Source organism: Xenopus tropicalis, chromosome 5 (genome assembly GCF_000004195.4).
Source record: "Xenopus tropicalis strain Nigerian chromosome 5, UCB_Xtro_10.0, whole genome shotgun sequence".
Lineage (NCBI taxonomy): Eukaryota > Metazoa > Chordata > Amphibia > Anura > Pipidae > Xenopus > Xenopus tropicalis.
In genome coordinates this window covers 26,531,705-26,665,795 of record NC_030681.2, presented here as the reverse complement: position 1 = coordinate 26,665,795, position 134,091 = coordinate 26,531,705, and the positions used below count along the sequence as shown (strand labels likewise).

The window sequence follows — 134,091 nt, the reverse complement described above, 5'->3', positions numbered from 1 at the left end:
GATATTGGAACAGGATACACGGACAGGAAACTTGGACTGGATACTCAGACAGGGTACTCGGACAGGAAGCTTGGACAGGAAGCTTGGACTGGATACTCAGACAGGGTACTCGGACAGGAAGCTTGGACAGGATACTCAGACAGGAAGCTCAGGATATTAGGACAGGATACTCAGGAAACTCAGACAGGATACTAGGACAGGATACTAGGACAGGATACTCAGGAAACTCATGGCAATAGCACAATGATCCAGCACAGGTTGTTGGAGGAGGCAGACCCATTAATTGGGCTATTGTCTTGCGCTAGATGCAGTTACCAGGGAACGGTGACAGGGGAAAAAGTAATGATATCTGTCAGGCTCTAACCGGACTGCCTCCTGTGGCTGAAGCAGGAGGAACAGTGGGCAATACATTGCAAGTCCCTGGTTCCTGAAACTAGGGGGTTCCTAGGGGGTTCCTGAAACTAGAGCTTAGGCTAATGCCAGACGTGGCGTTTGGCGTATATTGTCAGCAAGCTGAAATTAGCGCCATCCGCCTCCTACCTGTGCCTGCACCTGAATGAATAGAATACGCTTAGGTGCAGGCACATGTAGCCGATATCCACCAAAAAACGTGAGACTTCATATCTTCAGCGGATAACGGCTACATGTGCCTGCACCGAGCGTATTCCATTCATTCGGGTGCAGGCACAGGTAGGAGGCGTATGGCGCTATTTTTGGTGAGCGATTTTCAGCTTGCCGAAAATATACGGCAAACGCCACGTCTGGCATGAATGTATTTTTCCCAATTTATATACCAGCTGCAGAGGTTTCCTATTTATATAGAACTGTATTCTTGTAATTCTGACAATGTGTTTATATGAAAGCATTAATGGCTCATCTCCAAATGCAACATTTGGGTTAGATATATAGATATGGTATGATTAAACTAGAATTGTTATAGATAATGTTAACCCATCATCAGGTGATTTATATAAGTCAAAATGCAGTTATCACACTTCCCTGAACCCTAACTACTGTGCAGTGCAGCTAACATGGACTGTAGTTGGCTGGCTGGCTTAGTAATGGACCCAACTTTCCAATGCTCATTCGATTATACCTGCTTCGATCTTGGCTAATTTGCTGAAGAAGTTGTTCTTCTGCGCGTGACAATGAATAATATCTGCAGAAATATCTGTCATTTCTGTTTTAGAAAGTCCTGCCCTATTTAGGTACAGCGATGCGTACATAAGTAGCGCTTTATAAATAAAGATATACATACATATATACATTTAGTACAGTTTTAAAATATCCTCAGTTTTAGTTATATATTAAATGTCAGGATTATAGAATCTAGGTTTCTTCCCTTTGGGTTCCTAAACCTGGTGATATTTACCTAACTTGGTACGGATGTAAGGTTCTAGACAAAGAGGCCACAATTTACTAGCCAGTGCAGAGTAGTGTATGATTGTATCTCTTATAGAGATGACCAAGGCCCCAATCATGGTGGTAAAGGTACTGCCCTAGGGTACAGAACCTAGCAGGAGTACCCAATCACTAAATATGTTCGGATCTACCAATAAAAAAACTCTTGTGAATGCACTTCACAACTGTATTGGTGGGCAGCAGTATGGGTTCTATGGCGCTTCCCTACATGAGTTATAAAATAAAAGATACATTAACTTAATTTATAGACCACCATACCTCCATATCTAGTCCATAGCCTCTCACTAGTTGGTGTCTCCTTGACTGCACACTGCTCCTGTTTATAAAGAATATGGAAGCTGTACCACCAGTTAAGGAACTACAACACCAGCACCCCCTTTTTCTCTGGAAACTGTTCTTTAGTCAAAAAGGGTATTGAGCATCTACAAGGGGTGAATCTAGGGTGGTTAAGGGGGAACCAGGGCACAATACAGAAAAAGTAGATAATGAGAAATGTGAACTTCCATCGTAAGGCAGTTTTTAACCTGGGGCTGATAGATACAGTTCAATTTTAAATCCACCGCAGTTTGTCATCACTCCCTCTGAAAACAAATGTTTTCAAAATACGTAACATACATAGGTTTGATTTAGCTCTAGTTCTACTTCAGGTACAACAATGTACAGAAATATGTATGCCCCTGAGAATATTAAAACACAGGCTTAGCAAATGAATGATTTTGGTCATTATGACCTTCAAGCTGCCTATTGCAAACAATTTCTGTGATGTTTATACCCACAATCTAGGAGAAATGGGTTTGGAGAAATACATCTATTTACTTGCAGCATTTCAGTTCTACAAGTTCAGGCTTTTGTGGTGTACTGTGTAAATGTTTATATAACAAAGTTTGTTTATTTAGGTGAGTCTGCATATTCCCCCATGATAGGATTAATATTGCACTAACTGTACTGGTTAGAAATAGGCAGAATACAGCAAGATTTCAGCTTTACTGGCTTTCTGCATGCTACATTAACCAGTACAACTCATCCTGCCTTTGCGTGCTGTATGTCCCTGATTAATAAATGCTAATGCAGTTGAAATGTCAATTATGGATTCTGCATATTTTATATAGGTATGGGAATCTATTAACCGGAAGCCCATTATACAGAAAGCTCTGAAATTTGGGACTGCCATTTGCCATAGAGCCTATTTAAGCAAACAATTCTTATTTTATTTTACAAGGTACTGTTTTATTATTACAGAGAAAAAGGGAATCAGTTTTTAAAATCTATTTGATTGAAATGAAGTCTATGGGAGACAGGTTTTCTGTAATTTGGAGCTTTCTGGATAATGGATTTCATACCTTTAATAATGAAACACTACCTTGATCTTTATGGTGACAGATCTAAAACCAATTTTATCAAGAGGCACAGAACACTTTGCACCTAAAAATGGGGTGCAGATGTGACTCACATGCCGAACATCGCAAATGACACTCGGGGCCGTCCAGACAATTGCATCCAATTTGCAAAACAATACATACTCCAGCCGCAATTGCAATAGGCGCAGCATAATTGTGCCAAGAGCATCACCCCTTTGCAACCACAATGACCCTGCAATTCTGGGAAAAATGCTGCATTATGGGGGGAAAAAACCATGGCAATTGCACTCGAAATTGCACTTTACTCACTGCACTCACAGACATATATGTACCCTCTTATATGGAATCCCAAGGTCCTGAGCATTCCAAATACCAGATCCCATATAATAATATGTATAATTCATACCATGAGCATGTCATACTAAACACAGGCAGGCAAGATTCTCCTGGTGAGATGCACATTGTGCTGTGTGTTAGTGGGAAGCCTGCATACTGACTGCAGGGCACTGAGAGTTCTACTCTGCTTTCCTTTTTACAATGACTCAACAATTTCAGAAATGTAATTAGTTTGGGCCCATTATGTAAGACAAGTTTTGATCCACGCATGAGTCAGCCTGAATATTGCTAATTTTGCTTAAAAGTCATCTTACAACTGTCTACTGCTAGAAAGGCAAGTATTGCCTGGGTCGTGTTTGTTTGCATCTCTTGTTTCTAATTTCTAATATTAGTTCCTATGAAATAATGGTTAAAGCTTTGGTGCCACAACAAAATATTGTTTACCTTTTCCAGCACTGTGTTTTGTGGTGGCAGGGCCCAGGGTGACGTGGGACCCTGTTACTTCCTGTATATTTAGAAAACAAATACTTTTTATCCCAGAGATTATTATCCTAACAATACTCCCTACTATTCCTGCTATCCCACAGCCACAGTCCCTTCCCAGAGGCTATTATCCCCCCACTGCTACTATAGGCACCATCTCTCCCTACTATACCTGCTATCCCACAGCCACAGTCCCTTCCCAGAGGCTATTATCCCACTGCTACTATAGGCACCATCTCTCCCTACTATACCTGCTATCCCACAGCCCCAGTCCCTTCCCAGAGGCTATTATCCCCCCACTGCTACTATAGGCACCATCTCTCCCTACTATACCTGCTATCCCACAGCCCCAGTCCCTTCCCAGAGGCTATTATCCCCCCACTGCTACTATAGGCACCATCTCTCCTTACTATACCTGCTATCCCACAGCCACAGTCCCTTCCCAGAGGCTATTATCCCCCCACTGCTACTATAGGCACCATCTCTCCCTACTATACCTGCTATCCCACAGCCACAGTCCCTTCCCAGAGGCTATTATCCCACTGCTACTATAGGCACCATCTCTCCCTACTATACCTGCTATCCCACAGCCCCAGTCCCTTCCCAGAGGCTATTATCCCCCCACTGCTACTATAGGCACCATCTCTCCTTACTATACCTGCTATCCCACAGCCACAGTCCCTTCCCAGAGGCTATTATCCCCCCACTGCTACTATAGGCACCATCTCTCCCTACTATACCTGCTATCCCACAGCCCCAGTCCCTTCCCAGAGGCTATTATCCCCCCACTGCTACTATAGGCACCATCTCTCCCTACTATACCTGCTATCCCACAGCCACAGTCCCTTCCCAGAGGCTATTATCCCACTGCTACTATAGGCACCATCTCTCCCTACTATACCTGCTATCCCACAGCCCCAGTCCCTTCCCAGAGGCTATTATCCCCCACTGCTACTATAGGCACCATCTCTCCCTACTATACCTGCTATACCACAGTCCCTTCCCAGAGGCTATTATCCCCACTGCAGCGCAGTGGCAGTTGCAGCTTGCATTTCTGCAGTGATCTTGTTGGCATGCCTTAGGTTAATGGAGTGCTCATTATCTATTTTACCGCAGTAATCTTTTTGTCACTGATGGGGTTAATGTGCTCATAATACATTTTTGCAATGATCGTAGTGATATGCCTGGGGTTATTATTATCAATTTTCTGCAGGGATATTACTGGCACTCCTGGAGTTAATAAAGTGCTCATTGTCTATTTTTCTGTAGTGATTGTACTAGCATATCCGGTGTTAGACAGTGCTGCATGTTAATGCATGTATAGCTACTGCTATTACTTACTCATACACCTTCTTCCATAGGGGCAGTTGGGAACAGTTCTTAATTAGTGTAGGATTAGCCTTATGGTGCAAAGAGCATGCATGAAGGTAATAGATGGTTAGAGGGAAGGTGGACAGATGTTCCAACAACACAGCAGTTGGCATTACTGTCTTGAAGATAAGGGTTCAATCCCAGTCAGGGTACTATATGCAAGTAGTTTTTATGTGCTATGTGGGGTTTCACCATGTTCTCCTGTGGAAACCCATGCAGTTAGCTTAATTGCTCCTGATAACATTCGACCATAATGTGTATGTGAGGGGGTTTGTAAGTCCACAGGGGCAGAGACTGATGTGAATGATGTATAACCTCAGGAAAGTTCTATATAGGTTAAGGATTATACAAAGTTCATACTAGGTGTCCACAGCTGAAGGGAAATTGGCTAAACTTCTGTGCAAGTGTCAGTTTGCTGCTTTCCCCCATTCTTCAGGTTTCATTTTGCTAATGGACCCATTTCTGAAGTTTGTGCCTGAATTTTACATCTAAATGTGCATGTAAGTGTGTAGGAGTAAGAAAACACTTAATCAGGACAGCAGCAGCAAGAACTACAAGCCGTGGGCTGGAAACAAACAGCAGTCAAGTTCCCTAGCTTCACAGAGGGTGTTGGTGTGTCGTAGGAGGCTGTACTGGAAGAGATATGACTACTGCACCAGAAAACAATGTTCTTGCTTCACTTCTCTATATATTCAGTGGAGTTAAAGTAGTCCCAGTTTGGCTAATATGACTGTTGACTCTTCAAATAATATATGGAATTTCCCAACCATATCAATATCTAATAAGGAGCCACCATGGTTGTTATGGGCCCATACAAGCCAATGGCCTGCCAACTTGGTCAAGAAATGCCAAGTCAGTACCAAATGTGTGCAAGCTTCCCTTAATTCTAATTACTTTCCACCAATGAATGTCTGCCTCTGTATAAACACCTTTACAGTATACAGCCTCTTGTCTCCAGTATTGCTCACACACATTAAATAGACTCTAAACAACAATAGAAAATGTATGTAAAACATACATAAGTACTTTTTCTAAATACAATCATCTAATGTTTTTTAGTAATTACTGATATACCAGCAGTTTTAGACTGCAAATGCCAGGCTTTCAGCCGGTCAACACTTTTCATAAGGGTGAAAAAAAGAAGAGATGAGTGGGAAGTGGGAATAAGAAGGGTACCAGGCAAGTGGGAGAAAATAACATAAGGAGCTTTAAAAAGTAGAAAAATCTGCTATTGTCAAGAAAAAAAAAGATGAAAAGTCATAATAATGGGCTGGGGAAGAAGATGCAGTATAGAGAACTGGGGTAGATCTATTCAACTGTGGGGCCCAATTTGGACCATTTTGGCAGGGCCCCCTAGACTGGGAGTTGCTGGGGCAGCTGTAGCTGCCTGTTCACCTTTTTTCCTTGTTCCACTGGCTCAGGGCACACTATGTCCTCCGAGCATTTCATGGCGCACTATGTCCTCCAAACATTTCATGGCGCACTATGTCCTCCAAACATTTCATGGCGCACTATGTCCTCCAAACATTTCATGGGACACTATGTCCTCCGAACATTTCATGGGACACTATGTCCTCCGAACATTTCATGGGACACTATGTCCTCCAAACATTTCATGGGACACTATGTCCTCCGAACATTTCATGGGACACTATGTCCTCCGAACATTTCATGGGACACTTCCCGAACATTCATGGTCACTAGTCCCGAACATTTCATGGACACTATGTCCTCCGAACATTTCATGGGACACTATGTCCTCCGAACATTTCATGGGCGCACTATGTCCTCCGAAACATTTCATGGCGCACTATGTCCTCCGAACATTTCATGGGACACTATGTCGCTCCGAACATTTCATGGGACACTATGTCCTCCGAACATTTCATGGGCCCAACTATGTCCTCCGAACATTCATGGGACACTATGTCCTCCCGAACATTTCATGGCGGACACTATGTCCTCTCGAACATTTCATGGCGCACTATGTCCTCCGAACATTTCATGGGACACTATGTCCTCCGAACATTTCATGGGACACTATGTCCTCCAAACATTTCATGGGACACTATGTCCTCCGAACATTTCATGGGACACTATGTCCTCCGAACATTTCATGGGACACTATGTCCTCCGAACATTTCATGGGACACTATGTCCTCCGAACATTTCATGGCGCACTATGTCCTCCGAACATTTCATGGGGCACTATGTCCTCCGAACATTTCATGGGACACTATGTCCTGCGAACATTTCATGGCGCACTATGTCCTCCGAACATTTCATGGGACACTATGTCCTCCGAACATTTCATGGGACACTATGTCCTCCGAACATTTCATGGCGCACTATGTCCTCCGAACATTTCATGGCGCACTATGTCCTCCGAACATTTCATGGCGCACTATGTCGTCCGAACATTTCATGGGGCACTATGTCCTCCGAACATTTCATGGGACACTATGTCCTCCGAACATTTCATGGCGCACTATGTCCTCCAAACATTTCATGGGACACTATGTCCTCCGAACATTTCATGGGACACTATGTCCTCCGAACATTTCATGGCGCACTATGTCCTCCGAACATTTCATGGCGCACTATGTCGTCCGAACATTTCATGGGACACTATGTCCTCCGAACATTTCATGGGACACTATGTCCTCCGAACATTTCATGGGACACTATGTCCTCTGAACATTTCATGGCACACTATGTCCTCCGAACATTTCATGGGACACTATGTCCTCTGAACATTTCATGGCACACTATGTCCTCCGAACATTTCATGGGACACTATGTCCTCCGAACATTTCATGGCACACTAGGACATTAAATATTTCAAGGCACTATATTCTTTATACATTTCATGACACACTACTGTATGTCCCAAAGGCATTTCATAGCACACTATGACAACCCTTCTGCCCCATGCCCAGCACAGACTTTATTATCAGCAATCCACAAGCTACTTGTTTCTGGCTGGCTGCAGTTGTGACAAATATAATGTGGCCAGTGACATTACAATCCCATCAAACAAGACTGTGACCAGAACCCCAGAGGGAGGCAGCCGGGCTTGGTTATGCCACAGAGTGGGGCCCAGTAAGTCTTATCCGCCTAGGGCTGGGCTTTTAGAGAACAATTAATTAAAGGATACTTTTTAGGAATGATAAGTGGCTTGAGAGACAAGGTGTGATGGTGAAGGCAAATAAGTAGAGTGGATGGAGAAAATATTTTGTTGAGTGGCCAACAAGTCTCAGTGTTCCTTTTAGATCCCTGTACCCTCACTTCAGCAGTATATGCCCAAGGCCAACAGAGCTTAAATAATGATCATTCATTGGGGCCCTTCTCTGCCTTGCAGTGAGCTTGTTTACTCTTCCTGTACAATCCAAAGCACTTTCTGTATTGATTAAAATGAAATGCATCTTGCTTCTTCTGCAGAGGGAAACTATTTATGTTCTGTCAGTTCCCAAATCAAGACGCTGACATTAATCAATGGGGCAACTGAGTGACAATGATAGAGAAATGAGCCATGTACAAATTATGTATTATGTAATATTTACCAATATTGTTTGACACTCATAAGCAGAAGCCTCTATGAATAAGTGGGGTTTTGTTTGCTGTGCAATACAATAATTTATAAATAATAGTATATATATTTATAATACAAGATATACTGTATCCAGAGCCCTGTACAACTCCATGGGACAGATTTTCAGTACACATTCAAATGCAGGACTGGAACTAGGGGCAGGCAGAAGAGGCAGCTGGGGGGGGGGGGGGGGTACTAGGCAGGTACCACTTTTTCTGCCTACCCCTTCTTTTGCCCCCGCCCCTGCCACTTGTCACCTTCAAGGTCAAGGTCAAGGTGACTGGCCAGGTTGCCTAGGGCACCTGGGAGGCTTGACCTGCCTCTGTGTGCCTAGCACAAAATGGTGGGGGACCGCTAGGAACCTAGGCTTATACTTCTTCTGCAATTGCAGCCTGGAACACCAGTGCAGTGAGGCATTGAGAGGGCTGTTGTGCTTGTTGCTGAGTGTGGGGGCTGATGGCATGGTGCTAAGGTGCTAAGTGGGATGGCATGGTAGTGGTTAGGTGATGAGGGCTTATATTGGACACCCTTACCATTTAATGTGGAGCACAGGAGCTCTGCAGGGAGACCATGTACAAGTGTGAAATGTATTATACAGCATTAGTGCACATAGTGCTTGCATGCATTGGTATTAACTAAGCACTGTATTTTTTTATATGACACCATAAGGGCCACCCCAGGGGCCCCTGCCAGGCGTTCAACTCCTCCCATCGTAGGTACTTTATACTTAACTTAGGGAGGTAAGGGGCAACACCAATGCTTTGGATCAGGTCTGGGTCAGCAGGGCCCACCGGGTTTTTTCCCGGTTTCTTGCCAGCCAAGTCTGACCCTCAACTCCACTAAATTTTTCCAGACAACATTATGTTTTTGTGGGGGACCCTTGAACAAATCCCTGAGATTTTGAAATCTACTAATCAGCTGCAAAATTATGCCCATGTTCACCTTCTGTTATTAACTCTAGAATAATATGGTGGGCCTTAGAATAAACTATACTATATGTCTAGATATGCAGGGCTGTACTAAAATATAGGCTTGTTTGGGCAGCGCCCTCTTTATCTTTTGTATTGATTATTGGTTGTTTTTGTATGTAATTCTGTATGTTGAATGTATCTACCTATTTATTGTACAGTGGTGTGGAATATGTTGGCACTTTATAAATACAAGTTAATAATAATAATTAGTAATCCTATTTTTTCATTGCTGGGCTTCACAAACAACTTCCTTGACTGCCATTTTCTCTCTTATATCCTCCTGGGGATATCTTCCTTTAGTAAGGCGTGTGGGCAGCAGGGAGATAACCAGGGGAGGTGTAGGTAGGAAGCTCATTCCCCTCAGTAATATTACAGCGTGCAGGCTGGCAGAGCATGACAGAATTCATTGTGACAGGGCAGAGGAATAATTTAGTCATGTGAAGAAAGCAGAAAATATGAGCTGTTCAAAATATTGGGCAGCTAAGAACACTGTTAGGGTAAGGACAAAGGGCAACGCTTTACACTGTGGCACAAAGGAGCAGCGGAACAAACCCAGATGAGCCACACTGCCCTTTGGGGAGACAGAGGCGGAATTCTATGAAAATGATAGGGGCCATTGTCACATCTATGTCTCTGTGTTTGCAGATCTACAAGCCTTTAGCTATGGCGATATTGTGAATATTGTGTCATTTAGAATGTTGTATACTAATGCTTCTTGCTAGGTACACTCATTAGCATCCAGCATTTAGAAATCATTTAGGGGGACAGTTTACCCTAAAATTAACTTTCATGAATATTTAGTAACTTTGTTCTGATCATATGCAGCTGATTTTCAGGTATTTGCTTTCCGGCTTTTCTGCTTTTCAGTCTAGAAATTAAAATGCTAGCAGGTTTCTGGGGTCACTGAATCTACAGACAGTGCTTGTGGTTTACAGTGGAATGTTTAATTCAGTGTCTAGATTAATGTACACGGTTGAAGGTGGCATAGTTTTTGTGGCACATGTGTAATAGGGGTCATGTATGTAGAGCTCAGAGGGAAGCGCAAGAGCACTAATCAAGAGCAAAAGCGCACTTCTGGAAGGCTGCACTCTGCCCCTAGTGGTGGATAAAAAACATGGCGCACAAGGCAGCCTTGACCTTATGGCAGGAGGTAGGTACAGGGCCTCACAGCAACCTATGCCCACTGGAGGTCCCTAACTAACATGTCTGAATGAGAACCAAGTTAGGGGAGGGATTAGATGGAAGATATCTATGTGCCTTTCCCCCACCCACGTATCCATCATAAATACAGTGCTGCCAAATGCAGGTCTGCTGAATTCATCAGGAGAATACAGATATTTCCACTCTGTTTTGGAGCACAGAGACCAGCAGCAATTGTTCTACATGCAGTGCATACTGGGCAAAGTTCAAAAATCATGCTGGATTGCACCTAGTAAAGGGCCCTCAATGGCTTTCTCAGTAAGCAGCGTTATTACATATCCAGCACTCCGGCGCAGATGACAGGGTCACAAAAACTAGATTGGCGCACAGGACAAATTGTTAGCACAAATGAAAAACTGTTCATAATTTTCCACTAGGGACAGTATCATTAGGAGCTGTGGGTCATTTATCAACACTGGGCACATTTGTCTGTGGGAGTAACCCATGTAAACCAAACAAATTTTTGCACTCATTATTCTACCTGTAGCTGGCTGAAAAAAGCCAATCACTGATTGGTTGCTATAGGATACTGCCCATGGGCAAATTTGCCCAGGGTTGATAAATGAGCCCATTGCACCTCAGACCCTGGATAAGACCTATAAGACAATGATGCTACTACTGTGACAATGCACTACTTTTATTTAATGTAATGGGATGAAAAATGCAACTTAGAAGTGGAGCAGGGAACTCTGAGAGCCATGAGAGTCCATCAGTAAGTCCCATGGGCCCCATAACACTCAACAGAAGCCATCAGCACCGAATCAAGGGAATTTACTAGAAGTTCCCATCATGTTTCCCTTTAGGGAAAAAATCCAGACAGGAGCTAGTAGCAAATTAAAATAACGCTGTGACATCCTCCCTGCATCTGATTTACCCGGCTAGAATGAGGCATTGGCACACGTTAAATGTCAAGACCAGCTGTGATTAATGAGGCAATGGAGCACACATAAGCAGATAGAATCCTCGGACCAGAGGCGCTATCCTCACGAGACAATTATATCACTTTGCTTACGCAAAACAGATAACTTATAGCTGGAAAGAATTTCCCATACAGGCCGAGTCCTAATAGAATCTGTTGATGCTGTTAATTAGAATATCCAATAACCCTTTCATTGTAAATTAGTGTTTATATGGCACACACTGAACTACAGAGCAAGCATTTTCTACTTAATTGGCTTATAGCATTTGCTATATAGGATTTCACAGCACTAGGCAACATGAACTATTTTCTGTGTTACCAACAGTGTAAAGCTATTAAGTCATAGAATTTTACATGTTATCTATATCAATTCCTTTCAAGGGATCTAATGAAACCTTGCCCAATTTCATTGTGATATAGGAACTGTTTGACAAAATGCCATACTAACTTATATGGCCCAGGCTTCTGGGCTGTCTTATAAATAGTCAATATGGGACAGATGATTTGATCCTATGTATAAGTATTATATGTGGGGGTGTATGCAAACCTCCCTCTCCTTAGATTACCTGATGTAGGACTAAAGGTGGCCACACACGTGGCGATCTGCGATCTTTCGTGCGAACATCGGTCGCACGAAAGATCGTCAGACCCGCCACTAACCTTCAGGGCTGAAACGGCAGATACTGTAAGGAGGTAGAAACAATAGGATTTCTACCTCCTTCTGCCGATTCAGCCCTGACGGCAGATTTTGCTCAGGTCAAAATCTTTTGACCTGGCCAATTGGCGAGTCGACCGATATCCGCAGCCTCCTGCGATACCGGTCAACTCGCCGACTTGCCATACATGCACCGAATATCGTACGAAGCGAGGTTTCGTACAATATTATCGGTGCGTGTATAGCCAGCTTAAGGCCATTGACACAATAAACAATTTGATGTGGTTGTCTTATTTATAAGGTTGGTCAAACCCTACCTTGCTGGCAGCCACCCACAAGGGTAAGTAAGAAGCAAGTATTGTGAGCAAATGTAGACATGCACATTCTATCCTTATAGTTATATTGTACATTCTTATACTCCTTATAGTTAAATGCTTATAGTGTGCCATTGGCAATATATTTCTATGTTTGCATAGATTCAATAAATGAAATCCCTCAGTAACAATACTGTGCTGGAACTATCCATTAAATGCAGCAACAATCATCTTTAACTGGGACAATGAGTGTTGAAAGAGTTAAAGAATATGTGAAAAATGGTGGTTTAGTCGAATGGGTCTATACTGTCGCACATAATAGTACGGTATGTATAGGCCTAGCAGGATCAGCCTGTCCTCGGATCCCATGGGGACTGGATTGTGCATAGAGAAAATTTGCAGCCTCTCCTTCATTCATACGAGTAAAAGGCAAGTATTTTGGGATCCCTTCTGTGCCATAGAAGCTAAGTAGATATAGATAGTGCTATGCACAACTGCAATCAAATGATATTTTCCAACTGTGCAACTGTTATTTTATGTTTTTTTCTTTAAAAATTTTCAGTGAGAATTCTTTTGCTGATTGTGTTACGTTCATAGAACATCAAACGTTGTCAGCAAAGCTTTGCTTCCTATAGCAGCTCAGGCGTGGCGATACTTGACCTGGGCATGTTTTCATTTTGTAACTGCTCTGCTGGAAACAAATGAATGTAGGAACGGTTTGGGCGCATGTAGTCGGTATGGATAAGTGTCAGGGAGAATTCAGCCAAGGGAGACTTCCATTCAGTGCGACAGCTTAGCTTTTCTGCTGGACTCATGGTAGGAAGCTATGGTATATTATATCTTCATCCTCAGTATCATATATAAAATACAATATAAAATATAAGAGTTGATCTTTTCACTGCACAGCAATGCATATGTATCAGGGTAGAACCTGGCTTATCTCTTAAAAGAGAATGCAAGTCAAAATTTAAAAAGCATACTGCCCAATAGTCCTCCTATTGTTTAGTAAAAACGCCACACTTTTGGCTCACATGTGTTTCATTCCCTCCCCCCCCCTCCCCTCTGCCAGATCCGCTTCTGATTGGCTGGTGGGCATGTGTAGCTCAGAACAGGAGACAGGATCAAGTTACACACATGCTCAGAGAATAGGAAGGCTGCCGCTGGCACCTACAGGAAGGGGAGAGAGATTTCAGTGATGTCACTGTAGGCTTCACACTGCTGTAGGCTGCCAGCACCATATCTCAGAGAAGCAAGCAGGGATCTGGGAATTTAGATATGCAGTAAGTACTTAAAAAGAATGCCTTTAGACTTACTTTTAATTTATATTAACCTTTCATTGTCCTTTGGGGCAATGAAAGGTTTTTTTCCTTTGCACCCTATCAGTCACTTTGGGGGAGACCTGTATTCCCTCCATGAATTTAATGCTGCCTGCATTTGGCAGTGCTATATTCAGGGATTAGGGATAGCATAGGTGCAAGTTATAAAAACATTTGAAAAAGTAAAAAGTTGGTAAATAAACTTAGTTCTGTTTAAAACAAATTGTCTGAGGGCTTCTCACATAATTTATAGTCTGCGCTGTATATCAAACAGCCAGTAAAGATATGAGCATTGCTGTGTCTGCCAATTTTTTTTAAACCAATAAATCAGGTTTGATGTTGACGTAGGTCATAAGAATGTTAAATCTCCTCCTTATCAGAAAATGCCATTGCTTTATTTTATTTCCTTTTTATGACTTCTACTTTGCTGTGTTTAAATATTCTGCTTTATACAAAATGCTGCCATCTACCTGGGCTATTCTTTGTACAAACACAAGAGTTGAAACCAGTGTGGTGTTCCTTCATTCTTCTATGTCTTCCTCAGCTGCCCCCCCCCATCCAGTATCCAAAGTGTGTCTCCTAAACACCACCCACCATTTTGGCTGATCCATTTTTAGTGGGACAGAGATTTAGCCTGGCAGAAAAGATACCCACACAGGGTATATTTTATTGGCAATGTAAATGTGCCCGGGAGCCTTCAAAAGGGGTGGTTCACCTTTAAGTGAACTTTTAGTATGTTATAGAATGTCCTACTACTACTAACTTTGCAACTGGTCTTTATTTATTTCTTATAGTTTTTAAATTATTTGCCTTCCTCTTCTGCCTCTTTCCAGCTTTTAAATGGGGGTCGCTGACCCCAGCAGCCAAAAAACTCTTGCTCTGTATAAACCATTGCCCGGTTGTTAGGGTAAATAAGACCCTAGCAACCAGAGAGCTGCTAAAATACTAAACTGAAGAGCTGCTAAACAAACAGCTAAATAACTGAAAAACCAAATTGTCTCTGAATATCACTAATCTCCCCATCTGTCACCTTCCTAAGGGTGAAGACACACAGAGCTACTAGTAGCAGCTACTTGTCGTAGTTACTAAAAAAGACAACTGCCTCTAATTAGCAAATTAGTATTTAACTAGATCCCTTTGATAAAGCAATTATAAGCATCATACAGGCTGTCAGATCAGTCATATCTGGAACAACACCTACAGTAGGTCTGCAAACAAACAGATCTTCTAAATGACCATCTTCACTCTCTTGTCCCATATGCTCTGGCTCTATTATACATATATAAGGTAAGGAGGGGCAGGCATATCTAACTACAGAATGCCCCAGGAACAGCATTTCCCATAGAGTAATATGTGTAGTGTTGACAGGTAGATGGGCATTTTGCCTACCACCGTGGTCCAAACATCTCTTAGCATTACCTTTAGGGTGATGTCAGTATTGTTTAAGGACCCATTTACTACACAGGTTAAAACAGTGCTGTAACCCAGAGCCACCAATAAGCAACTTACTTTAGCTGATTGCATTTGGAATGATTTAAAAAAAAAAAAAAAAAAAAAAAAAACAGCGTGTTGCCATGGTTAACTGCATTAGTCATAATTTGTACCTGTTTTTGCACACTCTTCAGATTCTATACAGAAAAAAGCAAAAGCAAGGAGCAAACACTGTCCTGCAGCTACTTTCTTTTAACTTACCTTGTTCAATACGCGGTGATAGCCAGTAAGAAGCCTCCACAGTTTTACCGTGGGTTTTTCACAGTGAGGGCACTAAGGTTGGGGAATGCCCTTCCTAGTGATGTTGTAATGGCAGATTCTGTTAATGCCTATAAGAGGGGCCTGGATGAGTTCTTGAACAAGCACAGTATCCAAGGCTATTGTGATACTAATATCTACAGTTAGTATTGATGTTTGTATATATAGTTTATGAATGTGAGTGGATAGATAGGTCAGTATGGGTCTCTATGTGAGTGGATAGATAGGTCAGTATGGGTCTGTATGTGAGTGGATAGATAGGTCAGTATGGGTCTGTATGTGAGTGGATAGATGGGTCAGTATGGGTCTGTATATGAGTGTATAGATAGGTCAGTATGGGTCTGTATGTGAGTGGATAGATAGGTCAGTGTGGGTCTGTATGTGAGTGTATAGATAGGTCAGTATGGGTCTGTATGTGAGTGGATAGATAGGTCAGTATGGGTCTGTATGTGAGTGGATAGATAGGTCAGTATGGGTCTGTATGTGAGTGGATAGATGGGTCAGTATGGGTCTGTATATGAGTGTATAGATAGGTCAGTATGGGTCTGTATGTGAGTGGATAGATAGGTCAGTATGGGTCTTTATGTGAGTGGATAGATAGGTCAGTATGGGTCTGTATGTGAGTGGATAGGTCAGTATGGGTCTGTATGTGAGTGGATAGATAGGTCAGTATGGGTCTGTATGTGAGTGGATAGATGGGTCAGTATGGGTCTGTATGTGAGTGTATAGATAGGTCAGTATGGGTCTGTATGTGAGTGGATAGATAGGTCAGTATGGGTCTGTATGTGAGTGGATAGATAGGTCAGTGTGGGTCTGTATGTGAGTGGATAGATAGGTCAGTATGGGTCTGTATGTGAGTGGATAGATAGGTCAGTATGGGTCTGTATGTGAGTGGATAGATAGGTCAGTATGGGTCTGTATGTGAGTGGATAGATAGGTCAGTGTGGGTCTGTATGTAAGTGGATAGATAGGTCAGTATGGGTCTGTATGTGAGTGTATAGATAGGTCAGTATGGGTCTGTATGTGAGTGGATAGATAGGTCAGTGTGGGTCTGTATGTGAGTGGATAGATAGGTCAGTATGGGTCTGTATGTGAGTGGATAGATAGGTCAGTATGGGTCTGTATATGAGTGGATAGATAGGTCAGTGTGGGTCTGTATGTGAGTGGATAGATGGGTCAGTATAGATTTGTGTGTGCAGGGTTTACTTGGAAGGGTTGAACTAGATGGACTCTGGTCTTTTTTCAACCCTATGTAACTATGTAACTGCTAATTTTCTATCTACAGAAATGTTGACAAGGGCTTATTTTCAAAGGATGGAGTTGGCCTAGGTGTAAAAGGGTGTGACCTCGGTGGGACAGGGTTTGGTCTGGGTGGGGCAGAGGATCAACTAGAAGGTTGCTTTCTCTATGTAATGGCAATGTAGTGTTGGAATATGGAAAGGAAGTTCAAGGAAGAAGTGCCAACAACTTAAAAGCTCGCCCCAACAAATCATAGGGAATTAGTTTATTTATTACTTATCTGAAAACCTTACTCTTTCCTTGTGCCAGCTATCACTGATTTCTGCTCCATTTTACTTTCAGTTCCGGTCATTGTAACACTGGGCATATGTATGAAAACATCTAGGCAGTTTATGCTTCAATAAAAATATAAGGAAATTAAAGTAAAAGATGTAAACACAAACTACCACCTATCAATTTGATATTTGATACTGTAGGAAGGAATGCAGTGCAACTGCAACGTTTCTTTAAAATAAATGAGAAGTCATTATTGTTAAATAACAGAATTTTCATTTATGCAGTAGCTGGTAGGCAGAATTTCTCTGCATATAAATTATAGATCTCAAAAAGAGAGAAATTGTCAGAGAGCATTTTTAGAAGAGAATACTGCAATTACTGGAAATTATTAATAAAGGAAATTCAGCCAGGAGTGGATTGTATTGTGCCTTGTGCCCCAACAAATTCCCCTTGGGCATCCTTATACAATATCTAGAAAGTCACACAATATGCACCGAGAAACAAAGGGGGGGCAGCTGAAATTAATGTTATAAGACTTAAGGATAAGGTAGCTAAAGCTATAGTTTATTTTATCTTTACCTACAGCAGTCTGATTGTTCCTGGGGTGGGGGGGAGGGGGTTATAAAAGGTTCTGGCTGGTCCTGTAGAGAGAGATAGAGACACATAGAAAGAAGTCTGGCAAATCCTGCTCTATCTTTCTATCTATCATCTATCTATCTATCTATAATCTATCTATCTATCTATCATCTATCTATCTATCTATTTATGTATTTGCATGTGTTTCTATATATATATATATATATATATATATATATATCTGGATATATATCAGCCTGAAACAGCAGAGCAAATAAACGGTCTCTATACATGGAAGCTGAGACTGTATGCGTATGACCCAGTTATTATGTTAATGACTATTTTTTTGGCCCTATACTTGCTACAAGTTTCTGCCCTAGTATATTTCTATCCAGAAGCATTTTCCTCCCCAGAGAATTCGCCATCAGTATCAGCCGCACTGTATCTATCCCCAGCTAGCACTCAGTACCATTGTGGACACACCATGTTATATCCATATTAAATACGTATTTTATTGTTATGACATTTTTTTCATACCTTCTCCTATTCAAATAACATTTAAACTGGCACCTAGGTCTTAGGTCAAGAACTATAGCAACTACATAACAGCGCCAAAATGGAGAGCAGCAGAAAAAAAACATCATTACAAAAAATGAAGAATGAATACTATGCTGTCTTGGTAAAGGTTCAGTTTAAAGCTGCGTTGCACAACAGAAAGCAGAGCTCATTGCCCCGTGCCCATATGTGGGCCATACATTGCCATTCTGTCTCTGTATACATCCAACTGTGTATCTGCCAATGTGTATAACAATATACTGCAATATGGCACTGGGTCAGGGGATTCCTCATAGCTTCAGGCAAAGCTTTATTTCAGAGGAACCCCGGAGTGCAGTGTAATTAGCTATGTAAATTTATACACAGCTCAGCGCGTGACTTGTTGGGTCAGAATCACACTGCTGTCTGTAATGTCAATAATGGCGCTGATGTCCCATCCTTATGCTTAGCCACTGGAACCAGGGAAATGCACCACCATAGTGCTCATGTAAAGTATTGCCAGATGCTGCCGCTGTCATGATCCTGAGCAGTATTCTGATACATGGTTATCTGACTGGCATTATTAAATGCAGGCATCACATCCCAGTTATGGAGTCGGATTCAGCACAAAGTCAGGATTCATTTGCTTAAATGCTTAATTCACTGGCAAATGCCCTCAGCCTCAAGGTGGAATGAGTTTGTATTTTAGCAAAATGCTGGGAGAGGGCTGGCATGGGAAATCCCAAAGATGTTTTTCTGGGCAGGAATGATAAAGATGATAAAGATGTGGAATATTGGGATCAGAAGAACTGATCAGACAGTGCCTTGTAATTTATATCAACCTATAATATAACTGTGTAGATGGCAAAACAAGTTAAAGAATACCAATCATGTATAGAAACAAATAATAAGTTTTTAATAATAACAAATAATAAGACTGGGTATAAGACCAATTGCTATTACATCTGGCACCATGAGAGGCAGAGTGACGCAATGCCCGAGGTGCAAGTGCTTGGTAAATTAGTACTGCAGGGCTCAATTTGTGTTCCTTAGTGCTCCAGCACTTGCAACTGGGGCACTGCTAATGATCCCCATTATCTTTGCAGCTTGGATTTTAACATTAAAATACTTTAAACTGTTAGGGCTCTGGCACACGGGGAGATTAGTCGCCCGCGACAAATCTCCCTTGTCACGGGCGACTAATCTCCCCGAACTACCATCCCACCGGCGAACATGTAAGTCGCCGGTGGGACGGTACACTCTGCGCAGGCGATTTCGGCAAATCGCGAAGTTGCCTCGCGAGGCATTTTCGGCAATTGGCCGAAATCGCGCCGCCGCGTGTGCCATCCCACCGGCGACTTACATGTTCGCCGGTGGGATGCCAACTGATGGCAACTCGGGGAGATTAGTCACCCACGAACAGGGAGATTTGTCGCGGGCGACTAATCTCCCCATGTGCCAGAGCCCTTAACAGAACCAGAACTAGGGGTAAGCAGAAGAGACCCAGGGGGCAACTAGTTTTAGAAAATGGCAGGGAGGGGGCAATTACTTTTTTTCTCCTCGTCCTTCCTGTATAATCTGGTTACCACTACCTCTTCCAGATTGTGTGCTGGGACCATGGTGGTGGTGGAAATTACTATTTTTTAATTAAAAGTACTATAAAGTAATGTGGTGGTATTTACGCTGTAGCATTGCTCCCTGAGTACTGACAGTAATAAAGACCGGTCTCTATTTTTCAGTGTGTTGCCCAAGCTGCAGTGGCATGGCTGAGAAGCTAGCAATGCCTATATGGCTCATACAGCTATATGTCGATTTATGAGGGTGCATTCTGGGAAAAAAGAGAAAGAACTCAGGCTTTTCCCTTGCTGTTTCAGGTGACTGACTCATGAGCCATTATCTCTTCTGCTGCAGACTGGGCCAGTTGCCTTCATCAGGGCTTGTGAAAGGGGACACTAAATGAAGTTGGAAACCCATAATCAGTGAATAAGGCAGCAGTTTTTAGGCTTAAAGTGCATCTCTTTTGGGAACAGGAACATACTGTGTGGGGGCCGATCTCCCACATGATGCAGGGAGTGGGGGGAAGAAAATCCATATTTCTCAGTTATCTGCTCAGAGGAGAAGTGTAATATAAGTAAAGAGAACACTGTGATAAAGATCTCATTTTAAAGAGAAAGTATTCTGAACTAATAAAGCAGCCAATGATTTAAGACAGATAAGCTGCAAATTTACAGCTTATATTCTGTTAACACACATTATATTTATACATATATGTGAATGAGCAAAAATAATTTATATAGAAACAGACAGTGTATTGTCTGCAGCTCATCTATAAGGGGTAAAGAGCCAATTTTCAATTTTCCATGATAGCCTAAAACTGACAATGGGCAATTGCTGCTCTCTGGCTCAGCTTAATGTCAGAGTTCATGTTCTGTTAATACACATATTATATTTATACATATATGTGATTGAGCAAAAACATTTATATAGAAACCGGCAGTTTATTGGCTGCAGCTCCCATATAAGGGGAAGTAGCACGGAGATCCAATTCTCTATTATTTATAAGCACAAAATCTTAAAACTGGCAATGGGCAATTGCAGAGTTATTCTGCTGGGAAATCTGCATAAAGGTAATGTGTTTGTCAACTCACTGTATGTACAAAGGCCCCATTTGCTCTCCAGCTCCCAGTCCCCAACACTCTCATTTATTCCTATAATAACAGCACAGTGACAGTACAAGGAATGTTCCTTTATGTATGGAGGTCTATTAGGAAAAAAAGAATGGTAAGTTTAGGAAAAAATATTTGCTTCTTGTATGTGTGCATTCCAATCCTTCTCCTACTTACTGTATATCTATAGTACATGCTATAATGGTAATAATACTTCCAATTTTCCCTGACAGAATTCTCAGAGGCTCCTTTACAAGGGAAGAGCTAAACCTGAGGAGGAGATGGGATGAAAGGGGGATGGTATTAGATAATGCCTTTAGGGCACATATGCACAAGTGCCCAACAGGAGGCCTGTTTCTCTATATGGGGGATGTAGGTCAGGCACACAGTTGCAGTACAAATACTGTATCTGGGCCAAAGGCATTTGGATGCATCTTGGCACAGGCACTTTATTTTATTACTTACTCTGTATCAGAGCACTATGCTCAAAAAGTGTTAGTGCCTGTAAAAGATTTAGCCAGCTAGAGCAATTCATAGTCTCAAATGTCGCTGTGGTCTTTTGTGAAAAATTTTACAGAATTCAAATAAATACCAAAATTTGCTAAAAAAAAACAAACAACACAAACCTGTTCCTTCAAAAAGTATGAATAAACAGCATTTTAATTTGCTGAAATTCAGCTGCAAAACAGTTCTTCTCTTTCTGCATCATATGAAATCCTGGCAGGGGAGAAGGGACTAAAACATTGTTGTTACAAATTGTAACAGCTTCTCCAAAGCTTACAGACAGTATTCAGGAACTACATAACCCACAATGCATTGTGATGTGATGTTTCTTTCCTTATTGACATCAAGGAATTGTGGGAATTGTAGGAAGCAGGCTGAAGGCAGGCTGAGGACAGTCGACTACTGTTACATTTTATTTGAGTCACAAAGTAGTCAGCCAGATCAGCAGGGGAACAGGGGGTGGGGCTTAGGGAACCGTTCCAAACCATATTATTATATTACAAATCATGAACGGGCTACATATTTTTTAATTGATGTATATTGCAAAGTTGCTTAAAATTATGTTTAAGTTGTGTTTGAGTGGAGTTCCCCTTTAATGCCAAGGCTAATGCTGGATGAGGTTAATTCTTGATCTGCCAAGAATCAGCCGATACACTGGCAAAACCCATCTAGTGTGTCTGCATCCATATCGACATTCGGTCCAGACACAGCGGCAGCGGGCCGAGAATCAGCCATTTGTGGCCGTAGCCCATGATAAAAAATACTATCAATAAACTACAAACCAGAAGCTGACCATAGCAAAGGTCACGATAAACATAAAAAAATGACTATTGGACGTTTTTTTGAAAAGTCACATATAATAAAATCAGGGCTGCAGGGTGCGTACACCTACAGTTACCAGCCATGCCCATTGTTCTTATATAATTCCCTTTATACACAGTAATACATCCCATTTATGATTAATCACGCAGATCTATGAAAAAAACAATCTCACATTGAATTTATCCTTTTTTTTCACTGGCAAACAGAACAAGCAGACTCCTGACTCACGCCGCGTATAGTCAGCAGCATCTGTCCTTTCAACTTTCTGCTCTTGAGATTAAGCAGCTACTGAGTCATTCCTATTGTTGCTCTGAATTCTACAGCAGAAAGGAATTTTCATTCCATATACTAATCGCTTTAGTAAATGTTTCATAAACTATTAGTCTGTTTGGCACTTTCCTCCTGATGGGGAACTAGCAAGAGCAGAATTGGAGGATAAGAAACAGCTGAGACCATCGCTATTTTAAAATAAATCTCAGAAGTAACAAGCAGGGATATACAGGTAAGGGATCCCTTATCCAGAAACCTGTTATCCAGAAAGCTCCAAATTTGGGAGCCCATTTTAAGGAATGTTTTCTTTAAATAACTTTAAAATAATATGATATCAAATTATTAATAATAAAACAGTACTTTGTCCCAACTAAGATATAAATAATCCTTACCGGAGACAAAACAATCCGATTGGGTTTATAGAAATCCAAATAAGACCCCTTATCTAAGAATTCTGGATAACAGAACCTATATCTGGACTATAATGCCTGTAAGCGCTTTAGGTGTTATGTTAATGTAAAACTTATAGATAGTGTTAATGCAGACAGGGGGAATTCAAGTACAGGTATGGGATCCATTATCCGGAAACCCGATATCCAGAAAGCTCTGAATTATGGAAAGCCTGTCTCTCATAGACTCCATTTTAATCAAAAATTCAGATTTTTAAAATTGATTTCCTTTTTCTCTGTAAAAATAAAACAGTGCTTTGTACTTGATCCCAACTAAGATATAATTAATACTGGATACACTGGATGCAAAATAATCCTATTGGGTTTAATTCATGTTTTATTGATTTTTTAGTAGGCCTAAGGTATGGAGATCCAAATTACGGAAAGACCCCTTATCCAGAATATCCTTGGTCCCAAGCATTCTGGATAACGGGTCCTATACCTGTACCTTTTTGCTCAGGTATTTTGAAGTTCTGCAAAGAGTAGGAATTGCAACCGACTTGTGGTTATGGGGTAAGGATGCACCAAATATATATGAGCTTTGAGTGTGTGACAGAGGGCCCATGAGGGGAAGGGTTGTTGGAGACCCACAGGTACTACTCTTTGTCACTGGACAAATAAAGAGGGCTATTTACTCAGGCATGCATAGTTGGGGTGGTACAGCAATGCCCAAGGCTAAAGCACTGGCCACATCATCCTTATAAGACAAAGCACGAGGCAGCAGGCAAACCCATTAGGATCATTATAAGTCTATGAAGATTTTCATTCATCCAGGTCATGGTATATCTAGTATAAATAAAGCAACTGGACTTGTTTGGTAATCATTGAAGTCGTTTTAATGTGAAACGTTCAGATAGGACTAGATAGGATCATTATAACTTTAGTCCATACAGCTGCTGGGGTAAATAGAATGGCCCTGCCGAACACCAGTTGCAGGTAGAAAGAGTGAGAGTTTAATGTATATGTAGCAGGAAAAATATTGACTGACACTTTATATCAGTGCTGCCCAACCTGCAGTGCCTCAGTATGGCATTACCAGCAGCTGAGAGGCCACATGCTGGGCAGCCCTACCTTATATAAATAACAAAGCCCCACAAAGTCTGTTATGCCGTGGGCTCCACCATGACCAAATCCAACCCTAGGATCATCACTCATCAATGTTTAGAAGCCAGAGGAGAAGCAAATTGGTTAAAAGCAAAGCCATTTCAGTTATATAATAATTATGTCAGTGGAATATTTATAGCGAAAAAATTAGCGATGGTGGGTTTAAGTGTCTGTGTTTTCCATCTGTTACTGATATACAGCCCCCAAAGGAAAATACGTTTAAAATAAGTTAAACAGGATTCAAATGGCTTGCTATTACTAGCCCACAAGTTGTTGTATACACACACACATATACACACACACACATATACAGTATATATATATGCTATCACAATTCCTTTTCAACACATGGGAATAAAGGGCAATAAATGGTAATAAATCTACTTGTTGCTCAGAAAAAACTGAATGTTAATCTCTTTGATTCTTTAAATGTACCCCTCAAGACAATATTCTTAGCAACTTTTCAGTTGGTCTTCATTTTTTAATTTGTACAGTTTATAGTTTAATTTGTATCGTTTTTTTAAAAACTGTTCTTCTGTGAGGCTACAATGTTATTTTTATTGTTAAGATTTGTTTCATATCCTGCTATCTAGCCCCTCCTTTATTCACATACCTGTCTTTTTTTCAAACTACTGCCTGGTTGCTGGGTTAAATTGGTTCCTAGCAACCAGATTGCTGCTGAAATTCCAAACTGGAGAGCTGCTGAACAAAAAGCTAAATAATTCAAAACTCAGAAATAATAAATAATTAAGACCAATTGCAAATTGTCTCAGAATAGCACTTTCTACATCATACTAAAAGTTAATTCAAAGGTGATCAACCCATTTAATGCACAAAGCATCTCTGGGGTGCCTTAATGCAACCTAAATTAAGGGATAGCCTTTGTCCTGGGATGGCTATCAACACATAGGGGTGGCTTAGAGTGTGACAGTTATTGTCCAGTTTAGGTGGGTCTCAGTTAGTTTCACCAGGGGATTGAGCTTCTGGAACATTCAGTAAGTTTTCCTCAGAAGGGAAAAGTTTAAGAAAGTTATCTTTGGTCTGAGGGTCCTTAAAGCAATGGGGTTCAATATTTCTAACATAGTGCTAACAAATCTATTATACAGGTATTATATGTTTAGGGTCATATAAAAAGTACTTTGTCAACTAAAGAAGCCAATGAAGCTACTGGTCAACTGAAATCTATTAGAGGGCTATCTCCATGCCTTCAGTCTGTGTTCAGTCAGTTCTAGATCATGTTACCACTTTTAATAAGATTTTATTTTTAAAATTCACATAATGTACAGTGGAAAGGACTCCAGTAAATTTTGCAAGATGATGCAGTTGGTCATAGCTACGACAAAACGCATTTGGATAAACGCAAATGAAAGCTACAATAACAAACGTTTTCCCGATTAAACAGTATTCCTGTGACTGAATTGCTGTTGAGTTCTCTATGAGTTGGAATCCAGGAACAGATAGGATATTATGGCACAAAGAATACAGCAACACCTACAGGAAACTATTCAGTATGGCAGTATCCTGGGGAATAAGTGCGCTGCTATACAGGTATAGGACCCATTATCCAGAATGCCTGGGACCAAGGGTATTCCAGATAAGGGGTCTTTCTGTAATTTGGATTGCCATACCTTGTCTACTAAAAAATCAATAAATCATGAATTAAACCCAATAGAATTGTTTTGAATCCAATAAGGATTATTTACAGTATATCTTAGTTGGGATCAATTAAAATTCTTAATAATTTGATTAAAATGAAGTCTATGGGAGACGGGCTTTCCTTAATTCAGAGCTTTCTGGATAATGGGTTTCCGGATAACGGATCCCATACCTGTACAAGGTATTTGGTGCTACACAACAAGGCTGTCTAACTGGAGGTCTAAGGGCTGGATGTGGCTGTTTAAAGGATTATTATGGCCATTATTCCCATGCATAACGTCATCATTTTAATCTAATTCAAACATGTTGGCCCACTACATTTAAAAAGATGAACAGCACTATTGGTTGTCAAACCACAAAAAAGAGGACACTTCCCATCTTGTATTACAGGTATAGGACCCGTTATCCAGAATGCTCGGGACCAGGGGTATTCCGGATAAGGGGTCTTTCCGTAATTTGGATCTCCGTACCTTAAGTCTACTAAAAAAATCAATAAAATATTAATTAAACCCAATAGGATTGTTTTGTATCCAATAAGGATTAATTATATCTTAGTTGGGATCAAGTACAGGTACTGTTTTATTATTACAGAGAAAAGGGAATCATTTAACCATTAAATAAACCCAATAGGGCTGTTCTGCCCCCAATAAGGGGTAATTATATCTTAGTTGGGATCAAGTACAGGTACTGTTTTATTATTACAGAGAAAAGGGAATCATTTAACCATTAAATAAACCCAATAGGATTGTTCTGCCCCCAATAAGGGGTAATTATATCTTAGTTGGGATCAAGTACAAGGTACTGTTTTATTATTACAGAGAAAAGGGAATCATTTAACCATTAAATAAACCCAATAGGGCTGTTCTGCCCCCAATAAGGGGTAATTATATCTTAGTTGGGATCAAGTACAAGGTACTGTTTTATTATTACAGAGAAAAGGGAATCATTTAACCATTAAATAAACCCAATAGGATTGTTCTGCCCCCAATAAGGGGTAATTATATCTTAGTTGGGATCAAGTACAGGTACTGTTTTATTATTACAGAGAAAAGGGAATCATTTAACCATTAAATAAACCCAATAGGGCTGTTCTGCCCCCAATAAGGGGTAATTATATCTTAGTTGGGATCAAGTACAGGTACTGTTTTATTATTACAGAGAAAAGGGAATCATTTAACCATTAAATAAACCCAATAGGATTGTTCTGCCCCCAATAAGGGGTAATTATATCTTAGTTGGGATCAAGTACAAGGTACTGTTTTATTATTACAGAGAAAAGGGAATCATTTAACCATTAAATAAACCCAATAGGGCTGTTCTGCCCCCAATAAGGGGTAATTATATCTTAGTTGGGATCAAGTACAGGTACTGTTTTATTATTACAGAGAAAAGGGAATCATTTAACCATTAAATAAACCCAATAGGGCTGTTCTGCCCCCAATAAGGGGTAATTATATCTTAGTTGGGATCAAGTACAAGGCACTGTTTTATTATTACACAGAAAAAGGAAATCAGTTTTAAAATTCTGAATAATTTGATTAAAATGGAGTCTATGGGAGATGGGCTTTCTGTAATTCAGAGCTTTCTGGATAACAGGTTTCCGGATAAGGGATCCCATATCTGTATATTAAAAGAGGCAGTTTGTAATATATTAATAGAGGCAGTTTGATGCTTCTGAAGCTGCCAAACCCCGTACACTTTATAGGTAATAACAATCACATACATTTTAGGTTCCTGCATCCATTCATCTATATATTGAGGATATTTAGACCAAACCATAGAAACAGCTAACAAAGACCTGTATATTACCCATATTTTTATTTATTTATTTTTTTCCAGTTTTTTTTTTCCAGCATTTAAAGAGTTAACAAATGAACCATAGAAATAAAATTCAACAGATGTTGCAATTTAAAAAAATCAGTTTAGCTTTCAGGTAATTATAACCTTGTAAGAGAATTGTAGGACTAACAGAAAAGCCAGTGGATGAGTAATGAATGCTGTTAAAACTGAAATGACTCTGGGACTGGGACAGATTTTGCTTAATGACCCTTAATGATTCCATGTTGTCTTTCGGAATATATATTATATATGTGTTATTAATACTAGGCCTCTTTTATGTTTTTGATTAGTTGTAGCGCCAGGGTCCTAATTTCCATCCTGATCTGTGCCCATTTCCTGCAAGGTGTGTGCATGTACCCCTATAGTGCCCGTGGGCAGGCTGCAAAGGCAGGGGCATTGGGTGGCAGGACCTCTGCTGATCCACTGCTTCAACAGAATGCAAAGCAAACAAGGGAACCACATGGGTGATTGGGCAGGAGATTGAAATAAGTGTGAAATATTCTGCCTGTCCAGCCCTCAGTGCTGCCTCATTGTTTTCAAGGAGCAATATAAAGTTCTGGGAACCTGTGGGCCAGCTAAGTTGGTGGGTGGTTGGGGCAGCAGAGCAGTTGGTACGGGGGGAAAGACAGAGAGGTAAATCCACCCCCATGATAGGGTATCATCCCTCACACACCACACAGAAAGATGAATTGGTTCCTGATGAAACTGACTCTACTATGTGCACTGAAAAGTTGTTTTTTTAATATATAGATGATTGATTCATTGATGATAGATAATTGAAAGATAGATACCGATAGATGATAGATAGATGATAGATAGATAGATAGATAGATAGATGATAGATAGATAGATAATAGATAGATAATAGATGATAGATGATAGATAGATAGATAGATAGATAGATAGATAGATAGATGATAGATAGATAGATAGATAGATGATAGATAGATAGATAATAGATAGATAATAGATGATAGATGATAGATAGATAGATAGATGATAGATAGATGATAGATAGATAGATAGATAGATAGATGATAGATAGATAGATAATAGATAGATAATAGATGATAGATGATAGATAGATAGATGATAGATAGATAGATGATAGATAGATAATAGATAGATAGACAATAGATAGATAATAGATGATAGATAGATATATAGATAATAGATAGATAGATAGATAATAGATAGATGATAGATAGATAGATAGATAATAGATAGATAATAGATAGATAGATAGATAGATCAACCATTTCCTTTATTATTAAATATCAGGAGCACTGTGCAAGGCCAAGGTCATGGAATTACAGGGAACAGGGAATTCAAAATCCTCTCACGTAACCACAATAAACACTGACTATATCTGCCAACGTCACTAAGCATCATGTTTAAAGAATGAGATATATATATATAGCTGGTTATTTGGTTATTTAAACAGGTAGACAGACATAGTGATATACAGAGACAATAAGTTTGTAAAAGTGTTATTATGTATAATCGCTGTAGCACCAACATATTGCAAAGTGCTTTATAAATGAGGTATATGTGATTTTATATCTATACATCTATTACATATATAGTCAGTATTGCCTAGGAAACCAATCAGGTTTGCAGGCAAGTTGGCTCCATAACCAAGCGCAATTTCCTTTAAGCCCTTTGGTTAAATTTTTATCTTTGCTGAGCAGCTATCTGATACTATGGAGCGGCACACTCTTCTTTTGTCCAACAATTTGCTACAATGTAAGTCTCAACTACTATGGAATGGCCCAACGGCCCAATGGCCATGAGATGGGCAAAGCTCTGATTTGGGGGAAACATGTAAAATAAAGCTTTGTACCTTAGTGCCTGGGCAAATGTTTTGTTACATTTGGTGTGGAAAGCCAAAATCTGATTGACCTGAAAGCCACATCAGACAGCTTGGAAGGCCATTGTAGGTGGGGGACCAGTGTTTCTTGACCTCCTCCCGGATAAAAGGATAGTCCCTAAAAAATATTTAGCATTCTATGTCCAAATAAATATTATGCAAAAACATGAAATAATAGCGCAGGCAGGGTCCCTAGACATGCTTGGCCATTGCTCATGGGGGCCAGATGTTTTATATAATAACAGGTCTTGGGTAGCCTGGTTCATTTCTGTGCTGTAATAGAATAATTATTGCATGTGTAAATGTGTTTTCCTTATTTTTAAATAATTGATTGATGAATTATGATCCAATTTACCCAATGGCACAAGGAATAAGCAGCCTCAGACAGACAGGACTGAGTAGGTCTAATGCAATTGAGTTAAAAAAAATATTGAGACGTGACAGAGGTTTTAATGAGCTAGAACTGAATACATTTTTGCTTTTAAATGCTTTTCACAGTGGGTAACATTTTTTTTACAGCAAATAAATAATACGATATTTCCAGAACAGAGAAAAGTTAAAGGGGGAATTTAAGTTTTTTAGGTTTTTATCCTATTTGTACTGAAGGAATGTGGGGAGGCTAAAGGCATGGGATGGAGGTGATTCAAGCTTTCAGCTAAATAGAATGTAGAAGAGAATCCTGTCAGTAGTTGCCACTGAGCTGATCACACATTGCACACACACCAACTGATCTAGCAGCTTGTCTCCATCTGGAACCCACCCACATCAATGTGAAATAAATGAATAATGTGTGATGTGCATTTAATGTTCTAGATGCATCAGTAGGGTCTGCTCCACTGGTAGGGAGGTGGGGATGCGGATATAGAGATCATGAGAGGGATGAGAGAACATGGGAACTGGGCAATTAGCATTAGGAAGTATGGAGGACAGAGAGAGAATGGAGGCATGAGGTGGGAAGAAGCACAGAAGGCATTAAGATGGGGGTAGAAGAATGGAGCCAATGGAGAGAACATGGAGCCTGAAAAAGGAAGCATAAAAAAGCAGAGAGGGCACATTTGTAGAAGTATAAATCATGTAAAAAGCCAAGCCTAAAAGGCTCTACAAGGCTTATTTCCCACACATACAGGATTGTGTTGCGGTATGAAGTTTTAAATACAGCCTTTAATCCAGTCAGTGTGTGACACAACCTGGTTGGAGCCAACACCATTTTGATGTTCTCTTAAGTAATATGAGTAGTTGTTGCAGTGACCAATATCACCAATTGTGCCTATAGTTCTTCTCTTCTGCAATCTTGCACCCTGTTCCTAATTTTTGTTTTCCCTTCAAATGGTGATGTGACCTAGTGTATAGAAGGGCACAGTTGGCACAACCAAGCAAAGAAGCAAAAGTAGCAACTCCTAAAGTGCATTCATAGGGCAAGGCTATAACTAGTCAGTAGCCAATCAGAGCATGTTTAAATATAATAGTTAGTAATAGAAAAGTGTTTGAAATAACCAGGAAATCATTTTTATTCTGGCTGTTTCTGGATGCTTTGACTGTCTACATTTCTGATGTCAAAGTTGTAGAAGGGGCTCTTCTTCTTAAACTAAGACAGATATGGGATGAATTTATTAACATTAGAGACAAACATTATTCGTGATATTGTCTATAGCAACCATTCAGATCTTTGTTTTTGCTTTCTAACTTGTAGGTGACTGTTCGAATCCAATTGCTGATTGGTTTCTATGGGCACTATTACTGGTGATGTTTGTCTCAAATATTAATAAATACGCCCCATAATATAATGCCATGATTATTCTACTTACTGCTAAAGAGCACTTTATTTTTTTGCTGCTGGTTCTACAACTGGACATAAAGTTGCTTGGTATTGTTTCTAATTGACCATTTGCTGCTCCAAAATATGCACTTGGAATGTGTAACTTTTTCAGGAACATTTGATTGATAGATAGTGTGGCGTATTGTAGAATTGTTTTAAAGGCTACATAGCATCTATGAGCAATATTTGGCTACAAGCAAGGAAGTGGGCCTCTCTTACCATGGGTCTGCATAAACCACTATTATAATCTAATCATTGATCTGGGAGCCAACGATTCGATCAGTCCACTAAGACCCACCACATGGTGGCAAACATCTAATTGGTTTGCCAAGGGTTTCCAGATCTAAGCACATGTTACTGTATACAGGGTTGGACTGGCCTACCAGTGTCCTGGGAGAAAGCCCAGTGGGCCAGGGTCTGAGCACAGCAGCAGGCTACATGGTGCAGTGGTGAAGCACTAGGGGGCTGGAATACATTGTGTGATACTTATCTGCATTGGCGCTGGTATTCATGGGGAGTGGTGGGCCCATACCGGGGGAGGTGAGGCTGTAGTGGTGGGCCCTTTATTTGGGTTTTCCGGTGGGTCCTGCTGCCCCCAGTCCGACACTGACTGTAACACAAATAATCCTAATTTATGATTATGCCTATGAATTAGTCGAGTTCTTCTGCAGCTCATAAAATGATACAGCAGTTTCTTGCAGACCCTATTAAGTATTAAACCATATTTTTGAAAAGTCAGCATTCATCTGCATTAATGTGTTTGTCCAGGCCCAGGAAAATTATTTTCTAATTCTAGCCATTGTTCAGGCAGGAGAGCAGGGACAGCTTGCTAACACTGCAGATTCGCAGACGCCTCCATCCCTGGGCTCCGTGTCACAATGATTTAATAACGTTGCCGTGTTCCAATTTGTTGGGTGTTTGACATCAGTTAGAGTAGGTGCGTTGGAATCATGTATATTCAGTGGCTATCCAGCCATGAAATGGGCTAGCCAGTAACTGATTCCAACCGTTTGCCACATTTTAATGGAAACTAGAACCGCAGTGGTTAAAATGCTTTAGACAGTTCTTGTTCCTCAACGACCATCAATTCAATCCTGCACCTTTGGGTTTCCCACACCGTGAGCTTGCCAAGTAATAAGATACTGTAGTTGTGCGCAGTGCTGAATACAAAGCAGCTGAGAAATAAGCCATGCAGGGGATGCTGGAGCTTCACAGCTACTAAGATTCACATAGGGATTGGGTTCGGATATTTATAATGACCTTCACAACATGGGCCTCTTACTTTAGGTCTCTTGCTATTTTATTTGAATATAGTAATTGTATTTTAGTAACAAGAAAATTGTATATCCTTTCCGGCCCTATTAACTAGCATTTATAGCATTTTAATTGTGTATAATTAGTGTCATGGCCTATATTGTATTGGGTAAGTGTGAATAGCCAGGTGCATATATCGATCACTGCCTGCCTGTAATGAGCTCAACATCCTCTCTCCTTTGCAACATCTTTATCCAATGGCAAGGTCAGCAAATTCAAAAAGGATGCCAAGAAATTCTCATTGCACAGAGATATTTGGTGAATCATGTAACAGGCCTATTTGGCCCATAGGACACAACATGGCTCACCTTGGGGTAGGCGATACTTTGATCTGATGAAAGCAAAATAACTGATCAGGGATTTACTTTTCCAGTGATTTTATTCAGTAAACCCCCCCAGATGTTGATGCCATTTAAAGAATATGTTGGAGTGCCCCACAGATAGTTCATGTTGGCCAATACTGCAGCCCTTAGAGCAGTGATCCCCAATCAGCAACATGTTGCTTACCAACCCCTTGGATGTTGCTCCCAGTGACCTAGGGGCTACCAAATAACCAATCACAGGCCATATTTGTCACTCCAGAAACAATTTTTTATGCTTATGTTGCTCCCCAGCTCTTTTTACATTTTAATGTGGTTGGGTGCCTCTGCATTAATGCATTAATGGTAGGAGTGATGGCCCTCCTTAGTAGTTAAAGATTATTGTTTTTGCTTAAGGTGATTTAAAATTGTCATGAAGGGTTTAATGACTCATTGTCCCAGCTGCTTCCCAATACTCTATTGTATTTACAGTATTTATTTATGTAGCAGCACAAATGTAAGCAGGACTATAGTTATAAATGAAACAGTGTATATAAATACTTAACTGCTATGTGTTTCAATACCTAGTGCAAAGAGCTTGCAGTCCACTGTCCTTCCACACTCCTAAGCCCAGAAACTTTATGCCATTTCACCTGTTTGTTCTAAGAACAAGGTGTTAGAATTAGCAGAAAAATGGCACCAGTGCCTCAGGGGCTATAGCAGGATTACTAACCAAATCACAGAATAAATCCAGCCCTTATCCTATGAGACATGGCATATAAATTACCCACAGAAAAGGTTATAAATATAGGGTATATAGGAATAGCATATTAGCCCATGAAAAATAATGCTATAATAAAGTGAATGCTATAACTGTAAAAAAGACAAATAAAACCCTGATGCATTTAATCCAAAAGACAAAAGAACCATGGCATTTCCGTGACTGTGTTTCATTGGTTCCAAAAGCATGAAGTGGCTATGTTTTGGGCCTACCTGAGCCCTTTGTTAAGGCTAAACCCCAGACAGACTAAGGGGCAGTTTCATGAAATCACGAGTTTGAATCCCGAATAGGATAAATTCGGATTCTGAAGATCGCAAATATCACCAAAATTCTTACGAAAAAAATCATATTAGTCCCAATAATATTGTACTGGCGATCCGAAAGTCAGAAATTTTTCATACTGAACGATCATAAACAGTGGGAAAACCTTTCCGATTTTTTTGCGCAAGCATCGAAAAAAGTTGCGCAATTGTACAAAAAAGTCACGCAAGTGATGAAAAATTCGGTGAAAATACACTCGGGTCATTCGAATGAACGCTCCAAGCGTTCGTGTCTTAGTAAATCTGCCCTTTAGAGTGCCTCTACACTGCCAGATCCACTCATTTGGTTCGGTTGCCAAGCAAGCAGGCCTGGATATAATTTGGCCACCCATGCACAAGGCCTACAGAGGCCTATCAGACAAGGACTGCATACATGTGCCAATGTGCTCCTCCTCTGGCAGGCTTTTGTTTTCAAGCTGTCAGATATTGCAAATTTTCAGTGCCATATACGAGTCAATAGGTTATCATCTTGGTCTGGAGGGGCCAACTCATCGACCCATGTGTTGCCACCCTATAAATGCAAGTAATGTCTATATGTGGAACCACAGAACTGGAGGGCATGTGGTGATTCAAATAGCCCATTGTTCCCAATAAAGATCTATACAACATGATTAATGTACCAAAAGGTCATTCCAAATGAATATGTAGTTAGTACAATTGTAATAGTGTCTGGAGGTCGGTTTTGCCTCCATTGCATTACTTAAGGCCACGTGTTATTACAACCATTATACCACCATTCCTATATTTAAATGTTTTTTCTCTATTAATAACATTGACATCAACCAACATTTTTATTGGCCAGGCTGGTAATATAATGCCAGGTGGCAACCCCAGTCTTCTGGTTTCTGCTGGGCCTGTTATGTTTGGTGTGTAGGTTTGGGGCTCCACCTATTAATTTGTCTTTCTTCCATCAAAGCAACAAAATATAGATCTTCTTTCAGCTTTTCTCTCCTGTGAATTTCTATAGGTTCTGTGTTCTTTAACAAACAATGCATTAGTAAGTATGAACCAGAGACTGTAACCAGTACATAGTAATTCTGCTTTCACTGCTTTGTTTACCCCGAAGACCTGAAAGCCTGTACATTAAGAAACGTGAGTCATGCCGTCGTGTCTCAGCAACAACACTCCTATTCCTTATCACTCTCACTTGCTTTATTTGCCTTGCCTCTGCTGTTATATCCTTCCTATATCTTATTCTATTTCTCTCTCAATGACTTTGCACACAATCATTTTATTTTGCTGAATAAATAGGACTTTGACTCTCTGGAGGTAAAAAACAGTTTTACTCATACCTAGGTCTGTACTGCAGCAAATTGTGTACAAATGGCACAAAATTCTCTCTGAAAAACAGCTCTTTTGTGTGTTAAGGTGGCCATACACTGGCTGATAAAAGCTGCAGATGGACAAAGTCAACAGCTTCTCAGCCTGTCAATGGGGCCTTCAGATGGGGCATACCTGGCTGATAAAACAAGAGGTCCCAGGGCCATAACTAGGGGGCAAGGGAGGTGGGAGGGATGCTAGGAAAACCCCCGTTCTGCCTACGCCGGGCTCTGTTGTCAATGCACTCTCCTTCCCCCCCAGGTTCGCACGCATGTATGCAGGGGCTGGGCGAGGTAGCCAGCCATGCTTGGATTCTAGTAGCACTGAGGATTAGGCACACACATAAAAACGTAAACTATGATAATGATATTCCACATGACTCCATATGTAATCAGGGTGCAGACACATATTCACTATCTACTCTTTACCTTAGTATCCTGACTTCTAGTGGTAATACCTCTTTATACATAATGATAAGATACAAGGGTACTAAGTCAGTAGTCTCCTGTTGCCCCTTCCTATCTGGTTGTTGGTGGCCAAGGGTGGTGGAGACTGATCCTACAGTTGTCCTTTGAGCCCCACCTGATAGCCTGTAGCACTGCTACTTCTCACCACTGAGAGATTTCATGGCTTTAAAGCTGTTTTCTGACTTATGGTCTAATGACATCAGCTTTTAGCAGATGGTCTGATCAAGTGGATCTGTAAAGAAGCCCTACAGGGGTGCGGTACTGCGTTAGCTCCTGGTCTAACAGTAAGCATCAGCAGATCAGACTTTCTGGGCAAACCAGCTATGATCTAATGGGATTGAAAGGTGACCTACTGTATGTAAACTGCCTCCTAAGGCAGCACATATTCAGTGACAGTTTGGGCATATAAGTGAAATTGGCAAATTTGCCTGACCAAGTAGCTAAATTCATGACTATTGTACCTTTATATATACCACAGGTCAGCCTCATTATATTACCTATGATGGCTTGGTGTATAAAACTAGGGATGCACTGAACCCACTTTTTTGGGTTTGGCCGAACCACCGAACCCACCCCAAATTATTTGGCCGAATAACTGTTCATTAGGATCGGAAGGGGTTAAAAATCCAATTCCTTCAAAAAAAATTTATTCGGCCCGAATCCCAAACCAAATCCCGGATTCAGTGCATCCCTATATAAAACAGCTGCTTTGCAGCACTTTGTGCCCTAAGTCAGATTCCAGCTTGGGCACTATCTGCAAGAAAAGGAGATGATGCTGCTAATGCTCAGCTGTGGGTTCCACACAGGCAGGGTAAGGGTGGTATCTTATATGCCTGCTCAGGGCGGCTTTGGGGGCAGATTCGCCCCGGAAAACTACATCCGTTTTTATTAAGTGTGGGGCTTTATGATTGTCTGCTCATCTTTTCTGTTTCCAACCATGCCAGAAGTTTGCATGTTCTCCCATTGTTTGCGTGGGTCTTCTCCCAGTATTTCAGATCCTTCCCACGCTCCAATGGACTCTAATCAAATTAATCATAGTGAGTAGGGTGAATGTCATAGGGACCTTAGATTGTAAGCTCTGCTGGTGCAGGGGCCTATGTGAATGAAGAACAACATACATAAACATGCCAGCCCTGTTTAAATAAAAGGATAAGAATAAAATAGTAGACTTTATTTATTATATTAATTAGTGTATAGAATATATTTTCATTCCCCATTTTTCCTGCCTGTAGATTAGATCTCCCTTCCCTCAGCAAAGAGTGAGCGCACACATCATATAATCATATATTACAGCCCACACAGCGATGCTGTTTTGCTGCCAATCTGCATTTGCAAGTAGAATGATGCTGCTGAAGGCCTGCAACTTGCATTCCAGAGCTAAATCTCTTGCTAGATATGTTCAACACAATAAGTCATTTCACAAACTGCAACTCTACAGTGCATTTTTGCTCAAGGATATTACAGCTGAATACATTTTCCTTCCAATATATGGAAATGTCTGTCCGGTCAGTACAACAGAATGTCAGATCACCTGGAATCTGCAAGATCGACATTCATAAAATGTTACGGCTGCATGCTATTGAATGTATAATCAGCTGTGTATAGGTGTGTGAGTGGGCAGGAGGTGGGGGCTAGTCATTCTTTTATTGATTAGCTTATATCATTCTCTATGGGATTCATTCTCAGAATGACTTATGAAGGTTTATTTTTCTTCCCTATTATCAAATACATGAGTGTCAGAAATGTCTTTTCATGCTGCAACACCTAAGCCAAGTGCTTCTTGAAATAATAATGGTTTGAAAAATATACTGCTGGGGTTGATTTATTGGTGCTGGCGGCCATCTTTAGAGGCCAAAGCAGTTTGCATGGACGTAAGCATCCATATCAAAATTAGCCATCCTTTCTGTATTGACAGAAGGGGTTCCTGGAAGTTATCCATAAAGGATTCTGACTAGTATTGATTGATGCTCTATGGCTTGTTGAATAATAATGAATTTTACTGCTCTGCACCCTTGGGACTGGGTTCAGCAGTTGCTGTTTCTCCTAGAAGTAACATCAATACGATTCATGGGTCCTACAGTATTTTGCAATGTAGGGCTCAGCATGGTACTGGGAAGGTGCAGCCAAATTCAGAAATAGGTAGTTAACCAATCTGTAGGTCTTAACGATTAGGAAGGAAGGTGTGGGGAGGATACGGAAAAGTATCAAAAGACAAGGGAAGCCCAAAATTATAGTGTCCCAGTGGAGACCCAGTAAGAACCCTGGAGTGCGATGCCCAAAAGGTTGTTCAGAGTGACTCGGTAGGAAGGACCTAACAAAGCTGTTACCATTGGGTTAAGCCCTGTGAAACGGTTTGTGTGAGTCTCCCTGTGAGAAGGTACTGTGGGCTGAAGGTGGAAGGGGAAGCAGAACAAAAGGAAGGGCACTTTGTTTGAATGCATGGGACTAGCTGTAATCCTGAAATTGTGCTAATCGGTGTGTATGTGGTTTACCAAACTCTGGATACTAAAGCTACATGGAAAAAACCTAATTGTGAATGTATGCACAATGTTTCAGTTTGTGTTGCAGCTCCTGGCATGCTCCTCCTCCATGTTCCTTGGTCAAATGGGGCAACATTTATTATGGGCATGTTGCATGGAAGTGCTTAGAGACTGTTAAAGCTGTTCTGGAAAGTGCAGCTTTATATATTATACAAGTATGGGACTGCACCATATTAAACACCTCCTTCATTTAAACCAGGGCCCAGTCTAAGATTTAGGGGTCGGGCATGTATTCCTTGCAAGCAGCCAGTAGTTATACTGGGATCAGAGTGTGTTGCGGATGTTACATTTGAATTCTCCTAAACCATTTTTGAACAGAAACCATTTTTGGGTGCTACATTTAAGGTCAGTCACAAAGAATAAAGGGGCCCTTTTCATGTTGCAGTAATGTGCTTAGTACAAAGAACAGATCTGTGTTATATCTCTCTTTCTAAAGTCTATGAGAAAACCTTGGGTTGTCCCTGCTAGGAAGAACCCATTAGGGCCCTACTTGCCTGGAAATGCTTTCAATTTATGCTTTCATATTTGTGCTAGGCCATACCTAATTCTGGAATATTATTGTTATTTTTGTTATGGATGTATACAGGTATTGGATCCATAATCTAGAAATCCTTTTTCTCTGTGATAATAAAAAATAAATAATATAAATAATAAAAAAAAAAAAAAAAAAACAGTAGCTTATACTTGAACCTAACTATGCTGCATGAATCCATATTGGTGGTAAATAGTAATGAGCAATTTTTTTTTTAACCATTGGAAAATTTTTCCACGAAGCGGGCAAAAAGTTGTGGTCACATCAACATTTTTTTTTCAAAAGATCCCTTATCCAGAAAACCCTAGGTCCCAAGCATTCTAATTACTAGATCTTAAACCTGTAAGAGAACATAAAGGTTCTAGGAAGGGATAAGAATGGTTGTGGCCAGTCAGTCTTGAGTTCAACAGAGCTTACTCATTATACAGAGCAGTAATAAAAAGATGCTGGAAAAGAGTCCCTCAAGGGATTTGTTCAATACAAGACTGATTTTTAGTCCCTTTTATGCTAAAAAAAAATACTTGGCCGATCATGTACCATAGCTGGACTGGAAACATTTACAATGGAGTAAGAGATGTCTAGTTTTCACAAATGGACATATTCTATGCCTTCGATGTATTGTATTTCTTGTTAAAAATGATAAACTGAAAGATAAACATTAAATATTCTATTCTTTAATATAGTGAAGATGGAGCATATGGTCTGTTGACATTGGCGGTGCCTCAGATACAATATATAATTGGGATATTGATAAAAACACCAAGCTGTTGATGAAATACGGCACTACAAATGTACTTCCATGGCAGTGATTGAGGATTCCCTCTGGCCAGGTCTGGTCCTCTCCTGCTTTAATTCCTATGAGCAATGGCTCTGTAGCTTGTAAATGTACTTTTCTTTCCTGTCTGGTTGGTTATTTCTCATAGAGGTGATATCTTAGCTGTGAATTGGGAGTAAAGCATCACCATTAGGAACATAGACATGAAATGCTGGCAATTAGATGAAAAATTAGTACTTGTTACCTCCTAAAAAAGATTTATCATATTTTTTAATCTAATGAAAGTATGGAGCAATGATACTCACAATGGTCAGAAATCGTCAACTATACTACTGGCTATTGAAGGGAAACAGTCAATATTATAAAAAAAAAATGAAACTGTATTGCACATCTGTTTCACAATCTGTTCTGACTGCAACACAATCATTCTTTGAGTCGCTGACAGATTTCATGCACAGTTTGGGTGCTTTTATATTAATTGCAGTTCCCTTTGTGTATGAAATATCTTGCTATTATGATCATACAAATAAAGATGTTTTCCAAACAACATACACACTTTCTACACAAAATGCAAAGTACAGATATGGGATTCCTTATCTGGAAACCCATTATCCAGAAAGCTCCAAATTACGGAAAGCCTGTCTCCCATAGACTCCATTTTAATCAAATAATTCAGAATTTTAAAACTGATTTCCTTTTTCTCTGTAATAATAAAACAGTACCTGTACTTGATCCCAACTAAGATATAATTACCCCTTATTGGGGCAGAACAGCTCTATTGGGTTTATTTCATGGTTAAATGATTCCCTTTTCTCTGTAATAATAAAACAGTACCTGTACTTGATCCCAACTAAGATATAATTACCCCTTATTGGGGGCAGAACAGCCCTATTGGGTTTATTTAATGGTTAAATGATTCCCTTTTCTCTGTAATAATAAAACAGTACCTTGTACTTGATCCCAACTAAGATATAATTACCCCTTATTGGGGGCAGAACAGCCCTATTGGGTTTATTTAATGGTTAAATGATTCCCTTTTCTCTGTAATAATAAAACAGTACCTGTAATTGATCCCAACTAAGATATAATTACCCCTTATTGGGGGCAGAACAGCCCTATTGGGTTTATTTAATGGTTAAATGATTCCCTTTTCTCTGTAATAATAAAACAGTACCTGTAGTTGATCCCAACTAAGATATAATTACCCCTTATTGGGGGCAGAACAGCCCTATTGGGTTTATTTAATGGTTAAATGATTCCCTTTTCTCTGTAATAATAAAACAGTACCTTGTACTTGATCCCAACTATAATTATAATTATTATATAAATAATCCTTATTGGAGGCAGAACACTCCTATTGGTTTAATTAATTGTTTATTGATTTTTTAGTAGACTTAACGTATGGAGATCCAAATTACGGAAAGACCCCTTATCTGGAATACCCTTGGTCCCGAGCATTCTGGATAACAGGTCCTATACCTGTACAAGATTTTTGGGATCCGAAAAAACACAAGGGAGGAAGGTTTTACATGGGCGAATGTTAATTGTCACGCATTGATTTAGTTTTATGTTCTTCAGATTTTGAAGTTATGGGTTTTGTGTACAGATTTTTGTGTTGGCTGACAATTTATTTTCTGATGATAAATGATTAAAAATAAGGTTAAGTATAAAAGGTTGTGGAGTTAAGCACAAAACAGAGATTGGAAACTAAATACAGTTTTATTAGAGAAAAAGAGGATTATAGAGAGATTTTTCCATGTTAAATGGAAAAAATTTCAAAAACCTTTTTCATCGACCCTTGTTTGGTGGGATTGGGTGAAAAAAGAGGCAAAGGGTTCTTTCTTATAATAGATGAAATTAAAAGTAAAAGAGAAAAGACAAGAGAGTATAATAATTTAGATATTAGATTAAAGGAGAAGGAAAGTCATTTCGCCACATTAGTGCCACCTTGAACGCTATATTTATTCTGCAGAAAGCATTACCGTACCTGAGTTAACAGCCCTATAAGCTTTATCCGTTTGTTTAAGATTGCAGCTGCCATTTTAGCTTGGGTTCATAGCTTCCTGCTGTAGATCTAGAGGCTGGTAGCTCAGATTACACATTCCTAAGGGAGTTCTTAACATTATTATGGGTGGGGGGAGCAGGAGAGAGGAGAGAGCTCGGCAGACTCTGGCCCCGGGAATGAAGGATTTTTCTGAGAGAGGAAGTCAGATACACTAAGAACATGTTTACAAAAAGGAGACAAGAAATCCTGTGTTTCTTTTGACAGAGGACTCGGTGCAGCGTTTCTGTGAGTGCTTATGGCTGTATTTACATAGACCTTTCTGATAAAGCTTAATTAGTTTTTACCTTTCCTTCTCCTTTAAAACCTATGATTAGATTTAAATAGAAGGGTATAGAAGTATGAGATGAAATAGATGAAATTTAAAAAGAGATTAAAATGATTGGGTAAAAGAGGTAATAAAATTATTTTCAAAAATGATCACGGCTTTTCTTTAAAAAATGTGTAGGTAAGAAATACTTTATTAATAAGATAGATGAATGGTATTTTAAACAAAGCATATGCATTTTATGATCATTTATTTACTAAGAGGAAAATGGATTTTAATGTTTTTTTAGAAAAAGAATGATCTTATAAAAATAAATTGTGGCTAGATAGGGAAATATATAGAGAAGAATGGCAATTTTATTCTTAGCAGATGGAAAAATCTCCTGGTAGCGATGGGTTATCTGTTGAGTTTTATAAAACATTTTGGGTTTTGGTTAAATGTGATTTTTTAGAAATTATTTATGGTGATGAGCGAATCTATCCCGTTCGCTTCACCGGAAAAACGGTGAAAAATTAGCGAAACGGCAAAAATGACCCGCGGCAAAAAAAATTGTCACCCACAACTATTCTTTGAAAACACGACTATTCTTTTGATGCCCGCAACTATTCTTGCGACAATTTTTGGACACATGGCAAATTTTTTCATCTGTTTCGCTAAATAATCTGCCAATGGCGAAACGCAGAAATTCGCCGCAAATCCATGCCTGGTGAAACATTTCGCCCATCACTAATTATTAATTATGTTTTAGAGAAGGGGAAATTACAGTATTGCAAAAGAAAGTTTTGCGTTGTTTATTTATAAGGTGAATGGGAAAAAATAAAAAATGATAGTCCTATTGTGTTGTTAAACGTAGATTATAACATTATAGCTGATATAAAACTAAAGCTGCTAGAATGCAAAATGTTTATAACTAAACTGATTCCAAATAGAGTGAAAAATGTGATTGATGAGTTACTGTATCCAGGACAATTATGTGCAATACTGGGTAGATGTATTTGGGAAAACGTAATTATTGTTAGAGACAATTTAGATTAAGAGTGATAAATAGGAACCTAGGTGTGGCATCGCAATGCATTGACTTGCATTGAGAAAGCCTATGATAGGATAAATCATGAATTTATGGTTTTAGTTGGGTTTATGGAAAATGTTATTAAAAAAGTGTTATATAATAATGTTAGTAGTGAGATTTCAGTAAACGGGTTTAAAACAAAGCCTGTTGCTGTTAAATCGGGTGTGAGACAAGGTTGTCCATTGTCACCGATATTTTTTGTATGTTTTGTTGAGCCTTTGTTATGAGTTATTGAACATAATAAAATAATGAAAGGAGTGAATATGCCAGGGATAAAGGATGACATCAAAGTTTTGGGACATATGGACAATGTAATTATTACGTGTACAAATAAGGAGTCTGTAAATAGGGCAGTTTTATGAGCAGAGTGTTTTTATGATGCAGCAGGTTCTAAATTAAATATTGATAAGTGTGAGTGTAATGTGTTTGGTAAATGGAATGATTTGATCTGGGGAAGTTTACTGGAAGGAAATATTAGAGAAAATAAGGAAAATATTAACTATGTGGAAATTAAGGAATCTTTCAATAATAAGGAAAGTATTAATTATAAAACCAGCTATTTGGGCAATTTTATTGTATGTTAGTCTGGTGTTTTTACCTAATATATTATAAATTAAGGGATATATGACAAAATTGTTTTTTGTTTAATTTGGAATTCTAAAATGGAGAAGTTAAAAAGGGAACTCATGTACAAAGATCCTAAAAATCGAGGTAAAGATGATCCAAATGTAAGAGTTTCTTTTTTTTTATTTCAATACATTTTTATTTGAAAGTAAAATGCAGTATTCCGACAACTTTGGTAACACATAAAGTAAAACCACAGAAAGATTATCAAAGTACAAAATCTATGGGTCCGACAGAAAAAGAGATAGTGTAGCATACAGTTATTATACATTTACCACTAGCAGCTTACTGTTGGCATGAACGTGGCCTCTTCACCATTCAGCCTAAAAAGAGTTCCATGGAGAACACCTAATGAGTAAATCTTTCAGTTTTCAGTTTTCTAAGAAAATATGTAAAACATAATACAGGTATCGGACCCCTTATCCGGAAACCCGTTATCCAGAAAGCTCTGAATTACGGAAAGCCCGTCTCCCATAGACTCCATTTTAATCAAATAATTCAGAATTTTAAAACTGATTTCCTTTTTCTATGGGAAAATAAAACAGTACCTTGTAATTGATCCCAACTAAGATATAATTACCCCTTATTGGGGGCAGAACAGCCCTATTGGGTTTATTTCATGGTTAAATGATTCCCTTTTCTCTGTAATAATAAAACAGTACCTGTACTTGATCCCAACTAAGATATAATTACCCCTTATTGGGGGCAGAACAGCCCTATTGGGTTTATTTCATGGTTAAATGATTCCCTTTTCTCTGTAATAATAAAACAGTACCTGTACTTGATCCCAACTAAGATATAATTACCCCTTATTGGGGGCAGAACAGCCCTATTGGGTTTATTTAATGGTTAAATGATTCCCTTTTCTCTGTAATAATAAAACAGTACCTGTACTTGATCCCAACTAAGATATAATTACCCCTTATTGGGGGCAGAACAGCCCTATTGGGTTTATTTAATGGTTAAATGATTCCCTTTTCTCTGTAATAATAAAACAGTACCTTGTACTTGATCCCAACTAAGATATAAATAATCCTTATTGGATGCAAAACAATCCTATTGGGTTTAATTAATGTTTTATTGATTTTTTAGTAGACTTAAGGTATTGAGATCCAAATTACGGAAATTGGTCCCGAGCATTCTGGATAATGGGTCCTATACCTGTACTACAAAGACATGATAATACAAAAAAATGGGAATACCTCCTAAATTATTCATCTTTCGAAATATGTTCCCACCCCAGTATGGTTAATAACAATCAGGGCTTTTATGGACATGAGAAGGTTAACCCCAATTGGTAGATATATATGGCGGTCAGAGATAATGTAGGATATTAGGGTGGTCTAACCATGGTTGCCATGGTTTCTTATTTAGTTGATAAAAATGGGCTACTGGTTTTATACAATATGGTGCAGGGTGGATTTTAAATAAATATGGTTGGGTTGAAATTGATATGAGCAAACCAATGACTGTTATAGGGACATGGTTTTATAGGTTTTAAAAACAAGTATTAAAGAGTGGAAATTAGCAGAATTCTCCTTTTTTTAATTGTTTAATGTGAAAAATAAGTCAAGGTTGGAGGAAACAAGAATTTGTTTATATAGTGGCAACATTTTATGAATAAGTATCAAAAAATATATGGAATATGGTTGTTTGCCTGTAAAGGACTTTCAGTACCTTAGGGCAGGGGTTTCCAACCTTTTTAGCCCCGCGGCCCGGTAGGAGGCACAAAATCTTTTACACGGACCGAGGGGGGCGGGGCGCGGCGCGTAATACATGCGACGCGCTGGGGGGGAGGGGGCGCTGCGGCCCACTGCCATGCCGTCCGCGGCCCGGAACTGGTCAGCGGCCCGGCGGTTGGGGACCCTTGCCTTAGGGGTTACTTACAAGCCCGAAGTGTCCAAGAGAAAAATGTAATTTGAGTAAAACATGGTTTCATTTATTTTGGAATTTTGCACAGAGACTTTGGAAAGAAATAAGTGGTATAATTAGTAAAATAACAGGTTTGGTAAAAATAAATTATGAGGTTTTGATGTTTTGACTGGGGATAAAATGTGATGAGGACAAAATTAATATGGAATGACAAATAATTAATACTGTAAAAGAAGTGTTAGGGAAAGTACAAATGTAAAAATTCTAAAAAAAAAAATCTTGTCCTGTCCTTGTTCCAGTTCTGTCTTCTCTAGACCTGTTCCAATCCAGTCTGCTAGCCCTTTTATGGGCTGAAAGCATGCATCCTCCACATCAAATTAGGGGAGTGCCAGAGCGAGAGAGAAGAGGGAAGGGGTAAATTCTATGTAGACGTTCCTTCTCCTCCACCATTACCTCAGTAAACCCCTTCCACATTATAGAACATTATAAACTTGTCCACACAGGCTCTAGATACATTGGTAGCTTTGTAGCATGGCAGGGCTTTATGAGTAGCAGCGACTTGTGATGAATATTTGACATATGTTGTTCTCTAGTAATGGCTCCCCCTTAGTTCATAAAATGAGTTCAGACATAAGAAATTATCAGTGTATTGGTAATTTTGTGATAGTGTCAAGAATATCCATAACAGCAAATACATACAGCATACACCCCAAATCTCGCCAAAGCCTAACTCACATTCAAGATGAGTTTTCAAGCCTATTCTAGCAATTCTCACCTAAGCTGCCCATCAGTCTGAGCCCTGCTATCACAGCTCCAAGACCACTCAGGGGGTCAGCCCCAGAGTTTGGGAACCATTGCTCTTAGAATTGCCACCTGTCCGGTTTTCAGTAGGGCTGTCCGGGTCAAAAGAGCCTGCCCAGTTTGCCCGGTTTGGAAAACTGATTCTTGAAGACTGATGTGGCAATTGGGCAATTGTGACGTCACTGCCCTGCCCAGTGACATTACACCCCGGCAGGAGAGGTGACAACCCTAATTACTCTACATTTTTTCAAGAGAAGAAGTGTTCTCATATTGTGCTGGACTACCATGTTGCTGCTGAATAAAAAGATAGTTCTACCATCTACATTTCTAAATCTACACCTTTTCAACATGGGCATAGTGTTTTTACCTGTGGGCAGGGAGCGGGGGACATGAGGGAGGCAGGCAAGGGGCAAGGAATGAGCAGGCTGAGGAGGATTTGGGGTAGGAGTCCCTGTGCCACTAAGAATATTTTTTGCAGGGGGGCCCAGCACAGACTAGTTACACCACTGACCAACAGGCTCCTCAACCCTGTCTTCCCCTATACAGATATTCAATAATCCATGAGATACCATAGAGCAGCTTTAGTCTGTAGGCACCACCTGCACCAGGGGATATGTAAATACCCCTTATACATTGAGTTTTACATCTAAAAGAGCAATCGCTGAGCTGCTTTAAATGACAGGAGACCCAGTAATGTGAGAGAGAAAGAGCTCATTCTCACACCACCAGGCGGATTTAATTGCTGATTGGATGCTGAGGGTTTCAAGTGAGTAAATCAGCCCCTACAAGTTATTAAATTCTGTTTGGACAACAAATCCTTTTAGGGTAATGTCCCACAGGTGATAATTCTTTGCTACTGCAGAGATTTCAAATTTAAAACAATGTAATTCAGCGTCAAATACCGGTGAAGGCGAATAAAAGGTATACAAATAAGGGTAATGTCCCACAGGGAGAATAGTGGCACGCGATCAATCTGCTACTGCGGGCGACTAATCTCCCCAAAAGCCTTTCCCCAGCAATAAAGGGAATGGCCGATGTTTTCCTGCAGGACGAAACTTTATACAACTTCGGAAAACTGAAGCGATGCGTGGGTCTATTCACTGCTGATTCCGCAGGGGAAAGGCTTTTTCGGGATTTTCGGGATTTATCACGTGCCACTAATCTTCCCGTGGGACATTACCCTTATTTGTATAGCTCTTTTATTCGCCTCCAGCGGTATTCGATGCTCAATGACATTGTTTTAAATTTTGACTTTGCTTTAAAGGAGACAAATCCTATAGAAATGGTGAATGTACCAGGGAATTATACTCCTCTAGATATAGAAGGATTGTGCTAAAAAAGTTGTGTTTCACACAGATTTTTTGAGAAATTCCACCAAAACCCCACTAGCCCCACCCATCTGTTCCACTGTAGGATAGCAACCAATCAGCAGCTAGGCTGACCTGATAGGGAACTGAAGCCTGTCTGTGCTTGTGTGAGTGCAGGGCTGTGATTGGCTCTCCCTCGCCTACTGTGCTTCTGGCAGGGACCGTTAGGACACGCCCACTCTTCATTTCAAACATGGACAGAGAAGTGATAGGATCTATAGGGAGCTCCAATAAAGGGGCCATTGTTACAGATAGGGTTAATGTTTTAGCACAAAGTGAAACCAGCACCTTATATTATTAATAATTGCCTATAAAATGACGGTTTTTCCCATTTATCTAATATGTCTCCTTTAATATCTTATCTATCTATCTATCTATCTATCATTTAACTATCTATCTATTTATCATCTATCTATCTATCTATCTATCTATCTATGTATCATCTATCTATCTATCTATCATCTATCTATCATCTATCTACCATCTATCTATCTATTTATCTATCATCTATCTATCTATCTATCTATCTATCTACCCATCATCTATCTATCTATCTATCTATCTATCATCTTTCTATCTATCTATCTATCTATCTATCATCTATCTATCTATCTATCTATCTATCTATCTATCTATCTATCATCTATCTATCTATCTATCTATCTATCATCTATCTATCTATCTATCATCTATCTATCTATCTATCATCTATCTATCTATCTATCTATCTATCTATCATCTATCTATCTATCTATCTATCTATCTATCTATCTATCTATCATCTATCTATCTATCTATCTATCTATCTATCATCTATCTATCTATCTATCTATCTATCATCTATCTATCTATCTATCTATCTATCTATCTATCATCTATCTATCTATCTATCTATCTATCTATCTGTATAGTTGGAATTGATTGGATCGAAGAGCAATGCTTTATATATATACACCACAGCTGACAAGGTGCTGGGCTGAGTAATATACATGGTAATAGGTACATAAATATTTTTCTGTGCTGTTTCTTATTAAAGAACCATGAAAGCCAAATTGCCTGCATGTAGTTATAAAACTGCTATTGAATTTATTCTCAGCAACATTAAAGGCTCATTTATTGCGTTGGTTGCAGCTATGCAGAGTCCCGGGTATAAATGATGCGCTAGGAGCTGAGGGCTAGCTCTGCTGCAATGAAACTGTAACCCAGAGAAAAGGGGATTTAACAAATCACTGCCGTGTGGCAGAATCGATTCATTGCAGCACTGACTTGGCACCAACAATGACTGGGTTTTTTTTATCCTTTGCTGCAGTGTTCGGCTTCCCAAACTTGATTCCTTGCTCTAGATCATTTCTTTTGATCGGTGAGGTCGTACGGAGATGGCTGTGATTAATATGTAGAATGGCGTAGCCACGGGCCAAAGGTGAATGCAGTCTCAGGGACAACTAAACTTGTTTCTTTGTAAGTAAATAAAGAAGAAAGAGATGCATCTGGGATTATATATATATATATATATATACTGTATGTATACAGAACAAAATAATCCCTTAACTATATTGGGCAGCAGTGAGAGGACTCCGGGGAGGTGGGCAGAGCTCATGTACAGCTGAATATGAAACCTCCCCGGCATCAATCAAAGCTGGGCTCTTGCAGAGCAGGGAATGAAACATTGCACGGCGTTGGGCTGTCAGGAGCTGCTTCTACATTGAATTTCCACTGCTTCCTCCTAGAAAAGATAACTGCTGGCAGTTCAATACGTGATTCCGGCATTGCTTTTCTAATGGGATATTTAGTCCTATTAGGTGCAGAACATCAGCTCCTGCTTTCAGATAAATCAAGGCGTGATGAGCAAAGGAGGACACAATGATACTCTAGCAGAATAAACTCGTTTGTGAAATGCTTACAATGTGTTTAAAGGGCCAGAGATGGGATGGGATATATGGGCTCCATCAATCATGTGCTGACAGAGGATCTTGTACTTCTGGGCAAGCCAGGGCTGCTGGGAGAGAGGCCTGAGGGATATGCAGAAAGGCTGGGCCTTGTGTTTAACAACAATGAATGAATCAGGCTCATGACTATCAAGCTCTTCTTGAACTTCAAATCTCAGCAGTCTTGTCAGAGGAGTTATAGTTTAGCTAGACAGCTAGAGGATCAAAGCATGACATCTCTTAAGCAAACCTTACTCTGTAAGTCACAGGAGCTAATCAGATATAAGGGGGTCACAGGCAGATACATAAAGACTAAGGGGAGCAAGAGTGTGTCCTTTAGTGATCAAACAGAGATCTGGGATCTGGCTGCACTCTGCATATTCTGCTAGCCCTGTCCTTACTACCTTCCATAGACCTACATGCCCACCCTCCAAGTGGTGGCTCTAAAACAAAGCACAAGAGACCCGCTGCAATTCATTTAGCGTGGAAGGCAGGGTGCAAAGTGCAAAAAATGGCAGATTATATCCCTTAGTACTTATGCAGAGAGCACTTCTCTCTGGGGTTGGTAGCACTCTGCATCTCATTCCAGTGGGTTCAGGCCAACCCTGTCTTTACCACCTGTGAAGGGCACCCCAGCCATGAGGCAAGGCAAAAAGTCATCACTTACTGGCAGGTTGAGTGCTTTTTGGCACCAAGTTATGTCCGTATATTTTGCTATACATCCTAGGCAATTCATATCAGTTATTTTAATTTAATCTTAAAGTAATAAATAAAACAAACCTGTGTACCTGAGTACATATATACGTCATACACAAATACCCAGTTTTGCTATGAAATTTCACAAAATAGTTCCAGAAAACACCAAATATGTGTTGTATATTATTATGTATGTTACAAATGGACTATACATGTAGGGTGGCCCAGGTCCAACACAGAAACACACTACTAATGCTAGGCATATGCTAATGGATCTACTCATTTGTCAAGGCACCTAAATCTTTGCCTGCTTTGACCACCCATGTGCTAGGCCCAAACTGTCTGATTCAATTGTTTGGTCCCTGACAGAATCCCAATAGGGGTCTACATAGACCCATCAGGCAAGGACCACATTAATACTCCAATGTGGTCCTCACCCCATAGGGCTTTCTAACCTACCTGATATCTGAATGGTTTTTGGGAAAGTCATAGGGAGACTCCCAAGCTGCCAGCTAGGTCCGAAGGACTCAAGTTGGCAACTTATATTGGCCCATGTATGGCCACCTTAAGACTAAGATTGTATATTGCTAGCAAATGACCCTTAATATATAAATAATTATAATGTGCTAGAAATTCTAGTCCTGTGGATTTATAGTGGAAATGTTTCTTAAAGATGCTATGGAGTGTTAAATGTGTGTTCCCAAGTGCATACCAAACCCACAGACAGGCATAGAGGGAGCATTTGGCTTAATATAGTTGGCCCAATCATGTCAGACCTCAGTACCACATTGTTCTCATTAGATAGGACCCCACTGACTACTCCCTCAGCTCTGTGTTAGTAATAGGCCTTATATGTGGACGTCAACAAATTTTCCACTCACAATAACGGGCTGCCCCAGGTAAAAGAGGGTAACATTCCACACTTCTCCTGGAGAGAACCATGGTATAGTAAGTTTTGGGGTAATAACTTTGCATTGATAAACATTTGCCTCTTTTGGGCAGGTTTAGTTCCAAAGCTTTGAAAATATGTCAATTTGTCAAGTGCGCCAATGCATTTTTTTGCCAAAAGTAATTCTGCCAGGTCCAGGCAGGGACTACCATTGCAATGATATGGCAGCACATACCCTCCATATAATAACATGCCGTGTATGTCATTGCTTTATGGCATTAATGTACCAGTGTATTTTCCCCAGTACAAGTGATGAGCGAATTTTTTCGCCAGGCATGAATTCTCAGCAAATTTCTGCATTTGGCCATTGGTGAATTGTTTTGAGATACTTCCGTGAAAATTTGCCGCAAAAAATTTGCCACGCATAAAAAAAATTTGTTGCGCGTCCAATTGGGCACAGTCACGTTAAAAAAGGGCGACCAAAAAAAAAAAGACACGGGCAACAAAGAAAAAAAAAGATGTGCCTGGCACAAGCAGAAATTTTGCACTCTTATTAGATTGTAAGCTCTACGCTGCAGGGACCTCCATTCTTTTATCTGTCACTAAGCTCTGCGGAGTCTTTAATGCGAATGTACTCTTTATGTATTTGTATTCGTTATTGTCCTCTGAATTTAAAAATCTATTGTTGTAATGACACCCTGTTTGTTTATTTACTGTTCTGCTGCTTACATAACTAGTGCTATATAAATAAAAATATACATACACACAATATGTGTGCCCCTACAGTATATATACACACACAAACATATTCCTACACCGATCCATACACAGGACTCTATGCTGTGCAGAAACTGTTTGATGAGTTATGAAAGCAGCGTGTAACTAAAGTCAGAATGAAAGAGTAATGTGAGGAGGTAGGTAGCCATGGTGCAGGAATGTTTTATTTATGAACAACAATGTAGGGTTGCCTTGATTACACCTATTATTTGTAAATGAAAGTGGTTTACTAAAGGCTTTCTCGCCTGCACTTCGCCGCGATTTGCTGAAGTCACGGAAGTTTCCTCTCAAGGCAACTTCTGCGACTTCGGCAAATCGCAGCGCCGCTGGTGAATTACATTCTAGCTGGTGGGATGGCATTTCGGGGAGATTAGTGTGTCTCCCCATGTGTCACAGCCCTAAGCCAATCTGTGATCTTCTATTGGTGCAGAATAGCTTCCAGTTCCATTGTGTTGATTCAATAAGATGCCATGAGTGATGAGTGAATCTGTTCCGTTTTGCTTCACCAAAAAATTCGCGAATCCTTTGAAAGATCCGTGAAACGGCGAAAATTTCGTGAAACAGCGAAAATGTTGTGTGGCAAAAAAAATTGTCGCCCGCGGCTATTATTTTGTCACGTGGCTATTATTTTGTCGCCCGCGGCTATTATTTTGTTGCACGGATATTCTTTTGTCGCCCACGGCTATTATTTCGTTGCGCAGCTAATCTTTTGATGCCGGCGACAATTTTTGGACGTGCGGCATATTTTTCCGCAGCAAATTTTTTCATCCGTTTCGCGAAACAATCCGCCAATGGCGAAACACGGAAATTCGCCGCGAATCCATGCCTGGCGAAACATTTCGCCCATCACTAGATGCCATATTTCCCCTAAAAACCCAAATGGTTCAGCCTTATAAGAAAGTGAATATACATTCAGCTAGGCAATCATTGCATAAATAATTAACTAATTGTTTTTATTTTTTTAACTAAAAGAACTAGCAACTTTCATTTTCATTAAACATTTCTTAATAATTTTTTTTATTTATATTTCTCCATAGGTAGCTCCTTTCGTTTTCATTGGAGTCTATATTTTAGTCTGCGGTCATGAATACTTATCCCCTTGCTCTGTGAGCTTCAGAAAGCTGCATTAATAGCCTTCAAGAAGATTTTCCCTTGGCAGCTCCCCTTTTTGCTATACAATGACCTACATCTGCAGCAGCTTAACCTTAAAACTGTGTGTGTGTATGAGCCGGAGTCTGCAGTGGGCTAAGGATTCAATGCGATGAGCGAGTCCCGGGTTAGGAACAGAAGGGAAACGGGTGGGCGAGCTGAGCAGGGAATGAAAGGGGTTGAGTTCTGTGGGTGGTAAAAGGAATTATGGAAGTCAAGAATGTTTCTTTATAGTCGACCACAGAACAGACTGACATTGAAAAGAGAATACGTAGAGGGATGTACTAGGCCAAGGCCTATGCTTACGAAGGTTTATATGGAATTTCAGTGCAATTACATCAGATAGTATCTAAAGAAAAAAAATTAATCATATACAATCATGTGATTCTGCAGGAAGCAAGAGTATATTTGTCTTTGTGTGACATTCAGTACTATATAAGCTCCTCTCAGTCGCAATCGCATAGCCGGCGTTCCAACAATTCCCTGATTGGTAACCCATACTGAGGCCTGAATTGCATTTATTCCCTTGGCAACGTTGCAAATAAGTCACATCAAATGTTTTATAATCAAACCACCTTTACTACACGGGTGACAATAAGATGAATGATGTTTCAGATGCAAAGTATCATTTAAATAAGTTTAATCACATATATAACTATATATGAAACTTGATTGGGAAGGACAAGTATTTATGGTGATGGCCCACAGGGAGATTAGTTGCCCGCGGTTAAATCTCGGCTACCGTGGGGGACTTATCTCACCAAAATACTTTTCCATCAGCAAAGTGAATCGCCGGTGGGAAGACATACGCATTGCTTTGTTTTGTTTTTTTCAAAGTTGCATGAAGTTTTCTCCTGCAGGAAATTTTGTGCGACTTCGGAAAACAAAGTGTCCTGTATTCCACCAGTGATTTACTTTATTGCTGGTGGGAAGGCATTTTGGGGAGACTAGTCTATCGCAAGATTAACAGCGGGGGACTTATCTCCCTGTGGGCCATCACCCTTAGGGTCACTGCAGGTTATTGAAGCAGCCATTGTCATACATTACTAGCTGTCCAGAAACAGGGTGGGGTTAGCCTAAATTATTAGGATGTGGTATGAGGTTCATGGGGTGTGGCCAAGCAGGGTCATAAATGGTATGTATGTACACAAAGATGAAAGTTTATGCAAGCCTAGGTATAGTGGCCCTTTAAATAGTGAGGGTAATGATAAATGCAACCTGTTGGGTTGCTCTGAACAATGGCTTGGGTCCATTTAGAAGGCTCAAGCTGGCCATACATGTACCAATAATATGACATGTACCAATATAATATGACATGAAGTACAATTATGGGGCATGTATGGTGGCTCGCAGATTCCAGCCCATATCCCTGTACTGTGGAATCAGGCAAGTCTGAAAATATAATTTGCTGATGCACCATGTTGGCCAGTGCATGGGACTGTGGCTCCTCTTAACTTCCTGCTGTTTGCCCAAATACTCTGACCAATGGAAAGGCAACCATACTGTGTATATCTATCCATTCACCCTGTGGGTCAGAGAGCGTACCCAGGCCAGCCTATGTATGATCACCTTTAATCTGTCTGCAATTGTGTAATACAGTAATATGTTGATAATTAATTTAAAGTTACATACACCTAATTACATGTTACATATAATACAGAAGTACTGGGAAATGAATGCCGTATAAGAACAAACCATTACGATAACACTAGGATGAGATATAAAAGTGCATAACTGGTACTGAGGTAAGCCAGTAATAGCAGTTAGGATTTAGTGTAAATGTCCATAGCTACTGTATGACCACAAACAATACAAAGTTTATCTAGAGAAAAAATTGAATTAGCAGTAGGGAGAAATGACTTGGTGCTGTGCGAACCCTCAGCGCCCTGCGTCAATAGATGCAGCACACTTGCGTCTAAAGAATTTGGTGCAGACGTCATTTGCACACTAAACACCGGAACTGACACGAGAGAAGATGGGAACTGGCGGCAGGCAGACTGTGAAAATATTAGGTGCAACTGTGTCCCATTTACAGCAAAGCGCATGAGCAGTTGCATCATTTTTGATTAACTGGATACAGTTGCGCCAGACCTGGCGAGCAAGAGTCAGACTCACAGGGCTGTATTTAGGTCCATTGCCACACTAGGCACTTAAATGCACTTCCGTTGCGAAAGTGATGCACAAGCAGTGCACATGTGACATCACTTCTGTAGGAGTGACATCACACAAAACCCTCACCCCTCCTGTTCCTTAGGAACTCTGCAGCGGAGGCTGGGGGAATTTTTATTTAAAAAAAAAAGAAAGAAAACTCTTTATATATAGGCACCCCAGGGCCACCCAACTGCTGCCCATGGCACAGGCCCTCAGGTGCCTATATATATATATACACACAACCCTACAGACATATCACAATTCTGTCTGATTCCACAGCACTTGTGCACACAAAGATGCATGAATTCTGGGGGAAAACAGTACATTGTAGGGGAAAAAAAAAACATGGTGATTTCATCTGAAAGTGCACTTTGCTTAATTCCACAGCGCTAGAGAATTTCACCCAGTGTATGACAGAGTCAATCAATACCTTATATATGACCCATGGGCATTAAACAGGCCTAACATAACATATGCTCCATAGGGAACTGTGCTATTTGCAGCCGGAATGCATCACTTACTCATTGCGCTACTATGGAACGGGAACCAAAAATAACACTTTGCTATATTAAGCAAAAATCTAAATCTATAATTAGCTTTCTTACTTCTAAACAGATGAGAACGGATGTACAAACGCCAGTGACGTACTGTATGGTAAATTGTCTACAGCATTCATTTCATCAGCATTTAGTTGGTTGCCTGGTGACCCCCTCCCCTGGGATAACCTTTATTATATAGGAAAGGATATTGCTTAGCCCAACGGCTCTCTCTATTTCCAGCAGAGTTCAAAAGGTTGTGTCCATGGGGCTAAAGATGAAGCATAAATCACCATTGCACTTCTGGTATCAGTATAATTTCCTGCTGTACGTGGGATAATAACAAATGGAGACCCCCATAGAAGGAAAATCTGATCCGGCTGCTGCTGCAAGTGGCACTAACTATCTGCTCATACTTTATACAAAACCATTGCAGCGCATGAGTTTCCAAACTAAAAAATATGATGATTCCATCAAATGATAATAATATAATAAGAATATATCATATTGTAATAGCTACACAAAATAATATACTTTATCTAAGTGCTCTTATTTTTCCTTTACAGGTATAGGACCCGTTATCCAGAATGCTCGGGACTAAGGGTTTTCCGGATAAGGGGTCTTTCTGTAATTTGGATCTCCATACCTTAAGTCTACTAAAGAATTAATAAAACATTAATTAAACCCTATGGGACTGTTCTGCCCCCAATAAGGATTGTTTATATCTTAGCTGGGATCAAGTACAGGTACTGTTTTATTATTACAGAGAAAAGGGAATCATTTAATCATTAAATAAACCCAATAGGATTGTTCTGCCCCCAATAAGGGGTAATTATATCTTAGTTGGGATCAAGTACAGGTACTGTTTTATTATTACAGAGAAAAGGGAATCATTTAACCATGAAATAAACCCAATAGGACTGTTCTGCCCCCAATAAGGGGTAATTATATCTTAGTTGGGATCAAGTACAGGTACTGTTATATTACTACAGAGAAAAAGCAAATCAGTTTTAAAATTCTGATTTATTTGATTAAAATGGAGTCTATGGGAGACGGGCATTCCGTAATTCGGAGCTTTCTGGATAACGGGTTTCTGGATAAGGGATCCCATACCTGTACTTTTATACTAGTGCCACAGATTAGGAAAAAAATTGCCTTTTTTTGCTGCCCCAATGGTACACAGCAGCTTATTCGTATTAACTATTATTATAAATTATAATATATTATATTATAAAAAAAATTTTAACCTAACACAGTAAGGGTCCCCTTGATTAGAGTGCCTGCATTAGGCAGCCCTTTAGTCATCCCCCTCCCATCCCCTACCCACCCACAGGCTGCAACGTGTCCCTGCCCTTTACTGCCCCCTGGGGAAATGTAAATAACCCCTAGTGAGTATCAGGGAAGGGTAACAATATATTATAGTTACATGCAAAGGAAACATTTTTATTTTTAGGTAGGGTTGGACTGGGGTGTATGAGGCCCACCAGGGATGCTACACCAGCCCCCCCCCCCCACACACTGCCTTTGCCAGGTCTGGGTTGGTGAGTCCCATTAGGTTTTTTCCCGGCATCCCACTGGCCCAGTCAGACCTTGTTTTTAGGTGTTACTAATCTTTCAATAGCAATTATTCACCAGCAATTTTTGGGGTCATACTTGATTCATGTTCATTTTCCCATAGATAGAGATAAAGCATACCCCCTTAAATATGCAGATACCTTGTGTTTCATTCATTCAGAATTTAACCCACAAAATTGTGGGTTAAAATGGCAAAACTAAACCTTTGCCATTATAACAATGGCTTGGCACCAGATTTAGCCCTGTTCTCCATCATAAAAATCTCCCAGGGGCAGAATATTTCCAATAAAACCTGCACTGCACTATTTGTTTTCCCTATGACAGGAGCGAAATCGGATAAGAAATCACACAAAATCTCCTCTTGCCGGTAACGTGCACCTTATGAGTCTGGCTATTGGTTGAAGTGACCAATAAACCCTGACAGGACTCGTAACAGTTATCTTTGTGGCCACAAAGAATTATTGATCTTTATCCTGATCAATTATTTATAAAGCCGCAGCATTGTGGGCCGCCCTGTATTATGGGGCTACGAGCAGCCGGGGCTGAGCTCTGAAATGCCTCTCTCACACCGCAATCTCAGTCCTTTCAATAATACATAGTGCCTTTTCAAATGGAAGGGGACGATTTTTAATAATGTATTTTGATAATATAAGTTGTTTAATAATGCAATACTGTTAATTATTTAATAAGGTACTAATTACATTTCTGCTTTATATTATATAGCCCATACATACACAGAGGCCAGCCTGAACTGGAATGATTTTATTTACTTATCAAGTGCAATTAATGTATTTGTCTATTATACTTTGATTTTCTGCAAATATATATATATATTACAGATAAGGGATGCCTTATCTGGAAACCTATTACCCAGAAAGCTCCAAATTACAGGAAGGACATCTATAGGGTCCATTTTAAGCAGATAATTCTGATTTTTATAAATTATCTTATTTTTCTCTGTAATAATAAAACAATACATTGTACATGATGGTAACTACGCTGCATGAATTCATACTGGGGACAAAACTATCCTATTGGGTTTATTTAATGCTTAAATAATTTTTAGCAGACTTAAGGTCTGGAGATCTAAATTAGACCCCTTATCTGGAAACCCCAGGTCCAAAGCATTATGGATAATAGATCGCATACTTGTATTAGTATATAGGCACTAATTAAGGAAGTTAATGCTCAAAGCCAAAAATGCAACATGAATGATTTATTAACAAACAGTAGTGACAGAATGGGTAACCCTATTAAGAGGGTAATGGGAATAAAATGATAGATACAGAGTGTAGGGTCAGGTTATTTAGGGAAAGAGTGGCAATTCAAAGCATTTGCAGGGAAAATAAATGAGCCAGACCACAAAGTATTGCTGCCCATGGCAATATTGTATGACTCAGTGTCCGACTCAAAACATCTCCTTGGTCCTTCTATGCTTGCCCCTTCCTTCTGTCTCTTCCCTTTCAGTGCGCCCCCACTGGCACCCAATGTATCTGCCTCATCTGCCTGAGGTGGTAGCCTTGGAGGCTCTTTTGTGGCCACATGGCCGTACAGAGAGAAAGATGTTTATGTAAGAGGATGAGTGAAAGGGTCCCAAGTGCTGGGGAAGGCTTTATTATTTTTATTGTTATCATTATTATTAGTAGTAGTATCATTATTATTATTATTATTATTATTATTATTATTATTATTATTATTATTAATAATAATAATAATAATAATAATAATAATAATAATAATAATAATAATAATAATAATAATAATAATAATAATAATAATAATAATAATAAACTGTATTTATGAAACAGCAAAATACAAGGGTATATGTACAGTATGAAACATTTAAGAAAATATACAAAACAACTACCAATACAAGTGGTAAAGAGGGCCCTGCCCAAAAGAGCTGTATCAGGCCTTTAGATATCAATTAAACAAGCTACCAGATTGCTGTTGGGGGACCCTGGGAATTGCTGTTCAATTGCAACTTTTTTTTTAAAAAACTCGAATTCGAATTATGTTTCAAAACCTTGAATGTCTGGTATTTATTAAGTGGAAGAACCCCGAAAAATTGAATGTAAACTCATCTAAAACCATCTAAAACCATCTAAAAGCTTGGGAGTTGCTATAGAAGTCAATGGGAGTTGTCGTAGGCAAAGTCAAGCCATATTTTCAAACTTGAATTTTTCAAGTTTGTAAACTCAAAAAATTCGAGGTATTTGAGTTTTTATTCGAAGAAGCAAGCATTCGATATGCGAGTTTATTCGATTTAGAAAAATTAACTCAAATTCTAAAACACGAGAACTGATAAATAAGCCCATTAATGTGTTGTCTATCACTACTGCTGCTGCTGGCTCTGTATTTGCACCAGTCTGACACCTTGTGGCCAACCTATAAAATTACAAGGAGAAAATGCCTTTGTAGTAATAAGGTCTGTGCACACTGGAAATTGCGTATGAGAAAATGAGAAAAACACTATTGGTTTTATATATATACTCTAGTGTATATGGGGAAGGTTGTCACTTTGTTTACTGTGATTCATATTATTGTGGTTATTGTTGTCCCATCGGTTCGATCTGTACGGCTACTGGGTGGAAGGGGCCCCATTTTAGGAAGGTGGGTATAATAAGGAAGTGCAGGTTCCATATTACTGGCCTGTGTATGAAAAAGGACAGATTTATTGCAGCAGGTTGGGGGCATGGTGCTCCTAGCACTCAACTGATTCTAATCTCCTGACCCCCCCCCCCCCCCACCTAGCTCTGGACTGTAGCTTCAACTGATGTCCCAAAGCCTACAGAGAAGTCAGCACAGAGTAAAGGGCTTAGTTACCCTTTTTATTGGGCAAGAACATGCTCAGTGTTTCAGGGGGGAAGAAGTCAGCCTTGACAATGAGCTCCCACTAATAAGCTGTTTGTGATCTCTTGTGTTTGTTTGTGATCTCTTGCAGGACATTTACCTGAGACAATTCTCTGCACACGTGATGTCACTAAGGAAAGGAACATCCCAGTGCAATGCATTGTGGGTTATGTAGTTCCTGCATACTGTCTGTAAGCTGTGGAGAAGTTGTTACAATTTGTAACATCAATATTTTAGTCCCTCCGCCCCTGCTGGGATTTCAAATGAGGCAGAAAGAGAACTGTTTTGCTGCTGGATTTCAGCACATAAAAATTGCATTTATTTATACTTTTTGAATGAAAAAAATTACAATGACTGGTATAATAGGGGTTTGTGTGTTGTGTGGGGGGTTGGAAGCCATATTTAGCCATAATGAAATGAGAGTGACAGTGCTCCTGTGTTAACTCAAATTATACCCAACCAATAAAGAAAGATATACCCAGTACCCAGCACTCAGACCATCTGTGTATAGAAAGAAGCAACTGCAATCTGTATTAGCCTACGGCTAATTGACTAATCCATAAATATGAATCAGTACCCTAATGTCCCCATACAAACGTGTGGCAGGCACAAGGCTCACGTAGGTGATACGGAAATTCAGATGCGCAGTTACTGACTGGTCCCTAAAGGGGAGATTGCTGTTACCAAGAAAAACGTGGTTAGCTTGAATCGTGATTTACGACCTGAGAACCCCAAACCCACAGTCCTTATATTAATGCCAGAAAATTGATCCAAAAATAATGGCAGAGGTCACTGCAGAACTATAACTCACGCAAACATTCACATTTGCCCACCATCAAGTAATAAAATATTATTCACAGCATGCACTTGAGGCAATAATGTATGTATATATGTATACACAGGTATGGGATCCATTATCCAGAAACTTATTATCCAGAAAGCTCAGGAATTACGGAAAGGCCATCTACCATAGACTCTATTTTAAGGAAATAATTCTAATTTTGTTTTTCTCAGTAATAATAAAACAGTACCTGTACTTGATCCCAACTAAGATATAATTACCCCTTATTGGGGGCAGAACAGCCCTATTGGGTTTATTTAATGGTTAAATGATTCCCTTTTCTCTGTAATAATAAAACAGTACCTGTACTTGATCCCAACTAAGATATAATTACCCCTTATTGGGGGCAGAACAGCCCTATTGGGTTTATTTAATGGTTAAATGATTCCCTTTTCTCTGTAATAATAAAACAGTACCTGTACTTGATCCCAACTAAGATATAATTACCCCTTATTGGGGCAGAACAGCCCTATTGGGTTTATTTCATGGTTAAATGATTCCCTTTTCTCTGTAATAATAAAACAGTACCTGTACTTGATCCCAACTAAGATATAATTACCCCTTATTGGGGGCAGAACAGCCCTATTGGGTTTATTTAATGGTTAAATGATTCCCTTTTCTCTGTAATAATAAAACAGTACCTGTACTTGATCCCAACTAAGATATAATTACCCCTTATTGGGGGCAGAACAGCCCTATTGGGTTTATTTCATGGTTAAATGATTCCCTTTTCTCTGTAATAATAAAACAGTACCTGTACTTGATCCCAACTAAGATTTAATTAATACTTGGTGGGGGGCAAAACAATCCTATTGGGTTTATTTCATGTTTAAATACATTTTTAGTAGAATTAAGGTATGGAGATCCAAATTACAGAAAAAAAACCCTATCTGGAAAACCCCAGGTCCCAAGCATTCTGCATAATAGGTCCAATACCTGTATAACAAAGGGGTTGCCTTTCCATAGCTTTAGGTAGGTAGAGCCTGACCCCAGTATAAAGATTAGATCTCCCCATATGTGTGGGCCTGGGAGCGAGGTCCTTGGGCTGGCGCTTGGGGAGGAGTCTAGGACAGTCACTCCATGGATGCTGTTATGAGATGCTGGGGCCTACACAGAGGCCTGGCCACTCCTAGTGAGGGATACCCCAGTAGCAGCCATTGCTCACATAACTATGTAACAGTTATTGCTATAGATGTATGTAACAATATGGCTTTAGCTGCATCACAATAGAAGAGTTAATGTTATTGGCTTATGTATAATCTTCTGGGCTTGGTGGAAGATTTGTTCCCACTGAATAAAACTAGGTCTCTAGCACGAGTTCTTTCGTATTATACAAAAAAATATACTGTATATAGTAGTTATGAACTGGATGGGAAACGTGACACCCAGTATTGCACACTGGGGTAATATAGTAAATAAGTCCCTCCATATAAATTACAGTACCCCCAAGGGCACCAAAAGTGGGATAGGACCGCACCACCTGGTTGGCTGGTTATTTTTATCACAAAATGAATAAAAGTTATGTTTCATACATATAATAGGCAGTTATCCAGGATATATATTCAGATTATCTTGCGTAATATTCTGTGTAGGATTACAGTATTCCTGCCCTTGTCGGAGGGTTTAATAGCGAGGGCAGGATTACCTTTAGCTCATGTAGGGCTCCCCTAAGTGCTGCTCACAAATTGTCTGAACCCCATTGAGTGAATCTGGTGTTCTTGGCCTTGGCCACCAGTCTGACAGAGCCATAGACCACTCATATCTCAGATAGTTGAAGATATTGTTTAGAATGATTATGAAGTGATGTAAATTTACTATTCTCAATTAGGCCATCAGCATTATACAGAAATTCCAAAGCATCTTCTGCCTCCATTATTGTATCCTGATTCTCCAGGGCAGAAACCTGTGTAGGGGGCTGATAAAGCCCTAGTGGTAGGACAGCTAAGTGGTAGAACAGATAGGGCATTAGGCATGAAAGGAAAACCCAGGATAGGACACTCTCTGCCATAGATCACACTAGGGGGGACATTTACTAATCCATGAATCCGAATCCCGAAAGGGAAAAAATCGTATTGGAAACGAATATTTTGCGACTTTTTCGTCGCTGTCGCAATTTTTCGTATTTGTCGCGGCTTTTTCGTTGCTGTCGCGACTTTATCGTATTTTGCGCGACTATTTTGTCGCCATCACGATTTTTTCGTATTGAGCGATAGTAAACGGTGGAAAAACCAATACGATTTTTTCGTGACGGCGATGAAAAAGTCACAGAAAATATACAGAAAAGTCGCGACGGCGACAAAAAAATCGCAGAATATACGAAAAAGTCGCGACAGCGACGAAAAAGTCACAAAAATACCGATCATTACGAAAAACCGCATTTGGACTTCGGACCGTTCGTGGATTAGTAAATCTCCCCCTAGGTGTTACAGATAGGAGTAGAATAGCTAGTGAGTAGCCTGAGCTCCACCGAGTAGATTTATATGGACTAGAGTCCTGTGTGCACTGCCCAAGAGTAGGGGTCCAAGTGTATAGGCCTAGGGGTAGAACTGTCCCGTAGGTTCCACTCAAGAGGCCTTGGGGTGACACTTTCTCTCCATTCAATGTGCAGTTGCTGGGTAATTCCTTTCTGCTGAGCATATTGTGAGTATATGTAAAGCAATTGTATCCTGTCACTCATGCCTAGTTCTTGAAGACTATGGGCAAGAACCTGCCAATTAAGAAGTTACAGTTTAAGATCCACTGGTCTCTACTGGAGATATATAGTTCTACAACACCAGAGCCTGCACCTGATGAGTCACATGCATAATGTACAGGTAAAGTGATAGTCCCCAAAACACTAAATATCTCCATTTAACTATCTCCTTACACCTGACTGGCAGTTAATCTTTCCTGGGAAAGGTTCACCACTCATACATTTGGATCTGTCATTTGCTGATCTATTACCACTGATACCAGGGCTTCATTCCGCTCTGGGCTTGGATATACATTTGGGATTACCCACATTACATTTTGTCCCTTTGCACCTTGAGTCCTTTTACAATACATTGGGGAGGCTTGTTCGCATGGATTCCATTTCCCAGGTCCCACAATTGTGGTTGTGTTCCAAATCCCTTGCACCACCAACATTTTAGCCTCCGGTTTCCTGCTAAAGGGGTTGTTTACCTTTAATTTAACTTTTAGTATGAGATTCTGAGACAATCTGCAATTAATACTTTAGTATATATATATATATATATATATATATATATACATTTTTTAATTTTATATGTTTTATATATATTATATATAATATTTATTTAGCTTTTTGTGCAGCAGCTCTCCAGGTCTGAGTTCCTCTAGCAACTAGGCAGTGGTTTGGAAGAGAGGCTTGAATATGAAAAGGAAAGAGACTGCATAACAAAGATAAGTAACAAAAAGTATCAGTATCAATAAAATTGTAGCCTCACAGAGCAATAGATTTTTGACTGCTGGTGTCAGTGATCTGAAAGCAGTAAAGAGGAAGGCAAACAATTGAAAACTGCTAAAAAATAATAATAAAGACGAATTGTAAAGGAAAAGGATATTCTATAACATACTAAAAATTAAAGGTGAACTTTATCCTTGGGTCCCCAGATGATGCAGGATTGCAACATATAATCAAGGCTTAAAGCATTCTGGGAGTTGTGCTCCAACACAACCAGCATATCCCTGCGCACTGGTACCATCAAAATACAGACTGCAGACACAGTAAGATGTGGGAGGGTAGCACCAGCTCCCGTGGTAAGAGCTAACTACCTTATTATGCAAAGTCATGATTATGATTCTCAAGATTTTTTAGGTCACATGTTTAAACTTTTCTGCAAATAAACCTGAAACTCCTTACAAGCTATGATTCCTCAGAACGATGGGAAACTAACTGCTTATCTAGATTATAAGGAATATAAGACAATAAAGATAGCCCCCTCTGCCAAGAGAATTGTGTATGGCAAGGGTGTCAGTCTATTTTCCCCCACTAGATGGCAGCAAAGTCCACATAATAGAACAAGAGTCCAATGAGCAACTATATTTCATTCTACCCCATTATCAACAAACAGGGAAAGGAATTTCACTGCACAGTTTTACATGGGGAAATGTCCTGCCATCCAGTAAAGTATTGGTCTAATAAAAAGGGATGCATTCATACCATTTCAACTAAGCTTTTTGCAAAGCCTTTTGTGGTATATACTCTGGTGTAGTTGCTGGTGGTGGAGATTGTGGTATCACTCTGTTGGACTGCACATTACCAGCAACAAAGTCTGCTCAAAGGCTGCATACTGTATATACTTCCCTATATGACATCTTCTTTTTCATTCAATCCGGCCCTACAACATTCTGTATGACATATAATTTGCTCACTACATATTTATAGGCTCTAGCCAATTGGAGGTGCAGCTCTGTGAAACTGAGACAAAGAGCCACAGGTATGTTCTGCTACCCCTACTGACACCTGGGAGGAGTGTCTTTTGGCCCTTGGAAAACCCAGAGGAGTCTTCCCCATAGAAGGAATCCGAGTGGGGCAATATTTTCCACTAATGCTGCCCTATTAATTAAACCCTGGTTGCTTTTCTTTTGATATAGAAAATACTTCAAAACATTGCCGATATCGAATTTATTAACCAGGTTAAATCTGGCTGCCAACACTGTGAGCACTATCCCCCCTTAGAACAGTGCAGAAATCTGTTAGCAGCCTGCGTTTCCATTGGCTGGAATGCCCACTATGCACCTTGCTCCATTATTATACGGATGGAACTGCTGTTAGAGGTTTCTCAGTGAGGTTCTTGGTAAAAGGCATTTGAAAGTTATCAAAGTCCACGTCATAAGAGAAGATCTGCCGTCGCACTTCCCTCTTTTTCATTCGCTCTGCGGTGGTGGGCTCAGCAATCCAGACCTTCAGAGACACAAATGAATATAATAAATAGACTGCAGGCTTCAGTTCCTCCTTAATATCATTCAGTTGTTTCATCCCAGAGTCACTGACTACTAGGGCCAAATCAGTACAGTAACCCACATCCACCAATGAGATTGTTGCTTTCAGAATCCTACAGTAGCTGCAGTGTAAACTGTTCCTTGGTTGCTATGGATTGCTAGATGACCTTTGACCATATTACTACTTCACCCCCAAGTGCAAATATGTTTTAGGTTGCAAACATATACCCCCATATGGAATAAAAAGCACTAAGTTTTCTGATTGGTTGCTATGAGTTACTGCTCCTGGTCAAACCTGCCTTTTATTACATAACCCCCTCCATCTTTTGTCTATACTACTAATGTGATAATTGTTATACAGTGGATCAATGTTCCCTTAAGCAGTGCTATGTTTACCAGCCAGACTTATACTTGATGCCAATATTAATTAGGAAGAAAAGATAGGAAGCCTGGAGTTTTTCCCCATAGGCACCCCTAAATATAATGGCACCCAAAGTTTTAATGACTAAGGGCTGCCTGGCTGTGTTCCATTTGGGCACTTGCCATACACTATCATATATATGAGTAGTGACAGGCTGAAGGGAATTTTGTTTGCGCAACAGATAAATGGTTAAACACAGCTGAGCTGGTTGCAAACAGACTTTAATTTTGTAACAACTGCGCCATCTGCTGGTCTGTTTTCACATGATGTAGTCGAGGTAATTGTCAGGAGAAAGAAACAGCTCTGCTCTGATGTTCTTCTGGGTAGGAAAAACATTAGAAACCTCAGATAACTTTTCTCACGTATTTCCTAACCAGAAGAACATCAGAGCAGCTCTATTTCTTTCTCCTGCCACATTTGAGTGCTTATCCATTGGCTGAAAAATGCTAGTGCAGAATATGCCCCATTGGGGGTTCTCTGGCAGAGATTTTTTTTTAGGTTGCCTAGAAAAAGCTGAAGAAGCTGCCTACAGGATGCGGCCATTTGGTTACATGGGAACTCCAGCTTCCAAACCAAAGGTTGTTAAAGAGCCCCACACAACACAGAAACCCCTAATATTCCTATCACTGTAATCTGTTCCTTCAAAAACTATGTATAAATACCATTTTTATATTCTGAAATCCAGCTGCAAAACAGTTCTTCTCTTTCTGCATCATTTATAATCCCAGCGGGGAGGAGGGACATAAACACTGATGTTACAAATTGTAACAACTTCTCCACAGCCTACAGACAGCATGCAGGAACTACATAACCCATAATGCATTGCACTGGGATGTTCCTTTCCTTATTGACATCACGTGTGCAGGGAATTGTACGATTTGGAGGATCGAAAAACCCAAAACCCGAATCCTTCGGCCGAATACTATACTAACTAAATCCTAATTTGCATATGTAAATCAGGGTATGGAAGGGTGAAAGAGAACCGTGCACACAGGGGCCAGAATTGGCCGAATCCAAATCCTGCTGAAAAGGCCCAATTTTGGCCAAATCCCGAACCGAATCCTGGATTCAGTGCATCCCTGCTGAGGACAGGCGACTACTGTTACATTTTATTTGAGTCTCACAGTAGGCAGCCAGTTCAGCAGGGGAACAGGGGGTGGGGCTTAGGGAACTGTATCAAACCATATTATTACATTAAAATAATGAAAAGGCTGCATATTTTTAATTGATGTATATTGCAAAGTTGCTTGAAATTATGTTTACTTTTTCAGAAAGCTTACGTTGTGTTTGGGTGGATTTCCTCTCCAAGCGGCCAAGGACCTATTTCGGCAACCACTGTGCCTAAAGCTAAATTATAAAAACTTCAACTAAGCCTTTTTTGCATTTCAAAGCCGAATAATGGTCTCAATAAAAAAAAATGGTGTCATGGGGCAGATTAGTTAGTAACAGTCCTACTAATATAAAACTGATGGTTATTTTTTGCACTGTGTGTGGTAGGATTAAGGCAATTAATCAGAATAACCTTCTCTTTGCAGCCGTTGATAAGAAAAGAATTATTGTTCCCTTGTGAAGAACCAAATCTGAAATCAAAACCTGCTTAAATAATATAGTGCACAAAAAATGTACATTCAGTCACAAATGCGACTCGTGGATGTAGAAGAAGTGGCACAGAATAGTCCTTCCCAGCAAATGGCTCATTATAAGATAACTCTCATAAGAACACAGTACAGGTATGGGATCCGTTATCTGGAAGCCCGTTATCCAGAAAACTCCAAATTACGGAAAGGCTATCTCCCATAGACTTCATTTTAATCAAATAATTCAGATGTTTAAATTAAATTTCCTTTTTCTCTGTAATAATAAAACAGTACCTGTACTTGATCCCAACTAAGATATAATTACCCCTTATTGGGGGCAGAACAGCCCTATTGGGTTTATTTAATGGTTAAATGATTCCCTTTTCTCTGTAATAATAAAACAGTACCTGTACTTGATCCCAACTAAGATATAATTACCCCTTATTGGGGGCAGAACAGCCCTATTGGGTTTATTTAATGGTTAAATGATTCCCTTTTCTCTGTAATAATAAAACAGTACCTGTACTTGATCCCAACTAAGATATAATTACCCCTTATTGGGGGCAGAACAGCCCTATTGGGTTTATTTAATGGTTAAATGATTCCCTTTTCTCTGTAATAATAAAACAGTACCTGTACTTGATCCCAACTAAGATATAATGAATCCGTATTGGATGCAAAACAATCCTATTGGGTTTAATTAATGTTTTATTGATGTTTTAGTAGACTAAAGGTAGGGAGAACAAATTATGGAAAGACCCCTTATGTGGAATGCCCTTGGTCCCAAACATTCTGGATAACGAGTCCTATACCTGTATGACTTGTTTTTCTTACCGATTTAGGCACAAAGGTTATATCGACTCTTTTTGTTTCGCCTGCAGTAATCATGCTGTTAAGATGAATGATGCCACTTTTCTTCTCCTTTGAAGGAACAGCGAGTTTTGTTTGGATCAACTAGAAAGTCAGTGTTTAAAGAAGAAAAAAGGAAAATCTGGTTATTCTGATATATTCATTTGCAGGAACAAACATTTAATGGTGCATATCTATGTAAGTTTTACCGTGAAACTCCAACTTCTTGCCTAAAAGCTTCTTGCCAAGTAAATGTGGCCATGCAGGAGCCAATAAAATTGCATATTCATCCCAACAGACCGAGTTTGTAGCTTATTGTACCATGTATGTTGCCCTCCCTTTGGCCTGGCCAACCCATATCTAGTAATAACTATAATAACTAACAAATATCTAAGTGGCAGGTTAAAAAATGCCTTGGACCAAGGACTGCATCTGCTGCTAGAAGCTCACCCTCCTGTCTTCGCTATGGCAGTGGGCAACTGTTCTTTGGAGCATGTCCAAGTAGCTGCACCAGCAGGCACATTCTAGTCATAACATATAAGCCCAATGCAGAGCCTGAAGGCAGGAGGGTTGCCTCTAGCAGTAGAATTATGACACTGTCTGCTAGAAAAAGTTTTTTTTGGAACAAAAATGATAAGTTAAAGAACCTGTAAATATAAACCTGTAAATATAAAATTGCACTTCTAAGAGCTTTTGCACTTTTGGTTAATTACGTGAAAAGTCTTCTGACGTTTTGCTGGTCTTTTCTTATCAGAGCAACATCATTTGCCTATTTGTGTCTGTTAGTTACCCTCCCATATAGATTGTAAGCTCTACGGGGCAGGGACCTCCTTCCTCTTGTGTCCTCGACTCTTAACTTATTGCTGCTGTATTTATCTGTATTTATCTGTATTTATTATTATACTTTGTATTTATCTATTATCTTATTAACACCCTGTTTGTATTAATGTATTCTACTGTACAGCGCTGCGTACATAAGTAGCGCTTTATAAATAAAGATATACATACATACAACATCACAAAAGTTTTCTTACATTTTCTCCCAACTGAGAGAAAAACCAGCCAGCAGATGGCGCTGTTGTTTCAATTTCATGAAATTTTCTGAGAGCAAACACACCACTAGGTGATGTTTTTTCAATTTCACTATACAGGTATAGGACCCTTTATCCAGAATGCTCGGGACCAAGTGTATTCCGGATAAGGGGTCTTGTGGACCTCCATACCTTAAGTGTACTAAAAAATGAATAAAACATTACTTAAACCCAATAGGATTATTTTGCATCCAATAAGGATTATTTATATCTAAGTTGGGATCAATTACAAGGTACTGTTTTATTACTTCAGAGAAGAAGGAAATCAGTTTTGAAATTCTGAATTATTTGATTAAAATGGAGTCTATGGAAGATGGTCTTTCCATAATTTGGAGCTTTCTGGATAACGGGTTTCCGGATAAGGGATCCCATACCTGTATTAGCAGTGTCAAAAATCATAATTTACATTACAAAATTGCTTTATTGTCATCTTCATTGTTTACATAGCTCCAGCAAGTTACGCAGTACTTTACATTAACTTATAACGAACAGAGGTGTTACAATAATTTAACAAACCAGAGTAACGGACTGAAAATAGGAACAGAGGGCCCTACCTGCAACAGCTTACCATCTTAAAGATTCATTTGAATTCATTTGTTTTGTGGATTTACATTTCCTTTAAAAATAAATAAAGGATAATGCAAATAATGTTTCTTAGTCTTCATTTAAGGAATGCGTGTCAAGAGTCCCTCTGTGAGAGTCCTAGCCTAGCCCAGTGGTTAGGGGTTTTCAGGATAAGGAGTCTTTAGTAAGTCTACTAAAAAATTATTTAAACATTAAATAAACCCAATAGGATTGTTTTGGCTCCAATAAGGGATAATTATATCTTAGTTGGGATCAAGTACAGGTACTGTTTTATTATTACAGAGAAAAGGGAATCATTTAACCATTAAATAAACCCAATAGGGCTGTTCTGCCCCCAATAAGGGGTAATTATATCTTAGTTGGGATCAAGTACAGGTACTGTTTTATTATTACAGAGAAAAGGGAATCATTTAACCATTAAATAAACCCAATAGGGCTGTTCTGCCCCCAATAAGGGGTAATTATATCTTAGTTGGGATCAAGTAAAAAGGTACTGTTTTATTATTACAGAGAAAAGGGAATCATTTAACCATTAAATAAACCCAATAGGGCTGTTCTGCCCCCAATAAGGGGTAATTATATCTTAGTTGGGATTAAGTACAGGTACTGTTTTATTATTACAGAGAAAAGGGAATCATTTAACCATTAAATAAACCCAATAGGGCTGTTCTGCCCCCAATAAGGGGTAATTATATCTTAGTCGGGATCAAGTACAGGTACTGTTGTATTATTACAGAGAAAAGAGAATCATTTAACCATTAAATAAACCCAATAGGGCTGTTCTGCCCCCAATAGGGGTAATTATATCTTAGTTGGGATCAAGTACAAGGTACTGTTTTATTATTACAGAGAAAAGGGAATCATTTAACCATTAAATAAACCCAATAGGGCTGTTCTGCCCCCAATAAGGGGTAATTATATCTTAGTTGGGATCAAGTACAAGGTACTGTTTTATTATTACAGAGAAAAAGGAAATCATTTCTAAAAATGAGAATTATTTGCTTATAGGTAATGGACTTCTAGATAACAGATCCCATAACTGTATACCAATTGCCGCATAGGAGGCAAGAATGCAGTTTAACAAAATGTAAGGCTAATTTCAGACAAGGCATAGGGTGTATATTTTCGGCAAGCAGAAAACCGATTGCCAAAAATACCGCCCTTCGCCTCCTACACTTGCCGAAGATATACGCCCTACGCCTCGTCTGGCATTAGCCTTAAATGTTGGCGCCAGTTTTTTTAAATATGGCTTCCTTCTGCAAGACACAAAATCCAGGGACAGACAATATACCTCTTGTTTGATATGTGCTGGATCACTGGGTCCAGGGGTCTGCGTTTTGGGTCCTTTCGCTTTGCCTTCCATATTTCCTTTCGTCTTCCCCTTCTTCTCCTTTGGCTTAGGCAAGCTGTCTAGTTTGGCTTGTATCATGTCTATCAGCCGGTAGTCAGCATAAGCCTTTGCAACATCTAAAACTGTCTGACCTATTGGATCAGAATCCAAAGGGCAATGGTAAGCAGGAAATAATCAACGGACAAATCGTAAAATAAAAAATATATTTAAAAAGATTTAATAACCATCTTGAAATATATGGGGTTATGAAATAAAAGAGACTACATTTCCCCAGGTGCAGCAACACATATCAAGCAATCAGCAGGTTTCATTTACTGGTCACCTGTTTAAAAGCAAACATCTTGTTGGTTGCTATGGGTTACTGCTCCTGGGCAAACTTAGTGCCTTTTATTACATATGGGAGAATATATTTAAAGACAGAGCAAACAATGGTAAAAATTAACTAGCAAAGGAAATACTTTTTTTTTTTAATTTGTGGAGTTTTGGAAATAAAATAAAAACCTTCACCTTTTTTGTTCTGTATTTGTACTTTTGCACCAGAATTTATTAGTAAATGAGCACAGTTCAAACTCCCACTTTCAATTGCCCTCATTAATGGTGTGGATCCGTTGAAAGCAAGGGCGTCAATCTTGGCACCGTGTTTAAGCAGCAGGTCAGCTATGGCGTCTTGGCTGGCGTGACAGGCATGGTGCAAAGGCGTCCACAAAAAATTATCGGTTGCATTGACGTCAGCACTGGAAAATACAAAGGGAGCATTAACCAGAGTTCTCTGCACTTTTCTAAAAGAGAGACTTTTTAGCTGGCATTTTTTTTATGAATTAGTCTATATTTATAAAGCATTATCAGGCCCAGAATGGTAGTCTGGGGATTCTGGCTAACACCAGAGGGGCTGCTGTAAGATGCCATAGACAGTCACTATTTATTGGGCTGGTGGGGGGCTGTTTGGGGCTCTGTGTACTTGAAATGCCAGGGCCTATTTAGAATCCCAGTCCAGGCCTCAGCACCATCATTATTTTCTTCAGCACTTGAAAGGGACTGTAGTTTTTACCCTTGTTCAAGAAGATATTGGACAACATTCAGGTTGCCTGAAGCACAAGCAGACATAAGTGGAGTTTTATAGAACATATCCTTGACATCCAGAGGCACGCCATCTTCAAATGCTTTCCTCAGGGATTCCATATCTCCAGTCTTGGTGGCAACACTGATGTGGGTATACACTTTCTCTGGCTCATCAATGTACCAGCCGGTGTCATCAGTTAGAGGATTCTGGGGAGGGTGATCCCAGTCGAAACGATTTAAGTCTGTGACATTTTGAAAAGTTGGGATTAGAAATTTGGGAGGGCCGCCATCATCGCGGCGTGAAATGAAGTCACTTGGCATTGTACATATAGGCATGGGCAAGGAAAGTTTTCCCTTTTTTCCTTTCTTGCCTTTCTTCTTGCCCTTTTTCTTTTTCAGGCCATAGGAAGAGAGTAAAAATGCCTTTTGCAGATACTTGGAACCTTTCAAAAATTCCTCTACACTTAGGGTCCCTGTTCGTCCTTTCTCGTGACGACCTAGAATATTCTGAAGCTGCTCCGGAGTTATGGGAGCTCCTGCCTCCAGAAGGGCAGAGGCAAATTCTTCCTTCCCTACTGTTCCATCCCCTTTGTCCAACAGCTGAAACTTTTCCCGAAGGACAGCTTCATGCACAGACGCCCAATCGTGTAGAGTAAGTGCCCATAATGGATTTGGATTTTGTGCAGTGGGTTTGGAATATTTTTTAAAAAGACGTGTTACTTTTCCTATTTCCTTTACTGCTGCTTTGAAACCCCCTTCTTTGGCGAGGTCTTTGGGAGTCATGGTTTTTACATTCTTCCACAGAGGATTACAGCCTGAAACACACAATTAGTTGAAAGATGATAACTGCAATTATCTGTGTGGCAACAACAAATTACTGTAATGCTATCAGGTTACAATGGACAAGCTCCAATTAGCTAGTGATGTTAAAAAAAAAAGCAGGTACAAACAATGCTACTGTATTCAATCACAAGTGGTTATTGTGACTGGGAGTGCCTAGCAAACTTGCACCTTCCACTCTCAGGCTTTCCTTGTCCTTTAAGAAACACACCAAATGCATCTTGTGACTGTAATGAAAATCTGGAAAAAACTACTAGGAAAGTTCCGATGTCTGGGTAACGGTAATGCATTTGTAGAGGTGCTCTGCCAGTCGGCTACCAGAGTAGGAAACTGCTTGGCCTCCACTTGCTGTAGCACTGACCAGCTTAAAGCTGGCCATACACGCACCGATAATATCGTACGAAACCTCGTTTAGTACGATATTCGGTGCGTGTATGGCAAGTCGGCGAGTCGACCGATATCGCAGGAGGCTGCTGCTGGGGAGGAAAGCACCCATTCATACACTACTGTAGGGTCTAAACCTGGTCTAAAAGGGTATATGTTCTCTGTTGAAGCATGTAACTATTTACTACGACTGTAGGGCTGCCATCTAAGGCAAGGTACTCACCCCATCACATGGCAAAACATCCTTGGGTTTTGGGAAAAATGCCCCTACTCTGGGGGCCCTGCGCAATAATATGGATTAGGCAATAGAAATTGCAATATTATATCCTATATACAAATATTACTTTATGTGTTTCAGGAAGGCTAAGCTTTAAAAGGCATGAAAAGTGCAATTACCTTTACAACAAAGTTCTAAATAGCTGAATTAATTAGTAATTAATTTATATTGAGTTGAGAAACTCACCTCAGACAGCAGCGCTCCCAAAGTTACCAGAGGCAGCAAACAGCTGCTCCAGGTAACTTTAAAAGCCAAATTTCCAGTTTTTAAACCATAATTCGGCTCTGCTAGTGCTCTGGCACTGTAAAGGTAAGCACGCAGGGGGGCTAAGGGGGGTGGCATCGCAGGATTCGCCTCAGGAGCTATCTTGGGCCATTATTATTCCAGTTAACCTGCCATTATGTGTCTGGAGTTGTGGAGGAAACTGGGGTACCTGGAGGAAACTCATGCAAAGCACATGGAAAACATAAACACTGCTTGCACACAATGCCTTGGCTTTATCATTGATTCTGCCCTCGCTACTTCTATAGAATCAATATCTAAATCATGGTCTGGTTATCTATATGATCTCTAAAATTGTAGACCTTTTTTAGAACCTTTGTAGAACTTTCCTTTCAATAGTGGAAAAGTGCAGGGGGGAGTTGATCAGTGCAAAAATAAAGATGATTAATATTCTGTTCTTCTTTGATAAATGAAACATCTGTAATATTATATGATATAGAAAGTGGGAATAGAGAACAAATATAAATACTAAAAAATGCCACTGACCTCTCTGCCCTAAGAACCTGCAGCACTCTGAAAACCCCCCGCTTGCAGCATGGTGAAGTGCTGTGTTTCCATCCATCGCAATTATTCCCATGTCTGCTTTGTATGCAGACAGGACCTTTAATACCTACAAAATAATTTTTGAGTTATCTTACCGATGTAAAAGAGGTTCCGTTATTCAATATACAAAGTATAAAACACCCCCCAGAGCTCTAAGCCATCCGCACTTGGAGAGAGCTCCCAGCGAGCAAGTTCATCTTGGCACTGAACATAGAGTCCCAGCTCTTACTTCACCTGTAAGACCCGCTTATTATGTGAATGGGTGTTAATGAACATGTATTCCCTTTCATTTATAAAAAAAACTATTGTTTCTCCCAACCAAATTGCAGCTTATTTTATTCCTCACCTCCAGAGGGTAAAACAGTTTTTATAATGTGTCCTTTAAGTCTGGCCCTGACCTAGGCAATGGATCTCCACCCACGCCTTCCCCACTAAGATTGGCACAGGACAGACTAAGCACATGTGTTGATTGCACATGCAACATCACCTGATTTTCCTCAGCTAATCCCCCCTCAGAATGCAGGTGGCTGATAAATGCAACCAAATATAAATCTATAGTGGCATATACATGGGGACTTAGGTTGAACACTGTCTCCAGAGACGTATTAATGAGTTCAGCATAAACTAACAACACTGAGATGCATTTCTAGCCACTTGCATTTCACTGGCACATACTGACCAGAGGGGATGCAGATAAACTGTATATGTGCATAGAAGGCAGCATTAAAGTTACTAAAAGTTTTCTTGGCTGCCTTTCTCAAGACCAAAAAACCCACAACAGATCTGGAAAATGTACCTCGAAAAATCCACCTTTGGCTGCAAAATGCACAGCGTGATTTCTCTCATTATCGATAGCATTCACATCTCCTCCTTTTTCCAAGATGCTTCGAACCACCTCCAGAGCCCCTTCTCTTGCGGCTTCCATTAAAGCCGTGCGTCCTGTTTTCTAGAAAAAGTACATTTTTCTTTATTCCTGTAAAAGGGGTTGTGAGCCACTGTCCTAAGTCATGCACTGTCCTATGTCAAGCTCCCATAATTTAACATAAACTACAATGTTCTTGCTGTAGAACTGCTCTTACCCTTGTGATAATTCATATATATGTATGTGTATTTTTGCTTTTTGCATCTATTTTTATTAAGCTTCATATATTCAACATATATTCAGCACCATAAGGTGATAATGGAGATTAGTAGCACACTGCTAAATTGCACAGTAGTATCAGATAATTTGGGAAAGTAGGGTCACACATGCTATTTTAATACTTTGGTCTATATATAGTCCTTACAAGACTACTGGCCAAGTTCTGTTACCACTGCACCACAGTTGATCGGCCAGTGGGTACCACCAGAGGATCTACTGACCCCCAAAACCTCTCAAATGGTTGCCCTTTTTATTGTACACCCCAAGATTTCTGTATTCAGATACATGTACATTTTTTGAGCCTGTGCATCATTTCACAGAAAATACCTACTGGGTTACTAGAATTCGGATTAGCCCCCTTGTCCAATAATTTCAGACACATCGCTTTACAGTCCTGCGCTTGCTCACAAGCGCCAAAAAGAATCGGCATGCCTTCCGTGGTACAGTTATTAACATCAGCGCCATAGTCCAGGGCAATCTGTAGGCACCGCAAATGTCTTTTAGTTGCAGAAATACAGTAAAATAATATCCCTGCAAAAGAGAAAAACATATTTTAATCAATATAGTAATTAGAATTTATTTGTGCCATTTGTGCAAAAATACATGTAAAGCGCTTAAGATAGACCCTAGATCTAGTTGCTGTGTAGCCATGGGGGCAGCCATTCAAACTAAAATATGTATGTATGTATTTATATCTCTGCCAAAATAGAGCTAAATAGCACAGGATACATAGAAGATAACAGATAAGCTCTGCAAAACACCACAGTATTCTACAGAGTTAATGTTATCTGCTATGTAACCTGTTTTCCAGCTTGAATGACTGCCCCCATGGCTACAGAGCAGCTTATTTATATAAACTATAGTAGGCTTTCCAAAGCAAACACACAGCTTTTACTAGTGCAGGGCACCAGTACATAATATTTTAATTCAATAAAATACTTTTTTGGTCTTACTGTTTCTTTAATATGTTGACACGGAATATTTACCTTTCCCTTTGTTGTTAACAATAGACATATCAGCTCCTGCCTTGGCTAGAACTTCCAATACTAGATCATGGCCATGTTCTGTAGCCTTCATAGCAGGGGTGCATCCGTTTAGGTCCTGTATATTAGGCTGGGCTCCTAAACTAAGCAAGAACACACACATGTCCACGTTATTTGCTGCAGCGGCCAAGTGTAGGGCTCCATCACCATTGCGGGGCTCAGTGGAGTTTATAAGATCCTTTATTCCAAGACTGATAAGCTTTTCTAACTGTTCTTTGTCTTGATTGAGAACGCACTGAAGAACTTTGTATATCTGTAATGTTTCTAGTCTTTCTTCAGCCTCTGCCATTTTCTGTAACATGGAAATTCTTGGAATTCCTATGGTACAAGGAAAACAAGAGCATTGGGGTTGAAGATGATCTCAGTAAATACAATGAAGCAGTCCGCATTGCACACACAGCCGTGTTTATAATCTGTGCTTATTTAGGAGGCAGTGCCACCAAAAGTAGAGTGTATACTTTTTGTCTATTTGCAGAAATCTTTCACCAAAGCAGCAGAGCTATTTTATATAACAATTATCATCCTTTTTCACTCATTATTTGGCACCACTTAAAGGGGATATATCACTTTTTATATATTGCAATCAGTAATTGTATTATGTTGTACAGTTCAGAGCCCTTGTTGTAATCAGCTACAGCATATGCACTATGAGAGAAAATTGGCTGGGGCTTTACCCCCTACAGTAAGCTGAGGATATTATAGGGCTCAATTACAATGCACCATTCAGTGTGCAAATTGCAAAAAAAATATGTAATTGGCTATTTTTTGGCAATTTGAGCAGTGTGTGGTATATTTTGCCAATAGCCACAGCCCTCTGAGCCCCGTTTTGGAGCGCAGAGTCCTGTGGCTTCCGTAACTAATTTAGCACGGAATGTGTTAGTCAGCACTGTATTAGTGAGGGGCCATGTAGGCGCCCCCACCCGATACTTTGTGTGTCATTCAGGAGACAGGCGGTATTTACCTGATCGAAGCATACAACATTAAATAGAGACTTAGCTTTATTTAGTCAGGTCCAACCTGCCTCTCTCCATGCTTCATATACAAGTATAGGATCTGTTATCCTGAAATCGTTTTCCAGAAAGCTCCAAATTACGGGAAAGTCATCTCCAATAAATTCCATTTTAACCAAATAATTAAAAATTTTAAACACACATTTTTTCTCTGTACTTAAACAGTACCTTGTACTTGATTCTAACCATGATATAATAAATTATTGTTGAAATCAAAACAATCATATTGGGTTTAATTAATGTTTAAATAATTTCTTAGTAGACTTAAAGTATGGAGATCCAAATTACAGAAGGAGCCCTTATTCAGTAAAACCCGGGTCCTAGACATTCTGGATAGCAGGTCCCATACCTGTACATCCAAATATCTATATATATATACATATCTTACAATATGTTCTCCAGGGTTGCCCTTCTCTCAAGTTAGTAGGACATAAAGCAGCAATAAACATGGAAAGAACGAATTTGAGGCAGAAAGCCCTAGTATGCCTAATAAAGATGCAAGGGCCGACATGTTTAGCTACTGACGCATGGGTCACTCGGGAGGAAATTCAAAAGAGACTTGAACATGTAAAGGTAAACAAAGGTCCAGGGCCGGATGGGATTCATCCCAGGGTATTAAATGAGCTGAGCGCTGTGATTGCCAAACCTCTTCACTTAATTTTTCAGGATTCATTGAGGTTTGGCATGGTGCCAAGAGACTGGCGGATTGCTAATGTGGTGCCATTATTTAAAAAGGGATCCCGTTCTCAGCCTGAAAACTATAGGCCTGTTAGTCTGACATCAGTAGTAGGAAAACTTTTGGAAGGGGTAATAAGGGATAGGGTACTTGAATACATTGCAGTTCACAATACTATTAGTTTGTGCCAGCATGGTTTTATGCGTAACAGATCTTGCCAGACTAATTTAGTTGCCTTTTATGAGGAGGTGAGTAGGAACCTTGATGCTGGAATGGCAGTTGATGTCATCTACTTGGACTTTGCTAAAGCGTTTGATACAGTACCTCACAGAAGGTTAATGATCAAATTAAGGAATATTGGCCTAGAACATAATATTTGTAATTGGATAGAGAACTGGCTGAAGGATAGAGTACAAAGAGTGGTTGTAAATGGAACATTTTCTAATTGGACCAGTGTGGTTAGTGGAGTACCGCAGGGGTCAGTCCTTGGGCCTTTGCTGTTTAACTTGTTTATTAATGACCTGGAGGTGGGCATAGACAGTACTGTTTCTATTTTTGCTGATGACACTAAATTGTGCAAAACTATAAGTTCCATGCAGGATGCTGCCGCTTTGCAGAGCGATTTGACAAAATTAGATAACTGGGCAGCAAACTGGAAAATGAGGTTCAATGTTGATAAGTGCAAAGTTATGCACTTTGGTAGAAATAATATAAACGCAAACTATCTACTGAATGGTAGTGTGTTGGGGGTATCCTTAATGGAGAAGGATCTAGGGGTTTTTGTTGATAACAAGTTGTCTAATTCCAGGCAGTGTCATTCTGTGGCTACTAAAGCAAATAAAGTGCTGTCTTGTATAAAAAAGGGCATTGACTCAAGGGATGAGAACATAATTTTGCCCCTTTATAGGTCCCTGGTAAGGCCTCACCTTGAGTATGCAGTGCAGTTTTGGGCTCCAGTCCTTAAGAAGGATATTAATGAGCTGGAGAGAGTGCAGAGACGTGCAACTAAACTGGTTAAGGGGATGGAGGATTTAAACTATGAGGTGAGACTGTCGAGGTTGGGGTTGTTTTCTCTGGAAAAGAGGCGCTTGCGAGGGGACATGATTACTCTGTACAAGTACATTAGAGGGGATTATAGGCAGTTGGGGGATGTTCTTTTTTCCCATAAAAACAATCAACGCACCAGAGGTCACCCCTTTAGATTAGAGGAAAGGAGTTTCCATTTGAAGCAGCGTAGGTGGTTTTTCACGGTGAGGGCAGTGAGGTTATGGAATGCCCTTCCTAGTGATGTGGTAATGGCAGATTCTGTTAATGTCTTTAAGAGGGGCCTGGATGAGTTCTTGATCAATCAGAATATCCAAGGCTATTGTGATACTAATATCTACAGTTAGTACTAGTGGTTGTATTTATAGTTTATGTATGTGAGTGTATAGATTGGTAGGTGTGGGTTAGGTGTGCTGGGTTTACTTGGATGGGTTGAACTTGATGGACACAGGTCTTTTTTCAACCCTATGTAACTATGTAACTATGTTGCTCTACACCAATAAAAAAGTAATGAGTGCATCTCTCTGCCTATTTTGTTGCTCTGCTTAAGTAGAGCATTGCTGCTTGTCCAGTAAACAGTTCCTTGATGTCATGGGCGACTCTTTGGCTCAGACTTGTGTTAGGTTTCTCCATAATTAGTCACCAAACCCTAATTATTCCTGTGTCTCACAGGGTGCTTTACCCAAGCATTGTGCCTGTGAGTAACCTGAGAGGGACTGAGTGCAACAGAGCTTTGAACACAGAATAGGAAGAAAACAAGCCCAACACAACCATTGTGGAGCAGCAGACTTTCCTTGCCACTTTCTAACATTACACCATTACAAGAGTATTAGCCTTAATTACCCACCACACAGAACTTTAAATATCTTTCTCTAAAAGTTTTCCCTGGAAATGCCTATCTACAGATATTCCTACATCAGGGAATTTCTGTCCATCCCTCCAGTTTATCAAGACAATCTGCCAACATATGGACCAAAGTGTCCCTAGCCATTTGGCTTACCCTGCCCCACCATATCATTCCACTCAATTATTATACCACATGTCGGTGACACATTCTACCACGTGATGTCAGAGCTGTGTAATGTCAAAAAACTTTGCTTCATCTGCAGGTGCAAATATTTTTCGGTTTTAGGGCTGTGGCACACGGGGAGATTTGTCGCCCGCGACAAATCTCCCTTGTCGCGGGCATTCATCCCCCTTGAAATGCCATCCCACTGGCGAGAATGTAAATCGCTGGTGGGATGGTATATGCAGCGCCGCAATCGGCGAAGTTGCCTTGAGAGGAAACTTCGGCGCCGCGTATGCGATCCCACCGGTGATTTACATTCTCGCTGGTGGGATGGCATTTTGGGGAGATTAGTCGCCCGCGACAAGGGCGATTCGTTGCTGGCAAATAATCTCCCCGTGTGCCACAACCCTTAGGGAGAAGAAACACAGAGCTACTAGTAGCAGCTACTCTTTCACGGCTACTAAAAGCCAGAAAGTACCCTGCCATAGACAATACTGAGATTTGCCTCTGCTAAAACACATGTACAGACAATTATTAGTAAATGATCAGCATTGTCTATTTTAGTAGCCACTACAAGTAGCTGCTACTAGTAGCTCTGTGTGTCTTCATCCTTATGGTGCAAACCAGGACTGTGCTGGATTACAAGATGATGTTCAGCATGTCTGTAGCCTGTAGACATGGAACATAAAGTAGTAGTTGTGGCCTCAGGGCACAAATCTTTCTAAGGCAAGGAAGGCAGTCTGACCAGTTCACATATGAAGGCATTGGTGTAGGTAAATGTTGCAGGGCCCCACAGCAAATTTAGGGCCCCAAATCATTAGTAAATTGACCAAGTCTACCAACATATATTGTAATTGTTCATTAATTAGGGCCTTACTGGGTCCACTACACACCTGGACCCCCTACAACAGCAGGGTCTGCTTCCTCTGTAGTTACACTCCAGTATGGAGGGTTTTATTTGGCAATTATGAAAAGCCTATCTTAAAGTCTCTGTCGTCTAGTATGCAAAAGCCAAAACAGTACAGTGTGCAACAATTAGGAGGGTAAGGGCCATGCAATAATACAATAGGCTGGAAGGCAGAAGAAAAATATCACTTGTCCCACTTGTCTGGGTGTGAAGGTACATTATTACCTATCTATACATGAAAGTTGCTTGCTACCCCAACTCATGCAAACCAAATTTTTGACAACGCCCCCAGATTAAATTTCATATGGCAATTATAAAAAAATTATGCTGAAAAACCTCTGCGAATGCAAATCTGACAGAATTCTGGCAAACTTGCAACAATTTGGGCCATAGGGTTCCATGGTTTTTACCACTAGAGAGCTCGGTCTTTGGTGAAATAACCCAGAGAGAAATGACACACATGTTTTTAGGAATCAGTGTATTGTCTTGGCTTCTGCTTTAAAAACCCAGTGGGCGAGATTTAGCCTATAGGATAAATGGGATTTTCTTGGAGTCCTTTGGAAGGAAGTTCCCAGAATTCCTTTTGTTTATTAGGAATTAGTGTAAAACTATGTCTGTGAAACAGAACTGGGTGTAAAAAAACCCACTCATAAAAACCCCATTCATAAATGGGCAAATGCTTGCATTTGTGGAAAAAAAATTACATTTTTATTTCAATATGAACTGGCGGAGGTGAACCTTTTAGCAAACCTGCTGTTTATTTAAGTAGTTTATTATCGGTGTGATGCAATAACGTCACATTTTCCATAGCGGAGTGGCATTCCCATTGTGGCACAAACCGAGCCCATGTATTTGCCAATACAATATTTGCAGATATTTGTTACAGTATTAACTGTAGAATTCAAGGCAGGGCCATTGTTAGAGGGGTTTTCTGGCAATAGAGGGGCCCTTTCAGACACGTCCAACTATAAACTGCCAGCTGTTATTAAACTACAGCTCCCATCATCCCCTTGACAATATCAGACCGCAAGTTGCAGATCCATAATGTATACAGTAACACCATTTACATCACGGAAAAGTTGCAATAAAGGATCTTGTCTCCCAGCTGTTACTAAACTACAACCTCGATACATAGGGGATTGTGGGAATTGTAGTTTAGCAGCAGCTTGCGAATAGCAGGTTTCAGTCGGAATGAAAACAACATTCTTGAGGCGATATCAGTGTTAGTGTTACCGGCTCTGTATTAAACAGATCAGCCCCTGAGCGCCGATTCTTCCCGGCTCCGCCGCTCCCGCTCTCCCCTTAGTTCCCACGGTGTCCCATCGCCCCGGCTCCTGTAGTTTCCTCACATTCCTTTGGCTACTAGGGAAGGGACGCGAAGTCTCATCTCCATAGCAACAGCCAATGAGTCCACAGCAACCAGCAAAACTTACTGAGCATGCGCATATGGTGCTTGTGTATGTGCGCGCAGGCGGAGTAGTTTTTTTCCTACAGAAGTTATAAATCACTTCTATTGGAACAATCCGCAGATGTGCGGGGCGGGCTGAAACTTAATAGCTGCACTTACTCTTTTGTAAGGCGTATATCATGCTCGCCCATAGACCGTGTCACCGTAAGGCTATAAGGCTATTTGGCAACCTTGTGCGCCCCCCTCATCCATCATAGTGCCTCTTGCGTTATCATTGTGCAACATTAGCCCTCCTCTATTGGGCAGTCACACAAGCGCCGCCCACCTTCACCTGTTACAGTTACACAGGTATAGTTTCACCTAAATTTTGAAGATTCGCTCTCTTTCGTTCCAACTCATTTCTCACACATTCACCTTTTACGACAAATCCTTGCTTCATTCCACAAAAGGAATTCTAGATTGGCACGAATTGAAATTACTCCTGGCACTCAGCTTGTTAACGTATCCACCATGCCCTCAAGTTTAACAAGCTTTGCTTGCAGTGACTGTAACATCAAGTGTTTTGGGGGCTGTATCATCTGGTTTTACTGGGTCGTGTACATCTGGTACACTTTCTTCTATATGATCAGGTCATAAGGGCTTTGAGCTACGTTGTATATGTGAATAGCCCGTTGTGTCATCAAACGTTTGGGCCACTGCCTAATGAAATATGGTTGCATTTGTGTTCTAGAACTCTGGCTCCCCATGCCATTCAGATGCATAGTATCTTCAATAACAAAGTGTTATAGGTTGCTGATGTAACAAACAGTGGTTGTGGGGGCTCATGTATTTTGGTAGCACCCAGAACTTCCCACTCCCCAATGGATGGGCCTGTGGCATTGTCAGGGCCAGGTTACCCACTAGGCTAGCCTAGGGCCCGCCTAGTTTTAGGGGCCTGGTCCTCCTGGCCAGTGTCAGACTGGCCCACCAGGATACCAGGAAAACTCCCGGTGGGCCCAGTTGTCAGTGGGCCTTCCTGCTCCTGATCATTTGGACTACTTCATGGTCATTCCCTATTTCTGAATGGGAACAAAGAGGAGAAATAGATGGGAGAATCAATGCTAGCATGTAAATAAAAGAGACTGGGAGAATAAAGAGGAAAGGAGGAAAAATTGTTTGGAGAGTGGGCCTAGGGTCTAAAGTTTTCTGGTGGGCCCCTGGGGTCCCAGTTCGACACTGCTCCTGGCTAGAATATGTTAAAACTAGGGGGCACATTTACTAATCCACGAATCCGAATCACAAATGGGAAAAAATTGGATTGGAAATGAAAATTTCTGAAGATCGCAAATATCACGAAAATGCTTACGAAAAAATCGTATTAGTCACAAAAATATTGTATCCGAAAGTCACGAAATTTTCGTACCGAACAATTGAACAGTGGTAAAACCTTTCCGATTTTTTCATGCAAGCGTCCGAAAAAGTCGTGCGGCGTACGAAAAAGTCGTCCGGACGCCCAAAAAAATCGGCAAAAATACGCTCGAGCATTCATGCCTTTGTAAATGTGCCCCTAAGTGTGATCGGGGTGTGAATGCGATGCGATTGTATAACATATCCAAGCACAACACTTTACCTGGCATTACCCTCACTGACACTGACTTGCTGGCTGTGCTGGCTTCCAATTTCCTTCTTTCTGATGCACACACACAGGCAGCATGATGTGCAGGAGGGGAAGGCTAAATAAAAAGCACAGACTCGATCATCTCTTTGGGTAGAAGAACAAGCCCAAGCATAGCTGTAGCATCACTTGTTTTAGCTCTGATCCTATGGTAATGCCTGGGGACTGTCCACTGTCCACAATGCCAATGCCACCAATAATCTCCCCCAAGCCTACAGCTGAGCTGGGTAAATTGCCTGGGGGTATTTTACATGAACTTGCAACTGTGTCATCCTGCTATGAGTTCTGGAGGCAGGGCCGCCACAACAAATCACGGGACCACTTACAACAAAAATTATCTGGGTCCCCCTCCTGATGGTCCTAATAATTAAAAAACATGTTGGTGACAAGGGACACAGATGGGAACCCTAAAATACACTCAAACATGCCTGTGAAAGACACAGCCTAGGGCCCAATCAGTGACATTATTGATGGTTACAATGGACATGCTGACAATGCCAGTCTTATCAGGGGTCAATTATGAGCACAAGTGCAGTGAATAAAGTGGAATTCCAAGTGCAATTGCCATGTTTTTTCCCTTAACGCAGAATTTTTCCCCCAGAATTCCAGTGTTCGCTCACCAGGGGAATTTGCCCAGTTGCATCCAATGCTTCAAAATGCACAATTGCACTGACAGTCTGATTGGAGTCATTTCTTGTGTGAGAGTGACATGCATTCAGGTAATTAGACACAAGAGGGAACCCTGGTGCTACTGCCTTGTCCTGAGGTGGCAGCAGCTCTAAAGGTTCCTCTGGATTAATGAAAGGGTTTTATGCACTAATTTGCGTGAACGGATCTGCACTTGCAGTCATAAACAATGCCCTATAAGCTTGAAAGCCTAATTTGGGCCATTTTGGTGGGGTAGTTGTTGGAAAGTGGTGCCTGCCTCTCTCTTACTGCTACTGGGTAACATTGCCAGTGGGGGAAGGGGCAGAAAGTCTCTGCCCCTGTTTCGCTACTCTCTGTCTCATCCAAGTGTAAATCCCACTGTGTTGTGTGCCCCAATCTCCACAGCTTAGTTGTCATTTACACTGACATTACTTCTGCCTGCATCTCCTTTGCACTACACAGCTCTCAATACTGCTCTCTCTTCAATGTGTAAGTTCCAGTAAATGGGGTTTGAGTAGTAAGGGGGGGCCCGTCTGTACTCTGATTAGCTAGGCCCCCTCCGCTGTCAGTCAACTGCAGACTGGGGTGGGAAGGAGGGACTGGAGTCCAGCATCTTTTTTTCTATAAAGAGCCCTCTGTACTCTATAGAGCTGCACAGGGCTTGGATGGGTGAAGTTTAAACTCTCCCCCCACCACCAGCCCATCCAATCCCTGTGTGGCTCTACTGGGACTTAAATTCTGTGAAAAAACAAGCAGTACAGAGGGTTGTGTATGGAAAAGAAGATGCAGGACTCCAGCTCTTCCCTCCCCACCCCAGTCTGCAGCTGACTGACAGCAGAGGGGGCTTAGCTAATCTGAGTACTGCACAGAAGGGCCACCCTTGCTACCCAGAAACTGGAACTTACACATTGATGGCGGCCCTGTTTGGTAGTATTTTACATGAGATTGCCACTGTGTTGTCCTTATATGAGTTCTGGGGGTATTATACATAAAATTGCCACTGCATTTATCCTGCTATGTGATCTGGGGGTATTTACACTGTGTTCATCCTGCTATGAACTTGCCACTGTTTTCATCTTGCTAAATGTTTTGTGTATAAATGAAATTGACAAGCAGTGGCTTTTTCTCTCAAAATGATGAGATTTGTGGTTTAGGAAAAGCTAAAACAGATACTTAGCTATGTATATATTCATTAGGGAGGTATTTTTCGGGGGCTTGTCTCCCAAAGTGAGCGTGGTCCAAAAATATGCCGCACGCTACAGGTGCCGCATTTTATACCCTTATCCAAAATTTCACTCTGAAAATCTGACTGGATCTGAGGTGGATGTTGCCAAGCAGTTATAAGCCACAAGCACCCAAAAGCACACACAGACCTTGCAAAGCTGATGTGACTTCAGTGGATAGAGCTGTCCTTGCTCATGGATCCAACCCAAAAAACCAAGAGAAAGACCCACACTCAGTCTCAACATAAAATATTAACAAGCATATTCAAACTAATTACACTATCGCACCAACCACAAGCACACAAAGGCACCCACACCATACAAAAGCCGATGTGATTTAAGTGTCTTTGCACGAGGGTCCAACCTGCAAACCCAAGAAACAGACACATGTCCAGTCTCAAAATGAAAAATTTCTAAATGCATTTAAGTTGGGACAGAATCTAGCCCCATGATCTCTTCTAAGGCACCATGTTGCACTATGCTATTATAAGATGCTGTATGCTACAGATAGTTTCCTGCTTAGCCAGTGTATAGTGCCTGAACTGATTTAAAAAGGGGCCATGTCCCAGGGTGCTGTCCCAGTAAAATAAGGCAAGAAATAAGGCATCATTAGCCAGCTCATTTAACTGCTTATAGAAAAATCTAGCTTATAATAGTATGCAAAGGTGTTTATTCTGGGTTAATGTGGCACCATCTCTGTGCTTGGCCATATGATGAGTGCTCAGCTATCTGTCCTCCTACATGATCACATGCCTTGCAGGCAGCAGTCTGTGCTGCCAATCGTTTGGATGTCTCCCAATAGCTGCGTGTCTTCTTTTTTGTTTTTTTGACAGCGCACAGTTGACTTGTTTCCTTGGTGATCAGAAGCCACAATTAAGTTGAACAGATGGTTCCAGATGATCAGGGTCAGGCTTTTCTCACATTTATTGTTCCGTGGGAGATTCTGTTTGTGGAACCAGCTTGGATTTGTTTTGTGTTTAGCAAAGCCTAAAGCACAAGTAAATGGCACAAGTATATGTTTTCAGTGAACCTGAAACATGAAGTTTGAAATCATTTGTAGCAAAGGTTTATTTGGGGAAATTATATAGTTAGATGTGATCATAAGGTACAAGCGTATTTACTCATTTGTTTGCAGTGACTTTCAAACATGAGTCAAAGTGAGAACATTAACTCATTACCAAGGTGGCATAAAAGCCACCTCTTTTAACTAAAGAGCCAACCCCCCCTCCATCAAGCACTCTGGGATGGACCTCTCAGTGTGTGCAGCCATACTGGGGTAAACACTGGCTCATTATGCCCAAACTTACACTCCAAGTACACAGAAGGCCAAACAGCCCCCCACCAGACTACTAAATAGTGACTTTGTAATGGATCTTACAGCATCTTCTCTTGCATTTTTTAGAATTGGCCGATTGCCAATCCTGGCCTGTAGGTGGGTCAAAATCTGCCTCCTGTGCACTATAACAGACAGATGCTATTGAAGTTGATAGCAATAGGCTTAATGGTATTTGGCATTTCAGGAAGAGAAAGCTCCACATCTGACAATAGCCTAATGGGGTAATGTATTAAAAGGCACATTGTTTGCACATGTTCTTCTAACCAATAGCAATCAATCAGCAGAGAGCATTTACTAGTCATCTTTTTAAAGGAAAACCATCCCCCCCTCTAAGTAATCTATCACTTTCTTTACAGGCAGGCTTGGTGGCAAGAGGTTGGAGACATTTGATTTCAGAAATGATACTGAGTTTTTGAATTCATATACTTTTTTTTCTATGAATTAAAGTTTAGATAGTTTTAATCTTTTCATGCTAGTTCCCCTTAAAACAATACACAAAAGTCACTGACTGTCTCATACCCAGAATGTCAAGAAGTTGTGTCAAAGCTCTGTGCAGTGTAACTTGTAAATATCAGGAGACTTATTCATATCTATAGCATAATCCTTAGCAGTATAGAAAACCCTATGCAAACACAGCAAATTTAAAGAAGACCTAAGTGCTGTAGTTTTTATGCAGTCCTATAACAATAATCATTTATATCTACTGAGCTCGTTAGGCCACCTTTTAAGTGTCAGTGACACATCACATGGGCAAACAAGGGGCATAGTCTAAATTGTCCCTCATTTGAGAATTTAGATGTTGGAAGGTATGCATGGTCTGTATGCTCTGGGATGCTCTTCGGAAGCTAAGCTCAGGGTTCATTGGCAATCATCAAAAAGTAAATAGTGGATATCAAAATGTGGAAAATTGTGAATGTGATAATATTATCCCTTTCAGGGAATTTGTTCCTAAGATAAACTTTATCAGCTTAATTTTCTCTCTATAATATATCACGTCATGTGGTACTATATTAATAAATGCAATTATTATCCATTTATCATTTTATTTTCATATGTTTTTAGTTTACATATGTTGAGAATATACTACTTTATTTTTTTCTTTTAAATTCAGTCCTTGAATTAGAGGTTTATAGGTACAATAAGTTTTTATGTTTGTTTGTTTTTTGTTAACATTTTACTTTTTAACTTCTACCAAAATGGTTTACCCAATGACAAAATGTGTTTCATATTACGCCTCCTTGTTTAAACCTAAAATTATATTTTGTTATTAAAGAGTATAAGGTAGCTTGTCCACCCATACAGGGGTAAAATGCACTTGAAGATAAAGCCATGATTACATGGAAAGTAATTGCCAGGCTTTGCTGATTTTGCTGCATACGCAACAGATACCCAATGGATGGAAACGGTAACTATCTTTCCATACAGGGTGTGTGGCTCAGTAGCAGGTTCAGTATTTGCCTGGCTACATGTGTGGGGACAGATGCAAGCAGGCCTTGGGTTTAGGAAAAGGGGCACAGGCATCTTATAGGTGTTGTTTACATTTGAGTTAACTTAGCAACCAGGCAGGGGTTTGAATAGACTGGAATATTAATAGGAGAGGTCCTAAACAGAAAGATGAAGAATAAAAAGTAATAATAAAATTGTAGCCTCACAGAGCAATAGTTTTTTGGATGCTGGGGTCAGTGTCCACCATTTGAAAGCTGGAAAGAGTCAGAAGAAAAAGGCAAATAATTAAAAAACTATAAAAAATAAATATTGGAGACCAATAGAAAAGTTGCTTAGAATTTACCATTCTGTAACATATTAAAAGTTAACTTAAAGGAGAAGTACCCCTTTAATGCAAAAAACGTCCTCCCCAGTACTAGTTTCTGGCTGTAGATGGATGATCAAAGTCCAGTTGATCACAGGGGTGCCAGAGACTTGGGGTCTGCCCACACACAGCTCTGCATAGTCTTAATTAACTGCTGCAGTTATCTATCAGTTGACACTATGTCCATCATATGAAATGTCAATACAGGACAAATACGGTCATTGTGTCTGTAAGAACCAGGGTCGGACTGGGGGTTGCAGGGCCCACTGGTGCTCCCTCGTCCCCTAACCCCCCCCAGCAGGGCCCCCCCCCCGGCCGTGTCCCCCACAACCCCCCCCCGGCAGGGTCCCCTACCCGACGTCCTCCCCGAGCGCGCATAAATTTAACACATCAGGGGAGGAACAGTTGGGCAGGGGGAGTGTCTGCAAGGGTCAGGTCTGGGCCCCCAGGGCCCACCGGAATTTTTCCCGACCCTGGTAAGAACAGAAGACATAGTTCTTGAGTTTACAGTATGCATGCATGTATGTTATAGTGACAAAAACATATACAGTGATTACAGATCTTTAGAACTGTTTAATGTTACGATTTAAGTACAGTTAATGTATTAATTTAATCAGGATGTCAGTGCTTTGGATTATAATCTCTTTCTATGGACCCAAGTAAGAGCATGATATCCTGTTACATAAGCTATCAGAGCTGCACAGACTTCTTCATCAGATATCAGAAGCTTATGCGAAAGCTTATGTAAGAATATGTCTATGCATTTAACACCTTGGCTACCACCAGCTTTGATCTTGCTGCACTGCTCTGTGACATAGATCAAAGAGGTAACCCAGGAACAGAATGTTCAGCACTGGTAGTTTGGTACTTGACAGCCAGCTCTTTAGATTATAAAATCTACACCAGGTAAGCAGTTAAAGGTATAAAAAATTTTGTGTGCAATTTTAGATTTTCTGTGCATTTGAAAGCTGAAGCCTCAATGGATAGTAAGAGTAAGGACAGTTGACAATTTAACCAAGCCTTACAGTGCACCCACTTAAAGGGCGTGTCAACCCATATTTTTTTGCATAATGAAAGAAAAGCAACTTTCCAATATGAAATAATTAAAAATGTGTAGTGCTTTAAACGTTATTTGTAAATGTAATTGCTATTGAAAGCAGCATTTGCTGAACTCCTGGTTGTTACATTTTAAACAATGTTGCAAAGGTCTTGCTTCTCCAGTAAGGCAGGTCTGTCAGTCTGCTGCCTTGTGTTACATTGTTTCAACAGTCTGAGCCACCAGGGCAGAGAATAGAAACCACAGGCAAACACTGCTTCTAATAACAATTATAAATACAAATAACTCAAAAACCATTACAAACTTGTAATAAATGTATATTGCAAAGCTGCTTAGAATTTTGGTTTCTTTTCTTGGCAAAAAAATATATTTTGCGTTGCCTTGTCCTTTAATGCACTTTTTGCTGAGGCTACGGGGCCTATTTATTATGCTGTGTAAAATGAAACTCGATGAAAAAACCAGTGTAAAAATCTGTGTATAATAAATGGAGAAGTTTGCTGTCTGACCGCCAGATTTTTCACCATTATTTTATTATTTATTATTTTACACTCAATAATAAATCTGCCCCTAAGCCTTTATAAACATTCATTATTATATACCTCTCTTGTAGCATGTGATGGATGAGTTAACACTTCTGCAACCTATATACATCAGTTGACCTATGATTGTCATTGGGTTGCAAATCTAAAAACAACATATTTTTAGAGTTTTACATAAGCTTATCAAAGGCTTAGGTTTCCATTATAACATATACATTTCTCATGTGATTAAAATAGAAGTCCTCGGAACTGCTATGTTCTTTCTGGAAATCAATGAGCATTATATCATAAGAGCACTTATGCCTTTAGAGGACCTTTTAAAAGAAAAGCCCGAAATTTGAGAACTTAAATGTTCAATATTCAAATTGTCAATGCCAGCACAATTTCTAGATCTTCCGTGCATTTCTCAACATAAGTACCTTTCCTTCCACTAGAAATGTTCCAAAGCGCATCATAGCTTGTCATGTATTGCAGATATTATGTAACACCATAAGTGGCCTTTGTGAATTTAACAGCAGAGAGTCAAACTCACTGCCCTCAAGCTAAAGTTTAATGCATCAACATAAGCTGCATCATCTTGGGGGATGCTGGGAGTTGTAGTTTGCAGCAGCTGTAAGCAGGAAGTTTGAAATCTGTATGTCATCTGCCTATCATCTACCCTATCGATCTCCCTATTAATCTCTATTAATCTCGCTCTAGGCTTTCAGTGTTCACAGTCAGGCTTGTCCAGGATCTTACTTATACTTCAAAGAGCCATCATACTCCACTAACTCCTCTGTGTTGCTGTACTGAAGCATGCTGTGGGGAAAACAGTGTTTTAAGTCCAACTGAAATATTATCCAGGTCAGTGCTCAGATACCAAACAGTGATACGCTGCTAAAAATATAACATGAGCACTATCTATTTTGCCTTCACCCATCTCCTGACTTATACAATAGATCAGCCACAAGTCTAATGAATAAGTCCCCGTTTACTGCTGAGAACTTATTTACAAACATAAGGTGTAGTGCTAGGAGAAAAATGGGTGCAGTATTACACCATTCATATACAGTAAGTACATGCACCTACCTGTTCTCTTCTATATTTGCATTGTGCACCACTATGCTGATTACATTTTTTCCAGATAAAGATGCAAGGTACAGCTCACTCTGATGCAAGGGAGCCCTGTCATGAGCTGGCAGTAATTCCAGGGTGCCCTTTTAATGTTGTGCCTATAGGCACTTTTAATTCTGGTACTTAAATCACAAACAAACAGAGTTATTGACCCAGAGGAATGCTCTAATGGACACATTTGTGCTCAATTCATAAAGCAGTTTTGCACTCTTATTGACAAATACCGAAGAAAAAATTTGTGGAGAACTATTTAAAAATACAGTGCACTCTGCTAATTAATGCTTTTGAGATTTGACTCTTGGACCACTGTGGTCTGAAGGCTCTGTTATAAAGGTTGCACAATTCTTTTCCAATAAATCCTGGCAGAACATTTGATTTCTGATGGCACAATCCCAAGGTAGAAAACTAATGCTAGAATAAATAACTTTTCAAAATAGAAAAAAAAATTTTTTTTCCCCTAATAGCTTTTGTTTGGCAAAGCATAAGATAACACAATTAGAAAGTTTTTCACAATGATGCCCCTTTAATAAAGTATAACAAAGCACAGTTCTTCAGGAAGCTCTTATTGCAACATAAAGACCAGGATATTCCTACACATAACTTTGAATGGCTTTCACTAACTTCTCCCTTGTGAAACTGTTGTAATACAGTGTCAATGAGCTGTGAAATTGTGTGCACTGATTTGTAACAATCAGTAAATAGAAAAATGTACCTCCTGCAGGTTTAAATACATTGCTATCTGCATTGCGGTTCCTGGTGACATTAGGTGCCCGATTTTTTAGGTCAAATCAGTTATTTTATCAAATGTGAATTAGAGAATATCAGATTATACTATGGGGCTTTTAGTTCTTGAAACATATACAGAACAAGTTGCAAGATGCATCCCACTGTGGAAGCTGGGCCATATATATTATATTTATATATATTGGGGGGGGGGGGCAAACTAAACTTTCTAGATCCCTACTTCCACATCAGTATCAAGATATGACAATGATACCTAAAAAGTGTTTTTTGTAATATGGCGAACAAAACACTTAAATATCTCTATAAGAAAAGGTGAGAGTTCACAGCATGCAGCAAAAGCTAGGATCCATCTCAATACTTAGGCATTGGTGAAGGGGGTGGTCTTATATAGAAAGGACAAAGTTGACATTGAAGTATTACAGTTTGCCCAATTAACATAAACAGGGAACCAGCACTGCAGAGAAAGGGATTCTATAGAATGTAGCATCTGGTTGTACTTTCTCTTTGCTATGTATGAATAAGGTACAGGCTAATTCATTTATGACATGTCCTTAGATAGTCTTCTGTACTGTTCAACGAGAAACCTTAGTACCTATAAATGGGTTCTGTGGAATTCAGTGCAGCCTCTCATTAGTAATGTTTGTAAGTCTACCTCTTACATGGAAAGTGTTGGCATTCATGATTATGTCCCTCTTTTAAAATGCTGACTTTTATGTGATTTGGTCGAATGAAATTTGGTCTAACTACCTGTATGAATGAAGAACTATTTATGTCTAAAAATAAAGATACCGTTGATATATTTCACCCATAAAATTAGCCCATATTCTCCCTAAATTGTGAAAAATATTGGCGTAATCTTCAAATAAAACACAGGACCAGAACTCAAAATAACCAGTAGTCTGTTTATAGGTAAACATGGGTGACAGTTGTTTTCATCTAAAAAATGAAAAATATGCCTCTTTTAGCACAAAAATACTGGGACCCCAACAGTGGTGCTAGGGGCTGGGCCCCCTGCAAAATAATCTTCAGAGGGGCCCAGTGTGCAACGCAAGCACTACCCACCCCTGCCTCATGCCTCCAATCTCTCACTAGCTCTCAGGTAGGAGAGCTCCTTTGGTGTTGCTCCCAGTGGCCCATTTTTAAATCTCTGGCTTGGAAACAACTTTTGGAAGCATAGAGATGCAGTTTTACTCCAGGCAGAGCCTTCTGCAGGCTAGCTGTTAACTTGGGCTACCAAACAGCCAATCACAGCCCTTATTTTGCATCATCTAAAGAACTTTTTCATGCTTTTGTTGCTCACCAACGCTTTTTACATCCAAGTGTGGCTCACAAGTAAAAAAGGTTGGGGATCCCTGCTATAGAGGAAGCAGACTCTGTGGGACCCCTGCCCCAACAGCTGCAGGGTCTGCTTCCTTAAGGTCCCCATTAACGGGCCGATTGTAGCTGCCGATATCAGTCCCTTGGACCAATTCGGCAGCTTATCGGCCCATGAAGGGGCAGAAACGACGGCCATACCCGACCGATATCTGGCCTGAAATTGGCCACATATCGCTCGGCAGGTTAAAAGATTCAGTCAGAGCGGGGACCGAATCGGCCCCAGGGCCAAGCGATCTTATTACCCTACATGTTCCCCAATATCGCCCACCCATAGGTGGGGATATCGGGTGAAGATCCGCTCGCTTGGTGACCTCGTCAAGCGAGCGAATCTTCAAGTATATGGGCACCTTAAGTGGCTACACCACTGGACCCTATGATGTCACCTCAATAAAAAGATCACCTAAAAACTCCAAACGACCTCTGGTGAATTTCCCCTATTGGCAAATTTATTCTGTAAAGAGTTATCAGTATGCAAAAACACAAAAGATAACTTAATTTTATTAGTTTGCACATATACTCTTTTCTTTTTGGTCAGTTTGGCAGTAGGCTCTGATGGGAGCAGGGCTTAATGGCTGGAAATGTTTTCATTTTTTCTACCCTGGCACAAGTCGAAATTCTCTCAGTAAAAAATATGAACGGCTTCTTAGGAAAACTTTTTTTAAATATATTTTCTGACTAAAGTAACAGCTGCCGCCTGAGGAAAAAACATTGTGCTTGTGACGCCCTTAAACTCTGAGTTCCACCGTTCCTGCTAGCCACTCCCCCTAGGCGGCTACTTGGCGCGTCACTATGGTTACGTGTAGTCGTGACGCCACAATCTCGCGTGATGAGACTTGTGACGTCGGGGTTGGCTGTCAGACAGAAGGCAGAGAGCTGGGTATTAACATCGTTGCGGTACATGTAAGTAGCAATCCGGGACTGCGGGCTGGCAAGCGGGACTGGCTCACGGAAAGCGGGCCTGTGGGGCAGAGTGGAATTGCAGGGCTGCAAACATGGCAGGTAGCTGGGATACAAAGGGGGAGGTTAGGGCATCACATCCAGGGGCTGTTTTTGGGGGGGGGGGATAGTTTTCCTATTGCCGGGATGCTCTATTGCGTTGCCCTCACAGCACTCATTATTACAGTCTGAGCTTTAGTTTCCCTTGTGGAAATAACCTCAAGCTTTTTGGTAAATGAATGCAGTTTCAGGTTTGCTTGTGCTTTGAAGGGGTCAGAGGGTCTTGGGATGTGGCAGATGGAAAACAGTAGAAGTCAGTCAGTAGGATGGATTCAGTCAGTCAGTAGGATGGAGTCAGTCAGTCAGTAGGATGGAGTCAGTCAGTCAGTAGGATGGAGTCAGTCAGTCAGTAGGATGGAGTCAGTCAGTCAGTAGGATGGAGTCAGTAGGATGGAGTCAGTCAGTCAGTAGGATGGAGTCAGTCAGTCAGTAGGATGCAGTCAGTCAGTCAGTAGGATGGAGTCAGTCAGTCAGTAGGATGGAGTCAGTCAGTAGGATGGAGTCAGTAAGTCAGTCAGTAGGATGGTGCTTTGTTGTTAGGTGTCCCTTTACATACAAGCAGGTCTTCCCATATTCACTTTAGCACAGTGCTTTTACTGGAGGTTTCCATGTTTGTCTTCATTTTGCTTCAGTATATTTATTTTCTTAATTAACTTCATTTTCTTTATAAATAATATTGGAGGAAATATAGATTATAGGTTTGTTAGAACTCACTTTAGTGAGTAAACGCAGAAGGCCAAAGGGTTAAGTGCCTTTATATAGACTACAGAACTGCGCTGGGATTTGTAATATGTTTACAAATCTGAAGGCCATGCATAATTCTTCATAATATTTCTCTTTCTCTCTCCATCCTGCAACACGCCGTTACCCCTTTACTGCTGCTATCGCATTTGCCAAATCATGCTGCTTCTAAAGCTGAACGACTACAACACACACACAGGCACGCAAACCAAGGAGCACTGAATGAACTTAATGCAATTAAATAAAAAAATATTTTAAAAAGTAAATGTTTCTGTTCTACCAAGAGAAAAGATTGTCTTGAGAAAGATTCTATTAGTAGAACTAATACATTGATAGCGCAACAAGTAAATCAAAAGTCCCCTGAGTGCTCCTTCATTTTCTGTTTGAACTGCTTTATTTTTGGAGCACATCACATTATGACTTCATGTGCAGATAGACATATGGATAGATATAGACAATGGAGAGCAGGTCAGTCACCTGAAAGCTCGTTAAAAGTTGCAAACACAGATTTTAGCATCTGAAAACAAAAATATTTTTTATTTAAAATCCAGTGTTTGAATCACAAAGTGACTGTATATACACAGGCTTTAAACCATCAGAAGTGTGTTAGGGAGTCAGACAAATTTGGAGGGAATACTGACAAAGAAAGGGAAAGAACCAGTGTGGAGATTACTTTTACAGTGTTATACCCCTTTACTATTAGTTATTATCAATGCTTCCATAGCATTATCTGTATATAGTTATACAGTTGTGTTTTCAGGGGAATACGTTTATTCTAATAGTATAGATTATGTTGACCTGGACAAAATTTTAAGTTATACAGCCTAACTCCTGGTTTTCCATGTGATTCTTGGTTGGGTTGTTATTGTCTCTGCTGACCCATTTCTCCCTGTCTGTTTAGATATCCCCCAGGTTTACCCCAAGTCATCCCTGTCTCTCAAAGGTTTAACTCCTGTTTGTCCCCGTGTGCATGTGCGGTTGGGTAAAGGCTGCTGCCATGAAACTGGCTGAAAAGGGTGAAGCTGAGAATAGGAGGGAAAAGAAGAAGGAGCAACCCTGGGTGAAGAGGCCATAGTGCAGTACTCAAACTTCGACAGGACGTAAGTAAGGCTGGGGGCCTGTGTGAGCTTAGGAGTAAGGAAAGAAAGGCAAGGGGCAAAAGACTTGACTCGAGTGGTACTTTATAATGGTGCCACAATGGAATGTATAGTGAAAGCTCATTGCTTTAGCCTGAGAATACATCCTACTAATGCCCTCTTCTATACTGTACTTTCTAAGCCACTGTACAATATTGTTAAAGTATATGCACAGATGTATTTGTGTGTTTATATGTTTTATATAATGCGAGTTGTTTAAAATGATGCCACCTTTTTGTAATTCTTATGGATATTAAAATTACTGAGGAATTTAACTATTTAAAGGGGAAGCAAAGGCTCCTAAAATAATTATGCAGAAAGTGCTACCCTGTAATTTTATTCAATGAGCTTTTATTTTTTAAATAAAGGAAAGAGACATTAAAGCTCAGGTAGCTGTAGGGCATTTGGTCGTAGGGGTTAATTCCCTTAAGGAAATTCAGAATTTAGTTCATCATAGTACCGGGTTCAAAGGGGCAGTGTTACCTACTCCCTCTCCAAAGCCTAGCACAGTGGCCTAAAAAATTAGTATATAGGCACCACCACGATGGTAAGATCATATTGACTTCTAATACACTGTGAATAAAGCATAAACCTTTGGCAATGCACTCGTCTGAGCAGAAAGTGGTTTATACAAGCAAACAGCTGCCTCCCATTGCAGGTGTTTAATTTTAGCAGTAGTCAAGTGAATCCAACTTGTGATATCTGTATGTAAAATATTCAGTGCCCATCCCAGCTGATGGCTTTTCAGACTGTTTGAAAAGCAGCTGCGCAGAGAGCATAGTGATCATTGTGATTCACTTTATCTCTTATCAATATAATGTTTGTTATTGAGTTTTCATAACCAAGCTGCCTCACATATTACATAAGAAATTCTTGTCTTGCTTCTGAGTTTGTATTGGATTTTGAGGGGTAGCTTGTGCTTGTGGTATTGGAATGTTGATGACTGTAGTTTCCTAGCTAGATGTCTAGTGGCTTAATATCTCTGTGTTACTTCATTTTGACACGAGGAGGTTCAAACAAGATGGTACTAAAATCAAATAAAAAGTACTAGAGTGGACAGCTTTTTTTTTTTCACAAATACTGGCATAGTTTCTCCTATCCCTGATACCCATAGCACCCTCATGTCACCCATGCACCCAAAGCTAACTGCTGATATGTTGCCATATGTTATATTACTGGGGCAGATTTTGATCAGGTTATTGTACTAAGGGTCATATTCTGACCTTAGACTGTGCTCAGCAAGAGTTTTGCCAGTTCTTGAAGATTTTTGACCACACTTATTAGGCCCTTTATCCCATAAATACTTGACCCACCCACCCTGCTTCACCCCAGGGCCAAACCCAGACAGAGTGCAGAAGAGGCACATGCCCAGTGTCCTCCGCACTGTTGTACCTTGCATTATTCTCAGCCAGTTTTCTGGGAGACTCATAATTGCAGACAGTTGGCTTATATAGCTGAAACAGGAATTCACAGATCAGTTATCAGAATGATGCTTTTTTTATTTTTTTTATTTTTTGCAAAAAAAAAAGTTTCAGGCTTGGGCAAACAGTGATCAGTTGTATTCACCAAGGCTTGCCTAGCAAACTGGCTTCCTCGATCATTTTAGATTTTTATTAAAACTTAACAAATCCAGCTGATTTTTCCAACAGTTTATAATATTGGTCTAATCTTTCTTTTTATCATATTCGCATACTGGCAGTTAAAGCTTTAGAGTAATAAGTTACAGATTTCCACACATTTTAAAGGTATACTATGCTATGTAAGGAAAATGTGCAGAAAATAAACATTATTAGGTTACAGTCCCTTTTGACCATTCCCACCACGCCAACTTGAGATCACTGCTGATTTTTCTTTCCTTTAAACATGTATGTGTATACATGTCTTATCAGAGCTCTTTATCGCACATATTTACAAACGAACCTTAGTTTAGGTTTGTAATTGGAGACATCTTTCAGTTTGATTCATTCAAAATCAGATGCAGAAGGAAAAATGAAGTGGATGCATAACAAATCCTGCAAATACTTCTGCTTGTCTGCCAGGCACCAGCAGCAGATGGGGACAGAATACACTTTTGGCATGGTACAAAGCTTCTAAAACAAAGATGTACAATAACCTTCACTTGAAGGGGGACACATAGTGTAAAAAACAAGAACGTATCAGTACTTTATATTACAGGTAAAAGACCTGTTATCCAGAATTCTCGGGACTTGGGGTATTCCGGATAAGGGATCTTTCCATAATTTGGATCTTGATACTTTGTCTACTAAAAAATAATTTAAACATTAAATATCCTCAATAGTATTGTTTTGCCTCCAAAAAGGATTAATTATATCTTAGTTGGTATCAAGTACAGGTATCGGACCCCTTATCCGGAAACCCATTATCCAGAAAGTTCCGAATTACGGAAAGGCCATCTCTCATAGACTCCATTTTAATTAAGTAATTTACATTTTTAAAAATGATTTCCTTTTTCTCTGTAATAATAAAACAGTACCTTGTACTTGATCCCAACTAAGATATAATTAATCCTTATTGGAGGCAAAACAATCCTATTGGGTTTAATTAATGTTTTATTGGTTTTTTAGTAGACATTAGGTATTGAGATCCAAATTATGGAAAGACCTCTTATCCGAAATCCCCTTGGTCCCGAGCATTCTGGATAATAGGTCCTATACCTTTACAAGTAACTGTTTTATTGTTACATAAAAATTTAAACAATTTTTGAATTATTTGCATAATTAGGAGCATTCTGGAAAACAGGTTTCCATATAATGGATCCCATACCTGTACCCTAATTATAGAAGGATTGTGCTGAGAGAGGTTTTGTTTTGGGCAACTTTTTTTAAACATTTTCCCAGAATACCTAACCCATCTGTTTAATTTCTTGCTGGCTGCTTTCCAAGGCAAACCTGACAGGAAACTGCATGCTATGTCAAGTTGTGATTGGCTACACACCTCCTGCTGTGCTTCTGGCAGGGACTGTTAGGAAAAGCCCACCACTCATTTGAAATTGGGGCAGGGACCAGAGATTATCTGTGACTAGCTCCATTAATGGGATATTTTTAAAGTTATTGATTATTCTAGCCCAGAGCGAAAACTGATGTATATATGATTCATCATTGCCTACAAGAATTGGGGGGAGGTTAACTTATGCTGTATGTCTCCTTATCTAAATGGTTTATTTTTCATCAACTGTGAAATGTGGGCCCTACATGGATACTCCACTTAACTTAAGAGCTTACTGATAAACGGTATTGAATCTTCTGAAACAAACAAAAATGTAAGGGGTGAAGCTTTTCTTTTTTTGTGTGTTTGTGTTACTGGCTCTTTTCATTGTCTAGGGCAGGGCCCGCCGGCATGGCCCCTTAAAAGAAATATGGGCCCTGATTGGTTGTGCCCCGTGCGCACAACCATATTAAACTATGCCGGGGAGGGGCTGGGAGACAAAAGTCTGAGGATGCCGAAGCAGCCGCAGGGAGCCGAGCCGCAGGTCCCTGGGGGGGGGGGGGGGGAGCTGGAGGATGCAGGAGTGGGGAGCTGCAGGATGCTGTGGAGTGGAGCTGGAGGATGCTGGGGAGTGGAGCTGGAGGATGTTGGGGAGGATACAGGGGAGTTGACTGGAGGATACTGGGTGAGGAGCTGCAGGATGCTGGGGGGATGAGCTGCAGGATGCTGGGGAGTGGAGCTGGAGGATGTTGGGGAAAATGTTGGAGAGGATGCGGGGGAGTGGAGCTGGAGGATGCTGGGTGAGGAGCTGGAGGATGATGGGGAGGATGCTGGGGGGAAGAGCTGCAGGATGCTGGGGAGTGGAGCTGGAGGATGCTGGGGTGGGGAGCTGCAGGATACTGGGGATTGGAGCTATGGGATGCTGGTGGGGAGCTGAGAGGCCCCTGTGATTTCTGATGGCAGCCCTGGGCGTAACGCTGGCCCGGCCCGGCCCGGCTGTAAGTGAATGTGGCCCCTGAGCCAAAAAGTTTGCCCACCCCTGGTCTAGGGCTTAGTTACATGACCCAGAAACTTAGAAACTAGTTTGCTGGCAATCTAGTACATAAACTGTTCCAGCAGATAACATCTACTGTTCAAAATAATAGAAAGTATTAAACATATTTTTAATGCATCTGCTGATATTTTATTGACTTCCCCTTTAAATACTTAAATACACTATATTGCAGACTGAGCAGTATTTATAAAACTTATGTTGTCCTGCATCATTTGCCTGTGATTCTGCAGTTTGACAGGGATGGGCAATGTTATGCACTTTAAGTGACTATATATACGATGGCATATAGGCTTCATGCCAAAAGCAGCTGACTGTGGCTGTGATTCAACAGTAATCCAGTTGCTGCTCCGACTCATGAAGTACAGAGGGCTGTGCGTGACTGCCTGAATGTGATTGCTGGCGTGTGCACTTTTACTGGAATCTCCATTCAGGGGTAACCGACGGTTCATTTAAAGCCAACAGGAGAGATGCAGGGGGTTATAGCTCAGTTCTGCAAACAAGGTCTAACTATCTATTTCAACAGAGGCGCTTTTAGCTGGCAGGCGTATTAACAATACCTACCTATTAACCTATATAAATATCTCTTTTAGGATGATTCACCTTAATGGTAAGTAAAGTTGCTGCATGTTCTCGATGCATCTTCCTGCTAGCCGTGACTAACGAGGCAAATGATTGAACGTGACATTTTTTCTTTCATTTTAGGGTTTAATGGCATGTTGATGAAATTAGAACTGCTGAAGTTCTGACAAAGGGAATAGGTGACCTATGTATAGGTATAGTTATGTATCACGCAATACTTTTGATAGTGAAAATATATACAGTAAGTCACTTATATGCTTTGTAGGGGGAAGGATGACAAACTATTTTGAGCTTAATATGAGCCCAAAAAGTAACAGCTGGTGTTGGAAATATGTTCAGGCTGTTGGTGGAGAAATCTGTAGTTTACTATTTTTATATACTAAATAGTGCACTACTTGTTAGTTTTAACCTACTCTAACTTCTTGTTCCTCGGAGGAGAAGTGTCTGTCTATTCTGCATACTGGTCTCAATCCTGTCTGTTTGCTTGGTCATTGGTAACGCTAAGAAGGAGGGATAATTTCTTTCCTAGTTAAAGTAAGAGTAAAAACTATGTGTTTTGGCTTCATGTTGAATGTATGCAAATATTAGCTTTTTTTATTTATGTCTCATAAACCATGTGAGAGAAGCATCATATGATATATTTACCTTGTATGGTACATACCTTGTATGGCTTTTGTAGCCGAGTAAAACAGTCATGTCAGTAGTGCTCTCATTTAAATCAAAAGAGGTTTCATTTTCATCACCAGAGCAATCAGTATGGCATCTCTAAATAGATATATGTGCATATAAATAATACTTCTAAGGGGCTATGTAATAAAAAGCACTCATTTTGGCTAGGAGCAATAACCCATAGCAGCTAATCAGCAGGTAGAATTTAAAAGCAAACATCTTTTGTTTGCTATGGGTTACTGCTCCTGGGCAAACTTTTAATACATATGGGGGCTAGTGTATGATGCCCTAAATATGTTTAACTAAGGTTATTGTGAACTCTTCTTATAAACAAAAGTATATTAAGTATTTACAATAGAAGTGTTAGATTGCATGCCTATAACATAATTAGGTTTGCCATATGTTGCTTTTTTAAGCTTGGAAGCCATCCATGTGTTGTGGGGATAATCTTGCTAACCATCATGTTATATTCTGCAATGCTTTGGAATTTCTAGAACTTTGCATGTTTGAAAACACTGCTTCTGCAAGCAGCGGGGTGATTTTCATCTCTTGGGCAGTTTGAGACGTTTGCTGGGGTTCTTGAGTTGGGCAGTATGCAGGGGGCACATTTCTATGCTAACCGCTACTGCAGCACCAAAGCACTTCTAACAATATGTATGCATGACTATAGAGATGCCATAATTGTTCTACAGGATAACTGCACCAGTCCCAATGTTCTGGGATTACAATATGGAGATTGTGTTTCTCAATGCAAATGCAAACTTGCATTTAAAGGAGAAGGAAAGGCTAGTAAAGAGTTAATCTCAAGCTGCAGGCATACCTTCAGGTGTCTCAATAGTGCCCTTAAGTCTCCCCATATTTCACCTGTTCAGAAGATAAGAAGCCAAACGGGAAGAAAAAACGCTGAGCTGTGTAAAGAAAGTTCCCATAATGCCTCACTCCTGCACAGACATGCAGACCAAGTGAACATGCTCAGTTAGTTAGACTATGAGTCAGCTTTCTGCTGATTGGCTCAGATCCACATTCCTAAGGGGGGGGGGAGCAGGAAAGAGCAGAGAACAGAAAGCTGCGTGTCCCTAAAATGAACACCTACCTTTCAGAGTTGTTAGTTTTTGGGGTGCCATTTATGTGTTTTGCCTAAGCAAATAACTAATTTTCACTCTAAAGGTGGCCATACACAGGCCGATTCTAGATGCCGATATCAGTCACTTAGACCGATTTGGCAGCTTATAGTCCAGTATAGGGGCACTAAGTACGGGCCGGCCTGACCGACATCTGGTCTGAAATCGGGCAGATATCGATCGGGCAAGTTTGAAAATTAGTCAGATCGGGGACCGCACCAGCTCGTTGATGCGGTCCCCGAACCGACAGACGCCTATACCTATCATTCTAATTCGATCATTTGGCCCCAGGGCCAAACAACCGAATTAGACCGATATCTCCACCCCTAGGTGGGTATATTAAGAGAAGATCTGCTCACTTGGCGACCTCACCAACTGAACAGATCATAGCGTGTATGACCACCTTTACAGTAGTTTCACTGACATGACCTTTGCATGCTTCTGAAATTACACATTTCTCCACCCACACACACCAATAAGGAAACTAAACACGCAAACAGCTTGGCTTTTGTATTAGTAAGTTGTGTTCAGGGCTGCCATTGGTGGGTAGCAGCTAGGGGCCCCATGGCAGAGGGGGGCGCAGAGAGGGAATGGTGTTAGACACGGTTTGCGGGGGGAAGGGCCATGGAATGGTTTAGGTTGATCATGGCTGTGGTGCCCTATTTTACTTGTTGGCAGGGCCCATCACCCAAGGGGCCTAGGTGACTGGCGGTTAAATTATTGGGGGCCCTTGTGTGAAGAGCCATGTTACTGTGACATGCTGTCCAATGATTCATGGTTCCTGTGCCTAGCATGGTCCATTTTGTCTGTTGCATTTGCATTCGCAAATGAGGCCTCCTTGGTTAACTGACTCTTATGTAGTTGGACAAAACTTAATTTTAGTCCTTGGTTAGATAGCAAAATAAAGGTTTATATTTGCTTCACCTCATTAAACTTAGTCTTCATATTAACAAGCAGAATGTCAATTTACTATTCTGTGAAGAGCTTTTATTTGGAACTTAGAAGCTTGTGCTTTGGCAAATTAATTTTTAGCACATGCTACAAGGTAAAGAGCAATTACTGCCTTTTTTATATGGATCTTTGCTGTGTATTGGCCACTGAGGTTTTATTAAAATAAGTGCCTGCACCTCTGAGAAATACACCATTGAAAAGTAGGTGAAATGAAGGGTAAGCAAACTTTTGCATACATAGTTTTTTTTCTTATTTCAACTTTATTATCATTTACTATAGGCTCTCATGGATATTACATTTATACCATGTCTATCTGATGCCATGTCTGATGTTTTATAGCCTTTAAAGGGGTTAAGCTGCGAAAAGCCTCTAGCACCTCTTGGGAAATGCTTTTCATTTTTTTCTCGTTGTGCAGAATAGGTAGGAAAGACCTGCAGTCAGCACTTTGTAAATATATATAGTAAAGTAGGGCAGTCTTGTTCTCTTTCTAGTGTGCACAGATGTCACAGCTCCTTTAATCCAATGTGCCACTTAGAAGTCACAAACTGTTTAAATATTCAGGTGTAATATGGGTAATTAAATGAATGCTTTCAAGACTTGGTACACCAATCACAAGTACATATGAGCACAGACAAAACAAATTCAAACATTTTTTGGATCCTGGGGTCAGTGACCCCCATTTAAAAACTGAAAAAAGACAGAAGAAGAAAGCAAGTCATCTAAAAACTTTAAAAAAAAGTTCATCCATCCAGCACAATAATAGTGTCCAATTTTACTAGTGTGTGTATGGGCAGCCTTAGCAGAAAGCTGATACAAAAAGCATTAAAATCACACGTTATCCCGAATGCTCGGGACCTGGGATTTTCCGGATAAGGGATCTTTCTGTAATTTGGATCTCCACAATTTAAGTCTGCTAAAAATCATTTAAATATTGAATAAACCCAACAGGATTGTTTTGCCTCCAATAAGGGTTAATTATATCTTAGTTGGGATCAAGTACAGGTACTGTTTTATTATTACAGGGAAAAAGGAAATCATTTTTAAAAATTACAATTATTTGCTTGTAATAGAGTCTATGGAAGATGGCCTTTCCGTAATTCAGAACTTTCTGGAAAACGGGTTTCCGGATAAGGGATCCTATACCTGTACTGTGTAGCCTACACACTGCCCCTTAGAAAAGGGTAGATAGGTAGATTAACAAAGAATAGAAAAGGAAATTAGAATACTACAGATCAAGGTGGGAATCTAACTAAACTCATTAAATAAACTAATTTAAAAATCATTGTACCTATTTCCACTTAACGATCCTTTGGGTATTATTTTACCACTGGTGTTTGGAAAAGCAAGTGATTATTCTGATTAGAATTTCATTTACAAGTTCTGCAGTAATGGGATGTTTCCCAGTTCAGTGTATTTGCCAGAAGTTCGTAGCAGACCCAAATCCACACATCGCTGAAAATCTGAGAAATGGGTTAAAAGAGACAGACTGCACTCATAGGGGCATATAAACTAAAGTGTAGATTTTCTTTTTGTCTGTCTCATTTCATATTTACTAAAAATTGTGCGTATGCTGCTGTAAGAGAAATGTGATGATTTTAATCATGCTGTAAACTCTCTGCAAATTCACCAGTGTATTTACCTGTACAGGCATTGGGATCTATTATCTGGAAACTAGTTATTTAAAAAGTTCAGAATTGCGGAAAGGCCACCTCCTATAGACTTCATTATAAGCAAATAAAATGAATTAACTTTTTCTCTGTAATAATAAAACAGTACCTTGTAGTTGATAACTTGTAACTAAGATATAATTATTCCTCATTGAAAGCAAAACAATTGTTGAGTTGAGTTTATTTAATGCTTAAATGATTTTTTAGTAGTCTTAAGATATGGAGGTCCAAACTACGGAAAGACCTCTTTTCTAGAAAACCCCAGATCTCGAGCATTCTGGATAACAGGACATTCGTAGTGGGGAAAATTATCAATTTCTTTATGGAATTTACACCGTAAAGAAGTTACATATGTGGGATAGTATCAAAGAAGAGGTAATGTAGGTAATGATAGGCCGAAGTGGCTGCTTTATTATTATAATGGAAGGTCACCAGGCTGAACCTGGAGAAATTTCTCCTGGCAAATATTTATTTTTGTGTTCTTGGTAAATTACAAAGATTCTCTAGCGAAATTTCCCCTGGCAAAAAAGAATGCCAAGTTATTTCTCCAAAACTTTTCAGGCTCTCCTTTTATTAGTTGGCAATGTTGAGTCAGATTTTCATTTTTGGTCAAAGTATTCCACTATTTATGTTTCATTTCCCTTAGCAAGAATATAAGTAATGGGCTTAGAATTTATCAGACAACCTTCACTTATTATGAGAGGGGCCAGAAGGAGAGTTAGATGCTGTGTTTAATGTATTTAATACCCACTGACCACATCTGCCCTACAGATGTAAAATGCTTTATTGATGCATCTGGAAAGGGTATGGCTGTGCCAGATGATTTGTGTCTCATACACCGACAGTATCTCTCCACAAAGCTGCTTTTATTGGGACTAAAGCTGGCCATACACACACTGATATTATTGTATATTCTGTGCATGTATGGTGGATTGGCGAGGCGACTGATATCGCAAAAGCCTTGGATATTGGTTGTCTCGTCGATTGGGTGGGACAGAAAATTTTGAGCAAATGCAAGCGTTTACGGCTGAATCGTCAGATAGGGATAGAACTCCCATTGTTTCTATCTTCATATCTGACGATTCAGCCCTGGACTTTAGTGGAGGGTATGAGCGATCTTTCCTGCCACCATTGAGCGTAACTGTAATGTGTATGGCCAGCTTCAGTCCACCTGCAGATGCTCATCATATAGGGGCATTGTTCTCCTTTCCTCCTATAAAGACCTATTGTTTAACAACATATGTGTATTTACTAGTAAAAACATAGTGCTGGGTAGTATCTTAAATACCTAAATAATGGAGGTACCTAAATAATGGAACCCCTCCCCCCATAATAATGCATATAGCAATTATATTGGCTACCAAACTAATTTCAGTTAAGGCAATGGACCCCACAGTGATTTTAGTACACATGTTAAATGTTAAATGGGTACTTGAACCCATAGATAAAGTCAAGTCTAGTTGGAAAGTTTCAGTAGATTTTAAATAACAATTCTCTTCACATTCTTTAGGCATTCTAGCCTTCCATGTAATTAGCAGCCAGCCTCTGCCCACTCGAATAATGCATTTCTGGGGTCTGATTGAATTAGGGGATGCGACACCCACCTAGACATGAGCAATACACCATATAAACTACTTGTTTTTTGTTTTTGATTCATCATCTTATTTCTTCTCAGATCTTTAGACAGAATAGAATACAGGTATGGGACCTGTTATTAAGAAAGCTCAGGAATCTCTACGCAGCAAACTACACTCCCCTACTTAAACAAATAACACAAGACCTAACAAATTGGAAAAACAAACCTATATCCTGGTTTGGCCGCATTGCTACAATAAAAATGAATACATTACCTAAGCTATTATACTTATTTGAAACCCTACCAGTACCGGTTCCCACACAACAACTCAAAAAAACCCAGAAAGAAATATTTCAATTCATTTGGAAAGGGAAAAGCAGGATACCTAGATCTGTCCTCCTAGCTAGCAGGTACCAAGGGGGCCTAGCGGTCACAGACATTAGCAAATACTATGAGGCCACCCACTTACGCCAAACACTGGCATGGATCCAACCAAACCCACCCACCACATGGACCCAAATCGAGAAATTTTACACGCAACCTTTTCACTTAAGTAACCTGTTACTTACCCATAAGACTAAGATCCCGCTCCATCCTCTCTCCCCCAACTCTCTGCAATTTACGGTCAATATCTGGAATAACTGCAACAGATAATACAAAATATGTGGGCCTATCTCCTATCTTACCCCAGTCTTGGCTAACCCCGAATTCCCAATAGGACTAGAGAAATCTTTCAAACAAAACTGGGCACCAATATGCATGACAAGAATTATTGATTTCCTAGACCCTAGGGGATACAAGGTTTACCCATATGACAGACTAAAGGCTAAATATAACTGGAATACAGACCGGACCCTAGAATACCTACAGGTCAAACACTTCATTAATACCAAGCTTAAAAAACGGGAAAGCAACATCCCAACCCCATATGAGCGCATAATGGCCCAACCTCATCCCTACAAGGGACTGATCTCCCATCTATACAAATTAATGATAACGCTACCGGATGATCCTTTCCCTAAACATAACTATATGCATTATTGGGAACAAGAATGGGGAGACGACCCATCATTATCAGAGTGGGAAAAAATTACATTACATTACATTAACATTTATTTATAAAGCGCCAACATATTCCGCAGCGCTGTACAATAAGTGGGTTACATACATTGGACATACAGAGTAACATATAAAGCAATCAATAACCGATACAAGAGGTGAAGAGGGCCCTGCCCAAAAGAGCTTACAATCTACAAGGAAGTTTTGGAATATGCGTACATTCATTTACCCATATTTCTAACTGACATGAAGTGTCAATTTTGTACTATTGTGTTTGTCAAGCAAAATAAACTTTATTTACAATATATAAATTAAGTTTCCTTTAGTCTTGAAATCTGCAGCAAGCAGGCACGTGCCATTTTGTAGGTACTGTTATAAAGGCAAGCTTTGTATCATCCACAACTATAATTTGTGATAGAACAGGGGACCTAATGCCCCATGCATGGGGTGCACAATTATAACCCATGAGAGTGGGGGAATGTAATAAGTGCTGGGACATCTAGGAAGTGCTGACTGGAAAGTGGAGGTAACTACCAGCCCCACTTCTATGCCTGAGTCATAAGGGTGAGGAAGGCAAGATATAATTGACAGCTAAAAATTTTTGTTTATAAGTACAAATCGTTTCCTATGTTTTTTTGGGGTTTCATGTTTACTTTGAAAAGGGCTTTTATTACACACTTTTTTTCCATCATCTCTGGGTAACATGTCCCCTTTAAAGGGCTGCAGTTTATAAGACATTAACATCTACTTTAGTAAAGTGAGAGCCTTAGTAACAATCTGAGCAATATTGAGAAAAGGTATACATGCAATGCCTCAAATGACTGGCTACTCAGAGGATTCTTGCCCACACTGTTCAACACAGCTTCACAAAAAGAAATTTGGAATGTATTGTCATCCCTGCCTGCTTTACTTTGACTTATTGAATAGGGTCATGGCATTATAAAAGCTGCATCTTTGACTTCACTATGACTTGTGGACTTTACTGGAAATATAGGCCTTTAGTGAAAGATTCACAAGACAGCAGAGCCACTCTAAATGTATGGTTACAATAAGACAAATATTCTAGGTCTTGGGAAGTTGACTGGGGTGCTGACAAGCCCTTTTTGAATCAGATATGTATGTTACTGGGCAATTGATTGCAAAAGCATATCACTTTTGTGTATTTGCCATTAAGCATGCAGCATAAATGTAATTGCTGTTTAACTTGTGAATACCCAACCCTTTTCACCTGTGAGCCACATTCAAATGTGAAGAGTTTGAGAGCAACACAAACATGCAAAAGGTTCCTGGGGTGCCAAATATGGGTTGTGTTTAGCTAATGAGCCACTGGTTGGGGATCACCAACTTAATTTCTGCCATGTTACTGCATTTATCAGAAATTGGCCTTGCTTCAGTCTAGGAAAGTGTCCACATCAAAGGTCTTCCCTGCTACTCCTGTCGCTTTGAAAGGTTAAAGATCACTACACCTTATATGTTTAACTGCAATAACCCTGCAAAAATCTGGGAAAACGCCAAAGGTATGGTTGCTTGCACCCAACAAAAAGAAAGTGTGTATAAAGTTATGATGAAATGGTATCTAACCCCTGATAGGATAGCAAAATACATCCCACAAGCCTCCCCGCTATGTTGGAGAGGCTGCTCAGAAATTGGGACTTTAGCACATACTCTATGGGCCTGCCCCAAACTCAGATTATTCTGGAAAGAGGTCAGCGACCTCATAAAAAAAATCTTAACACCCACGAACGACATCAAACCTCCACACCTCCTTCTGGGCTTACCTATACCGAAATTAAAACACTCTTCCCAGAAACTAGTTAACCACATAACTACAGCAGCGAGATTAGCTGTCACATCCAAATGGAAATCTCAAACAATACCCACAATAACGGAAATAATTTCCAGAGTGGAAAGTAACAAATGCTTTGAGCGAATGACAGCTTACATAACGAACAAAGAGAATCTATATCTCAAAATATGGTCCCCATGGGAAACTTACTTCATAACCAACCCTACAACCACCACGGAAAGGACACAGGCTGAAGAACTGAATAGAGACAGCAACAACCTCTAACCTACTCCAGTTAGTGTCAAAAGATAAAGCAGACAAAAAACCCTGCAACATAGACAAAGCTGAAACATGGTTGGTCAATCACAAGATCAAACACCCTCCAAGTTACTGTACCCCAGATTGATTTATCATTTTGTTGGCACTATGTACTTGTAACTGTATAAGAACAAATGTTTATATGCTAGTACTCAAATCATACGACTGCACTGTTTTTTATTACTGAAACCAACAATGCAAATTTGTAAACTCTTTATTAACCCCCCATCCCTCTTCCTTTCTGTATCCCTTAAATTCTTTACTCAATAAAAAAATATTAGTTACAAAAAAAAAAAAAAGAAAGCTCAGGGACCTGGGGTTTTCCAGATAAGGGTCTTTCTGTAATTTGGACCTACATACCTTAAATCTACTAAAAAATCATTTATACATGAAAGAAATCCAATAGGATTGTTTGACCTCCGATAAGGATTAATTATATCATAGTTTGGATCAAGTACAAGCTGCTGTTTTATTACTGAGAAAAATGAAATCTTTTTAAAAATTAGAATTATTGGCTTATAATCAAGTCTATGGAAGATTGCCTTCCCGAAATTCAGAACCTTCTGCATAATGGGTTTTGGAGTAAACAGATCCCATAACTGTATTAGTCTTATTTATATGACACAAGCGGCAATACATTCACATTCTTTTCTACATGCTCTTTGGGCAGCAAGTTTCCAGATAATAGGTTCCATATAAAATAATATAAAGTGAAAGGAAAGGGGTTGCCTGGGAAGCTGGGGGGAAGATGGCAACACACTGTGCACAAGTGCTGGTCCAGGGTAACAGGTAAGTGGTTAGTCACAGGGGGGTGCTTAGTGACTCCTTCCTTGCCCTTTAATGGAGTGGCTCATCATTAACTAATCTTTAGTATGATATATGGGCACTATTTGCATTTTGTCTTCATATTTTTTTTCTTTTAATTATTTAAATATTTGTTCAGCAACATTTTAATTTCAGAAGCTGGCCTAGTAACCAGGCAGTGGTTTGAATGAGAGACTGGAAAAGGAATAGGAGAGGGCCTAACTAGAAAGTTAAATTATAAATAAGGTAGCTAACTTAAAGGAGAAGGAAAGGTAAAACTAAGAAAGATTCTATGTAAATACAGCCATAAGCACTTACAGTAATGCTGCATTGAGTCCTCTTTTAAAAGAAACACAGGATTTCATGTCTTCTTTTTTGTTCTTAGGGTATCTGACTTCCTCTCTCCTTCATTCCTGGGGCCAGAGTCCTTCAGTTCTCTCCACTTTCCCCCTCTCCTGCTCCCCTCTCCCATAAGAATGCTAAGGACTCCCACCCCCTCCCTTAGGAAGTTGTGGTCTGAGCTATAATGGCTAGACTGCAAACAGGTAGCTATTTAAAATGGCAGCTGCAATCTTAAGCAAACGGAGGTAGCTTCTAGGGCTCTTTACTCAGTTATGGTAAAGCTTTCTGCAGAATAAATATAGGGTTCTAGGAGGCACTAATGTGGCAAGTCTGTTGGCAGTAAAATGCCAAAATGACTTTCCTTCTACAAAATACCAGTAATTGGTCCAAATTCTAGTTTCAGTACTTCTCTAGTATCTTTTCTTAATTTGAACTGTTCAGATTAAAGGACAGAGCAGTTACTCAGCCTGGAAACTTGAATCAAATGTGTAGATTTCTTAATTTAACCTGTTCTATTATTTTCTTCAGATCTATAATAATCAGAATCAATAATAACACTTTTTTTGTTTGTTTGTTTTCCAAGGTTTGACTGCATTGCCCAAAATGTTTGGGAAGAAAAAGAAAAAGCTGGACATTTCAGGGCCTTCAAATTTTGAACACAGGGTTCACACTGGATTTGACCATAAAGAGCAGAAGTTTATAGGCCTTCCTCAGCAGTGGCAGAGTTTGCTGGCAGACACCGCCAACAGGCCTAAGCCTATGGTAGATCCATCATGTATAACACCAATACAGCTTGCTCCCATGAAGGTACAGTATTCCTATTTACTTAATACTGACAATATTAGGGTCCTTGGGGTAGGACTGGTTTGGTAACATAGGTGCTACATGTGCACATTGCATACATACAACCAATCAGCAATTCATTTTCATCACTCTATTATGTTAGAGAATGAAGGCAAAGATCTGATTGGTTGCTAGATTGATTGTGTTTACAATCAGCATTGGTTTAGTAACCCCATTAGGATCTACTGCACCCCCAGGATACAAAATCCTAGGATGGAGCATTATTATAAATATGATTTATCCTCTTAAATATTAAATTTTTCTGTAGACTGTAAGGCGTAAATTCCTTATTACTCGTGTTGGTTAAACAGTAGTAATTATTGATAGATGGTTTTATAATTATAATGGAATATCTTTAAACTCACCCTCCCTCTGTAAGAGGCACAGGCATGGAACAAGCTGTGAGAGAGAAGAAGTAAAATACTGCTGCATTAAGATGGCACTTGATTTTTAAGAAGAATGAAACCCATGTAAAATCCTTTTGGCATTCATTTTAGGATAAGGACTGTTGAAGAATATATAGGAACATATTTGCTTTTACTGGTAACATAGTTATAAGCTTAATAGGGAGCTAAAAAAGTGCTTAACCAAAAAAAAAAAAACCGGTTGCCGCAAAGGGACAATGCATATACCTCCCTTGGTATGGCTTCCTTACAGTGCTGCCAAAGGCTGTGGGGAAAGTCAGTTTTTGGGACGTTCTGATGTGATGATTTTAATAATAAATTTTGTGTTCTGAGTTTATGCTGCTTGCTGTAATAAATCAAGGACACATAAAGGCAACAGTTACAAGCCCATTCCCCTGCAGTGTACAGTAACTAACATCTGGGGATTGTTCTAGTTTCACTAAAGCATAACCTAGCATTTGCTTCATTGGAAAGAAACTGTAAAAAATGTTTCCATTCCATTAATATTAAAGTTTGTTTGCTGAAACAGCAAATGAGGAGCAGTATATTTTATAACTAACCTAAATATATAACCAGAAAAGCACCTTACTGTAAGCAGAAATTGATGTAATTTCACCCATCTCCCCAAAGTAAAAATCTCACTTATTTACAGCCCTAAATTCAGAAAAAAAAACTTGAATTGACCCTGAATATTTTTGAATGCATTGAGGGGGTTGTACTCCTGTCAGGGTCCCTTTCGTTTTTTGGGGCCCCGACAGCAAAAGGAAGGAACTGTTACAGTTTTGGGTGTGACAAGTCATAGCCCAACAATTTGGGACACACGGGGTCATTTATAAACACTTGCAAAATTTGCACCTGGGCAGTAACCTATGGCAACAAGACAGTAATTAGCCTTTTCCATCCGGCTACAGATTAAGCAGTAAAGGCAAATTACTGATTGGATGCCATAGTGCAAATTTGCCCACGGTTTATAAAGGAACCCCCACAGTCTTGTAATGTTTAATGCTTTCGTACTACAACTTGTTTATAATAATAAAGTAGATAAGGTTCTAGCTCTGACTATTTTTAAGGTAGGGGCATACACTGCACCACTGAGGTAACCCATAGCAACCAGACATCTGTGCTTGCTCTAGAATCATCGCCGTTATTGGCTTTCTGGTTGCTTGGATTACTGCACTGCTGCAATCATGTGCTTGCTTGATGAACCCTAAAACATAACAATTTGCTGATATCTAGAAGAGATTTTTTTATGGTAAAGTGAATCGAACTGCAATAAGTAGTTCTTATTTACTGGCATGGGTGTAACTTTGTAGCAAAGTAGTGGGCTGATAATTAAGATGTGAATTACTGTTTCTCATGATGCCTTTCCAGCTCTTGGCTAGGGCCATAGAAAGAATGAGAGAGGATGGTGGGCTGCTAAAGATGTTCTGTTGGCAGATGGTTGGCAGCGGTGAGACATATCTACATTGCATTAATAAGCGGAGAAGGTGGAACAGAGGAGGCGAGTTGGAATGACTTTCCTTTCCTTGGAATATCAGCTGCTTTCTCTCTCTCATGCACAAAAATAAACTGCCAGTTCTTAGAATGTGCCCTATTAGAATTGCTGTTTGCCATTTACCTACAGTGGTTACCAGAGCTTCTAAATAGGTTCTGCCATAAGGGTAAAAGGAACCTAAATACATTCTACCATTTATTCAAGTGATAGGATTTGGGTATGAACAACAATCTGAACTCTGACTTTTCCCTGCAACTTCCCAATGAGGGAAAAAGCAGTCTATAGGGGAGTATAGTTAGGGTTGTCTGCTTTGTGCCTCACTAATAGGGTTCCACACAGCAGCACTTTTAGTCTGAAACTGTGCAGTGTTTATTACATTTAGAGGTGCAACTTTGCTTTTCTCCTGGGGGTAAAGCGGCACTTGCCCTGAACATTCTCTGCGCATAACTGGTGCTGAAATATTTTGTTTTTAAACTGGGCCTTAACCTTGGGCCCAGGACTAGGCAGCAGCCTTGGGTGCACTTTTGGACACAAGTTTACGGAGTGCAATGTGAGACTTACTCTGTATTTCCTGGAGAAGGTTCAGAGGCTATCCATGCAAAACAGAGAATGCCCCAAAGTGGATGGAGGGTCCAGGTGTTCTGAGCCCCCAGCTGAATGAGTGGATAAACCATAACAAAGTCTGGCACCCAAATGGCTTCTTGCATTGTAACCCATGGATCTTTTAACCTATGGGGCAAGACCCAAAATTGAGTTTACATGCTTTTCAGGGTGGATCCTAATGGTCCCTTTATAATGTAAAATTTCTCCCTTCGATAGAAAATAGTAATAAAAACTCATTGTATGACTAGTTCTTACCCAATGTTGTTTATAAAATTGGTTGCAAACGTATTTGCCTTCCCTGACAGAAAGCATCAGAAACATTGTTGTGCCTTTCAAATTGTATTGCGAGACAGCAAAAATTAGTTTTAGCTGCCCCCTAGTGTTGGTTTATTGTACATAATGTAGCTGAGCAAGTTAGAAAACAAAAATCTATGAAGATTGTTGGTTGTAATATCCTATCATATCATTACTGGCCAAATGCAGGGATGCGAAGAGTTAAATTCATGTCATGCATCCACTGTATGGCACCTGTCTGACATCTTTGCAGAAATATTAATTGTACAATTGAGGGATGCAAGAAGGGGCTAGGCCATATTGTGTATACCTTGGCTAACAGATATCCCTGCATTCAAGTTCTGTATAGCCCCTTAGGAGTTAATCAGTTCTCCTATAAATACAGAGGATTACCTACAGGAATTGCCACATGTGTATCTTGCAATTTTAGCAAATGTTGCTCCCGCAGAACCATTTTTAACCTTACTACGGCACAGTTACCTTCTGTCTTGCCAGTTCCTATTCCTTCCCTAAAAAGAAATAGTAGAAGTAGCATTCTCTTTATCACCGGCATGGAAACCAGCAACACAGTTTTTGCCATCCCTTTACATTTGTTAAAATAAATGACTCTTTGTTGGAGAGAGGCCTGTATAAGGGAGTCGTGCACAGTAGGTGCACCAACTAACTGAGAGAGGGAAAGGGTTGACATGCCTTAACATTTTAATTTATCCTTTATACGCTTTGACAAAAAATATTCTGATTTGTTATATGCACTCCCTGTCTGCCACAATTAATGTTCTGTAATATACGCTGCTATAGTAGAGTTGTCTGTGTTAATCAATCTTTGTCATGCTGTATCTGCTCCACTCAAATGGGCAACTGCAGCCTGACAATTGCTTGTGCCCCCGGCTCATAGTTGCAGCCCAGAGGCACTTGTCCTATGACAGTAGCACTCACGCCATCAGGTCCAGTTTTGCTTGGGTGTGCTTGGCAGGGTTGCAAAAGTTACATCACCATCTCTTCAGGACAAATACAGATCGCTTTAGGGGCCAGTAGATGTGCAACTCCTGCTGCAGGGCAGGAACAGTAGAATGCAAATTGTGTCCATATACCCCTATAGTAGCAGTCATTCTCAAAGAGTTTCCTATTAGTTTTTATAGCCTTCTGGTTATCAGGCCCATTTAGGTATTGAGCCTCTTATCCTTTAATCTGGCTCTGCCCCTTGCATGCCTTCACTAGGATGAAGGAATCATGAAGACTCTGGGGCATCAGCAGCAATAGATTGTGGTGATTAAATTGATTGTACATTGTTATATAATTGGAAAAATGGATATAGAATGTAATCTGTGCTTATCTACTTAAATTCAAAACTAATCAAGGCAATCATCTCTGTTTATTGTGCTGTAGAAATGAGAATTACCAGGGGGGTTAGAGTTGTATTTTCATAATCTGTATGTTCAGTGTCTACATCTTTCTGCTGTTGGTGCTTTAGGCTAATGTCCCATGGAGCATGTTAATCGCTTGTGATAAATCTCTGTTTTTGCAGGTGACTAACCACTCCGAAATGCCTTTCCACCGGCAACAAACAGGAGTTACCAGCGGAAAGGCCTTTGTATCACTTTGGTTTTCTTCCTCCAAGCAGCTTTGTGCGACTTCAGGAAAACTAAATCTATGCAAAGCCCTTTCCACCAGTGACTCCTATTGTTTCCAGTCGAAAGGCATTTTGGAGCAGTCAGTTGCACGCGATAGCAGAGATCTGTCGTGGGCAACAAATATGCTCCTTGGGACATCAACCTAAATCACGAGAGATTATATAGAACAATTGCATAATGTGGACACTAGTGGGAGCCAAAGGGACACTTCATGATATACATTAATCTTATTTGGGAAAACTGCATGTTGTTTATGTGAAAATGCAGTTTACAAGCAGCTTTGAATATCCGTACTAATTACCTGTTTTGTAAGGGTTTCAAGACCATGTCCTGATACGGATATCATGACATGGTCTTGAAACCCTGTTTCTGTTCCAAAACAAATGCCTTTCTCGGACTACAGTCCCCAGTGAGCCTTGGGTTAGAAATGGGGGACTAACTGGGCAAATGTAGAATTCCATAAAATATACACAGAAGCAATTATGCCAGGGATGGATTAAGAATGGATCTCCCAACACTAACTATATATATATATATATATATATATATATGTATATATATATGTATATATAATACTGCAAAGGGAGCCAGCACTCACAGGACTTTAGATGGATCAAAAAAATAAATAAAGCTTTCAAATCAAGTGATGAAGCATGGTTTTTTATTCGTCCGACGTTTCAGTTCCAAACAGGAACTTTCATCAGGGAGAACCTATATATATATATATATATATATATATATATATATATATATATATATATATATATATATATATATATATATATATATATATATATATATATATATATATATATATATATATATATATATATATATATATATATATATATATATATATATATAATATACATATACATATATACATATACACACACATACAGACTTCATAATAGAAACCATAATTGAAGTTATAGACATTTTCAGGCTATTACAGGCAAGGATCAACCTACTATTTTGCATTTTGCAATATTCGAAACATTTCTTCTATAGATAAACTGGTGTTAAAGGAGTTGTTCACTTTGAGTTAACTTTTAGTATGATGTAGAGAGTAATATTCTGAGACAATATACAATTGGTCTTCATTTTTTATTATTTGTAGTTTTTTAGTTACCGTATATACTCGAGTATAAGCCGACCCGAATATAAGCCGAGGTACCCAATTTTACCTAAGAAAACTGGAAAAACATATTGACTCGAGTATAAGCCTAGGGTGGGAATAAAAACTGTAGTTTTGCCTTGTAGTAAGATAAGCAATGCAAACATGCACTGGAAGCTTGGGTCAGAGCATCACTGTTTAGTAAATACTGCCCAGAGGGTTAGTAAATAAATCACTCTGTCTCTTTCATATAAGTACTCGCAAGGTATTCTGTAACTGGGGTGGCAACCTGCCTTCCTTCCCCTTGTCTTTGCTCTGTATGATGATTGCATAAAGAGGTCTGAGCAATCCAGAAGGTGACAGATACATAAGTAATTGCACTGCTTTGCTGAGTATACACAAAATTACAAGAACATCACTTATGGGCTTCAAGTGTAGCGAAGCATACTGATAATATATACATACAGTAAATTTCCTGTCAATAAACTCAAATATATTATGGTACACAGATCATAAATACAACTGCATTCTCCCAGCACAGCACTGAGACAGACTTTTGCAAATAAGCAATACGGCATTAACTGAGAGGAATTTTGGGTGCATGAAAACATACTGTTGGCTGAAGAATAACATATTTATAGAAAATGATAATGTTATCCTGCTTATATGAAATAACAGGACCATTACGTATGACATCTACAGCTAATAACCTGTGCCTAAAGGATCCAGGCTACTGTCAGGCTGATAGTGATCGATTATTAAGGGCAGCACAGGTTTACCTTTCCAACTGGACGCTGCGCATGAGCACTTTCGTTCTTTTCCATTGCGCGCGGGCTGGCTGAGTCGATTATTAAGGGCAGCACTGCGTTACCTTTCTGACCGGATGCTGCGGTTGCCTTTCTGACCGGATGCGCATGCTCATCCTTTGCCGTTGCGCACCCCCCGAAGGATGAGCCGGCGCATCCGGTCAGAAAGGCAACCGCAGCATCCGGTCAGAAAGGTAACGCAGGGCTGCCCTTAATAATCGTCAGGCACGTGCCAGGGGGGCGACGGATGAGCACGGATGGGCATGCGCGCAACGCCAAAGAATGCACGGGCGCATCCACAGCATCCGGTTGGAAAGGTAAACCTGTGCTGCCCTTAATAATCGACTCGAGTATAAGCCGAGGATTCCTTTTTTGGCACATTTTGAGTGCTGGAAAACTCTGCTTATACTCGAGTATATACGGTATTTCATTTTCCGTTTAGGCGCTCTCCAGTTTGGAGTTTCAGCAGGTATTTGGTTGCTAGGTTCTAAGTTACCTTAGCAACCAGGAAGTGGTTTGGATGAGAGACTGGTATATGAATAGGGGAGGGACTGAATAAAAACAAAGTTTCAAAAAGTAACAATAGCAATAAAACTGTAGCCTCACTGAGCAATAGTTTTTTGGCAGCTGTGTTCAATGACCCCCATGTAAAAACTGAAAAGAGTTGAAAGAAGAAGGCAAATAATTCAAAGACTATAATAAATATATAATGACCAATATATAAAGACCAAATGAAAAGTTGCTTAGAATAGGTAATTCTATAACATACTCAAAATTAGCTTAAAGGTGAACCACCCCTTTAAGATACTGGGGGGCTATGGTATTACATCTGGAGTACAGAAAGATAAGTTGCCTAATTGCACACTTTATTTGGCACTTTATTTGATATTGATTTTCTGCCAGCTGATCAACAACCAGATCTGGGCCTGGATTGACTGATTTGGCCCACTAAATAGCCAGATTGCCAGTGACTTCACCCTCTAGCTACACATTATGCAAAATGCTCAGGACCTCTGCCTTTCCTGCTAAGGGGTTTTTGCGTAATTAAGATCATCATACCATAAGTCCACCTTATTAAATCTAGTAGGGTTGTTTTGCCTCCAGTAGGGACTGATATCTTAGCTGGGATGAAGTACAAGGTACTGCTTTTTTATTATTATTATGAACAAAAAATGTCATTATTTGTTTGAAATGGAGTCTATGGGAGTTGGCCTTTCCATAATTTGGAGCTTTCTGGATAACAGGCTTCTGGATAAGAGATCCCATACCTGTAATAGAGGTGGGAATAATTCCTGTTGGGATCGCACTACAGAATAGGACCTAAATAGGAGAAAGAAGCAGGAAAACTTTAATCAGAAGTGGGGAAGATACAGGGTGAGAGCAAAATGGAAAGAAATAAAAGTGACAAAATAACAATGACATAAAGGGAAAGGCAGAGAAAAGTAAATTGAACAATAAATAAAGGGAAGAAGAAAAATAACAAAAATAAAATCACATTTAAATAACATTTAACATGTTTAACATGGCTACAATTTTTATTTATTACTACATATTAATATACATGGGGTAACAGCCTTCAAAGAAAAAGCTTAATTGATTGATTATTAGAAACCAGTATTTTAAAATTTGATTTAAATGCTGTTGTCAGACATTTTGGCAATTGCAAGGGGGTGCTGAATAAGGGCATTACCATGCTAAATAGCAGCGTTTTGATCTGGAAATTAGGGTGAGTGAATCATCGGTGCTTTTCATGCTGTCCTCCCACGAACGCAAGGAGCCGGGATTAGAGGGGTATTACTGAAATGAGCATCGCCTGCTTGAAGCGATAACATCTGTCTCTCGGTGAGAAGTAGAATCTGTATGTTCCGCGCAGATAAAGTACAATTTCAGTGGGTATGTGTGAGTCACGGCACATGCCAGCGTGGTACTCAGCGGGCGCAATGTAGGAACACGTTTGCATGCTAAAACTTTTCAACTTTTTATTTTAAAGCTGCTATCTCTGCCTGTGGGATGATGAGAATAAATTAGTTTACAAGCAGAAGGAAAGCATTAAAGGACCAGTAACACCATAAAGTAAAAATGTTTTCTTTTAGCATCTAAAATGGATGCATTAAATTCCACACTTTCATGAAGATATTTCTAGTGTTTCACCACAATGGAATGCAGGAGTAAACACAACTTCTTTTCAGTTGCTCACTCTGGCATGGTGAAACGCCAAACCCAGGTGAAACGCCAAACCCAGGTGAAACGCAACATGTGGTGGAATAGGAAACTTCTATTGCAAGGAAACACAGGAAGAACCGCCCATGTGTTAAAGCCCTAAAGCTGAGGCTCAATGTCAGAAGCATCATTAAACTCCTACGACTTAAAGGTCACCTGTTGCCCTAAAATTGTTTCCCTCACCTAGGTGCTAGGTGGTCTTGGTGCAGGCAGGCATGTTTAGTGATGCGTATAATTAGTGTCTCTCGTGGCGCACTTATTATGTGCATAACATCACAGCATGCACATAACTTGAGGCAGGTGTGGCACAACATGGCTGCCCACAATGGGAGCTCCCTCCCGGTGCAAGTGGCCTCCCACTGGGCTCTTTTAGGGGGAAAAAATTTTACTGCAACAGGTGCCTTTACAGGGAATTCCACTGGGTGCTGGTGCCAATTTTTATGCCACCCCGCTGAATATAATTTCTTTGCTGAAAGAAAGGTCCCTTGGGGCAGTCCAGGAGTGTTTGCATGTGTGGGAAAGTAACATCTGAAGTCAGTACATGCACAGCAAAGTAACCTGGGAAATCTTTGCTTTACTGTGCATGCAAATGGTTTTGGACTGTCACAAGCAGTTCTTGGGAATTTTAAAGATGGCAGCACAAGTGCAGCGAGTGCATTTTTGCAGTGCAGAATAGGATTGGTTAAGGGTCGATGGTAAGCGGTTATATTTACTGGGGGAGCCTAACAATTTGACAGCCCTAGTGAATTTCACGTTAGTTGTCCTTTTAAAGTTATTAAATCATTTGAAGTGGATGCGGATATAGATACTTCTACTGTATGCAAGGTGCTGCCTTCACCAAATATACATACATTGTGTTAAATGATGTAGTTAGTGGAGCCCTTAATGTGATCTGGTAAGGCAGCTGCTGGGGCTGCATCTCATTTCATTCTAAGCAGAGAGGGGCATATAAAATATTTTAAAAAACAAATCTCCTAATAATTTATGGCCCCTCATATTATAAATGAGAAGTGTTTCCCAAAAAGCAGAGTAGGACAATGACTACAGCACCCCCAAGCTGTTGTCTGACTGACATCTTACCCTACAAAATGCCAGGTGTGTCCAGTCGTAAACCCCTGGTCACCCTAACTCACCCTCTTCCAACGTGAACCCAACTCTACCTTCCATGCTGTCATCACATACATACCTGTGCTTGACCCCTCCATTGCTGATGTCACCAGAAGGGGGTGGGTATGCGGCCAGAGGCAGAATGCAGGAAAATGGGGGTAGATGTCATCACGGGTGGCCTCATTAGAAAGCTTTTTGGAGAATATAATATTTTTTCCACATTTAAAATTACATAGCAATAATCTACTTTCCCTTTAAATTTTTAGGAGACTTTTACATCAACTCATATGATAATGCAATGCACAATTAGGGCTGGTTTGGGTTGGAGCTGAGTGATCCATTGCCAAGAGCCCCAGATATCACAGGGGCCCCTTTGTGCACAAACCACGCTTTTCTGGATATGATTATCAGTTTCTGGTTTGAGGGGGGTGCTTATCTGAAAATGAACTGTTAGTATAGTATCCCAAGACAGCAGTTTTCATTTGGTCTGTGGTTTGCTCCCAAAATGGAACTCAAGGAGCTGAGTCTTCCTATGAGTCCAGGACTGCCCGCATTAAGCAGTGATATATTTAATAGGGGCCCTTAGTGGCAGCACAGAAAGACCCAAGAGAACCCTGTGCTTAACTACCTGCCTGTAGCGGACATCAAGGACAGGGTTGTCTTCTGCCCACAGCCTGCACTTTGCACCTCCTGCTGGGTTTGCACGTTGCAAAGCACAGCCTTAATTTAAATCCTACAGATGCAAGTGCTCCATGGATGGGTAATTAGGGGTGCAATTTGGGTCTGTGGGATTTGTAGATAATCCCTAGTTGATTAGCCAGAACCCAGAAATGTAAATTTTACCTTGCAAGTTGCAAAGTCTACATCATGGTTAAAGCAAATCCCATGATGGACGTCCCCTTTAAATATCACTTGCTGTACCTGCTGAAGTTCTTTCCTTGTTATATTAGCTGTCTCTTAGCACAACGAGTACATTTATGCCATTCCAACAGCCCAATTGCTGTCATTAAAAATTCCACTAACAAACAATGGCAATTAGATTACCTCTGACTCTCCTGCCGCAGAAGGATGCAGCTATACGTTGTTCTATTTTTAATAATGTCTAATAGAGTGTAAGAGAAGCACAAGGGTAATGAAATGTTTCCATTGTTGTTATGGCAACATAAAATTCAAATGAAAAAAAGCTGCCATACAGAATGGAAATTGTACCCTGCCTCTGCGGCTGGCATCTTTGTTTATCTATTTTTTTATATGATGTTCTTTTTCTTTACTAATATCAAGCAAAATCTTCTTTGGAATTTGGCTGATTTGCATGTGGAGCTTCTGGGTGATTGCAGGCTCTTGTTGGGCAAAGCACACCTATTAGTTGGTTAGTAATTTCTTGTTTACATTATATTTCTGGTTGCTTATATTAAAATAAATAAAGACATTTGCATACATGATATCACTGTTGCTGTCAGGCTGCTGAAAAGTCCATTTGGATGGTTCAGCTAAGACATTACATACCGTATTCCTTTTTTACTGCAGTACAGCAAAAAGCAGATGTGCATGATAGTCATTGTCATTGTACTTACTATGACCTATACGGTATTCGAATGTGATTTGGGAAAAATTGCAGAGATGCTTTATAAGGACAAGCTGTTAATTGCCTACTTCATTATTGTCAAAGTTAATTCAGTGTTTGGGGGTTGAGGCGAGTTTCCATTGCCCGTTTGTAGCAGGGAAAGACAGCCGTCCTCACAGCCAGATCCATTAGAGCTTATCACTAGAGGACAGGCCGGGAGAGATTCTGCATGAAATATGGCAACTGTCATGGCTGCCCCGAACAAATGCAAGACGTGTTCAGCAAGCGGTAGCATCAAAATGAACAGCACAGAGGGGAGCTCTCCTTTATTTCCATAGACAGCGTGCTATCGATTTCTTTTTGTCTTCAATTTATACTGGCGCCTTCATTTTGCATTGAGCACACGATTATTGCATGAGCCTCGGCAATCCTTTCATCCAAGGAGTTACCTGAGTCCTAGTATTGATACTTCCTGGAAAATATCCATCATATAATGAGATAAGGATTTACAGCTGTGAAGTACTACAGTTCCCAGAATTCATAAGCAAAGAAGTAAGACTGATACCCCACAGAGCGAGTTAGCCTGTAGGAGGAAACTTTGCGTGATTTTGGAAAACCAAAGCAATGCAAAGGCCTTTCCACTGGCGACTCCTATTGTTTCAGATGGAAGGGCATTTCGGAGCAGTTAGTCGCCCGCCATAGCCGAGATCTATGGAGGGCGACTAACTTGCTCCATGGGACATCAGCCTAAATGTATTTTTGTGATTCGTACTTTTTCAAATACTTCACAGCGACAATTGTTTAGTGAATTCCGGACTCCTGTTTTCAGCAGTACTTAGTGGTTGAGACCAGTCCACAAGTTATGAAAGTATATTACACAACTAATTGTGTAGTACAGAAAATTAGGGCCCTAATGCTTGTATAAACACCACAAACGTTATTAGGGCAGCAGCTTCAGGGGAAACACATTTGTATAAAAAAAACTACAATTTGTAGCCCCCCCTAAGGTGAAGAACCCTAAATATTAAATAAGATTCCATTATACCAGGGACTGATAGGGTATGTTAAGAAGATAGCATATCTAACCAAGCCACTTCAAATCTTTTGCTAATTTACCTAGTTATTATAATTATATTTAAATCATCTCCTGTTAAGCTGGCCATAAATGTTCAGATTTTAGTTGTCTTACAAAAAATATTCAGATATTGATCAGACATTATAATACAACAATCTAAAACTAAAATTCAGATGTGATTTGTCTTAATTAAAGTCTTAAAAATAACAAATCTGATGGTGTTTTGGCCATTAATAATTGTCAGACATTGAAATACATACTTATTGTACAGCGCTGTGGAATATGTTGTCGCTTTATAAATAAATGTTAATAATAATAATGTTAATAATTGTAGGTCACCCATGGATGTCTTCAGATAGGCAATACATGCACAGATATAAATTTTCTAACAGAAATTGTCCAACCTGTCCGATTAGCTGAATGACTAATTGCTATTATATAAAAGTTCTCGGGACAACAAATCGGAGCCGACACACGGTCCGAAAATCGTATGAAGCTTATATTGATGCGTGCATGGTTAGCTTTAGGCCTCACAGGCCCTGCAAACAATTAAAGCTGATTTAGACACATAGAATTTGGATCAGCTTACTAATTGACTTACCAACCTTGGAAATTCTAGATAATTTGTTCCTGAGTTAGAAATGTGAGCGTTGATGCCACATTTTGATTTTATAGCAAGAAGTATAAACTGAGCTCCTTTTTGTTACCTAAGTCAGTTTTTGGATTATGCATATAAATGTACCCTGAAAGAATATATAGTCTCTTTTTGCTTAAAACAAATTATTTTTACTGGATTGTGAAAAAACTCTTTACTGCTCTTTGTAACCGCTTTGTTCTTTCTTTTTGCAGACTATAGTGAGAGGCAGTAAACCACCGCAAGATGCGTACATCAATGGCCTGCTGGAAGACTTTGATAATATCTCAGTGACAAGATCCAATTCCCTTCGCAAAGAAAGCCCGCCAACTCCCCGTCTGGGACATTCCAACCACTTGAAAGGATACCCAGAAGAAAATGGCTTCTTTGCCTTCTCCCAGTATAGCTGTGAACCTGAAGTGCAAAGAAGTAATATTTCTGAACGATACAAGGAAAGAAGCCTTAGCGCGGAGGAGGCAGAGGTTTATTATAGAGCAAATAAACCCGTGAGGCACAATGGCCATCCAGTTAAAATGAGATCCTATGAAACCTATTTCCCTGAAGTAAAATCCGTTAGGGCAGATTTGTCAAGTTACCCATCGGAATATCATCCCCAGCTGGAAACAAAAAGTAAATCCGTTGATCAGTATGATTACCACAGTATTGCTGGTACATCACTTCAGGACTACAGGGATTATTTTCCGCCATCTATTACAGGGACAATAATGCTAAGTGAGGGCTCGAGAGAAAGACTTGAGTACAGTGAATGGGGCGAAGGGCTACCCAAGGATGATTATGACAAGAGGCCAAAGTCATCGTACATCACCCAAACAAGTCCTCAACCAGCCATGAGACAAAGGTCAAGGTCAGGGTCTGGCCTTCAAGAACCAATCATACCATATGGTGCAGGGGTTATGAAAACTAACCAGCAAGGCCATCCGTTCAGTTCTTATACCTACCCACGCTTGTCAGAAACCGGAGGGTGTATTCCAAAGGTAATACAAATGCACAGGTTTTCTTACTGTATTGCTTTGGGAAATAATATTGAAATTAATTATTAGAACATACAAAATGGATACCTATACCTGTAAACCTGCAATGTCCAACATTAGACATTTTTGATCCAGCCACCTACCAACAGCCAGGGGTCACAGGTTACCCACCTATATTCTAAAACCTGGCAGCTTTGGATACCTTCCATAAAAATCCCACTATGTTGTACAGTTAGTTTAATAAAAAAAAGCAGTCTTACTTCTTTTGTTCACTAGAATGGTAGGAGCAGAACTTCTCACCTGGTACATTGTCGTTGCACTGTGCCTAATACAACTGGAGCAAAGGGAAGTTGCACATAGATTGTCAAATAAGTTGAATGCTACTTAATTTATTCAGGGCAGAAATATTTCCTCCAGTGCTCAGGGTTCTTCATCCCAGAAAAGAAAAAATCTCTGGTATTGTGCATCTGTTCATTGTGACAGTTATCATGCAAGCAATATATTCAATCTTATTATGTCCTAGCGCATAATCCTTTTTCCAGTAAGGTACAATGAAACATCCAGGAAGTACCTGTATGTGCAAGTAAGGGAATATACATCATTGCATAATTGAATAATAATTCTATCAATGAACTTCATATTGGGGCATACCCCTTAACTATAATGTTCTGGGCCCTTCTACTGTGTATAATAAGAGATTAATAAGGCAAGCCAGGGTTTTTTCATTGCACAAGGTTTAACTGGATACCCCTCGTGTTTTTATTGAAATGCAAATATTCCTGCCTTTATCTGTAGGAACCCTTGGCATCTCGGGAGACATTTTTGTCAGAGTTCAAAGGATTCGGTCATGATTTGTATGGCTTACTTTTTATTTCCTAATTACACTGTTTACTGGCTGCACTGGCTGGGGGTATATTATGCAAGACGCCTTACTGACATTTATTCTTAACCGTTCACTTAGTACCTAAGCTCTGTTAAATTTATTTTGTAAAGTTTTCAGTAAACAACATAAAAACCCTGTGCCAACTTTTGAAAGGTTCATGCAGAGTACGGCATGGGATATCAGGAAAGCAATGGGGCTAAGGATAAAGTGCAGAATTACAAAACAAGGCATTGTGGGAGCTTACACCAAGGCTAAGTACAACTCTGGCCAATTTTACTATAAAAGTACAAAAAAGTGGACTGATGGATACACATTCCCTAGAACCCTCTTTTAGTATTTGTGCAAGTGCATAACTTTTTCAACAACAGGGGTGTTTAGTTTCAAGATTATAATGATAAAGTAGTCAAGCCACCATACAGCATCAAGGTTAACCCTACGTGGTGGTCTTTATTATTTACCTCTGGTCATATTTTTCATAGGCATTTCTTAGCAAAAGTGTATTCTCAATAAAATACCGTGGGTCAGCATTTTTTTTTGAAAGAGAGGAGGTCTGGCCTAGAGTAGGAGATGAGCTAGATCACTGGGTGGGTTGTCCCCCAAAGTTTCCTTGTCATTTAAGTATGGCACTATAATATCTAGCACTACAGGACTTGCACCTCACCCAAAGTAGTTTCCTTCCATATTCCCGAAACATACAATATGGGGCAGATTTATCAATGTCCGAATTTCAAATAATTAATTGCGAGAAAATTCGTGTTGTGGTCGTATGAAGATCCGAAAGTTACAAAATTTTCATATCTGAACGATCATAAACGGCATGCAAACCTTTCTGACTTTGAACCTTCAGTGCATGACTCCATAGGACTCAATGGCACTCTGCTGCTCCAACCTGGCGATACCAGAGCTTGAATGAATTCCAAAACTTTCGTAGTCTTTGCGACAAATACGATTTACGTATTTGTCGCACAAATTTGACGCAAAGCACGAAAAAGTTGCGGAAATTAAGGAAAATTTGGAAAAATACAAAGTGTTATAAATTGGAAAAAACATGAATTTTTCCAATTCAGACCCAATCGTACATTGATGAATCTGCCCCTTAGTGTGTGTATGTCTGTGCATGTGTCAATTAATGATTTTAGGGTCGAAAATTTTTTCTGCCTGTGCTGACCCAAACCCACCCTGGTCGTCAGTGCTGATTTCTATACCTGCCCATCTCTGATTTCAGTGCAGGGGGCATGATGTGCACAAGTATGTAAATAAGTGCGGCACCGTCAATATATGGACAAGCATGGCGTAGAGTGGTCAGTAATGGGCTTGATTGGTGGCAAATGTATATGTATGTATGTATATCTTTATTTATAAAGCACTACTTATGTATGCTGCGCTGTACAACAGGCTGTTATTAAAATAATAATAGATAAATACAACGTATAACATTAAATACAAATAAATCCAAGGTACAGTTTCAATAAGTTAAGAATTAAAGAGACAAGAGGATAGAGATCCCTGCCCCATAGAGCTTACAATCTAAATCGTAGGGTAAAATACAGACACAAATATATTATCACAAGCACAATTTCTCAAGTGGGTGTGCACTCCAAACACAAATTGAGTTGTATTTCACATTAATCCTGACGTGTGTGGTGCCTTTCAACATGTAGTCGTCAGGACTGATGTAAAATAAAGCTTTGTTTCTTAACCACCTCCATTTGTGTTTGGAGTGCGCACCCATCTGAGAAATTGTACTTGTGACTGCTGGGTCTCCCTTGCTACGGGTCTGGGCCGCTGCACCCAGACTATTGGATCAGTGTGGTGAGTGTCCATAGAAAAACTTTGATTTATGTGAGAAAAAATTCCCCCGAGTGAAGGGTCCAGGGCAAGGCACCTGGACCAATCTTATGAAGTGGTGAGCAAATGCTTATTAAGACGGGCTGTTTTAAATTTGGCTTGGAGCAAACTTTGAATAACTGTAGTTGGCAAATATGTTATGATTTTTCTTTCAATGGATTCTGACACAGAAAAGGTTAAAATTGCGCTCTGCTATACCAACCAGTTTGCGGACTATAATGGGCAATTCAAATTAGGGGAATGTACTTAATCATTCCTACTGTCATGCTTAAAATATAATTCTTTATCGGTATGTCTTAAATGTGATGATTCAGATCATATAATATCAGGTGTCAAAAAAAGTAATTACACAGAATAATTAAACCTTAATGGAGAATTAATGTGCCTTTAATACAGAAAACTTTCTCCCAATAAAAAAAAAAGTAATGAGCAAGTATGTAATTAAGCAGTGAGCTGAAAATGATATAACCAGCATTAATGTCTTTGAATAAATAAGGTTGTCTGCTGAACAGGAATTTACCTGCATTTGTTGACCAAGTCCTTTTGGGTAGCTTCTTGATCCTTAAGGCCAGTGGAGATTTGGGGTGTTTTCTCCTTCTATATAATATTTTTGCTAAAAACAAACCTCAAAATGAAAAGTACCCTCCACTGATCCCTGTGAAAGTCACGTGAAAACACCTTAACTTCACATTTTATAGCAGTAAGTATGTGGGTAAAGGTCTGAAATCATCTCATATGCCATTACTCTAAAGTTTTTAGCTTAGGGAAACATTTTGCAATGTTGCTCTGTTTAGAAAATTAAGATTGTGAGCAAAGAAGTCATCTGATGTTTCAGAGCTACATCATAAGACATTTCTTTTCTCAGTAACTTAATTTTCTGCTGATTGATGACAATGGAATAGGCTAGCACAGACCCCTGATTTAAAACCCAGTTAAACCATTCTTGGATGAACTGAATGCCAAAAATACATTTTTACCCGCAATAATGTTCTTGTAGGTTGGATTCCCTTCCAGTCAGCAACAAAGCTCCAATGGTTTTCCCATGAGAGTTATAGCAGCCAAGGGAGGACTGACTTCATATTAGTACCCTTAGCAGGAAGGTGTCTGTTGGGGTATAGTGGCCCATGAACATTAGCTCTGCTCTATTTTCCCAGGTAGATGGCTCATTGACTACTCACAGACACACTCGCCCACAAAGCAGTCTGGTTTTGGGTAGTAAGTCCCCTGTTCACCAACTTGGCGGTTGGTCTGCAAATACCCTGGGTTGGATGGTAAATAAACTCATTGCGGGTAGGTTCAAGTAACAAGTCAGCAGGACCGGGTTGGGAATGGGTCTGCCTATCAGCATGCTATGGCACTAAGTGGGGCCAAGTAACTCTACGTTGTATCCTAGCAATGTGGGAAACTTTATTTCATAGGGTTGCTAGGTGTTGCAGTTCTCAGCATCTGGAAAACCTCCACTTGCCCATGACTGCCTTATTTTGTACATTTTGTGCAAAAATGTAATGTGTGTTTTTATTCCCCAATGGGCAATATCAATAATTATTTTTAATGTTAGTGTTATTTTTTATATTGGAACTTGAAATGAAATGTAGGGAGTGATATTTATTGCAGTCATGTGAGCAAAGATAAATGGCTTTAGTAATAAAGCTTAATTCTCTATTCCGATCAAGAGGGGGTTGGTATGAGTTGCCGAGTGCGGCGTTACTTTCTAAAAGGAAGGCTTTAGTTCCCATTCCCATTGAGCCGGCAACACAAAAGGAATCTATTTTGCTTAAGCTCTAATAACCGGCACGAGTCATTTCTTATAAACTCCCCGTAGCTGTTAGGCATAGTGCCTGATTAGATTAATGCTCATGAATTTTCATTTCCAACCATTCCTAGGATCTACTTCAGCTCTGTTACAAACCCCAAGTCAAAAGAATATCATTCTATAACTGGAGTCAGAACTGAACCTTTATGAGGCATATTCTCTAACTTCTACTTGTTGTTAATTCCAATTAGAACAGGTATTATACTTGTGTGGTGTTTTCTTGCTTTTTGGGGGTATCTTTAGCAGAATCTGGGGCTGATTAGCATAATCTTAATCAGGATTTGGACTATAACAAAACCAAAGTGTGTGTTCTAATCCCCCCACACACACATACTTTATTGAGATATTATATATATATATATGTTATTGAGATATATAATATTATACACTGTACCTCACAAGCTACCAATAGGTTGCCCTATCTAAGGCTGCAAATAAGTGTTCACCCCAAATCCATTCCCTTCAAGCTGGTCCTTTATGTGTATCTCTCACAGCAACTTGCCATTCTCCCTCAATCTGCCCCTAACTGTCCTTTAAGCTGGCCATACACGTACTGATAAAATCAAGCGAAACCTAGTTCTGGACGATTTTCGGACTGTGTGTAGGCTCAAATTATCGTTTCAATAATTTTGGTATTATTGGTCATTTAGTCAGTTGGCCAGGTTAGAAAATTTCAGTTGGCTAACGAAAAATTCTGTGAATGTATTGTGTATCTGATATCCTTGGGGGACCTACAATGGAACTTTGGTACGACTGGTATCTGCCAACTATTTCATGTTCGGAACATCCTCCGAACTTTAGGTTTATCCTTTCTGGCACTTGCCCCAGGAGTGTGACTAAGCCATCAGAATGGCAACCACTGACCAGGCAACTGTTATGTTATCATGGGTTGCCTTGTGGTTCTTTCTGATGATGGAATTCCTGCATGACTTACAGATGGGATACTTTACACTCACTGTATTAGCATGATCTTGCTGTGTATGCTTGTCAAATCAGTAGAATTATTATTGCTTTTTGTGCCTGTGTGTTGCTCTGCTCGAGCTTCTTAAATTCCCTGAGACACGGGAAGAGATTATTCTGACAGAAGTGATGTTTCTCTGCACTAAAGGAGAATGTGAGCTTAGCAGCATAGATTATGGGGATGGGGGAAGCTGCCGCACTTCAGGATATTATGCTGCCTTTGATGTTTCCCACTATAAAGAACTGAATCTCAATGTTAATTCTGTATATATTGTAGGGGTGCACTGAATCCACTATTTTAGGATTCAGCTGAACCCCAAATCCTTTGTGAAAGGTTCAGCCACATACTGGGCTGGGACTGGGATTCAGATTTGGTTTGGCCAGGACCGTGGACTCGGACAAATCCTTCTGAAAAAGGCAGTATCTTGGCCGAACTGATTCCTGGATTCAGTGCATCCCTGATGTATGCAGATATACCTGTAACCATTAAAACAGTTTCTATATTTTCTTGAACAACAACTTTACATTTTACATTCTTCTATAAAGGGAATGTCAACCCATCAATTTAATTTCTATGCTTTTAAAGAATTTATTGATGCATTCATTACAGTGTTGCAGTGTTTTTTTTTTTCAATTATTTTTATATATATATATATATATATATATATATATATATATATATAAAACCAGTAACTATATTAAATTTAATATAAAGGACAAGGAAAGATAGAATCATTGGGGGGGGGGGGCAACATGGCCCACTATCCTCAGAGCTTGCACAGTACAGAGGTCGGCAAATGATTTCTGTATGACGCATGTGCTGGCCCTGTGCAGAGAATAGGACGCTGGAGCACTGAGACAAAAACCTTACAGGGCCATTGCATTTTCGGAAGATGATCAGTGCTGACCCAGGGTCTGAAATAAGCAACTAGAATCACTGGGAGGGGGCTAATAACTTGGTCCTTCCTGGTGATTCTACATTACCTATTCCCTTATAGTATGTGG

At 40.0% G+C, this 134,091-nt stretch overlaps 2 protein-coding genes across 3 annotated transcripts; one reads left to right on the top strand and one right to left on the bottom strand.

Annotated features, from left to right (window-relative positions):
* Positions 1-65,722: 65,722 nt before the first annotated feature.
* On the bottom strand, positions 65,723-83,775 carry ankef1 (ankyrin repeat and EF-hand domain containing 1). Of its 2 annotated transcripts, none has more exons than XM_031901788.1 (10): positions 83,711-83,775; positions 77,441-77,815; positions 76,786-76,985; positions 76,110-76,259; positions 75,257-75,380; positions 72,977-73,802; positions 72,436-72,662; positions 71,869-72,059; positions 68,887-69,006; positions 65,723-66,016 (listed from the first exon to the last, which is right to left on the bottom strand). In XM_031901788.1, the coding sequence occupies exons 1-10, from the start codon at positions 83,730-83,732 to the stop codon at positions 65,864-65,866; spliced, it is 2,388 nt and encodes a 795-aa protein (XP_031757648.1). In that variant the 5' UTR covers positions 83,733-83,775; the 3' UTR covers positions 65,723-65,863. The 2 variants fall into 2 exon arrangements, with proteins under 2 accessions (XP_031757648.1, NP_001072351.1); NM_001078883.1 differs by lacking the exon at positions 83,711-83,775 and adding an exon at positions 83,377-83,490.
* A 13,934-nt stretch (positions 83,776-97,709) lies between these two features.
* On the top strand, positions 97,710-127,837 carry pak5 (p21 (RAC1) activated kinase 5). The gene is given in 3 exon segments (NM_001126638.1): positions 97,710-97,889; positions 113,381-113,604; positions 126,806-127,837. Coding segments are annotated over 2 exon segments (1,050 nt in total). The 5' UTR covers positions 97,710-97,889; positions 113,381-113,400; the 3' UTR covers positions 127,652-127,837.
* The last annotated feature ends 6,254 nt before the right edge of the window (positions 127,838-134,091 follow it).

Excerpts from the sequence above, each read along its gene's own strand:
- ankef1 (XM_031901788.1), bottom strand. The coding sequence starts at position 83,732 with ATGATATACGCCTTACAAAAGA. Across the intron at positions 77,816-83,710 it reads GATATACGCCTTACAAAAGA|GAATTCCAAGAATTTCCATG; the intron begins GTAAGTGCAGCT and ends CTTGTACCATAG. Across the intron at positions 73,803-75,256 it reads CAGGTTCTTAGGGCAGAGAG|GCTGTAATCCTCTGTGGAAG; the intron begins GTCAGTGGCATT and ends TGTGTGTTTCAG.